Source organism: Chelmon rostratus, chromosome 24, assembly GCF_017976325.1.
Source record: "Chelmon rostratus isolate fCheRos1 chromosome 24, fCheRos1.pri, whole genome shotgun sequence".
Classification (NCBI taxonomy): domain Eukaryota; kingdom Metazoa; phylum Chordata; class Actinopteri; order Chaetodontiformes; family Chaetodontidae; genus Chelmon; species Chelmon rostratus.
Genome location: NC_055681.1, coordinates 12,396,496 through 12,515,661, shown reverse-complemented (window position 1 = coordinate 12,515,661; position 119,166 = coordinate 12,396,496). Strand labels below are relative to the sequence as shown.

General features: G+C 43.2%; 6 protein-coding genes across 9 annotated transcripts; 3 read left to right on the top strand and 3 right to left on the bottom strand.

Annotated features, from left to right (window-relative positions):
• The first annotated feature begins 1,224 nt into the window (after positions 1-1,224).
• Positions 1,225-47,421, top strand: nbeal1 (neurobeachin-like 1). Of its 3 annotated transcripts, none has more exons than XM_041965913.1 (54): positions 1,225-1,258; positions 1,784-2,160; positions 11,389-11,480; positions 13,264-13,425; positions 13,622-13,703; positions 14,032-14,159; positions 14,499-14,581; positions 15,850-15,935; positions 16,943-17,303; positions 17,493-17,599; positions 19,553-19,639; positions 22,238-22,321; positions 22,892-22,990; positions 23,102-23,673; positions 23,759-23,891; positions 24,118-24,237; positions 24,594-24,903; positions 25,038-25,123; positions 25,433-25,522; positions 25,625-25,802; positions 25,916-26,049; positions 27,399-27,558; positions 27,869-27,971; positions 28,061-28,220; positions 29,113-29,271; positions 29,589-29,748; positions 30,305-30,393; positions 30,936-31,541; positions 32,812-32,987; positions 33,103-33,391; positions 33,515-33,823; positions 33,931-34,080; positions 34,218-34,375; positions 34,657-34,781; positions 35,988-36,114; positions 36,208-36,356; positions 36,454-36,587; positions 36,755-36,856; positions 37,156-37,251; positions 37,332-37,456; positions 37,585-37,725; positions 37,888-38,018; positions 38,426-38,535; positions 38,907-39,024; positions 39,309-39,406; positions 39,508-39,624; positions 39,780-39,869; positions 40,024-40,133; positions 40,261-40,433; positions 40,776-40,870; positions 42,242-42,358; positions 42,899-43,060; positions 43,174-43,322; positions 43,431-44,632. In XM_041965913.1, exons 2-54 carry the CDS (start codon positions 2,110-2,112, stop codon positions 43,726-43,728), a joined length of 8,331 nt encoding a protein of 2,776 aa, XP_041821847.1. In that variant the 5' UTR covers positions 1,225-1,258; positions 1,784-2,109; the 3' UTR covers positions 43,729-44,632. The 3 variants fall into 3 exon arrangements, with proteins under 3 accessions (XP_041821847.1, XP_041821848.1, XP_041821849.1); XM_041965914.1 differs by lacking the exon at positions 1,225-1,258 and adding an exon at positions 44,672-47,421 and having other exon boundaries at positions 1,530-2,160; positions 43,431-43,566; XM_041965915.1 differs by lacking the exons at positions 1,225-1,258; positions 19,553-19,639 and adding an exon at positions 44,672-47,421 and having other exon boundaries at positions 1,530-2,160; positions 43,431-43,566.
• Positions 47,422-53,205: 5,784 nt separating this feature from the next.
• Positions 53,206-58,657, top strand: LOC121627375 (adrenodoxin-like). The gene is made up of 4 exons (XM_041966253.1): positions 53,206-53,712; positions 56,519-56,643; positions 57,000-57,129; positions 57,717-58,657. The coding sequence occupies exons 1-4, from the start codon at positions 53,579-53,581 to the stop codon at positions 57,823-57,825; spliced, it is 498 nt and encodes a 165-aa protein (XP_041822187.1). The 5' UTR covers positions 53,206-53,578; the 3' UTR covers positions 57,826-58,657.
• Positions 58,658-58,838: 181 nt separating this feature from the next.
• On the bottom strand, positions 58,839-77,326 carry LOC121627340 (rho GTPase-activating protein 20-like). The gene is made up of 16 exons (XM_041966196.1): positions 77,009-77,326; positions 72,289-72,374; positions 69,799-69,972; positions 69,491-69,640; positions 69,303-69,344; positions 69,124-69,208; positions 68,943-69,020; positions 68,313-68,379; positions 67,840-68,019; positions 67,585-67,754; positions 67,115-67,279; positions 66,509-66,621; positions 66,195-66,387; positions 65,359-65,473; positions 63,994-64,931; positions 58,839-61,209 (listed from the first exon to the last, which is right to left on the bottom strand). The coding sequence occupies exons 1-16, from the start codon at positions 77,078-77,080 to the stop codon at positions 60,412-60,414; spliced, it is 3,426 nt and encodes a 1,141-aa protein (XP_041822130.1). The 5' UTR covers positions 77,081-77,326; the 3' UTR covers positions 58,839-60,411.
• A 7,932-nt stretch (positions 77,327-85,258) lies between these two features.
• Positions 85,259-96,934, bottom strand: pspc1 (paraspeckle component 1). Its single transcript, XM_041966231.1, has 10 exons — positions 96,475-96,934; positions 95,820-95,969; positions 95,570-95,721; positions 94,647-94,742; positions 94,327-94,523; positions 93,922-94,006; positions 93,581-93,686; positions 89,974-90,031; positions 86,609-86,745; positions 85,259-86,112 (listed from the first exon to the last, which is right to left on the bottom strand). The coding sequence occupies exons 1-10, from the start codon at positions 96,853-96,855 to the stop codon at positions 85,870-85,872; spliced, it is 1,605 nt and encodes a 534-aa protein (XP_041822165.1). The 5' UTR covers positions 96,856-96,934; the 3' UTR covers positions 85,259-85,869.
• A 7,377-nt stretch (positions 96,935-104,311) lies between these two features.
• On the top strand, positions 104,312-106,822 carry lypd6 (LY6/PLAUR domain containing 6). Its single transcript, XM_041966438.1, has 4 exons — positions 104,312-104,432; positions 106,172-106,270; positions 106,449-106,579; positions 106,655-106,822. Exons 1-4 carry the CDS (start codon positions 104,312-104,314, stop codon positions 106,820-106,822), a joined length of 519 nt encoding a protein of 172 aa, XP_041822372.1.
• A 1,432-nt stretch (positions 106,823-108,254) lies between these two features.
• Positions 108,255-111,943, bottom strand: mmadhca (metabolism of cobalamin associated Da). 2 transcript variants are annotated; one of them, XM_041966275.1, is made up of 8 exons: positions 111,899-111,943; positions 111,392-111,437; positions 110,886-111,027; positions 110,404-110,621; positions 109,789-109,894; positions 109,564-109,658; positions 109,385-109,471; positions 108,255-109,132 (listed from the first exon to the last, which is right to left on the bottom strand). In XM_041966275.1, exons 2-8 carry the CDS (start codon positions 111,401-111,403, stop codon positions 108,914-108,916), a joined length of 879 nt encoding a protein of 292 aa, XP_041822209.1. In that variant the 5' UTR covers positions 111,404-111,437; positions 111,899-111,943; the 3' UTR covers positions 108,255-108,913. The 2 variants fall into 2 exon arrangements, with proteins under 2 accessions (XP_041822209.1, XP_041822208.1); XM_041966274.1 differs by having other exon boundaries at positions 108,257-109,132; positions 109,564-109,682.
• Between the last annotated feature and the right edge of the window lie 7,223 nt (positions 111,944-119,166).

Sequence of the window (119,166 nt, the reverse complement as noted above, 5' to 3'; positions counted from 1 at the left end):
AACTGACCAAATGCCCGATCTAAACTGTCATCACTTTGTGTCTTGTGTCTCTTGTGACACGTGTGTGTGTTTGTGGGTGCACCTTCAGCATGTGCATGTTTGTGTGATTAAACTGTGCAGAAACAGTGATGGTTATTTTACGCCATCTAGTGGTTGATTAGATTTACTGCAGACCCCCTTTACCTTCAACTTGACGAATACTCCAGAGAAAGTCCTTTGACTCTGTTCTACCTCTGATAATAAATGATAACAAGAGTTTTAATATTTCGCCACTTTTATTGAGTTATCGTCATCTCGCTTAATAAGCATTTATGATGCAGCATACATTCTTTTATATGCATGAAAATGCATTACACTTTACTTACCACCAACAATGAAACATTATGAAGTGTGCGTTACTATAAATGCACCAGTATATACTTAACGTTACTTAACACGCTGCAAAAATTATCTGCCAACAGAACACTTGAATTTTCACTTATCAAGAACACAATTAACTAAAAGCGATTCGTTTAAAATACTGCAGCAATTGTAGCATTATAAATCCGTGCATGTTAATATGACTTTCTTTTTCCAACTCTCGTGATGAATAGCAGTTCTCTACTGCTCCACTAGGTGGCAATACAACATCAAAACAAACCGATGGAGCATCGTAACCCAGCCCAGCCCTTAGCAACCACATAGCTCCACATCGACAACGTAAAATGATTCGACTGTCGCAAAAAGAGACCGGTCGTTTTGATAAATACTAGAAGAAGCTTATTCTGTGATTTGTTTTTTTCTCATAAAATATATAATATAAATAAAATATAAAATTATAAAGGAAACACATATATTGTGTTAAAACTGCAATTCAAGACTAAATATCTTCACTTGGTCGGTGGTAGTGAATTGTGGATCCGGTTTGCCTACGAAATTAAAGGTACTTCTATTGCGCATACCCCATATAGAATACGGCTCATGAAATACAACTGGTTCAATATTTCACGTAAGTATTGGAATCTAAGTTTGTTTTTTTAGAAAAATGAAACTACCTACTTTGAAACAGAGAAAGAAAACGTTCAAATTTCTGTCATGGATATATATCTATGCAGTCGTTATGTTTTCAGGGTGGACGCTCTTATTTTGAAATAAATCCATCTGCTCTTTGACCGGAAGTTGCTGTTGTTTGCACGCGCCGTGTAATTGCCGGCAACTTGACAAATTTACAACAACTCTGGAGACGGCGTCAGTGACAGTTGGTCTTTTCCTCACACAGGTGAGTGGTCGTCAATTTGTCGACGGTTTTATTATATTTTATCAGCTATTCATTTGCTACTTTTTTGTTTTGTATGAGGCTTCTGTAGGCGGGCGGGCACGGGAGGACGAGGCGTTTCTATCACATGAGGAGGAGGAGGAGAAAGGGAGGCTAAAAAATAGAAATGGGCTTTTTTGACAGCTAGCTTTAAGCTAGCTTCGTCAGGTACGATCGACTGATACGCTAACGTCTGCCGAGTACAACCGAAGAGACGTTACGAAGCTGTCGCTGGACGAGCGCGAGCTTTTGTCGCTTATTAGTGGAGCACACGAGAGAAACGGACATTATTAATGGTGTGTGCTCCTCCGTGTAGTTCAGCCAGCATCGCCTCAGTCTGTCTGCGCTGTAGAGCCAGCAGGGCAGCTCAAAGTGCACACAGGGAGAAGCGCTAGTGGAGGTATTTTTGTTGCCGCTAGCAGCTTCGCCATTTGTTTGACAAAAACATCCGCCTCCGTGCTATGTAATTGTCTGTGCTGTCATTGATAGCGCTGCTGGGAAGACCCTCTGGTTCTCCGAGAAGACCCGAAGGAGTGGAGGCACAGGCCCGGCTGCACCGAGACCTTTGTGGGACCACACAGCTCTCCTCCGCCATGGAATAATCTTCGGAAAGTTTCCGCCACAACAACGAGCGCCACCGTCCATTTCTGCATCTTCGAAGGAGCACCTCTGCACCTTGCCAGGGTTGGGACAGTCGCGATGTTGAGCTTTGAAGGGCAGCGGCAGAGGTTTGGCTCATGACTGAAAAACCATGAGGCAGCCAGGGAAGTGACCTCGCTGGACGCTACAGCCTGAGGGTGCCCCTCACTGGCACCATGGCATCCAAGGAGAGACTCTACGAGGTCTGGATGCTCTACTGCACGAAGGTGAGGACATGTGTTCGTGTGCACACACACACTCCCTCTGCCAGAGAAATGTCGTAAGGTGAGGTAATGGACAGTGTGATGACATTTCCTCCCTGCTGAAGAGGGTATTGTTTCATGGCATTTGGAAGTGTCACTGCTTGTTTTTCAAACAGACTGAGCATGAGTGCAGTGGCAGACTGTGGTTACTTGGAGGTCAAATCTGTATGGGGTTTCAAAGCTTGTGCGGACAGACATTTTTATACCAAAGTCTGATTGCCATTGCCGGCAATGTGGATCATCTTTTTGTACCACACACTGATCGTCTAAGGATGCAAAACCTCTGAAACAGCACATAAAACATTCAATGTAGACTTATGAAATTGGTTGCATATCCTGAAGGGTTTATAGTTGAGGGACACGTGAATGAATAATTAATCCACTGAAAATCAATTTAACTTAATATCAGTTTCTCTGTACCTGTGGTCAGGGAGGAACCTCCATCACATTGGTGCTGAATAAATAATATCTGATATTTATAAGAAAAAAGTAGGTCTATACCATCCCTACCATCCCCATTAAGTCTAAATATACACCCAACAACAACATGTATGTAACACTAGTAGGGATGCTATGTGGTGATGTGAGGCTGTAAAATCAGTTTCTGGTCGGACGGTTTCATAATGTGGTGTGCACTGCTGCGGTGAACAGTGCGGTGCATGCAGAATGCTGCTTTGTTTTTACCCAAGAGATGAATGGATGACACTTGAGTAAAGACAGCACCCCTTGAGTCAGTCGATGGCTAGACTTAATTCACTTGCTGATAAAGCATGTGCACGCCCTGGCGTCCAATCAAAACGGCCTGCCTGAGCTGCTCCTCACGTGAGCGTGGCTGCAGTCGCACACTTGCTTCCTATAGTAATCCCTCACATCCGCGCGCACACACACACACACACACACTATGAGGTATTTACCACATGAAAGCAAGGCTGTTTTGTGCAAGTTTAGGACATGACATCGAATAATCCCCAGCCTGAGAAGTATGGAAGCTTGAACGCTGACACAAATGCAACATCTAATGCCAGTGGTGTGGGTGTTTGGGGTTTATTACAGAGGTATTCAGACACACTGCTTCCCACACACACTGTCACAGTCACTTGTGAAAATGCCAGCAATTGCTGCAAGCATACACATTGCATTTGTTCTAGCTGGAGTGTGTATTTGCATTGACTAAGCATTACAGAGGGGGGTCATTTCATTTCACCCTGGCTATGAGCCAGGGTCCGCTGGGCCAATATTTCTCCCTGCGTGAGGCAAAAGAGACGCTGAGAGAGAAGCATTTAAATATATAGGTGTGTAGGGGCCTGTCTCTCAGCCCCGAGCAGCAGAAATGCCAGGTATGGCCGGCGGGGTGTCTCTGCACTATATGTGTGCTTGTGTGTGACGGTTGCTGGGATGTGTTGGCTGCAAGGAGAACCTGCAGTCATGTGGCCAAAATCAGATGAGGAATGTTGGTGTCCCACCGAAGGGTTAATTGTTTCACAACCATTCTTGGTCCTTACCTCCCCTTCCCAGCCTCTCCTTGTCTCAACCCAGCAAAACTTTCTTATCTTACTGTGCATCTGCAGTCCAAATAGTGCCACAGTATTGCCACTTTGAAGGCCTTTTACGCACAAAAAAAGAACAGAGTACAGGCAGTAGCAATATAAACTAGGTTATATACAGTAATTCATTACTTACGAGGCTTTTGTTTTATTGTTGTGCTCATCATTGCTCCTGCATGCCATCTGTGTGTTTAATGATTGACTACACAGTGGCGACATCACAGTCTTTAGTGTCAGAGGTTAACACTTGCACTGCTCTCTGAGGAGGAGTCGGTTAGATGTGTATTGTTGACAGCACAAGCTAGTACAATACAAGCAGCCAATGGTCACATTCGGAGAACCGGCTCAACCTGCTCTGTCAGCTGGACATCAGCTGTCTCCTTGTCTCTGTATGTCATTATTGTTCACCTGATTGTCGGGCCGTCCCCCATGCTGAAAGGGGAGGGAGTGAGGTGTGTATTTAGACAGATGCTTCAAATTAATGTCTTAGAATTTTGACATGTGACATTGTAATAATAGTTTCAGCCTACATTTCAAGCCAGCAATAGCAGCTGTTCACATATTGATGATGAGGTCACAAATTGTTGGGTGAGGCAGCTGTGGCATCACAGTGAGTGATGAGGAGTGTCTTGAAGATGATGTGTTGATGGGGACTGGTGCTGCGCTGGGATTGTATGGGAGGTAACACTCAGTGATATTCAGTTTGAGTTTTCAGTGCAACGTTGGGGACTATTTTCAGCTGCAGATTAATCCACATTTAGTGTTTTAGTAGTTGCTCATTGATGTGTTTTTAATAGTTTTAGATAACAGTGAAGCCCTATGGCACAGGGGAGATCAGACTTTAAATACTTGTTAGTACCATGCACACAAATCGGCATGTGACCAAACGAAATGCACTGTTTCACTGTTTGAATAAAAATTACCTAAGGCAGGCTCAGAGGCGTCACGAAAGGCATGATCCGTGATCTAAACGTAAACCGACTGGTAGCCCCACATCCACCTGCAAAATAATCAAATACTGAAAGGTCCACTGACTAGCTTTTTGAGCTTTCAAATGCATGTTCGTGATCCAGACTAACTTATTGTTTTCTGAGGCTAATAAATATTTGTTTACGCTTTAACTTTTGTGAATACAGCTGTAATTTCATTTTATATTTTCATTATTTCCATCACAGTAAATGCTTACTTTTTACCTATACTGTATGACAAAGCCTTGTGAATGTACATTTATATGGTCAAGAAGCTGCTGAGTGTGCATTTAAAGATAGACACAGTGTACTGTTGCACCATCATAATTTGACTGGTACTGCAGATGCATATTTATGATATACGTATGTTTGCATATGTCACCAAATTTTTAGAATAAGTTATTTAAAATATGTTAGTCTCTCCTTTAAAAATGGTGAGATCATCCCACTCAGAAACTCTGGAGGGTCCATCAGGTTTCTGCGCATAGTAGGGTTTATAAATAGCAGAAGCGAGGATTATTTTTATTATACAGTACATGATATTGACAATTGTAATAACACCAGCAGTTGTAGAGGTTGACTCCAGCTCGCTTGTAGTTGTAGAGGTCCGAGAGGTCACAGAGACACTGAGACTGTTACGTAACCTGGGATCCTCTTAGCTGCCTGTCATTGGTTCGTGCCACAGTGTTGTCTCTAAGCACATGGAGCCGCTGGTTGCCGCTGGTATACAGTACTAACAACACAACACAACACAGCATTGCAGTGGCTCTCCTCTTTCCCCAGTATATTATCCAGAAGGACTTGTCAGAGAAAGTGGAGGGTTTAGCAGGCTTCTGAATAATGCCAGTTACTCTCTTAAAGCCTTTGTCTGCTGCAGAAAAGCCCTTTTAATTCCCAACCACAGGGAACATGCCTCAACAGCCAGGGGCATCATTTCACCCTCCAGTGGCTTTAGGGCCAAGTTGGGTATCTTAATTCTAGAGCAGAAATCCTCACTCCCTTTTAATTGTCCACAAACCAGGGATTTCTGGTTTAAGTTCACAGGACCATCATCCTGTCTCATGTCACTCCACCCTACCTACCGTGCCTGGTGACACACTTTTTGACTGGATATGACAGACGCCAGTCATTTGCATAAACCCCTGCACTTATGGGAGTCAGGATATAGTAAGAAGATTTTGGACAGAGAGGTGAAAACAAAGTAGGGGGACAGAAAGAAATGAGGAGGGAAATAAAACCCAACAGTTGAGCTGGAGACGATGGAGGAGGAGAAAGTGCCGCGGTTTCACATATTTGCTCAAGTAGATTACTCAGGTCTTTTTCCGGCTTTGCTGCTTGTTTGCTTGTTACACTCTAATCTCTGTTGTGACACACACACACACACACACACACACACACACACACACACACACACACACACACACATGCATACACTATGCCACACACAGTCAGACAAGCTCACGCACTCAGGCTTTGGTTTATGTGCCGGTATGCAAAGTTTGTTCCCTCAGGCTAGCTGTCTTTCTCACTGCAGCTTATTTCATTCTGTGTTCCCCTCTTGCTTCTCATTTTTCCCGTGTGCTATGAATATCTCTGGAATAACACTGATGTCAGTCACTGACATGGCTCATGTGGTTTTAACCCCTCCCACCAACGTCTTTAAATACACCCCTGGCAGTGACGTCATGTCAGAGTCGCCACCGACTGATAGGTAGTGATGCTGGGCTGTGATGGCGCAGAAACAGAATGGCCACAGCCGTCTTTTTAAACCTACGGGGAGGAGACCTTTAAACGTTGTGGTTTCACTGACTCCATGCCACTTCCACCGAACCAGGTCACCCACCCAAACTAAGCAAGCAGCCACCCGACTGGCCTGCTGACCACGCCTGTCTGGAGGGGCAGAGCGCCTGCTGAGCTGCAGAGCATGTAGCTGTACTACATAACAGCATAGAGCAACTGATAATAGATCAATCAAGTTATCTAATTCTTTTTTTTATATCAGTGTCCTTTTAAACTAGTTGAAAATGCCGTCACAGCTGTTGCTCTTGAATTGCCACAGAAAAAAATAACATATTTAGCCTTAGGGTTTTTATATTATGTCTGTGATGATTTTTTTATTAGAGGATTAATTCTTGTGTTTAAAACTTGGTTGACCTCAGTATTATGTGGTTTGTGAAGCAGTTGACTTTCTGTAGTTTGCATTGTTTTTATTGGTGGCTAATTTGACATTTAGCTGTTTAGCTCACCAAAATGCTTTGCGTGTACCCTTGAGGTCTAACAAACATGTTGAGTGCATTTCTGTCCTCATAAAAGCTTTTTTTAGATTTCTTCTTCATTGCCTTTGTTGGTGCATACCCCAGTGGGTACCTACTTGTAAAGATATTGCTCCATAGCACTACTCATGGTCAAAAAAATTAACAGGTAATTAATAGTACCAAAATAAACTAGATTTTGACACCTGTGTACCACGTTTGCCATGAAACAAGTAAAAGTCAAGCCACATCCTGGAGCCAGATGACAGGAAATAAACCAGAATCAATTCTGATAAACCGTTAATCGTTGTCATCATTGTTTCCAAACAATGTGTTGCAAAACACCCGAACATTTTCTGCTTTCTAGCTTCTCAAATGTGAGATTTCATGAATTTTTTCTTCCTTATTTACAGTATGACAGTAAATTAAATATCTATTGTTTTGGGATATTGATTGAATAGAATAAGCTATTGAAATAAAATGAAAATAATTTGTTAGGTGCAGTGTTTTCCAACTGCAAATATAAAAGCTTGGGTTAAATCACTCATTAATTAACTTGTGATTTTGGCCAAATGATGTATAACAATAACAATTTGTTTAAATTCATTCCTTCAAATTGTTAACATGCAACATGTAGCAGTTGCATGTGTTAAATGGTTGTATCACATTTTCCACCTATTTAAGGAGGCATCCAGTGCTGGAAACATGTTATTAGTTGAAAGGATATCATATCACATAGCTGAGCCTGATCTGCTACTCCACATCAACACATATCATGTTTTTCAGAGCATGGCGTCTCTCATATCAAAATGAACCAAGGCTGTCAATTGACCCAGGCATCAATCCTTAATCAGTTCTTTCACTTTGGACACTCCCACCTTTCAAGTCCCTCTGTGGGTCAATGCACGTCTCAATTTCGAGAATGAAGCGCATTGATCTGTGTTGCAGGTGACCTTGTTAGCTTTACAGAGGTCAGCTTCAACAGATCATTGAATATGATGTAGTAGCTTGGCAAAGGGCCTAATAAGATGATGGTTTTACAAAGGAGAGACATGTGATCCTCTCACAGTAATTGTTTTTACACACATCGGGTCCCAAGATGGTTGTTAGAGTTGGGACAAGGCGACTGTTGTTGAGTTAGGAGTCCTACTTGTACATCTATATCATTATGTGTGTGCCAGGCCGGTGATGAAGGCACAGGATAAACAGAGCCATGTAGAGCAGGGTGTGTCCCTGCCTGCCACAGTCCGAACCCTCAATGGGCATCTGTGCTCCCAAGCTGCTGCCTAAAAGAGGACATTCTTTCAGATGCACACACATACACAAACACGCAGTCATTCAGTCACTGCCACTAACAAGCTCAGTCACTGGAGAGTGACTTCTACTTTTCTGGCAGTAAAATGCACATCCACGTGAAGACAATCGTATTTTTCTCAGTGTAGTTAGTAAGTCATGCAGCTAAAGTAACAGGGAACGGCACAGGCGACATGCCATGTTCTCCCAACAGAACATATTATCCACACGTGGCTGTTGCTGACTTCATACATCTCTCTCCCTCTTTTCCTCTCTCTCTCTCCCTGTCACACACACACACACAGCAGCCAACGTTGCAGGATTGTTCTGATGACTTCATAGGGATTGCAGAGAGCTGGCTTCCTGCTTCGTTCTGGCTGATTCCCACTCTGACACGCAGACAGAAGCAGTCAGCCTCTCAGCCCCTCTCCCACTCTTTAGCCAGATGGCACTGCTATCCTGAGAAAACCCCATTTTTTTCCAGTTGTGTTTTTTTCTTCAGTTTCAAGATCTAATCTGCAAATTCTTCCACATTAGAATAATACCTTATTAGGAAGTTGTGTAAATTGGTGTGTGAATTGCCTGTGGCCTCCTGTTTTCATGCATTTCATCTGTCAGTCTTTCTGAAATGGCATCATTGGGATATTTACAGGTGTATACAGTTTGTAGTGTCCAGGTGGGCGTAGCTTCATAGCTGATACTGATTTTTAGTAATCAAGGAGACCATTTTTGATAATCATTCCACCTCTATTGAGGATACATTTTCTGTATCAAAGTAGACTGCTGTTTAAGATCAATGACAAATGTAGGACACACACCTGAACAGCTGTGACAGAGGACGAGGAGAGGGAGGAGAGTTGCATGATGTTTCTTCAGAATGCACAAAGTCCTTCGAGGCTTGAATGGAAAATACCGTGTTTTTGTGTTAGCCAGGCGAGCGGTATGGTTCTAGGGATTGTAGTGTCAGTTGATGTATCTCATGCTGGCCTGCCATAGTGAATGGATTGCTATGACATTTACTACAGGTCAGGCACTCATGTTCCCCAGAGAATAAATACTAATGGTTTTAACACACCACTGACTTTCCATCGAGCTCCATAAACAGGTGAAAGTTTCCAGTTATCCAGCACTTAATTTCATGACAGGATACCTCTAAAATATCATCAAAAGGAATGGCCTCAAGACCTGAGCTGGTCTAACCTTTCTACCAAATGCACAATATACTGTGTTATTGTAATCTGGCCTCTCTTACCTCTTCAGCCCTCCTTGACCTAGATTGCTCGCTCACTGTCCAGATGGCCCAAAATCTCTTATGACAGGGTCTGCTGGGGGTCTTGAACAAGTGATTACTCCTGTATGATGAATTAATGATGCTTTCTGTATCGCCTCATCCATGTCTCCTGCACCCTGCGTGTTTGTCATTTAGAGCTGAAATGATTTGTAGTTATTAGTTGACAACTGTTTTGATATTACGTTAATCGTTTTAGCCTTTTTACAAGCAGAAAAGCCAAATATTTACTTTCCGCGTTTCTGAAATGTGAAGATTTGCTGCTCAGTTTGTTTTATATTATTCTTACTGTTGCTGAATATTCTTGGGTCAAAAGTGGTAATTTGAATAAGTCAGTTTCAGCTCTTGGACATTATGATAAGTATCTTTCGCTAATTTCTGACATTGTCTTTAGTTGCAGCCCTGCTGTGTTGTATGCTGTAGCAGTTCCACCTCTGCTGCAAATGTAATTTCTATTGCCGTCAATTATGATCGGCATTAGGGGGAATAGGTAATAACATTATAGTATGAGTTGCTTTCAGCTGTTCATTCTCTGTGTCCCCAGGTCATATCCATCAGCAGTGATGGTTTGAGTTGATAAATGAAGATTGATAATGATGTGATGATAATCATTGCCCAAATTCAGTTTGTAGATAAAAATAAAATGTGCAACATAATTGAATGACAAACAACAACCTCAAGTCCATTTGTATTGAAAACCAAGTGAAAGCTTCCTTCAGAAGCTTCTTGCATTTCCTCTTTCTATTCCTGCTGGCAAAACATTGCCTTCTTCACCTCAATAAAGGTGTATTTACTGGCAAGCTCCTGTCAAGTGTTAAGTGTAGATATGATTCATATCTGTGGTTATTGCCAGTTCTTGCAATAATGAGGGTAATAAAAACTCACACTAATCAACACCACTTGTATTTTTTATTTGGATATATAAAAGCGAATGCTCCCAGTAATAATAAGTAACAGGTAATGAGTATTATGAGACTTTTTTCAGTCAAACATGGTCCCAGCTCTTGCTGTCTAAGCAGTTTTGCTGTGTGGTCCCCTGTGTTTGGTGTTCGGTGTTTGTTCCTGTGGGCTGTGGGGATTTTAGGCCAAACCAAGCCAGCCTTCCTCTGCGGCCGATGTTGCCATCCCATCCTTCTCTCGGCATTGTTCCAGGAATTTAGGAAATGTCGATCAGCCGGCTGTTAGAAACTCCCCCTCAGAATGCAGCCGGGCCTGTTTTCTTTGCCGACAGGTGCATGATTTAGCGTCCCCACCCTAAAAGATAAGATACTCACACGCACCACCTGAGACATTGCTGCCTTCACGTATTTCACATGCTTTGGTAGCAGCTTCATAAACCACTATAACCCATGTTTTATACTATGCACGGTATACACTGCATGTTGTCTCTTCTTTTTAATTTTGCTTCACACAATCAGAATTGTTTTTAAAAGGGATTTTGCTACTGTCAGACAGAAAGTAAACATGTCTGATTTAATTATTTTTTTTAAAGTGTAAGTAAATTAAGCAAGTCCGCAAGGAATTGAAAACATTTGAAAGGGTGTGTCTGTTTTTCGTTTCCATTGTCATGATCATGAGAAGAGAAGACAAAAAAGTTTGCCTCCTATTGTTGTCTGGCTATAGAAGTCACCGACTTACACACACACACACACACACACACACACACACACACACACACACACACACAGTGCATTTATATAAATTGCAGAAAAGGCCTGTCAGCTGCCAGCAATATATGTATTTTGACCATGACAGCTTTTGTCCGCCAAGGCCACTAGCTACGTTCTCCTCTTTCTTTCCACCTTCATTCACCTCCCTTCTTGTTTCTCCGTCTTTTCATTTCTCAGAGGGATCCAGACTACTTGAAGTTATGGCTGGAGATTTTCATCAGCTCCTACGAGCGATGCCTGGACGTGGACTTCGAAAAGCCACCTTCAAGGTAATTTTTGGCAAACGCCGAACATAATCACTTAAAGTCCAGTTTCGATTGTGACATATTTATACATTTATGCAGTATTAGTAAAAAGCTATCAGGGGTTATGATAAATACTCACTGCCTGGGGCTTACTGGCAAAATAAAAAACTGAGAAAGAAGTGGTAGATGCATACCCTACAACAGTGGTTCCAGTGCTTTATTGTCTTGACATATTCTACGGGTTTATCACATCACCACAAGAACTTCACCTGCCATGTCAAATATTTTCTTATTAATGGTTAACTTGGATGTTGGTTAACACCATTAACTATTTAAAACTGGATATTGTGACAGTACTTTTCTCACTACACTTAAAATGTCAGTGTGTCAGTTGTTTTGGACTGCATTTGTATTACCACTCCGTTTCAGCCATTTATCCATTACTTCTTGCTAACTGTTTCAACTGTTTTCTATTGCATTCAGTTTTCATTTTGAACCATTTATCCATTACTTTTAGCTAGATACTTACATTTCTCTGCTTGCTTTGAAACTGGTTTTCATGCACACTGAATAACAACACGTGATGTTGTGTTACAGTGCGTTGGTTTGAAATGACATTTTTGTTTTGTAGTTAAGCAATTACAGAAGTACCCCATGGGATTCAAGTACCCCTGGTTGGTAAACACTGCCCTACACCACCCCTGGGTGACATCTTATTTCTGCTATTTAGTCCTGCACAATTACACCGACCTCCCTATTACATTTAGAAATACACCAATGCAGTTTTCTGCATTAGCTCATCATGAGTGAGATCAGAACTATCTCTTCTTGTGTGCGTCATCCCCAGCGTGACAACATACTGTGCCGCTTTCCACGACACGACCCAAAATAGCACGGCCACACTAGATGCTTTTGTGCAGAGCGGTCACATTTTGTTGCAGGTGATGCTCTGATCGGGGCTGACATGTGAACATATGATGCAGGTAAATGTGAGAGGCCCTCAGTGCTTGAACACACACCTAAAAGCCAGTACTTATGAGCATGCAGAAATAGGTGAAGTTTGTTGATACGTTGGCGATGCTGCTGGTTGTGATCACGTGAACATCATCATCAACATAAAGCCCCAGGAAGTCAGACACTTTTTAAAATGGAGGGAGGACCATGTGTAAGGTCATAGCTGGGCGGAGGAGTATGGGTGGTTAAATTATTAATTAATTTAAATCTTTTGAGCTTAATCTCATCACTCTCTGCCATTTTCTTTTTCTCCTCTTCTCTTGATTCATTTCGTCCCATTTTCTCTTGCTTTTTCTTGGACTCCTTCCTTCATCTTCTTCCCTTAGCTGTCCCCTTGCCTTTTGTCTGCCTTCTCTTCATTTCTTCCCTTCCCCTGCAGCTGCCACATCCACATCTGTCCTGCTTTCCCAGCAACATTTATTGCATTGGTTTTGCTCCCTCTCTCTCTTTCTCTCTCTCTCTGTCTCACTCACTCTCTCACTCCCTCTCTCTCTCTCTCTCTCTCTCTCTCTCTCTCTCTCTCTCTCTCTCTCTCTCTCATTGGCAGTACAGCACACATTTTGTTTTTCCGAGGAATTAATGCCTGAATGCATCAGGCATGTGTGTATGATTTAGTGAATGCAGAACAGGGTCCTTGAAGTTGCCCTTGTGTATACTCCGGTGACACCTCCATGTTAAACCTCCATGATAAAAGGCCACATTTGAAGTGTCTATCTGCACTTATCAGTTTGCCATTAACCCCCTAATTCTGGTGTATAAGCAACTTTCTCTCATTCCCTCTGCCTCATTCCAGGCCAGAGGAAGTCCCCCCAGTGTTGACGCTCCTCCCAGACAACATCCTGCAGGTTTTGCGCCACCAGCTGCTGCAGTGCGTCCAGAAAGCCTCTGACGGCCTGGAGCCTGAGCAGCAAAACCTGGCTCTGCTGCTGCTCAAGTTCCTTATCATCATCTGCAGGTCTGCACAGTAAACATACACAAATAGCATAGCTAAAGATTGTGAGCTATGAATCCGTCATTTGTCACAGATTGTGCTGTGTAGTAACATAGTCGCACACGCAGCATGCTTTTTGGACATTTCGAGAATAGCTCCAAAGCAAGTAATTGATGAGCTAATGAATGACTCTCTCTCTCTCTCTCTCTGTGTCTGAAAGGAACCTGTCCAACGTGGAGGAGATTGGCACTTGCTCTTACATCAATCACATCATCACCATGACAACACTCTATATTCAGCAGGTCTGACACCTCCCTTTGTCTTGGCTCTGATCTTTCTGTTCGTCTCTTCGCTGCAAAACATGGTCACCGATAAACTGGATCAGCAAAAAGGCACAAGATCTCCATTGTAGTCATTAAATAGTCGTCGAATGCTTTACTCGTTTTGGAGGAACATGAACGAGGAAGTGACACCTGTGTCGTTCTGCTATTTGGCAACAGAAAAAGCAATCTGTTCAGCCACATTGAAGTTGAAATGTTAATCACCTGATCATACATTGAATAGTCGACTTAGACACATAGTAGCAGGTGTAAAGTGGGACTGTGTGTGTTTGTGTGTGTGGTGTTACAGCTGAAGAGCAAGACCAAAGAGAAGGAGATGGCAGACCAGAGCCAGGCGGAGGAGTTTGTCCGTCACGCGCTGGCTTTCTGCGAGAGCCTCTATGACCCGTACCGCAACTGGAGGCATCGAACCTGCGGGTAACAACATCCAGCTGCTGTGTTGGTGTTGCTTCAACATTAACGCTCCATCAGCAACTGAACATACAGTTTTCACTGAAGCATTCATGTTAGCAGGCAAGGCGTTTTTATAATAGAGACGGCGTATCGAACACCTATTTCTAAACTAGATGTAAGAAAAACCGCCAAGCTGAAGGAGTAAACATTAAGGAGTTTAACTGTCCTGACCTTTAACTAGTGTTGGTTTAAGCTGTCAAATTGGACAAATGTGCTAGCAAGACTACAAAATAGTGAACAGTATGAAGCACCGCAGGTCTTTGTTGTGTCTTACCTAAACTGTATGTTTTTTTTTATTCCCAGGGAGCAGCTGGGTACAGCAGAGAGGAGCAGACAGAAGTACAAGGCAGCTCCGCTCACTGTCGAGTTTGTTCCTTTCTTTTACCGTAAGTTTTTCAGTCTACTTCTTAGTCCCGCTGTCTTTCCTTGTGCGGCACAGTATAAAAATCTTAAAACTACTGTATTGTAAATAGTTAGATTGAGGCATAAACCTCTGCTATACATGCTACTTTCAGTTAATCTGACCCTAAAAACAGGCACCTCAACTGTCAACACTGTGTGGGTTGTGTGTAACTTATTTGCACACACTTGTGCATGTAGCAGCATTACAGTGCTTCCTGTGTATGGCCCATACTTTGCATCTCCCGCTTCAGTGGCCGCTGTGGGTGTGGATGAGACAGCGATCTTCTGCATCATAAAAAAAACGGCTTGTGATCACAGAACATTATGCGCTACTCTTTTCCTCTACGATCTTTTTTTCAAAGAGCTCCCATGCCGTCACTCTCTCTCTCTCCCGCTGCCTCCTCTTCTTTCCTCTCTGGGTCCAGATGAATCCACTCTTTGTGCCTGTATTCTGCTTGCCAGGCGCTGAGATGAGCCGATAGTGAATGGTGTCTGTCAAGCCACTTAAGCCTCGCTGGCGGCCATTTTGAACAAATACTCCCTTCTGTCCCGTGTCTTGTCTGTGGCTGTTGTGGTTTGGCACCAAAGCTAACACCCAAGGCCCAACCTGACAGACTGTGTGTGTGTGTATGCGCGTGCATGTCTTCATGCTGGCTTGTGTTGTGTACAAAGAGACGTTTGTGGGAAAACTGTAGGCAGACTTTTGATAAAGACAAAAGTTCAGTTCTTTTTTCCATATATTTAGCTCAATTTGATAATATTGTCATCACCATGATCCAATGATCCAGTCATAGTACAATGTAATTCAGTTGTAGCATGAATTGGATGAAGGAAACAGACTTCACGGAGCCAAGATTTCACACTTCTCCCCAGCCGGACATGTTGACAGATGAGTTAATGGATGACTGGGACCACCATGACCCAAAGGTTACTGACAGGGCTGCCACATGCCTATGTCTTATCTGGTTTGCAGATCTCATATAGCTTTCTTGTGTGAGTGTGTGTCTACTTAAAAGAAGAGTCTAAAAAGATAAAAGTGTGTACCTGTGTGCATTCATCAGTGTTTTGTTTATAGATAAAAATACAGGAACCTAGAACAGTTTGCTGTGAGCTATAGTTTTGATACGTGGTTGCATTGTATTTGCATAGCACACATCATGTCTGCTGATCAAACTAATGGACTGTGTGTGCGCTCGTGTGTGTGCCTGTGTGTGCGTCAATGTGTGTTCGTGGGTGTGTGCCCTTGTTCCAGAGTGTTTCCAGGAGAGCGAGCACCTGAAGGAGAGTCTGAAATGCTGCCTGCTGCATCTGTTTGGAGCCATAGTCGCTGGTGATCAGGTAAGCATCTGGATGGCCATGGAGGTGTTCGGAGATTGTTTCAAGATGGCAGCGCATTCATTCATTCTGATGAAAACTGCTCAACCAGGCGTCCACTTTCTTGGGCCATAAGACGTGGATATATGAACTTTTGTGGTCGCTTTTTACAGCTGTTTTGTGTGGTGGAATGTTTGCCTATGTCTGCTCATGTAGTCTTTATTTGTTTGCACAATTAAAACATCATGGTAGAAGACATGCAGCAATAGAGCATCAGTGGATGTGTGCATGTGAATGTCTGTCAAACGATTAGTCGACGAATCGTTTCAGCTCACTTATACAGAATCTATTTCTAATAGCAATTAAAGGAATAGTTCAACATTTTAGCCAATATGCTTTCACCACACCACTCTCATATCAATGTGTCTGGTGGGGTCACAATGACTTCCTGGAGTCTTCTTGTCACTCTGAGCTTGTGAAGACGCCATGAAGTTACTGGGCTGAATTGGCAAGAAGTAGTTCCAGCATTTCCCATAAAACCTCACCTTTTCATTTTTACGTGACTGTTTGTGCACTGTGAGGGACTGAGCGAGCCAGCACGAGGAGTCACAGATGGATTTTGAGGGTTAAGAAGGTTTTGTCTACCCAAAAATGAAGGAAACAGTCTTAGACTTTGACAACTCAACATAAACTGACCCAATACTGAACAAAAAGGGGAACATATATACTCAGGCCAAGACAACACTAAACCAAACTACAAATCAACCATAACAGTTGAAATATTTTAACAACTAACCAAAAGAAAAGTACAGAAAAGTAAATTAGTTTAAGGAAATATGCTAATGGCTCCAGCTTTGTACTAAACAAACAAACATGAGATGGTATCGATAGCCTATTTCCCAAAAGTTTGAACTCTTCCTAATGGCAGAATTCCCTTCAGTTTTGTCCTCCGTATCTTCACTAGCCCTTGTACCTCTCTCTCTAACCTCACTTTGTTTGTTTCCCTCTCTTCATCCGTCCCTCTCCGGCAGAGGAACGCTCTGCTTGCTATCTCTCCAGCCACCATGGAGGTGTTGATGCGGGTGTTGGCCGATTGCTCCATGGGTAGCTGCTCTTCAGACGAGGGCGAGGACTGGGACAGCGAGGCCCCCGACCGTAAGGCGCTGCTGACTCTGGGCTGCCTACGAGAGGTGGTGCAGCGCCTCCTGGCCTCGAGCTCTGACCAGCGGCAAGTGGAGATCGCCTCTGTGCTGGAAAACTACTTCAAGCTGCTCAACTCGGACCCTGCGGCTGTCGTCGCCGCCCGACAGCAGCAGCAAGCCAAGGGCCGAGTGCCTACACTGGGCCGGCACTGGGAGAGCCGATTTGTGGCGCTGCAAGTGCACATGCTAGGTAGGCTGTTCATTAGCAATAAGGGACACAAACAATCCTTTTGTGACATTAAATATGCTATTTTCAGCTGTTCTGTTTTGTTAATATAACTTATTCCACCTTCTTTTATGTCTGTCTTTGCTTTTCTCTTTCTCTTCTCTCTACCTGTGTCTCTCTCTCCCTCTATACCTTTGTCTGCCTGTCTCTCAGACACTATCAGGGACATGTTCCTGTGTTCAGACAGGCCAGTTCTACAAGCCATCTTCCTCAATAGTAACTGTTTCGAGCATCTGACACGGCTGCTGCAGAACAGCAAGGTAACAGTACAGGTCATTCCATATCCTGAAGACACAGATTTTGAGTGGCTGGTTCTGGTGTGTGATCATCCTGAGCTGTTTGTAGCTCAGAACTGGGTCGTCGAAGTTGAACATTCCTAACTTATTAGTTGCACTCGATCATATCTTGTATCTGACACTGCAAGATCCTAAGGCTGTTTGAAATTGTAATCTCATATTAGTATGACGTCCCCGAATATGCCATTTTTGCCCCACTGCTGTCTTTATTTATGGGAGGTTTAAGGACTCAGTGTAGTACAGCCTGCTGCTTGTTTGCTGTTGTCTATTAAGTAGAGAAGTAGTAATATTTTTGATGGAACACATCTTTTATAACAGGTTGTTTTATTTTAGATAAACTCTCCTGTTTTAGAAAAAGTACCTGGATACGTACTCGGCAATGTGTACTTAAAGTATCAAGAAAGAGGAAAGTACTCAATGTACAGAATAGCTCCTCTCATTGTGTTATATTATTACATATAACGTAATAAATACGTGATAAATAATATAACATTATTATGTTATTACAATTATTGCTGATGCGTGTAAGCAGCATTTTATTTTTGCTGATGGAGTGGAGCTAATTTTCACAACTTTATATCCTGTTGAGTACTTTAATCTTTAACATGCATCACATTGTTTTTGCTAATCATATGTTTTGTCTGTCAGGTCTGGCACTGCGAAGTAGTAGCCGTTAATACTTAAAATAATAAGTATAACATTTCCCTCTGAAATATAGTAGGGTAGAGATATAAAGAAGCTTTTAATGGGTATACTCAAGTAAATGACCAGTACCTCAAAATTATGCTTGAGTACAGTACTTTTCCATTAATATGTTTAGAATTTTGAGTTATTGTATCTCTGATAGAGTTTCTGTAGTTCTGGGGCTCTATTCATAAAGGATCTTGCCGTTATCAGTCGTCCTAAATGGCACTGAAGGTTTCTCTTCAGAGCTTTGCACAAAACTGCTCAGAGCCACTTTGGTCTCCTAAGATAAGATGAGGGTTGGGTTGATCATGTTGCTGTGGATGAATTCATGTTTTTTAATGAACTTGCTCAGTAAGTCTACAGTGATTGGTTGAGAAGTGACTGGTCTTTGTCAGCGAATTAGTATTTATTGATACACAGGAGCACGACAAACAAATTAAAGTAGAGAGAGAGAGATATACTGTAATAGGGTAGTTCTATATATAGCACCAATTGTATCTGGAAATCCAGAGATGGCCATGAAACCAGCTTTATTTAATTTAATTCTTGTTGATATACATATGAGACATCCTACAAACTGATTTTGTCCAGAATCACAGTAGTGGAGAGTTGTTCAAAGCATCATCTTCTGTGTTATTACATTGTTGGTGAGCTGATTGGATCTTTATTGACTCGCCACCATCAGAACAGGCTTTTAAAAGTTATTTATCGTTGCCTTAATCCTAAATATTGGCCCAATGAGGCTCTTTACCAGCAGCAGCTGAGGGAGGAGTAACTTCTCTCAGTTACAGAAGCTACTTTTAGAGCTAAAATGGTTTGTGAATTGCCAGAAACGTGTGTCCTAAAGTTTAGACTCCTTTATGTTTAAGAGTTTCTTCTCCTACTTTGGGTGTTTTGTGAATATGGCCCCAGGACTTAAACATGGAATTTGAATGCATTATTGTCCAGATCTGGTCTAGACTATGTAATGTTTGGTATTTCTTTCAGCGTGAGAAAGAGCATTTTGCCCACCTTGCATGTCTGCCTCCCACAGCAAGGCTGGATCACCAACACGCCTCCACTCAGTGACCCCTGCTGAGGGTCATGGCTTTTAACCTCTCACCCCCTCTCCTCCACTTACAACATCTTTCCTCCCGCTGCACCATCCCCTGACTCCCCCTTGTCTCCATTCTCTCTCTCTATCAACCTCCCCACATGCTATGTTGACATGTTGCCTGTTGTGTGTGTCAGCTGGTTAATGCTAGGTGCACGGCGGCAGACAAGGACCAGAAAGATATAACCAACAACAGGTTACTGACAGGAGAGAGGGACACTCAGGTACCGCCGAGAAAGCCCCCTCCTCAACTCACCCGACTCCATCCCCCCACCATCCACCTACCTGCCCTTTGCCCTCACCTGCTGCCAACTCCCACCACCTTCACCTTACCAAAGCCACTCCACAGCAAGACGTTTACGCTCCATTCTCCCAGATAATTAGTTGTAATTGGATCATGTCTTAACAGAAAACTCACTGAGTTGTTGGAGTGTCGGAGTGCTGGCAGGCAGCACACTATTAGTCATTATTTATTAAACAGATTTGTATATCATCATGTTCATGGTGGTTTAAGTTTTCACATCAATACTTGACTTCCTGTTGCACTTTTTATGATAGCCTGTTTTATTTGTGGTTTTGCAAAAATCATAGCAAGGCAGGCCCTGAGATCAGTTTAATTATTTTAAATGTGTCCAAGCTACTGTAGATGTTGTTGTCACCAAGGTGTTACTCTGTTGATTTGCTTCATAGAAGGTTTCACACCTGAATAGCAGGTATTTTTTAAGTGTTTTGACCTATTTCTCAAAGGAATAGTTAAACATTTTGGTAAATAGTTGAGTTGAATGAAAGCTACAGCCAGTTATCTTAACTCAACACAAAGACTGGAGACAGGAGGAAGCAGTAAGCCTGGCTCTGTCCAGCATTCATAAAAGCTGCCTGCCAGCATCATTTCTTGGCTGGGACTTCAAGAAGACACTGCGCCCAGCCAAGAAACAGTCCGGCATATAGCCTGTTGTAAAACGGCAACTTGTTGTTTTTGCACAGATTAAATGAACAAGATCTTCTTTTGAAGATCCAGGCTAGCTGCTTCCCCCCTGCTGCCAAGCTACTGGGCTGCTAGCTGTACCTTCCTATATGTCTGTTATATGGAATTGATCTTCTCATCTAGCTTTTGCCAGAAAGTGAATTTGCAGTTAGCCAAAATCTTTTCCGTTACCAATTATCAGAATTATCATGATGCTATAAACCCCACCTGCCCGGTGCTTTAAGCAGGTTATGCTGTAACAAGTCAGGTAGTGGCTAGTAACACATAATCAATCAAGCATAGGTTTGTCAAACATGTACCTGAATTTAGAAAAACAGAAAAAAGGTGGTCTTTACCACACATCAGTTTTATTAATTATTGCTCTCAGGTACTGCATGCTGTAACTTGCAGTACCTATCTGATTTTGGGGCCTGTCTTTTGAATGGTGTAGTGTCAACTATCAGTCAGAGCTCTCTCACTGAATCATCTCATGTGCACAGAAAGGTCACTTGCTCCCTGAAGGGCATACAGGCTTTCATTCTACTCTTTATACTTTTTCTACTCACAGAGCCGCCTTTATAAGGTATAACCCCTCCATTGATCTGGGTAATATGAATACAGGTGCTCAGACCTATGTGAAGAGACACACACACACCCACACACACCGGTGTGCCTTTGTTGTTGTGCAGCTGTAACCCGCTGCAGTGGCAGATGCTGGAGCCTGCTTGGCTGTTTTTTTCACATCAAGGTTTTGTTGCTTCCGAAGTCACCTGTAGAACTCCAGTTGAGTAGGTTGTTTATTTTTAGCAGCGGGATTTAGAAGTCATGCAGATGTAATTAAAAAGCAAAAACCAAAACTGAATTGACCCAAAGTGCTAAATGGCTTGCCTTGCTGTGGAGTGACTATTTTGCCTCTTTCATGTGTCGTTTCATTTACTTTATTACCATCGTCAGTTTCCTCACTCCTCCCGTCCCCTCCACATTGTCCTGGTTTTCCTGCGGTATATTATGGGTTTCACTGGAATGCTATCACATTGGCCTGGTGTGTGTTCTCACAGAGTTCAGTGGTCTGAGGTGATCTGGACTCAGTGACAATGATGAGTGTTTAACTTTCGCCACAGTCCCTCTCCAGCTGGTCCATGACTCTGTAGGATCAACCGGTCTACGGCTGCATGTTTACTCTAAAGGAATAACGGGTCAAAGACCTGGAAACATGTTGGACCTGAGCAGGACAGAGCTGGATGGAGATGTGTTTGCATTTATTTTTCATGGTTTGGCTTGTGTTTTATGGGTTGCATGCTTTCGTGAATGTGAGGAAAAAGAGTGAGATACTTCTTTGTGGCTGTCTGTGTGCGAAGGTGGGTGTTGTTGTTATTTTGTTTTTGTTTTTGTTTTTTGCCAAGCCCTTAGAGCTTCCTGCTCCAGTCAGATCATCGTGCTATTAACAGGATTGTTTTTTACCTGGAGCAGAAAGACATCTGCAGTACAAGCTTTGATGCCAGCCCCTACTGCAGTAACAAACAGGGTTCTAACCATCATTGATGATTTTACTCACATTTTTACAGACACACTAATTGAATCAAACTTGAAAGCATCTAGTTAAGTCTCCCTGTTATTCCTCCAAGTGTGATGCATGTTGTATTCAGTGCTTTAAATACGCTGATCATTATCACGTTAGCATTACAAACCTTATATATGGATGTGGCTTTAAATTGTATGCATGCTTGTCTCCTTATACAAGTGCTATAACATTCATTTGGAATAGGGGGAGATTTGCCTTGTCTCCAAATATCTGTTAGTACTTAGTCTGCAAGCTAATAGGGCAAGTGACAATTGACAAGTCTGATTTTTTTTTCAGGTGTTTCAAGGGCGGCTAGACTCCCTCGCTGTAGCAACCATCAAAGCCCTGACAACAGTGATGCACAAATCACCAGCTGCAAAGGTAACAAGAGCACAAACACATGGGTTTAGTTACATGCAATACCTACACTCCATCCATTGAAATAAAAAAGGTTGTCACAGTTCAGATTTGAATAAATCTGTTGCTAACCAAAATTGTGGCAGATGGTCATAAGTTCACTGAAAAAAGTGAACTACACACTCCAAGATACAAAATGTAGTTAAAAAGACAACTTTCCATCCAAGTCAGAACTTAGTCAGGTCAAAGTTAGTCAAAAAGTTAGAACTGAAGCCTCTGAGTTCCACAGGAAATGCATGTTAGAGAGATCATAGTGGAGCCACTCGAGAGCCAAACTGCTCATTCCAAAGCGATAATTGATTTGTTGAGGTAAGGAAAAAAACTGGTGCGAGAAGTTTACAAATGTAGCTTGAATCCCTCAATTAGATGAGAAACTCTGGAAAGGAAATTGATCATCTTCTCTTTACACAGTTGTCATTAAAGGCCCATTGAGTTGTGCATTGTATCCACTGTCCCTGCAGTATGTATGAATGGACTGTCTGCTCAGATGCCATGTATTTGTATTTAAATTTATTTTTCCTGCCACCCCTGCAGGAGGTGTTCAAGGAGAGGATTGGTTACAACCACCTGTATGAAGTGCTCACCTCACTTGGCCAGCCATCGCGGCACCTTCTCAAAGAGCTGATGAACATGGTGAGAGAAAGATTGTGTTTGTTGTTGTTCCTCTCATTTTGATATTCAACATCAGAGTGTATTCTGTGTCTTTATCTCTGTCTCTGTTTGTGTTTCTCCCTTCGTGTGTAGGCGGTGGAGGGTGAGCACACCTCAGTGGGGCTCCTGGGCATCAGTAACGTGGAGCCCTTGCTGCTGCTGGTCCAGTGGCTCCCAGAGCTGGACTCATCAGAGCAGCAGCTTTTTACGGCAGACTGGCTCCGCCGCCTCAGCTGCCTGAACCGCCAGACCCGCGCCACCTGCGTCAACGCTGCTATGGTCATGCGAGCGCTGGCCGCCCTTGAGCGCCACCAGCGGCTACACCGAGCTTGCGCTGAGAGCTTGTTGGGCCTTGTGGGCTCACTGGGTTCCCAGTCCTTGAGTGCCAGGGAACTCCTGGGACTCCTGCGCCTCCTCAGGCCTCCAGTGTCCACGCAAGCACATCCCTATGTAAGTCCTGCCCTGAGAGCCCTCCTGGCCATGGTCCGGAAGCAGGGCCTGGAAAGTGCCATGCAGTACTTTGACCTGTCACCCAGCATGGCCGGCATCGTAGTCCCAACGGTGCAGCGTTGGCCAGGATCTGCTTTCAGCTTTCTCGCCTGGTTGTCACTAGATCAAGACCAGCTTGGCCCACCCAGCAAGGACAAGAGGAAGCAGCTCTACAGGTGAGAGAAAAGAGATACAGATTGAAGATTGATCGCAGCAGAAAGTTCCCACGCTTGCTCAAAGTGTATCTTTTATTCCGCACAGCTTTTTTACCCCAGGAGGGACGGGGTTTGAGGCCTTCATCAGCTCAGCGGGTGTGCTGGTGGTGGCTGTATGCACCAAGAAGGAGTATGTCACAGTCATGCTGCCTGACTACTGCTTCTGTGACTCTCTCTGGGTGAGTCAAGCTTAGTGGCATCTGTTGTTGACCTTGAATTAACTGAAAGGGCAATGCCCACACAGCACAGTTAGACTGAAAATTTTGAATCTCCTAAAGTGATTACACTGATGATACCCTACATTTAGAAGATTAACACCTTTTAAGCAAGTGTCTTGTAGACTGATTAAAGAGAGCAACACTGAGGATTAAAAGTACTAAATTCTGTCTGGATTTCTGCTTACAGCACAGCATTGGTGTGGTGCATGTACCAGGAAAGAGGCCATTTGGACAGAGTCTTGTGTACATTTATGTGGACGGACAGCAGAAACTATCTGCCCCCCTCAAGTACCCCACCATGACAGAGGTGAGACCTGCACTCACTTGGTTAATAATGTAAATTCACCAACTTCTTGGCAACTCAGTCAACCAACTAGAGTATTTTCATTCAGCTTATCTGCTTTAGCAAGTGACAGCAAAATACATATATAAGATGTCCATTAAAACTGTATAGGAACTAACTGAAACATCTTTACTTCTACTTGTTTAGCAATAAAACACAAGTGCCTTTGCTTTAACACTCACTGTGCAACAGCTGTGAGCCTTCATCAGGCCTTGCAGTAAGAAGTTGTCATAAATCTGATTTTAATTATCAAGACCAACCCACGTATTTATCTGTTTTTGTTCACTCCCCTATCTTATTCTGTCGTCCTCCGCCCACAGCCATTCATCTCCTGCTGCATCGGCTCAGCCGGCCACCGGACCACCACTCCCCCGCCCTCCCAGATCCCAGACCCTCCCTTCTCCTCCATCACCACACCCACCACTCGCTCCTCGCTGGGCGGCATCCTGTCACCGCAGACCTGGGGTGGGCTGCTGGGGGGGAAGTCTGAGTCTGTGACTAAGCTCATCTCTGCAGGGACCCAGGACAGCGAGTGGGGAAGCCCTACCTCCTTGCAGGGTCAGCTTGGGAGCGTCATGGTCTTCCATGAACCCCTGCAGCCCAATCACATAAAAGTGATCTGTAGTGCTGGTAAGCAGATGGAGGCACTGTGAGAGGAGGAAGAAGAGGAGAGTACGGATCATTGTTCAAGTTAAAATAAGCTTAAGAATGTTTTTGCTCTCTTGTTTTCTATCCGGAAACTCTTCCGTCTGTCTTCTGTGCAGGTCCAAACTGCATCTCTCCATTCAAAGCCCAGGAATCAGAACTCGGCGACCTTTCAACCAAACTGCTGCTGTACTACTCACCCAAGGTGACTGAACCACTGTGGTTACAGTGATCCCTTCTTAAAGCTTTAAAACTGGCCACATACAGTGTGGAGTGCAGTGGATGTGATCCTCTGAGACGCATCAGTATATGTTAAGACAGTGATACAATTTTTTTATTTGTAGGAATGAGGAAATTTGCTTTGTGGAATGATCTCAAATGTAGTTACATTTCCGTTTCCTTTAATCAGTCGAAATGATTCTATCAAAATTAAATGGTGTTTTCACCACAGTCTTACTGTTTGTTGGAAAGAAATCTGCTAGCTATTAACGGAACATGGTCCTTTTGTCGACAGGCGTGTAGGAACCCCATCTGTCTCGATCTGTCCCCAAACATGCTGCATGGACGCCTGACTGGGAATAAAGTCGTCAACTGGGACATCAAGGTGGGAGGAACATCCAGCTCATGCTGTCGTGTGTTTTGTGCTCAGAGGAATGCTACATATGATTTGCAGGGATGTATATACATTTGAATATGTGTATGGCAGGATATGATCAATTGTGTGGGCGGCCTGCCAGTGCTCTTCCCTGTCCTGGAGCAGTTGGCCTTGGTGACCCCTGATCAGCAATCCAGTGATTTGGCAGCTGGGTCAGATTTCATCACCCCTGATGTGACCACGCCTGCCGATGGAGATTGGGTCATCCTCCCATCCAACAGGGCTTCAGGTCTGTTCTGCCACACCCACCAAGAATATATTTCTTCTCTCTTTACTCTCAATTTGAAACTGGGGCACACGTTGGAACAAATGTATTTCGATTTTGTTTTTGTTTTGTTCCAGAGGCACGCCTGGAGAAGAATCTTGTGGCCACCTTCCTGCTGGTGCTCAAGCATTTCCTACAGAGACACCCGATCAACCAGGAGAACCTGCTCCACTCACATGGTGTTGGTACACTGGGAGCCCTGTTACAGAAGGTCTCTGTTTAATCTTTATTGTACTATCTAAAAGGCACTGTGCACAGGGCGAGATTCTGGGTGCTGCTTTAATTCTCTGAAAGACATGCAGTTTATGTCTATGTCATTCAAACAAATCAAAAGATTTGTTCAAAAAACATAATGTAATTATAATATGATAGCATGATTATAGTCATTGCACTGTTGACATGTTATTACCATACTCCCATTACTTTCCTCTGTTAAAGTGTGTCAGAGGACATACAGTTTTGCTGTATAATAGTTGTTAGAAATTGTTGTTCTCGAGAGCAGCACCAGTTTGAAACAGAAATGACATTTTTGCAATTTATACTTGAGGACCACAAGAGACAGTTTACTGTTGAAACACAAACCCCATGCCCCTCTGCAATTTGTGACCTTATTACAATGCAAGTCACCTAATTATCAAGTGTCTCCTGACAATACTAAATCTGCATGAGTCACAGAAATTAATTTCAGCAAAGCTTTGACTTTTGACGGCGTATAAGGCTTCTTCCTCCTTCAGATGTGTGGTTGCCATCTTCCTGCAGTTATACAAAAAGAAGGCAAAACTGTGATCCAGAGGGAAAGCATGTACTGGTCATTTTCTACCAGTGGAGTGCGTTACACACGATGCGTTAATTACACAAGATCTCCTCATAAGCCCCTTTTGTTTTTCTCCATACTGGATTAGAATTAAGAATCTCTGCTGACTTTATTTTTGAAGCCTACAAAAGGCCACTTTAAGCTGCTATTCCATTGCTCATGCTGTATGAGACTCACATGTTGTGGGTTTATGAATGCTGCTGGACCCTCCCCAGTCTGTCTCTCTGTTTGTTCTGTCTGTGTTTGTCTTCTCCTTTGTGTCTCTGTGTGTCCCTTGATTGCTCATTCTTTTTTTCCTCAGCCCTGTTTCTTCTTATATCTTGTATCTGGTGCAAGTGCCTCAGTATTTATTTGTTTATCAGGGGCGGGGGGCGATAGAAATGCCTCTGAATCAGCATTTATATCTTGGGAAAATAAAAGCCTCTACAGAGACCCAGATGAAAGAAAATGTCTTTGATTATTCTAGCCAAAGTAACCACACCCTGTCGATGTAAAAGTCCAAATAAACCATTAATGCGTTTCCTCATTCCAACTTGTTCCTGATCTATTTTGTGAAGGCGAGTTATAGATGTCTGGCATTACATAACACTTGTTTACCAACAAGATTTATCATGGTTTATGGCACAATACTTGATACATACTCTACCCCTTTCTTTGTTTGATTATTTTGCATGTGTGTGTAGAAAATGCACCTATAACTGAACTAATAGTAGAGAAATACAATCTGTTGTTTTTGTATCGTTTAGCTGCCAGCAGGCCATGTGGACGTCAGCGTGCTGGTTGCTGTGCAGCTTCTGATAGAGCAGGTGACATATGAGAAGAACCAGGCTCTGCTGCAGCAGCTTCACACACATCTACTGTTCAACTTCAACATCTGGAACAAAGGAGACTTCCCTCTACGCATAGGTTAGATCTGTGTGTGTGTCTGTGTGTGTGTGTGTGTGTGTGAAAGAGAACCATAGTTTATACTGGATTTATGAGGTAATGGTAAAATAATGAAAATACAGTGTGAGTGACGTATTTAAGCTGTATTATTTTTTTTTTATTCTCCTTCACATTTCCACCACATTTGTATGTATCTAAGTCTATTTATACATTTTTATGGCGGTAGGATGGGATCCTGCTGCATTTTGTGTGTGACACATAGAAAGAGTGCGTGTCCCTAATTGAGATTGTTACCAGTTCTAATTGCGCTTGTTTGTTTTTTCCAATGCAGGTCATATCCAGTACATGTCCACCGTCATCAAAGATAACAGGAAGCAGTTCAGAAGAAAATATGGAGTTCAGTTCCTTTTGGACACCGTACGTCTTTATTACGGGTGAGATGCCATTTCCTGAAGCTCATACCCGTCTGATAGATTTAGTCTCTTTTTCCCAAAACATCTGTGTCACCTGCTCTGTACTTTAGGAAGAACAGTAATAAAGACAGCGAGCTGAGCGACGATGACATTCGTACCATCCGGGCATCTCTCTGCGGCCTCATCAAGTACTACATCAGCAAGGGCATGTCACAGGAGGAGATGCACAGCATTCTGGGATACGTCGCTGCCACTGGGGATGAGGACCAGGTGAGGGGGTTGGCTCTCCAGGTTTTTTAGTATAAAACGCATCACGGCAGCTGAAAGAAAATGACCTGAAAGCTGAAAATAAACCTAAAGGTAGAAACTTAAATATTTTTATCATATGCATTGGAATAGTACTAAGTCATCCTTTTTCTATGCTTGCTCATCCTGTTGTACTAAATCATTCAGTAGCCTAATAAGGACCAGAATGCTCTCTACTAATTATTATTAGTGTGTGCTTGCCAGATGACCCATATATTGTGAAACAGATTTATGCCAACCACTCCTGCCATTTTATTGTAAAATAAGATGGCCTTTCTCAGCAGGATTTTCTGTTTCCCTGTGAGACGTGCCGCAGTATTGCCTTTACTGGAAGCTCTCCCGCCTGGCAGCTGTTTTGCCACCCTCCCTCTTTGCATTATTTTTAAACATTTTCCCTCTCTGTAAGCAATATCCATCAGAGGCTGTTGGCTGAAACAAACCACTTAATTTCTTGAGTGTTTTCCTCTATGCTCGAACATCCACTCCATAAAGTTTGAACAGGACTCAAAAGCTGTCACCTATTTTGTGAAATCCATTTCCTCCTCTTGTCACATCTCCTCCTCACCGCTCACCCGTTTTTCATTTTGTCTGTCACTTTGCATATCCTCTTACGCTGCAGCACTACATGTGGAGTCTTGCATCACCCTATATGAACATATGGTCAATATAATCACATGATCCTTCTCTGCTGCTCAGCATCTGCCATCTCTCTGATACTATTCATTAAGCCATACTGAGTGTTCATATGTCACACTTAATGAATTATGTTAAAACTATGAAAAACTCACTTCAAATCTAAACATAGTCTTTAGGTTAACATGACAACTAAATGTAGTTGTGGTTGCGTGTGTTGCAGTTGTGTGGACTGCTGGAGTTGCTGCTCAGCCTTCTTCAGAGTAGTCCAGCCAGGGACCAGCTCTTTCTGCTCCTCTTTGAGCCCGGGGCGGCCGACTCCTGCTACGCTCTCCTGCTCAATAATAAACACTCAGATCGACTGCGAGAGCTTGTCTTCAAGGTTGGTTACAGCCAATAACACCTGGGACACACTGACTGACCAAATGCCTCTCTGTGCCACCGTCATTTCTAAGCCACAATGCTTAATACTTGGCATAATTTTATTGCTCATGAGTCCATCACTTAGATGAGTAAAATGTTGCAAATGGTCATGATTAGCTAAGGAATTCCTGGAATGTCATTGATGTTCTGGAGAAAAGGTCAGGGGTTTTCAAGTGCGGGAATTTAATTGCTCTCAGAGTACATTGGCATCATAACCAATAGCAAAAAAGTAATCAAAAGGGTTGCTATTTCTTTTCTCTCTTCACCTCTGCACAGTTGTTTGAGCGCATGTTGCGCTGTGACCGTGTCTATGAGAAGAATAAGCAGCGCTTGCGGCTGAGGGAAGCAGGCTACGCCGGCCTGTCACTGCTCTTCTCCGAACTTCACATCACTCCCACCCTGATTCGCTGTCTCCTCAACCAGGTCCTCCACACAGGTCTGCTTTTTTTCCATTCTTTTTTTTTTGTTTGTTTCTTCAATAATTAAAGTGTGTTTTACCCTGCTCAGTAGCTGCTGTCATTAAGTCGAATATCACTGGTCAGTCTGGCTATTTTTCACAGTTAGCTGTCCTGCTGCTATTAACTTAAATTGCATGTGTTCTGCATAGGTTGAAGCTTTTACTTAATTGGTCAGTGAATGAAGGTGCTTTGATTTTTTTTTAATGATTTCCCACCACTTCATTCTCTAATGGAGTCAATTTCATGATCCCTCACGGAGCTCATTACTTGTTTTTTTTAAGTAGAGAAGCAGTAATTTACTGTAAATGACAGGAGCAGTAATTCCTGTCATATACAGCACACATTACAACACACAAAAAACATCTCACCAAGACTTTGTACAGATAAATGGAGCTCAGGCTTTGTGTCGGAGACAGTGGATAGATTTGCTCCCCTATCTGTCAGACAATTGACAGACAAATTGCGTTAGCACATGGCAACATCATATACAGTTGCACAAATGTGAAATTGTACGTGTGTACCTAAAATCCACAGATCAAGTGGTGAACTACAAGGACCTGATGTCTCTGGTCCAACTCACCCACCGAGCCGGACCCAGCGTACGCCTAATCGTCTGCAAGAGGGTGAGGAGACTTCATTCAAATTCTTTATCTAAACATTGTGCCATGAGCATTTAGATTTAGTTTTCCAGACAACTGCAGGGCACAGTGAAGGAGTTGGTTGACATTCTGAGGAGTTAGAGGTGTGCAGCCTGCAGCTTGCTGTGAGCAGCAGTAGGGAATGTTGGATAAGCATTAGCAGCAACTTAATCCAGCTTTGATACAGCAGGGGATTCTCACTTTAAAGTGATTTGTTGTAATTGGCAGTTTTAATCAGTTTAATACCATTTAATAACAATTAAAACACTAATAATGCCATTTATGTGTGCATCAGTACTAACAGTACAGCATTTAAAGTTTGGAAGCTGTAATGATCAAAGTACATGACATAGAAAGCAACACAAAGCAGCAGTTAGAGGAAAAATCGTGAATTAATTTGTTCATCATTAGCAATTGAAGTTCATCTTTGAAGTTTTTCTTTTTCATCCTTTACTGTTTGGTGCAAAATGACTTAGTTTTCCTGCAGGTGTGATTAAAGTTTAATCTTTTTCCTCCTCTGTCACCAGGTGTACCAGCTGCTACAATCCCAACAGGATGCTGCCTTCCAGATCTCAAGGCAGCAGTGTTGGCAGGACACCCTAATGCGGCTGTACCTGCGTGGTGAAGGGTCCTTGCCTCTGCGGGGCACAGACACCGTCAGCACCTGCAGCCTGGACCTGAGCCGTACCAGTGGCAGTAGCACCAACCGCCTGGAGCTGCCGCTGGAGAGAAGGGCGAGGGCAGGCAGCACTAGCCGCCTGGACCGGCTGGAGGATGACCGGCTCAGCATAGGTGACACTCGCTCTGTGGACAGCCTGGAGAACGGTGACGTCATCTCGCTGCTGGACACGCCATCTTCCTCTGCCTCAGCCGAGCCGCAACTACACACCAAGCCCTGGGTGGTGGGAAAATCAGGGGGCTTGACGCTGGATCTGTCGCATCTGCAGGCCTACGAGGGCGTCGAGAGCGGCAGCCAAACGCCCGGCAGCATGCCCAGCACACCGTCGCCACTGGAGACCTCTAAGCCTTTCCCAGTGGGCTCCGGGGATCGAGATGCAACTTCCTCCCTGACTGAAGACAGCTTTCTCTTCAGTGACAACATCTCACTGGGGGAGTCCTTTAACAATGCTGAGGTGAGATGGTTGACTCTGTGATACTTTTCCTCTTGCTGAAATGTCTCAACATTACATTGTTTAAAGCCGTAGTTTATTAGAGGGAGTATTTTATGTTTTTGGAATTGTCATCAAGTCTGATGAAAAGACCAAAACCACCTACTAACTGTCCCAATACTTTCTCAACCACAAGCCCACTGGTTTCTGCTGAAGATGGAAAGCTTTTAAAAATGGGTCAAAAATATATAGTTTGCCTTGAAAAAAAGTCACTGTAGTTTTTAGCACAACATTGCTCAAACTTTGATAAGTAGTGCATTTGTTTGGGGCTATTTTCAGATGCACATTTGGTGCTTTAGTGAATATTTCTGGCGGCAGGACAGTATATGTGGCATTGACTGAAAATCAACTGCAATGCCCATGTTCATTGGAATGAAACCAGTCCTTTAAAAAGTGATTTATTCACCTTCCTCCTCATAAATTACCTGTTAAGAAACAGGATTTTATTTTGTGCATGAGAGATGGAACATTGGAGGTAATGCCCACATTTTTTTCTTTATTGGAATTAGAATTTCAAACGTGTTTTTTTTTATTGTCATCTATAATAAGCCTTAGAATAGTTTCTCGTAAAGCCCCTAGAATTGAGCAGGTGAGAAGAAACATTGCTAACTTTGTTTCAGTCCATATTCCATGGTTGTCCGTAATACTAATGAACAGTGAGAGCTTCCGACTCAGTGAGTGAAATGTCAGCGCCACCTCAGGGAGCCCAATGCCGACTTTCATCTAGTCGGCTTCTTCTGTTTGTCATTTCATTGAGTCACTGGCGGGCAGAGGTGGAAGAGGGACAACCTGTCTCCTCCCACTGCAGGAGGCTGTCAGTTCTAGAATTAAATGTGTCTTAAGTGTCAAGTACTAGTTGGGGAACGTGGTAAAGTGTTTGATCAGCCTGGCAGTCTAAATGTAGCCAGTTTAAATGTTGAATCATCTAAATTCAAGACAGAACAGGTTGAGGGGGTCTCATTATAATTATGTATATATATATATATATATTATGTTACTGACATTATATTTGTCATCTTCTTGTTAATGTATCTTTTTCTATACTGGTCCTGTTACCTATGGCTGTATTTAAACAACCAGAGGAGTAAATGAAATTTCATCTATTTGAATCTCTTTGAAGACAGCTGGGACCCTGCAAAGGATTCAGCGGTGTATAGATAATGGATGGATGGATGAATCTCTTTGAGTGATAACCCGTTTGTTTCTGTCTCTTTGGTGCTGCGTCGCCCCCTAGCGGGCGGAGGAGGAGCTGTGTAGCATGCTCCTGGAGATTGTCCTGTGCGTGATGTGGCGTGGCGTAGAGGGTTCAGATGATTCGGCGTGGCTGGAGCGTGGCCAGGTCTTCTCAGCTCTCACCAAGCTGGGAACTGCCAACGAGCTGCTGCTTTCTGTCGACCAAATCAAACTCAGGTCAGTCCTCCATTCGACTGCTGCTAGTAGTAGTCGTAGCAGGAGCTGAAAGCATGCTGAACGCTTCTAGAGGGCTCGCTAGCATTATCTAATGCTCTGTCTTTTCTCCTTTCAGTCTTATGGAACGTATGTTGGAGTGGGCGGTGAGTGACAACCGCGAGGCATCAGCTGCCACGTTGCCGCAGCACACGGAGAACGCAGTGCGATTGCTTCACATGGTACAAGACTTCCTGCAGGCCGAGGGCCTGGTCAATCCAGCTCTGTGGACGGAGAAGGTGCTGGAAGAGACCGTGACGCTGATGGACAGCCTCATGGTGTGGTACTCGGCCGGCACCCAATGGTTCCAGCTCTCCCAAGTTGGCCTGAGACTGCTGCTGGGCTTTATGGCTCAGGAGGACCCGGAAGTGAGCAATTTTTCCCATTGTCCACCATTTCTACCCTGTGCATTGTCTTCCATTGTAAGGTTTGTGGCTTTATGTAAAAGAAAACAAACCCATCCATGCACAATAATAAATTACCTCTGCCAGGTGTGTGCCATGGCCACCGCCAAGCTCAACGGCATTCTGCAGACCAAGGAGGTGTCCAGCCAGGACGAGGCCTGCTACCTGCTAGGTAAGGTGGAGGGCATCTTGCGGCGTTCCGTCCAGGAGCAAACAGAGGAGACGTACTCTTTCCTGGTCCCTCTGCTGCGAACACTGCTCTCCAAAGTCCACCGCCTCCTCTACATGGAGTTGCACCTTCCCCAGCTTCCCGACACTAATGGCAGCCCGTCCTTCTTTGAGGACTTCCAGCTGTACTGCAACTCACCTGAGTGGCGCGTCTACCTCGACAAATATGTATGAGATTGAAATTTACAGTCAGTTGTTGTTTTAGATTATATTTAATACACGTTTATTGGAGAATGTAATGCAATGTTCTCCCTTTTGTTCCCGTTTGTCTTCAGATTATCCCGTACATGAAGCAGTATGAAATTGAAACATTTAGCCAGGGCCATGAGACCATGGCTCTCTACTGGAAGGAGTGCTACGAGGCTTTCATGGTCAGCCTGCATAAGAGAGAGAGGGAGAGGGGTGAAAGCAAGATCCGCTTCCAGGTCAGTTGGATCAATAGTAAATGGATAATAATTGAAGCCTCTTTTCCTCTATTTCTGTCTCACTGTGGACCCTATCTAATGTTGCTTTAGTCCTAAGCTTATCTCCCATGAACTGCTCCTCTTCACTTTCCACTCAGGAGCAATTTGTGGAGCCCTTCTCACGGCGAGGCCGCCAGGAGAACCTCCGCTACAACAGCATGCTGAAGCAGCAGCACAGCCAGAACAGTGCCACCCTCAGGCAATGGAAGGCAGCACGCCGGGGTCTGGTTTGTGAGAGGGGGCCCTGGTCTGACAGGTACTGCCATTGACATCTCTCTGTCTCTGCATGTCTTGTCTTTTTCCACTGTATACCATCTGCTGTAGTAAGATGAATCAAACCTCATTATAGGCTTGGAACTTCATGTTGACCTCAGTTTATATTTATGAAAATAAGATACAAGAAACATTTGCAGGAGCAGTGGTAGGAAAAATACAAGAAGTCAAAGGGTGTAGATAAAATAAATACAATACATACAAATATAGATAATGGATGGCTTTGGGAGTATTATAAGTGTGTTTTGCAACTATTTCTAACAGGCAGCAGGATGAGATGCACTGGAGGGTGTCCAGTGCTGAGAATTTCTCCCGCATGAGGCTGAAGCTGGTCCGTAGTTACAACTTTGACCCACACCGAGAGGCGAGCGCTCTGAGAGACAACCTGGGTAAGACAGCATTTCCTCTCTGGGCTTTAAACTGGTGTTTTTCCTGTGAGATTTTGGTGTGAGTTCAGACTAACATTCTGGTACATGTCTCTTAAACATGCGCATAAATATTTGAGCTAAATTTAAACCTGCGATAGCCTTAAACCTGAACATCAGCGTCTGCCTTTGGCAGCAAAAAGTAGCTGCTCCAGTAGATGTATTCAGTGACTGGATGTGATGATGAGGGATAAGTGTGTGTACTGTATGTCATGAGCACACTCATCCAGCCTGTCCTTGATAAACAGATTAAAAAGGACTGACCTTGAAAAGCCTCTCTAAGCTGAACTTGTGTCCTACCCTTCCTCCGTCTCTATGAGGAGGATGATCCACTATATGCTTGGTATCTTTTCCTTATTAAGTCGTGTGTAAGGGTGTTACAGAGTCAGGACCAGACATTTATTTTTATTTAGAAAATAGAACTGTCCACAGTGACAGAATCTGAGACCTTGTGGCAAATATCGAGCATGTATGATGTGTGGGGAATCCCTCTAGAGGAGGTCCAGTTGTGCCAGGTGTGGTTTACTGATTTGAGATTTTATGCACTCTAGATTGATATCTGCACAATCGTGCCATAAATATGATTATTTTTAACTTCAAATGTTCCTTTTGACTGATACAGCTTGCTGCATACACAAATTCTGTCTACTTTGCACAAACTTTTCAGGATTCCTTCATGAAGCATTTCAATTTGGTCGAGATTCTGATCCGTTTTTATAGGTACCTTTAAAATAACATACTGACTTTGCTGCTGAGTCTTTCAGGCACAGATTGGATTGCTCATGCTCCCACAGGAGCTGTGTGTTCACCCATTAAATTTGATATGTTTAGATTTGGATTATTTAGAAATAACGCCAGCTGGAGTTTTGCAGGTGCTGATAAAACCACCCAGCATGTGTCAGATTAAAAAAGGCACAACAACAACACTACACTCTAAAGTCTTCTCCCCTGCCTTGTTGATTAAAAAGGGTAAAAGCCAGCATGTGTGAGCAAGTTAAAAACGGTAAATCTTCTGTTTATAGCATTATGTTTCTAGCAGGTATGTGTTTGTAGTTTGTCAGCCCTTGACAAGCGTGCTAAGAAGTTAATTTTCAGCAGTGCCATGTGATATAAACCACCGCATCATCTCTTGGTTTTTAAATCATCTCCCGTCTTCCTTGCTTTGCTCAGGTGTCCATCAGCAGCGTGTAAACCCAGAGTCTCTGCTGCTGGAGGCTGTGAAGCAGGTCAAAGTCAGCGACCTGGAAGACGACATCCTGGAGCTGCCGGAGGACGACCCTGCTGTTGCCAACAACCAGTCAGTCACCAAATACAACAACCCCAGAACAGCTGCGTTCAAGTCATAGGTGCTAGAAATTACAGCCTCCAATTCTTTGTCCATGTCCTGCAGAGTTGAAGCAGAAGAGGTAGGCCAGAAGGAGAAGCTGGTGCTGTGGGAGGACTGTGAGCTGGTGACGGTGGTGGATGTGGTGCCCGGGCGCCTCGAACTCACCACCCAACACATCTACTTCTACGACAGCAGCCAAGAGAAAGAGGAAGGTAAGGAGGCGTCGACAAAGGTGGATGAGAAAGCATGGGGGGGAAAAAAGCATCACTAAACTTTTCCTCACACTAACTGTCCACTTGTTTCTTGAAGGGGTGGGACACGACTTCAAATGGCCCCTGTCTCAGATCCGAGAGGTCCACCTACGACGTTATAACCTGCGTCGCTCAGCTCTGGAGATCTTCCTCATCGACCAGACCAATTACTTCCTTAACTTCAAGAAGGAGGTGATCAGTCACAAGTTTAACTTGTCCAAAAAAATCTGATTATATTAGTATTTGTGGAAAAATATGCAAACTCCTGTTGAAATAGGTGTGAATTTCTCTGATCAGAGAATAATTTTTGATCCCCTCTTTGAATAGCTTGTAAATAAACTTTGTTTTCTGATTAACAGGCGAGGAACAAAGTCTATAGCCGCATGTTGCTGCTGCGATCCCTCAGCCTTTATGGAACCCGCTCGCCGCAGGAGCTCCTTAAAGCCTCTGGACTCACACAGGTCAGGAAACAGTGATGCAGTGATCTCATTTGCAATTGCTGGATTTATAACAAATTTCTCAGGTTAAATGATGAACATCAGGACATAATTAAGGAATTTATTTCAGCACACTTAATATCAAATATCAGACCACATTGTGAGGTTGATTTTCATACCTGGTAAATTGTCTGGTGAGATGTTGAGGTTTTCCCAAAGGGAGGAAACTAATCAATCACAGTCTTTCAGTCCAAACAACATGCTGTACAAATGTCCATGTTGTCAATATGCCTTTTTTCTTTTTTTCTCCTGCTTTTGCACAGAAATGGGTCAACCGGGAGATCTCCAACTTTGACTACTTGATGCAACTGAACACGATTGCAGGCAGAACGTACAACAACCTGGCTCAATATCCAGTGGTATGTTTGTCCCTGAACGCATCACTGTACAACTGCAGTGTTGATATTTGTGCTAACTTGCTGTGTGTGTGTGTCACCAGTTTCCCTGGATTCTAGCTGACTACACTTCAGAGGAGCTGGACCTGTCTGATCCTCGAGTGTTCAGGGATCTGTCCAAACCAGTGGCAGTTCTTAATGAGCGCAACGCAAAGGCTGTCAGAGAGAAGTATGTTTCAGAAGTCCAAAATTTAGTTTTTCTTTAAATTGAATTATCATAATAAAGCAGATAGAGACGTTTTTTCTGCAGCTAGAGGAAGGCACTTCTCTGAAATGCAAAAATTTACTTACTTTCAGGTATGAAAGTTTTGAGGACCCGACCGGCACCATCGACAGGTTCCATTATGGTACCCACTACTCAAACGCTGCTGGAGTAATGCACTACCTGATCAGAGTGGAGCCCTTCACCTCCCTGCACATCCAGCTGCAGAGTGGACGGTAAGGAGGCCACTCAGCCACACACTCACCAATGAGCCTCCCTGCATTACAGCCCCTTAGACACACACGTCTATGCCATTTAGGCATGTGTGTGCCAGCACAGAGCTGCTGTCTCTGGTGTTTATTATCAAAGCTCATCTGTACCATCCTGCCTCGGCTCAGGTTTGACTGTGCCGACCGCCAGTTTCACTCCATCCCTGCGACATGGCAGACCCTCATGGACAACCCCAATGACGTCAAGGAGCTCATCCCTGAGTTCTTCTACTTCCCAGAATTCCTTGAGAACCAAAATGGTGAGGTTTGAGTGCTGCATATCATTTTCAACTGCTTTAAAATATTCTATACAACAATATCATCAAAACTATCATACCATCAAAGTGCATCTACTTGAGGATTAGTGTAGTTGTGATAAGCAGAAAAAATCGAAATATAATTGTTTGTATACATATTGTTGCAGAATGAAGCAACAGTACAATGCTGTAGTTTTCACTGTTTTTTAAAAACAGAAAATTGCAAAACATAATTCCTTATCGTTCGTCTTATTATTATTCTCTCGATTAAGCAGTTTTGCAGGAAGATAGTGTGTCTATGTGTCTAGTGTCTGTTTAAAGATGGTCATAAATATGTTTTGAATTCCCTCTTTTTTCTCTGTACCTTCTCTCTTCCTGTTTCCTTGTCCTTTGTTGTTGCTGTCACCCAGGCTTTGATTTGGGTCGCCTGCAGATCTCCAAGGAGAGGGTAAATGATGTTGTTCTGCCCAAATGGGCCAAGTCCCCTGAAGACTTCATTTATAAGCACCGCAAAGCCCTGGTGAGATGCACTTTTAGCTCTGCTGCTGTGTTATGACTTTGAAAAAAAAGTAGAACATTGAATTAACTGTAATGATTAAAACCTTAACATCAGTGCACAGTGTCCAGAAATTGATGCAGCATGTGGTCTGTCTACAAACTCCATTTCATATGATATTATAATGTCTACATTTTGTTCTTCACATAACCAAACATCATCTGAATAACCGTGTTGTGGGTGGAGGCTTCCTTTAGTGGAATATACACCACTTTGATGTAGTCTGTGTGCACATGCAGGTGTACTTTAGTGCTGCATGTCTATGGATTATTCACTACGTTTATGTGTATTGTTGTGATGGCTGCTTTATGACCGCGTATGTGTTTTTCTGACAGGAGTCAGAGTACGTATCAGCTCACCTTCATGAGTGGATCGATCTGATCTTTGGTTACAAGCAGAGGGGCCCTGCAGCGGTGGAGGCCCTCAACGTCTTCTACTACTGCACATATGAGGGTAAAGCATCTATAATATATTTCTCCTCTGCAGTACTGTGTGCATAAAGTGCTTTTGGCAACAGTTGGGTTACAAAAGGATGTAGTTATAGATTAAAAACAACAGTTACTTTGTTCCAATCATTGCATCTTCTAACTATTGCAAACAAAAAAAAGAAAATAATTGTGGATTTTATCATCAGATGTGTTGATGTAGTGGTATTTTTCCCAAACTGCGTGTACTTAGATGTTACAGTTAATTACTGAAGGGGAAAGTTGTCTGAGTGATTGGTTTTGATGTTGCAGGGGCGGTGGATCTGGATGCCATCACTGACGAAAAGGAGCGCAAGGCCCTGGAAGGCATGATTAGCAACTTTGGACAGACACCCTGCCAGTTACTCAAGGTGCAGACACAGATCAGACTTGATGTAGCTTGAAAAGAAATAAACTCTGTAACTGTGCTGGTGGCTCAGATTTAGACATCTGTGTGTATCTGACTGCACAGGAGCCCCATCCAGTGCGTCTGTCTCAGGAGGAAGTGGAGAAGAGGAAGGCTCAGCTCGACTCGTGTCCTCTCAACATGTTCGAACACCTCAGTGACCTCAAGTCCTTCTTTGTTGAGGTTTGATCTCTCCTCTGCTCATTGATGTTTTGTCTAACGTGTCACCAGCTCGCTAAGTAAAACACAACACCTCAGGAACTATTATGATGCATTGGTCATGAAAATCTCCGTCTCTAGCAACTTGGATTTAAATTCTCTCCCCCATCATGCTGCAGGGCATCAGTGACAATGTGCCGCTGGTTAAAGCCGTGGTGCCAAAGAATCAATCCCATTCGTTCATCACCCAGGGGAGCCCCGACACCATGGTGAGCCTTGGTGCTAATACTATTCATAAAAGAAATAAAAGAAGTTGTTTTGTATTTTCTGTACTCTTCTAAGTTGTAAACTAAAGGAATGATTGAATAGATGAAGGTCAGACGATAGACAGTGATGTCCTCATGGTGTTTGCACTCTCTCCAGGTGACTGTCAGTCAGAACTGCCTGGTTGGCACCCATGGGTGGCTGCCTTACAACAAGAACATCTCCAACTACTTCACATTCATTAAGGACCCCACAGTGTCAAACACCAAGTGAGAACACCCACAGCACATGTGCAAATGCAGCACATTACATTTTGTATCCTGAAAAGTGTTCCTAAACTCTCTAACCCTCCATCATCTCTGTATTCTCTTTCTTCCTCTCCACATCTTCACCTAGGACCCTACGTTTCCTGTCAGGGCCCTTTGCCCCCGGCGTAGAGGTAACAGCGGCGCTGTTTGTGGTCTCCCACGATGGCAAGTTGCTCTTCAGCGGTGGCCACTGGGACAACAGCCTCCGGGTCACCTCCCTGGTTAAGGGCAAGACTGTAGGACAGCACATCCGACACATGGGTAAACACACCCTCTGCATGCCTCAGTGAGGAAAAGTCTGCATTTTGACTTGTGTCATATCCAAAATGAGCAGGCTATGATCTGGGTCCCTGTTAAAAATAATTAGCGCTCCCTTGCCGCTGGTGTTGCCTGCAAGGTAAAGAAGCAGGCGCGTGACCACCTCATGGCTGCTAGATTCAATTTCTACATTGGAAATAAATGTAAGCACAAGGCTGACAGTACTGGGAAGCAACCTGCTGTGTGTATGTTCAAACGATTGATAAAAATGAAGCTTGAGTTAAGTTTATGATTCACATATGTATGTCCTTTAATAATCTGTGGTTTTGTTCCCCTCTCCTGCAGACATTGTGACCTGCTTGTCAACAGACCACTGCGGCATCCACCTGATCTCCGGCTCGAGAGACACAACCTGCATGGTGTGGCAGGTTCTGCAGCAGGTTAGGACAGCCATGACTCGCTTATAAACCATGACAGATATTGATCTGCAAATAAAGTAATAGATTTAGCTTCATAAAACATGCCGACACAAAAACAGAATTCCTGTGTGTTCGTTACTAAACTCTGGAGCCTTTTGTGTTGATGCCCTTAAAGTAAAGGGCCAGTATGCATTTCTGAGTTTACTTTCAGGTAGGTTTGGGCATTATGACGGTATATACTGTGTGATGGTAGAAAGAAATGTGTCCACCGGTAGGGTTTCCACTGTGGGAGCTATCCCTTAAGGTGTATTTACACACTGTCATTCACAGTGTATGCACTGCTGCCCTGCTACACAGCGAGCAAGTGGGCGTGTTGGTGACATTACATGGAGTGTAGCAGCTTCCTACTCTTTTCTGCTTGCCTGTATATCGCTTTACACTCTTTCATTGACATTGCGGATACATTCACCAACAGGTAGCATTAATATCAATGCAAAAGCTGTCATCATTACAGATGAGTCTTCCTCCTCCTGGACGCTCTACCCAGGCACCACCCCTTGCCTAAACCAAATAGAGTATTTCCTGTATCCCAGAACAAATGTGCTACATGTGTGGAAGGGCAACTCTGATATTTTCTGGGCAGGCAGCACAATGTAGGGATCCAGCTGCCTGACAAGCTCATGTGACTTGGGCAGCAGGACTGCTGACCATGTTCTCACGTTGCATGAGAGCAACAGTTAGTGGTGATAATGCACATCTGTTGCATCTCTGTTCTCATTTGGAATGTTAAAGCTTCCATTTACAAAGTTAGTTTCTTAATTGAATTTACATAATAATAACAATTCATACAAATGTTGCATCAGATTCACGTGCATTTCCAACCACCTGTTTTTATGCTAAATTTAAATTCACACTTAAAAAACCTGGAAACACGAGAAGTTAGAAAGAAAATTTGAATTGTGGTTTCAATAAATAAGTGTTTCCAGGTTGAAGGTGGAAAAGTTGGTGTATCGTTAAAAGCAAAATGTAAAGTGCGGTGGAAGCAGACTGTGAATAGGTCATGATGCACATTAAGTATTTGACTTATTTGTCACCCAAGTCATCACTGAGTAAACGAAAAGATCACATCTGTGTGGAACGATGAGGAGACTGTAACCTTCCTCCCATTAATACAAAAAACTAACAAATGCAATATTTACATCATGTTTTCCCTCGTTTGTGGTTTGGCTGGCACTCTTTTAATTCCATCATTTTATTGCGCCCTCTTCTTCTGCACTGGTTCAAAAGCACTCAACTTGAGAATTAGCGCCACCATCTTAATCCTGGATTTCCGCGGGACTTTCTTCAACCTGACAGATCCTCATCAGTGTGTTTGTTTGCTCTGTTGTGCAGGGTGGAGCTCCTGTGGGTCTCTGTCCCAAACCAGTTCAGGTGTTGTATGGACACACGGACGAGGTGGTCAGTGTCAGTATCAGCACAGAGCTGGACATGGCTGTGTCCGGATCACGGGTAAGAGCACACACCAGACTGTTCCTCCTGCTGTGTTTCATCTCATCCTGCAAATTCATGTTAATTAGTCCCTAAAACACTAGTTTTCACTCCTGGAATGAAAGAGCGATGGTGCCACTCCGGAGATCAAGTCATGTGTGTATTGAAAAACTTTTCAATCACATGCTGAGTTAATAAGCTGGAAAATGGGGTTTAGCCTGAAAGTCAGTGGCCTGGATATGTGAGAGATTAATAAGGTTTTAAAGATTGTTGTAATGTTTGGTGTTCAGTGGCTGTGGTTACTTTTAATTTGAAATGACAGTGATCTTGCCGTTGAAGCACTGCCAAACAGTTTATGTGATTTTGCTGAAAAACTGAAACATTCTTTTTATTAAAAGTATGCTTTACATTCAGGTTCGTTCACAAACCAGGAGGCTAAATCACTAAACTGGGAAAACAACTTATTTGATAATTAGTTATGGAATGGAAATTGAACATTGTTCAATCCACAGTATGTGTTTGTGTGTTATTTAATATGTGCTGTCGCTCTGTGTGCCCCAGGACGGGACAGTGATCATCCACACGGTGCGGCGGGGTCAGTACATGCGCTGCTTGCGGCCGCCGTGCGACAGCTCCCTGCCGCTCTCTATCCTCCACCTGGCCGTGTCCTGGGAGGGTCACCTGCTGGTCCACACCTGCCTCGAGGGCAAAGCAACACTCAAGGTGCAGGCACCGATTTTTCTTCCGCAGACACTGCATGAAAAGATGGGGATCTGGGAAAATGATTTAGATGTGTTGTCTGAATGTTATTGACAAGTGTTTTTTTCCCTTCCCAGGATAAATACGCTCTACATCTTTACTCTGTCAATGGGAAGCACCTCTGCAGTGAGCCTCTGAAGGAGCAGGTGACTGACATGTGTGTTTCAGGGGAGTATGTGGTCATCGGCAGCGAGCAGGGATATCTGTCCATCCGTGACCTTTACAGGTGAGCTCCCATATATCTTACAACTTCTTATTAAATGGGAAAAATGTCAGTTTTCTTAGTGTAAAATTCAGAACCTTCATAATAGATATGCTTGTTTTTACTGTGCAGTCTGTCTCTGTGCACGGAGTCCATGGCCATGCGGGTGCCGGTGCGCTGCGTCTCGGTCACCAAGGAGCAGAGCCACGTCCTGGTGGGCCTGGAGGACGGCAAGCTGATCATCGTGGGCGTGGGCAAGCCGGCGGAGGTAAAGAACTCGCTGAGGAACTACATCGCTCAGAGCCTGGAGGGATCGCCGCTCATGGCCTCCCCCCTGCTGGCCCCGCTTCGAGCTCGCTCGCCAACCCGCCTGCTGCACCAGCGCGACCAGCTGGTGTTCAGCCCCACCTCCAGCTCCCACAGACCCTAGCAGCTCATAGTCCCTTCCTCCCCTTCCATTGCTTTAGATCTGACACACACGTACTCACGCACACACACACACAAACACACACACAAAAACCTGTGTTGCGATGCTTGGCCTCAATGTCCCTTTTTAAAACACAGTCACCTCTCCTTCTCAGGGATGGTTGTCGCCCACGTTCACTCATTTGGCTTCAGTCCTTCTGAAGCGAACCACCCCACACCCACACCCACACACACAGACAGGCACACACTTATTTCTGAGCCACACAGATTTAACACATTCCTTCAGCACACAGCTGGGCAGACGCAGTGGCCGCTACAACTACAACTGTGACATGGAAACAACTTCTTGTGCTTACCTCATTCAGTTTTTTTTCCCCAGAACTATTTGGCATCTGTGCAATATTTGACTTGATTTGGCCATTGACCTGGGATAACCTCCATCCCCTGCTGTTTACCTGAAGTGTCATTATGTTACGTGTTTGAGTGTACTACAACTATAACAGATATGCTGTGAAACAAACTTAACACTAATTAACGCTTCTGCAAACTCAAGCCATAATAACAGTGTAGCTACGATCTAATAATGCAAACTAATAATCTAGCGCCAAGGTAGATGTAAATGTTTTGGTAATGTAGATAGTGTGGTAGCGTAGATGTCGGAGGTTGATACAGGCAGTCCCCCTCTGAATAGTTTGATCATCACACCTTTTTTAGTCATCTTTTCTGTTCACACTGACTCACCAAAGTGAATCAAGCTTTGATTTATTCTTTAATGCCTCACAAGCCTCACAGGTCAATCAAGCTCCAATGAACTAATCAATCACCCATGAATCACATCCCTCCTCCTTTTTCCCCCCCGTTTTCTTTGACTTCACTTTTCTTTCCCCACTCTCCCCCCGTCCCACTTCCTCCTCCTCCTCCTCTTCCTCTTCCTACACTCTTCTCAGATGCGTTCGGGCCAGATCACACGGAAGCTGTGGGGCTCCAGCAAGAGACTGACCCAGATCTCCTCGGGGGAGACGGTGTACAACACCTAGTGCGACCACAACTGACCCGCCCTGGCCCCCGAGCCCTGAACCCTCCCCCTCCACGCACATCCACATTCCTGTCACCCATATCACCTCCATACCCGTCAGTCACCAAATGTTCTTCAGTCCGTCTGAGGAACTCTCTCCAGCACCTTTCCACAGTTTAATGCGTGGTGGGCAGCTAAAAGCATCGAGCATCACAAAGTCTGCATGCTTAGGTTTTTGTTGTGTTTTTTTCTGTGTGTGTGTGTGTGTTCCTGCTTTTGGAGTGAACGTATGGCGCCGGCGCTGTGGTTCAAATCCAGAAGTAGCGGCCGCCTCAGCGCCACCACACCACTACCCACCACTCCCAAACACCACGGCGTCTCTCTGAATCTCAGCCAGTCATCATCGTTTTTACATGGTGCTTCACGGTTGTGCTAACGTTCACACAGGCACTGTGTATTCTCCAACCTGCTCAGCTTCAGTTCGACAGGATCGGCCAGCTAACTGCTCGCGTGTGTGCGTGCGTGCGTGCGTGTGTGTGTGTGCAGTGTGTTGCCATGCTATATCTCAAAGTATAGTTTCAAGTGGCCTTTTCGTCGCCTCTTCGTTTGCGTTGGATGCAGACAGGCGGGCCTGTGCTCTGTAGGCCGAGACGTTTCATGGTTGCCTCAAAGCTGCCACACAGCAGCCTTATGCAGTAAGACGGCTCCATCACTCACAAGACCAAACTCTCTGCCTTTCCGATGCGTTTTTTATACGTATATACGTGTGTGTGTGTGTTTTATTGTACGTTTGTTTGTTGTCTTTACTCTCTTTTGTTTGGTTTTTACTTGCAGATTTATGCATGTGCCCAGTAACTTGGCATCTGTTGGTACGCATGCTGTTTTTGGTCCGATTTGAGATTAGGCAGCAGACAAAGTGATGCAGAGGGGTTTTTATTAATGTTTTTTTTTTTTTTGGTTTTGTTTTTTTTGCTTGGATATAGCTGACGGCATCTGTAGCTACTGTCTTTAATGTTGGCGCGTCATTTAAGACCTAGTTTTGTTAAAACAAATTCTCACTACATACACTACACTCTGAAATGCAAGAGGCTTCCATGTAAAAGAGAAGAACGACTTTAAAGTCACACAACGCTCTCCGTGCTTCATCGAATGTTCTTAAGTTACTTGAATCCATGTTTATTTATAAGTAAAAGTAGCAGTTCCTTGAATCACACTTTGTCTCTTGAATACAGACACCAGTTTGGCATATTTGAAACTCTTCCGACTGTTCCGACACCTATAAAAGAAGGAGAAAGAAGAAATCCTCAAGGGCTTTATGTGATGTCAGTGTTAACAGCAATACAGCTCCTTCGTCGGGAGGCTGTCGATGCTTTCTTCCTGTTCTGTTCCATATCGGTTGCTCAGCCAGCCTCTATCTCTAGTCTTCCTCTAGCTTAACTGCGACGGTAAATTAACCCTAACACACCCTCCCCCCCAGCTGCCTTCAGCTCTCATCATTGCCTCAGCTATCATCCTTTGTCGTTTTACATCTCATTCTCCTTCCTGCTCATTGTGAAGCGACTGATTTCAGAGGAGTTTTCCTTTTACAGGGCATCGAGAAAGTTCGCATGCCTTGTTTAGGTCGCTCGGAAGACGTGTTGTTCGTGTGCGTGAATGAGATTTTCTGTAATACCGGAATCACAAAAAAGCCACAGTATGAAGCTCCTGTGGACGAGACTGTGTGATTTATATTTTTGCACCATACCTGTATGTGTCTGATTGAATGTGCGTGTGTGAGGACATGCATATGATGCATGTTTATTTTTTTATAGCCAAATTCTTGATTTCATCGTACATGTTGATGTGGTGTGTCTGATTCTGTGAACCGTGGCAGCCCTCAGTTGTTTTGGCTCAATCGCGGGTTCTGCATTGGACACAGGGTTGCTGTAGTGGTTCCTTTTTTTTTCTTGTTTAGTTTTTATTTAAATGTCACAGCAAGTTGGAGTGCAAAGACCAATCTGTGTCCTTCTTTACGAGATTTCTGTGAAAGGTGCATAAAATGTTTTTTGGTTTATCCACTTTTGTCATTCAGATGAAAGACCACTGTTTGAGTTGTTCCATGACTGCAACAAACGGAGTGCCTTTATCCCAGCGCGGTGTTTAACGTAGAGCTAGGTTTCTCTCATTACCGAAGATTATCGTCCCCGACCTTCCCATAAATCAAATGAAAGCAGCATTCCAGAAGTTAAACCTCCACAGGTTCAACGGGAACCAAGAACATACTGTAGGACTTCAAAGCAAAATCAAAAAGTACTATTTTGTGTCTTAGCAGCATTCTCTGTGACTGTCACCAAATGGATGTGTGTATATCTGTGATTATTTATGAATACAGTATATAATGTACAGCATGATTTTTATTTCAGCGTATTTGAAATGTACTTTTGCACTTTCCAGGTACTAAATTGTAACAAATTGTTTTAACTTGGCTCCCTAATCTGTACAAACTGCTTTGTATACACAAGTGGAAAATGATCATTAAAGTCTTGTCTAAATTTAAAGGGTTCACATGAATTGTAGTTTCAGTCTGAGGTCTCAACTGGAAACAACTTGAACATAGAACAGTTGCCATGACTGAGGTAAAAATGTTGTATTTTTTCTTCATGTTAGTTTTGTGCATAGATATTAAACAGACACACACACGCAGTATGTCAAGTTTTATTCAAGGAAACAGACAGATGCACATGACGGCAGCCCAAACTAATGGAAACAATGTTGTCTCTGAGAGAGCTTGTATAAGGATATAATCTAGTGGGCCACCTTCTTATGCTGTGTTTCTTTGTGGTCTTCATGCAGAGATCGGGTACGAGCAGATGGATGCTCTCTTCAGGTCATGATCGGTGGTCGTCCACCAGCTCGCATCTGCAAAATGAGGTCAGGTTAGGTTATCACTTGTACACCCTCAGGATATTTGGAAGATCATTTAGTAAAATTATGACGGAGTATTTCTGCTGCTTCAACCCTACAAAGATGTTGCATAATTGTGTAAAGGAGCAGAATTAAGAAGAAATGCAGATTTAACATGTTAAAACCACCCCGATCTTGTTTGTTTTCTTATGAAACACTATGAAACACTTTTTGTTGAGGCTGTTGAAGTGAGCATATGTACCTGTTGCTGAACAGGCACAAAGTCAGCAAACAATATCTGTTACACAGCAATATGTATGCTACATTTAGATTGAATTTGTTTTTAAAGAAAGATAGTTGCTATTTAATGGTCTGCCTGATGCTGAAGACTTCTGGGAAATGCCAACCTCAGACATAAATCAGCCATTAGTGTGTCCTCAGTGTGTGAGTGCAGTTCATACCTATTTTGAACATCTCTACACAGACAGGTTTATCAGTGTGAATGTTGTGGTGACCTGGCATCCAGTCACTGTAGCTCCACTCTGACCTGTCTACCCATGATGCAATATAAAATATATCAAAGATATGCACACATGTAAGCTTGATTAAACCATTCGTACCATGGTTTAAAAAAAATGCTTTTAAAAGTAGAAGTCCTGTCTTAAAAATATACCTCAATTAAAAAGTAGAGAGGAATGTACTTGTAAATGTAACACATGGAAAACCTTAAAATAGAAGTTCAGAGGTCAATGTTTTCCCAAGGTAAGACCAACACTATCTGTCCTGTTGATAACGTATCTGATGACAGTCTCCTTGGCCCCCATTCTGTGCCACAGCACAGGACCAGACTGCAGGTGTCACAGTCGCTTAGCACATGAATAAACCCAAAGCACAATTCTGATTCTTCTAATATTACTCCTTTCGAGAGTATCCCATAGACGAATTCGTAAAAACATTTTTTGGGAGCGAAGGTTTGGGTACTGGCAATGATGGGATGTTTCCCTACTGTTAGATTTCAACAGTAGTGTACATTTTTAGAAAAAAAAAACCTACTGTCTCCTTTAAAGGAATTGATTGTTGAGAAGAGGAGCTTACCTTAACCGTGCCTCCAAGCCAGGTCAACACAGGGTTGCTCTCACCACCCTTGGTCACCAGGGAGACCAGACAGGAATGCAGATCGCCACTGGTTACAGATGCAAGCTCAGCGTTTGGGGCACGAGTTCTGCATAAGGCCTGGAGACAGCGGACACAGAGAAGTGTGAGATTTAATTTGTAGAGCTGCAGCCTCAGACACTGGGAAACGAAAGAGAATTGGTGACATGAACTCACCACTGATGGTTTAACTTGGACGAATTACCCTACCTGTCTGTAATTGTGGTGTGAGATGTAATGGGTCTTACCTGTGCATTTTGGAAAGTCAGCAGCATGGAGTTGAACTCATAGCAGTTTCCACTGTTGACCTCCCCCCTTACATGCCACTGTCCGTGTTTGGAGCCCGGAGGTGGAGGGTTCAGTTCCCTGTTCAAAGCCCACTGGGATCAGTTCCCTGTCTGAAACTATCTGGTACAGGCATGTTGGGTTCAGTTCCCTGCCTAAAGCCCTCTGGCATGTGAAAAGATGGTTCTTCTGGGACCTTATGAACAGGTTCAGTTCCTTGTCTATAACCAACTGGGCTAGACATCACAGGTTCTGCTCCTAGCTGAAGACCATATGAGGTGGACATCATGGGTTCAGTTCCAGGCCTGAAATCATCTGGAATGGATGTCTTGGGTTCTGTTTCCTATCTAAAACCATCTGGGATTAACATCGTGGGTTCGTTGCCCTGACTGAAACCATCTGGAACGGATATCTCGGGTTTGGTTCCTTGTCTGAAACCATCTAAGCTCGACATCATGGGTTCGTTGCCCTGTCTAAAACCATCAGGAAGATGAGGAGCAGAGGGTTCCTCCACTCGCACCCAACCACCAGCATTCTTCTGAGCTGCAACATCAACATGGACTGTAAGACAGAAGGCCTTTAGAGGATCTATGTGAGGCTTATATAGTTCGGATAGATCTAGTAGATACTTTGGCACAGCAGTGCTTTGAGCAGCATGCTAGCATGCTATGACAGTGCTTGGATGTTGATGTTTAGGATGTTTAATGTTTACCATGTTCACCATCTTAGTTTTTTAAAATTAGCAAATTAGCGCTAAACACAAAGTGCAGCTGAGCTTGATTAGAATGTCATTAGTTTTGCAGGCATTTGGTCATAAACGTAGTAAGCATCATGTGACGATGTTGCTAGATGGGCCTTAAGGACCAAAGTTACGATTCATCCTCTTGGGAATATGAATGTCCAAACTTCTTGGAAATCCACCCAGTAGTTGTTGTGATATTATCCTCATCTGTCAGCCCGTGTCTTCTCTCCGTCTCGCCATTTCCCAGAGAAGGTTGGATGAAAGCTAGAAGAGGAAATGTACAAATTAAAAACAAGCAAGAACCCATTTTGCTTTGCACCCGCTATTTTTTCTTAGATTTTGCTAATGTACTCACTCAGAAAGTTTCAATTGGCAGAAAGGTTTGATTGTGTACTTCTTGTGTCCATCTCACTGATGTGTTCCTGCACCAGGCCAGTGTTGAGGTCAACAAGGAGTCTCCTGGAGGGCTCAGTGCCTTGCTGGAAGCCTTCGAGAACAGGCTCACAGATGTCAGAGAGTTCAGTGCCTTGTCGAAAGCCATCATGGAGCTGGTAGGTGGATGATTTCCTCTGCAAACTTCTCTGGACTGCTAGTGGCACAGCCTGGAGGCCTGTGAAGGGTGTTGTTTGTTTTACAGTTAGCTCTTCTTAACCCTCTCTGCGCAGGTTGGCAGCGTTTCTACAGCGGCAGTTACACAAAGTGTAACTGACAAAGTCTTTACGTTGTGGTTGCACATCCTGCTCATTCAGTGTCAGAGATGATCATATACAGGTAGAAAGGCCAGCATAACAGATACATACCTGTTTGGCCTTTTACATCAATTATTAACTACTGCGCCAAGATAATACGTAGGACACGGCTTTTATTTAACAGTGTCAAAAATCAATAACGGTCAAAGTCTAATTTCTGCACAGGTCAGTTGCTCTGATTACATCGTTTGCCACATTCAACCAGTTTGCTGCCAAGGCAACACAACCTCAATTAATCATGACGTGAAAATGATCAAACAATTAACCAGGATCATCAAAAGGAATAAATGTGCTCTCAAATTGTTTTGCAAGCTTTCGAAGGTGTTTCTCATGTCTCTCCCATTAAGCAGTGATGTGCATCTTCAGAATAACCAGTAGTCTGCCAGACGCCTCTGATTAGCTCTGGAAATGTTATATTTTACTGTTCAAACACATTTCTTGCATATTTAACTGTGAAAAAATTGATCATGAAAAGCAGTATTTTGTTATTTGATTTTCTCGTCATCACACGGACGGTATTTTCTTATTTTACTGAGATTGTGAGATGTCTTTGCCATCATGAGAAAAGCTGTTTTGCGTTTTCCATGACAAGCTGTTAGACCATTATTGTGTGATCTCAGAATCGAGATGTTTTGAAAAACAGGATCATGAGAGAACTTCCATGGCCCTCTGTAATTAAAGGATTATTATTTTATGTTAAAAGAATCTAGGTTTGCCAAGATCAGAAACACAGTGCGCTTATGAGAAAAATAAAGATTCACATTCACATGTGGCATATTTAAATGCTTGGATAAAAATTATTACTGCTTCACTTTAACATTAAAAGAACATAAAGGGATCTTACCAGGCAGCGTGAGGAACAGCAGCACTAACCTGAACATCCTGTAAAACAGGTGAACTTTACACAGATGTTTTTTTTTAACATTTAAGCAGCTGTATGTTTCACCTGTCCACACAGAGACTGTTGCAGTGTGGAGGCGGCGTGTCAGTCAGCGTATTGCTCACCTGAGACAGCAGCAATGAACGATTCAGAAACAGCAGGCGACCAATTACTGTTTCACTGCCTGGGCCATAAACTCGACTAATAACACTTTGAATGAGATTACAGAGTAGCTTGATCACTTATATTTGGTGCACTTTGCCCTCAGGTCTCGCCTGATAAAGGCTTGAACACAACACTGATGTCAGAGCAGCTTGTAAAATGCAGGCTGTCAACAGTTGGCCTCTGGTGTTAAGTGGTCAGTTTTCCCTGACCATATATACCTGATACTGTATATATCCTGTTTTCTTGTACATATGCTGTAGGTGAATGGCTTATGTGTAATGAAGGGTAGCTCCATATTTGTGAATGTGGCCAGAGAGTGGAGATTACAACGGATGTGAACAGATAGTAAACATGATTGTGGTGGTCACTTTTGATTGTGGTTGGTTTGGTGGGGGGTAGGAGTTTTTTATAGGACAGTTTGATAGTGGTGACATACACGTACACCTTGTTAGTGCTGTACACCTAAAGGCAGGGGTGTAAGCATGAATTCATCCCTTGATTCACATTTTTTAATAGAATCATACATTAATGAAGAGTAACATTTCCTGGATTACAGCTGCATTTCAGCAATTTTAAAGTAATTATAAGGTCATATGCAATCTTTATGAAACAGGTCGTTAATGGCTTCACCTGGTGCATGTGCATTAACATACACACTACAGGTGGATTAACCAACAAAAACACTGTAAACATTTTTTTTATGGAATAGTCCAGCGAAGTGTCGCTGGATTGGTTAGATAAATCATAAACTTTCAAAATCTGCCCAAATCTATTAAATAAAAGGCCAAATAGTGTCTATAATAAACAATACAGATGAATTCACAATAGCAACAGTATTGTGTGGGGAACCAACTCAAACCCTGTCCGCCGGCCCATGCCCATTTTACCCCGCACAACCGAAAACCGGCAACCGCGCGGAAAACCGCCAGATCTGGCAACACGAGTCAGACATGCATTGGCATGAACATTGTACGTAAGGTAATCAGACGGTTCCTAACATATCTAGGTGAAAGTGCTCCAACTGGGTGTATCCCATCTTTAAATATTGCGAAAGTTCAAGTCTGCATGTTGCATACGATTTGTTTTATGTTCAGTCTATTTGGAGGAGAGAGAAGGTTGTGGGGTCCAGGCTGTGAAGGGCTTTAACCTTTATTGAGCAACACTTTGGCGTTTGTCGGTTTTAATACTCATATGCATGGCGGGGTAACGGTGCTTAAGTGAACACGGCCATAAAATCTCTAACCCCGGTCCGCCGGCGGACGCGGTAGTTAAAAACGTAATTAAAGGAAATCGTCACTTTTCAAACTTACGCAAGCACGTGTGGAGGCACAAGATCACATCACAGCTAACAGCACGCAACAGGAACACGGGCAGTTTAGCTTTCAAAATAAAAGTAAAACGAAAGCACTTTTGATAATAAGAGCGTGTGTTGTCCGGATAACATTTTTGTTATCAATTATCTGTCTTATATAGACACTTAATTTGTGTGTCTGGACAGTATAATCCCCGAAACGTTTCAACACGTCGGTTGTCAAAGCTTTTATTTCTGAGGTCATAACAGGATGTTGTGTTATGACACCCACTCGATACTGTTTTCCGTTCCAGGAAATGCGTTGAGGATCTCTCACTCTTACTGATTGAGCACAAACCCGAGTCCTGTAATTACAGCTGACAACACCTGCTTGTTTTGTGTTCTGTTGCGATTATCGCGAGCCAATCAACTAAACGACCCTGGGTGTCTGTCGACGAGCAGTTGCCAAATGTTAGACGTTGCGCAATGAAAGTGACAGTGACAGAGTGACTTCTTGCAGATAAAACAAGCTATCTTAGCTCGCTAGCTAGCTCCGTGGGCAAAGTCAAACGTCTTTGGGTCTCTCTCCGTAGAGAAGAAAAGAGCTCGACCGAAGTGGGAGCTGTGTAGCTCAGCGTGTCCAGCAGCTACTTCCTCGGCTTTTCATCTTTTTGCCTACAGCGTTACTTGAAATGGCTTTGGTCACGGCGCTAAGAAGACTGGCTCACGTCAGGTTACGTGAATTTTCGTGGAGGACGGCGGCGGTGACTTCGGGTGCCTGTCTGACGGGTCAGAGGAGGTTTACCGCCGGCACACAGTCTCTGAGGTAGGTAACGTCGCACTGCTCCAGTACAGGGCAAAGTTTTAAACTCAACTGTCCATACCAGTGCCGCACGCCAAACTCCATTCAGAAAACTGACATTTTAACATGACTATCATCACACGCCTGTCAGAATGTCAGGTAGAACATGACAAGTGTGACATTTGTGAATGCAGTTTGGTGTGAAATGGTTTTCCAGGGTTATAACACTGAAACAACTTGATCAATTTGGATTTTAAAAAAAAAAGAATATCTGAAATTGTTTGAAAACTAGTGTGCATCTGCCACAAAATAGCAGCAGAGTGGCACTTCAGATGAAAATGTGAACTTGTTTGATATCAGTGTTTGCAAACTTGTGTGCATGTGCCACAAAATAGCAACAGAATGGCAGTTTGTAGGCTTATCAAAGGCTGATTGAGCTTGAATTAGGCTAAGACTTCACGTGTCCACAAGGCTGAAGTGCTCCATCTCTGCTCAGATACAAGGCTTTGATCAAGGCTGGACTTCCCAGGGCCAAACAGCTTGCTGAATTGCATAATGGTTGCTGACATGCAGCTCAGGTTGAAGGTTTGGTGTGTCGGGCTGGCCTTAAACCGGTGTGCTCACGCCAGGCTGGCATGGCTCTCACTGACCCTCCCATAACTCATTAAAAAAAAAAAAAAAAAAATCCGCTTTGGCGATCCAGGTTTTAATGCAATTATTTACAAGTGTTTTGTCTTAAAAGGTCACTCAGTGCAGGAGTGGCTATGGATTACTCAGGGGGCCCACTGGTCCAGAAAAGGCAGCCCTTGAAATTTGTTTTACATGGGAATGAAAGGACAGATCCCGATCAAAGACAAATCCCAAGCTCCTTACAGTCAGGCAGGAGGCCAACGCAATGCCATCTATTGCTACATCATTAGATTGTGAGTTTCAAAGGTATTTAGGCGCCCTCAGTTTTTGTCTGAATTTAGTCACAAAAAGTTGCACGTCATCTGGGTATTTATGTCCTTTAGACACACTTGGAGTTTAGTCAACTGATAGGTTAATTCTGGCTTCATTGATAAATATAGCTGGGAAGCGTTTCTTTTCCTGATAATGTTGCCTAAAGGAAGCATATGCACGGTGAATAGAATCGATCCAAGCACAGAGCCCACATTTAAGAAGCTGGAATCAGAGAACTGTGACTGAAACATTTCTCGAACTATGAGCATATAATGAAGCGAGAGACATGCGCAGACTTGGTCCAATAGTTTTTTCATGTCGGTGTCGGTGCTTTTTTGATTATTTAGTAACAGATTTGTTTCAGATTGATGTAAGATCCAGTGGGGGTGCAGTTAAGAATAACTGTAAAGTAGATGAATACGTGGTGGCCTCAGTTTTTCATTATAAAAATTCATCACTCATTGCATTGACGTGAAGCACTGGATAAAAATGTATTTTGCCATCTTTGTGAATGGCTGTAGCGGGAAATCAGGACTCACATTTCCTTCTTTTTGGCTCCGTACCATAATCGGTAGAAATAAGAGGCAGAACGTCATGTTTTTAGCGCCCAGCCCCACAGGAGTTACTTAAACGCACCTTCTCATGATAGTTGATGAGATCCTTGTTGGAAGCTAAACTTGTACAGCCTGTGTTTGTGCTATGATGCTGAAAAGGTTGCCGTCTTGAATTCATTCCCAACCGTCATTCACTGCTGTTAAATAGTGACTTGACGGGTGAGGCTAATCGGATGAAGAATTTTTATCCTCGACCTTTACCACGAACATTCATTTGCTGAATTCAGCCTGGAATGATCAAATCCTGCACTGACCAACGCACGTATCATTCAGTATGTTTAAGAAAAATATCTGCTGTCCTGTAGATCTTTTCTTTGTTTTGTGAACCATTGTACCATAAAGGAACTGAGAAGTGGCCCTCAGTGTGTCTGAGGTTTTCCAGATGTCCTCTGGGGCATCATTGATTTTTACTTGGTCACTGTCCTCTCATTTAGAAATTAGTTAGAAAAATGTGATGGTGTTTGTGCCCCACCGTGTTAGAAATGATCGTACTCAGCCTTTCTCTTATATATTACAGGGCTCGTTATCCGTTAATGAGATTTATTTGCTTGAAAAATGACCTACAACCCCATTTCCAAGTTGGGACACTGTGAAATGTCAATAGAAAGAGAATGTGCTGATTTGTCAAACATTGAAACCGAACATTTAATTGAAAATAGCACAAACATATTTAGAATAAGATTTACAAGTCATTTAGAATTTGATACCACTCTGTTGCATCATCTCTTCTCATTTCAGCTTCTGACATTTTACTGTGTCCCAGCTTTTTGGAAACAGGGTTGTACAGTGAACGATTAATTAATCATCAGAATGGTTGCAGATTAATTTTCTGTCTGTCTCTGGCGGTCTCCATGAATATTTTTAGTCTGAAGAGTTGAGCTCTTGCACTCCACTTTCAGCCAGCAGGAATGAACGTTAGTTGGTATATGCTGGAGATGTATGTAAGTTAAGCTTTGTTAGAGTTGAGCTGCAAACGGATGGTTTGAAACGGGCGTAAACTGTGTCTTTATATATAAACTGTGAAACTAAATAACTGAAGTTATTTCATTTGGTTTGCGCTGTTCTGAGTTTTCCTCCATGAGATTTTATATCTTTGGTCATTGAGCTGAGTGTAGTGATGAGCGCTCACCACCAGATGGCAGTGTGAGTCGGTTTTGTGCACCGCCTGGCAGGTAAAAATCGGTAATTTGAGGGTAAAAATGATCAGTTTGTGGGGAGTTATCCAACGTTTTATCATTGAGCCCTGGTTTGTTTTATGACTACTGTGTTTTCAGGTCAGACAATAAGGTGACGGTCCACTTCATCAACAGAGACGGGGAGAAGATCACAGTGAAGGGGTCACCTGGAGACTCGCTGCTAGATGTTGTCATAAACGAGGACCTCGACTTTGATGGTTTTGGTACATATGTGCACACACACACACACACACAAACACACACATAAGTTGGTGTGGGATGGACAGAGATTTAGAGGTTTGGGTTGGTGTTGCGTGCTGTGAATTGTCCGGACAATGACCTGCTCTATTCACATTCCACAGACAGGAGATGGCAGGGGTAAACATTTTGTCTCGCAGCTCTGCCGGGTAATGTCGAGATAAGTTCAGGGCAGCAGAGCATGCGTGACTGGGACCTGACGCTGCTGTCCTACAAGTAGACCTGCAGTCACGGTGCAATTGATGGCAGATAGCTGCCTCTATGCACTGAGCTGAACCTCATCCATCAGATAAAGGCAAAAACTGTCTGCGTGTGTCTTCAGGAGCGTGTGAGGGAACCCTGGCGTGCTCCACGTGCCATCTTATCTTTGACGAGGATGTCTACAAGAGCCTGGGGCGAGTCACAGACGAGGAGTTGGACATGCTCGACTTGGCCTATGGCTTGACCGACACGTAAGGAGAACACAGACACACACAAACACACACACATATGTGTATATATACAGTATATGCATTTGTTTATCCAATAGTGGGATTATAAGCAACTTTAATTGGATTTTTGTACAAATTATGAACATTTCTCAATTGCAGCTGGTTATAAAATAGTCACTCGGTTCCTTTTGAATGTGTTTTTTAGTGTTTTGACGAGAAAAGTCTGTATCTCAAGACAATATGAGGCTTTGATTACATCGACAGTCCCTGTTAATCACATTATTCATCGTCAAGTTTTTTTTCTGTGGAGCGTGCTGATTAAAAATGACGAGATGGACAACGTCAGCCTTGTTTGAGAAAGTGGTCTCACACACTGCGCGATGCTGATGAGGTAGTCCCGTTGAGGTAATGAGATTTGTCAGAGCTGATCAGTTAATCAGCGAGGGACAAAGGAGTAAACACACGACAGAGCCCCCGAGCTGTAAACACAACGTCGATTTATCATCACCTCAGACCAACAACTGATTAAATTACTATTTGTAATGTCCCTCTATTTCCATTAAGATGAAACAATATAAAGAATTAATACTCCTTTCGCCCCCCCACAGATCTCGTCTGGGTTGCCAGATCTGCCTGACGAAGTCTCTGGACGGCATGGTGGCCCGGGTTCCGGAGAGCGTAGCGGACATCCGACAGAGCAAAGACGGGTCGTCCTAACCGGGAGCCTGCGGACGCTGACAGTGTGGTTGCGCCCGGTCAGAACTGAGGGTATCACACGTGCGCACGGGGACGATGGCTGGTAGGTGTAGCGCTGTCAGCACTGCGGCATCTGCTCGGCCGCCATCGTACCGTCCCTTTTTAAAAGAGAGAAAGCAACAAAAAATCCCTCCAAGTCACAGACAAGAGCCAGCTCTCAAAAACCACGATGCAAGAATACAGGACTTTAATTCCAAACGAAGATAAACTAGTTTTTTATATAAACTTGGCAAAATTTTTAGAGTGAAACTAACTAACTCAGTGCACAGGAGCATCTTTGTTCTCTAATGGTTACAAAGTGTAATGATATAAACTCTTAGCTAAGACACTGTCAGAAACATGTGACTTTCGACATCAGCTTACAGCAAACAGCAGGATTCGTAGCTCTTCTCATGTGCTGCTCACCTCCAGTTCGTGGCTGTGCCTTCAGTTATCTCAAAAAGTATCTTTTGCGTTTCTCCTGCGAGCGAACGTACGCAGACGCTCGCATGTGTAAATCCAGTCACATCCACTGAACAAGGGGAAGGAAGAGACACACAGCTGATTCAAACCTGTGACTGAAACTGACCTGTTCATCAATGCAACTAACTGTTCTAACGCCTTCGAGATTGTGCTGATGCTGACACCCCCCTCCCCAACATTTTATTCTAAACGTATGTATACCCCTTCTGTTGTTGTTTTTGATCGAACCATGTAACCATATAATTTCAGGATGTGATTGTACATAGCTAGAACACACACACGTGTATCTGTGTTCAGAGTGAAAAGTAATGTAATAAAAAAGAAATCCCCTTTCTAACGGCGCGTTGAACTCTCATTTTTTACATGTTCTGTATTTTCTGTTTGAAGTCAGAATAATAGGGCACATGTTTCTGATAGTCCTTTAAAACCTCACTTTCCTCGACCAGTGACCACAAAGGTAAACCAATAATTACGTCACGTTAATCAGATTTTCACTCGTAGATCATTTTATTTGCAAATGCAGATATTATTATTTATTAACAAAGCGTATGAATACATATAGAAAGGAGGTATAGACAGTAGAAGACAGCGATAGTCTTGTGGCCTATTTAAACAGAGTTTTGAGCTGCATAAAATATAAAGCTTGATAAATACGAATGTACTCATTTTCCCCTGGAGGGATCATATTTACATAATAGAAATACTGGGAGAGGATGCAGGTGATTAACTGAAATCAATACAGGCTTGTGTGGAAACCACATCGTTGGCAACAAATAGAAAACGAGGAGCAGACTACAAACCTGGAGCGCATGTAATTTAAGTGCTACTGCTGAGAAGCATTGGAAATGTGCATAACATAAAGAAACTTGATTTTATAATGAGTGTTTAAAGACCTCAAACACAGCAGTTGGCAAAAAGCTGTACGAACATCAGTCGAGACAAAATAAAGCCCAGAGCTCGATAGTTTCCATTAAAATGCTAAATGATTATAAATCACATGACCTTAATCTACAAAACTCAACCTGGAACCTTTTTGTTTAAGATGCTAACATGAAGTGATGCTTCTGAATCTAAACTGTAATCATGACTGTGTGAGCATCTTTATAAGCTGTTCACTTTGTGTACCCAGGCTGCATAAAAGAAAACAACCACATTTCCTACTTACATCCCATAATGCCTCCTCTGAATCATGTTCAGATGCAAATATTGTGCTTTCATGTTTTAATGAAATACCAATTTTGCCCCTGCAGACGTAAGCAGCAGTGTTTCCTCTGCCTCGAGACGTGAGGATCTTGACGCAGCTCATTTTTTAAAACGCAGCTGTTTGCAGGATGCACAGCGACGCTGTAATGTGTGTTTTTGTGGCAATTTGTTTCACCGCCAACATATTACAGCACGCAAAACAATTGCATATGAACATGCACGTTGCAGGAGGCGTTGCTATATGTTGCCCACAATCTGTAGGTTGTCCATACAGAACCTTTACAGCACGTAGCATTAAACAGGCTTATGTGTCCAAACATAGCGCAGCTCTAAGTTACAGTTAGCTGTCGGCCAATAAAATTACGAGAGAGATTCAACTCATTCGTGACGAAAGAAGGCAACACCAGGTAGTTTTAATTGGCAGGTTTCAACTTTGGCCTGATATCGTTTGAAAGACAATCCATCTGCTGAGACTCTGATAAATGTATTAGTTCAATATAAATAAGGTTATAGAAGAGTAATATTCCTTCTGCACGTGTAAATCCAGCCTTCAGGACATTCAAGACAAATGTTTACATTCCCTTAATGGCAGTAAGCTCTAGGCAAAGTTTAAAATGTGCTTCTTTCCTTAATTTGTTTAAAAAATGTAGACGGTCTTGAGTGAAACTAGTTTTCTTAGTTTGTTCTACCACAGCAAACCAACTGAATGTCAAGTCCTGTTACAGACTGAGTGAGCTGAGTCGTCTAGTGAAACACTGAAAGCAGTCATTTTTAACTGTATGATAACTACTAGCTGTATTCGTTGGTTGAGAACAGCAGTGAAGTCGTGTGTTTCTGGCGTCTGCTGTGCTGAAGTGATTTGTGTTTTGCCTCCAGTCACAGTCAGACGTAGGACTCTTCAGCAAACAGGAGCTGGTCGAAGTCTGGCTCCGCCGCGGGATCGCTGCATCTCTTCAGCCATTCCCTGCGACTCTCCACCAGGGCGAGCGCCACCTGCTGGCTGCTCTGGGGGCTGCTGCACGGGTGAGAGGAGAAGTAGTCCCTCACCGCTTTGGTGGCGTAGGGGGAGAGGCAGAAACGGGCCTCTGCCGTCCCGCCCTGCGGATCCGCCTCGGTGGCCTTCAGTCCCGGGTCGCTGGGCAGCCTTGCCCGCGTGAGCGCGGAGGCTCGGTCCACGGCTTGCCGGCCGGGCTCCGACCCCCGGCGCTGGTACTGCCTGGGGTTGCACTGCTCTTCCACAGAGTGAGACTTGTTCTGCTTGAACAGGGACAGAGACGGCCCCCTCTGCTTGTAAAATAAAGACGGCGACTGCTGCTTCAGCTCATTCACTTGTTTGGCGGGGACACCCCCGCCGTCGGCACGGATGTCACTGAGCTGCCTGACAGATAGCGGGGAGTCTGAGGAATGAAACCAGGGGGATTTGGGAAATTGGAGACTCCCTGTAGAGCGGTGGTGTGAAGGGGGGCTGGATGAGTCCTGTTGAAGGTGTTTGGACTTGTGGGACTCCTGGCTCGGCCTTCCCTTTACGTGGCCCCCTCCTCCTGCGTCTTTTGGGGTTCTGGAGGATGATCTGGGCTTGGGTTGGCTGCTGGAGATCAGTTTTCCTCCTCCCCTTTCGCCTGCTCTTCCTTTCTCTGGGATGAGCTTCCCAAGCGTGAGCGGCTTATTGGTGGCCCCTCCCTGTAAATGAAAACATACAGTGAAGAGGTTTAGGGCATTCAATCGTTCGCAACTGGACCTCGTCAGTTTGTCTTAGAAGACGTTTCGCCTGTCATCCGAGCAGGCTTCATCAGTTCGTACACAACCAGACTAGATAGGACAGCTCTAGTCCAATGCAATGGTATTAGGTTCAAGTATTTATCCCCTGAGTAAGGCCAACCCCCAAAACCAAGAATGGTATCACTCTATTGTGAGGCAAACGATCCCCCCATTAAGGCGGGGTGGGGTGCAACCCTTGGATGTCAACGACAGTCGTTTGCCTCGTTAGTGTCCCATTGTTGTCATTGGGAGGCTCCTGGAGCCATGTGTGAATGGCTTTGTTGTTTATCCTCAGAGGCTAAATCTTTGAATCTTTTTGGGAGAGATGAAAGGACAGCATTGTATGTGGGAGATAGGTGGTGTCTCAGACCTCCCCCTCTGTTCAGAGATGGTTTTCCAACCTTGACATAGATGGCTTCTCGTACTCCTCTTTCAAACCATCTGTCTTCTCTGTCCAGAATATGCACATTTTAACTTCAAATTTTCTGGACAGAGAAGACAGATGGTTTCAAAGAGGAGTACGAGAAGCCATCTATGTCAAGGTTGAAAAACCATCTCTGATCTTTCTCTGGCTGACGGCTCTTGGTTGGTGACCTCGACCCTGTTTCAGTCACTGTCTTTGCCAGTTTTGGTATTTGTCATCTGCTTCCAGAGTTCCCCACTGCTGCAAATAATGCTATGTTTCTATTGTCCAGTTATTACTGGTTTGGGTTTTTTTCGATGTATTTAAGTCCATGTAGATGTGAAAAATATGAAATATTCCGGCTCTGTGCGCCATTTCCCCCGCTGTTTCTCTGATGTCTGCCCTCTCTCCCGATTCACTGAATTAAGCGTTTATTTTAACCAAACCAGAGTTAGTGATGATTGCTGGAACAGATGATGAACCAAGAAGGTTTTGGTGAGGTTTTTTTGTGTGTTTGTTTTTGTCATGTTTGAATGAAGTGTGTTTTACATGATAAAATAAGTGTTTTTGTGAATGGAGTCTGGGCCTGAGCCTGTTGGTAGAAAAAACAAACACTTTTAGTGGATTCACACTGACAATGTGCAAACACCCCATTAACAGGCTCAGATGTTATATTAACTGCCAAAAACAAAATGAAACTCAATAAAACCTTCTTGGTTCACCTTTTACTGTTCCAGCAATCATCAGTAACTCCTCAAGCAGGACTATTTCATACTTTTCACATCTACATACATAAATACATCGAAAAAAACCCCCAAAACCAGTAATAACTGTTCAATACAAACTGGTTTTGTGACTCCTGTCTGTCATGCAGCAGCTTCCCACTCTCAAATATTAATTTTCATAATCGAATGTATGGATTAATTTACAATTCTGATCTATATTTGAATGTGCGTTGACAGCCCTCATCTTAATGCAGAGCAGGATTTTAATCGTCCTCTCCTGCTGCACCTCCTCTTCCTCACAGGCAGGATATTCTGCTCTGTAGGAAGCTTCTCACTGCTGACCTCGTGCTGTAAGAGGCGGTCAGGTATTGACTGTAAGTGCGGCCTCAGTGGGGATGCTCGTGAACAGACCACTGACATCAAGCTGCTCTGTAAGGGGAGCACTTCCAACTCTGTCATTTTCTGGACATCATCACCACTGTTCTTAATATGTCTGTACAGGAGTACAGCTTTTTCCAGATGTCACAGGAGATTATTTCTTTCTCCTTCCACTCTTTTGGCATCATTGCAATCATTGGATTGCTGTATTGGATCCAATTTACAGAACAATGAGGATTTTGTCCAGAAGGCTTGCAGGTGCTCCCCTCATTTAGTTCATTGTTTACCAGCATCGCCACTGAGGAAACACTAAAGCCTGATGAGACCTCTGATCCAGTATTTATAGCATTTACCCACACATCAGCTTGACCAGTGAGCAGGAACAAGACAGTAAGCAGCTGTAAACCAAACTGTAAACCACCTCTTGCAGCAGGAGATGAGGACTTCCCACATAGAGCAGAATATCTAGTCAGTGAGGATGAGAAGAAACTGCAGCATGTCTGCCTGGAGTCAGCACTTCCCACAAACCACTCAACACTTAAACACCTGTGCTGGTACACCCTACGACAGCTGTGAAGCCTCAGGGTCAGAGGGCACCGACAGAACGATCAGGGAGGCCGTCTGACACCAAAGATCACTCTCAAACCGAAACAAGAGGTATGTTCTCCCCTATACATGACTCCTGAGCCGGCTCCACTCGCTAGAATGAAGAATCGTTAGCTAGTGAAGGTTTGGCTCACTGTAAAACCTCAAATAACACACACTTTTAAGTCCAGTAGAAAACACTGATGGGTGTGGAATTCCACATGGTAAAGCCAGCATGATTTCCACTGCTGCTTCTTAGTGTTCCTTTAACAGATATATTATTTAATAATTACCTCATTAATTCCTATTTGTTTTCTGAGTGCTTTTAAATGAATTGAAAAAGTCAAAACTTCCTGTAGATGTGTTGAATTAAAGGTTTTCCACAAATGGCAGGATATTATGCTGTTTGTTGTGCAGTGAGGAAATGTTTAATTGACAGCAGCTTAACAACATATGGAAGAAAAAAAGGTCTGGAATCAGCGATAATAAAAGGACATTTTTTTGGTTAATTGTTGTCAGAAAGTTGTTGTCAGAAACTCACGCGATAATTTCAGCACTGAGACGTCTGTATGATTTCCATAAATGCAAATAAGTGCATGTTTAACTTTGACTCACCGCAGTCTTGTCCTCGTCCTCCTTCTCCAAGTTGTCTGTTTGTGTTAGCGACAGCCTCCGCCCTTTCTTCAGCCAAGAGTTTGGGTGGAGGCCCCTGCAGCCTTTTAAGGTCCCCCAGTTGAGCGGTTCTTTTGGCGGGGAGCCTTTTGGACAAGTCCCCAGGTCTGGATGTCCTCCAGAGGTCAGAGCAGAGGTTGTGGTGAAGGGCGTAGATGGGATGGAGGAGGGAACAGATGAAGAGGAGGAGGGCAGGTGTGCCTTGTTTGGGTAAAGCCCCCGCCTGGTTGTGTGGTCGCTGCTGAGGGAGTCAGGAGAGTCCAGGGGGGAGCGGGTTGGTGCAGGGGAGGTGGGGGTGGAAGAGAGGCTGGAGGAGCTCGCCTCAAGAGCTGTTGACCTCACACCACGTAGGTTGAACGTGGACTCGGCTCCACCCCTCCCCGTCTCACCTCTGGAGCGTGCGTGAGCGAGCGTGCGGCTGCTAGGCTTCTCTTCGTCACCGTCTTCATCCTCACCAGTGAGACCCTCATTGCTCCCCGAAACGCACGGCCCGAACTTGGTCACGTACGCTATGGCCGGCTCTGAGCGCCGCCGCTGTCTGTGCCGACCATCCAGGGACAGTGAGTCCGGGGTGGGGGAGGTGTCCACAGTCGGTGCGTCCCGGCTGGGGCAGGAGAGGTCCTGCCTCGGGCCTCTGGTTCTGCTCAGAGGGCGCACCTTGAGGCCGTGCAGACTGTCGGGTTGGGTCTGGTGCGTGTCCGGGTCCGGGTCTGTGTCTTGGTCGTCGTCGCTGAATGTGAGGATGGAGTCCAGGCTGCCTTGTCGTGGTTTGGCTCGAAGGTGCCTTCTGCCGCAGAAGCCCGGCGAGCCTCCGCTGCTGTCGTCCAGCTCGTTCTCCAGACTGTCGTAAGACGAGTCCGTCAGAGGGTACAGCCAGGAGTCTGCCGGTCCAGGCGAGGATGAGGAGGACGACAGGAAGGAGACAGATGTGGGAAGACAGCGAAAAACAAACAGTTTGCAGAAACATTGCAAACAATTCATAGCTCAGGACTCGGGAAGCAAACACAATAAAGCCAATGTAGCCATTAAAAACTTTGTGGAGAGTTTCTAGTAATCTGTGGGGTTTTTAAGTGACATTTTTATCATAACCTTTGAAAGAACAATAAAATAAAATCACATCTTCCAACTTCTAATCCTGCGTCTTTGCAGTTATATCTTGTTTTATGCCAAACACAAACTTTTCCTGCAAAATGAGACAATATTTTTGCCCCATACGTCTAATTTGACCCTCCTGATCCAGACATCCAGGGAACAGGCCGATGACATCAGTGTTTAAACTCAGCTGTCCTACTTCAGCTGTTTCTCTACCTGACCCCATGTCGTCAGCGTTGAGTCTTTGTGGCGGCCCTCCGTACAGGGAGGACGGATCCTCTCCCAGAATCTGCCGACAGCGTTCGATCATGAACTTCACCAGCTCGCAAACCTGCAGCCAACAGGAGGACGAGAAAGACCGATCTTTAATCAAACTGCTCTAAAATTAGACATTTTACCCTTTTTTTCAAAGCCGATTTGAGACATTCCTATGAGAGAAGCTTGACGCGGTTTAGAGGTGTTACAATCAAGGTATTAACACAGGAATTAACAAAAGAACAACAATAACATTCAGTTGACAGTTTAGGCAGCTCAATATTTGTGTGAATGATATTTTTTCCTCAAATTTTTATTCCAAATCAGAGAGGCAGTCGTCCTGATCCCAGGCCAGCAGCAGTCAGAAGGTAAAGAAGGTGGACGTTTGGTTAGCTGTTAGCTGTAGTTTTCTGTTTTTTTTTTAAGGCCTGCAGACAAAATGAACAAGCTTCTCTTTGTTACTGAGCCGTGGCGTGGCTTAGACAGACCCATTGCATTGTGTTGCAGCAATCCTGAGTGACAAAGTCATTACGACAGAAAGTTACAGCAGCCGGCATGATTTAGGTCTGGGTCAAATTCCGCATTGAATTAGCTGTTAAACTGACATTCTGCCACAAAACTTCTGTTTTCAAGTGTCAAACAATGATCCCACTTAAGGCCTAAGTTAAGTCTCTTTGTTGGAGAAAGTTTTGTAACATCTCAAATCACTCCTGCGTTTGTTCTCCATATGCTGTAAACTCTCACCAGGCTACTTGCAGTGGAGCTGCACCGGGCACTACTTCCTCCCCCTCTCTCACCTTCTTCGTTCCTTCCCCCTCCACCTCAGGGCTAGAGGGCGCTCCAGGAGGCCAAAGCATGCTGGGAGCGATGCACACTGACAAGTTGAAGCTGGTCATCTGGTTCTCCTGGGCGTTGCCCTGGATGCCGTGCAGCATGGCCAGCAGGTAGCGCAGCAGCAGGGCGTTCTCTTTGGGCAGGCGGCAAATCATCCTGCAGAGAGGCACAACCAGAGAGAGGGGAAAACAATCATATTAAGTGTTCTGCTTTAGACCAAATCTCCACACGTAGACACTAGAAAATGTAGAGTAACAGTACTGTGTGTACATGCTACCTCTGTATGTCCTGCACTTGTTCCTCCTCCTCCTCTTCTTCCTCCAGCACGTCCATCCACTCTTCATACAGCTCACAACACAGCAAGCTGCCCGGGATGCTGCGCAGGAAGTCCTGAAAACGTGCACGGATCAGTGTTTCCTCTAAGATGACGTCTGTTTCAAAATGTATCACTCAGAATAAATAAACCAGTGTTTATGACTCGTCTTTGTCCCTGAAAACTCAGTCAGGGTTTGTGTATTTCCACAAACTGATCGAGTGAATTGGTGTTTTTACTGCTTAGTTGAAAGAAGAAAGTGGACTGGGACAACAATAATGAATGAAGTCTCCAGTGCTGCCGTGCAAAGACGTGACACAGTTTAAGCCCTCGTGCACAGAAGCTCCAGGTTATCCCTCCAGATAATAAGTGATGATAATCCAGATCACATTAGCAAGCCAGCCTGAACAGCTTGTCCTGCTAACGTAGCTGCAGAGTGTGTCACACAGAGGCTGAGTAGGATGGATGCAGATTAATTTTGTGCTTACAGATGTGGGTCCGTCAGGGAGCTAACAAAGTGTGTGCATGTGCACCACACACACACACACACACACACACACACACACATACCTTAAAGACTCCGGCAATGATGAAGATGTGGTCTCTCGTCAGAGGAAGTTGGAGCTCTCCGCTGTCCAGAGAGTCCCGCAGCTCCCGGACCGCCCGAGCCCCTGCCGGCCGACGGAAGATCCCCCGCGTCCATGAACCCTCGCTGTACAGAAACGCCAGCATGTCCTGGTGAGACAGGAAGTGGAAGTTCTGGCTAGTTGTTTTGGAATGTCAAAAATTAGGATTTTTTAAGCTTCTTGTTCATAACTTCTGAATATTAAAACAAAAAAGATGGGGAAGATGATTTTTGGGCCTCTGGAGGGGCGTGTGACCTTTCCTCCAGCGCCATGTTCACATTTGTGGTTTTGAGGGAAATGTCTCAGTGAGGATGAGATGAATCATCATGACATTCAGGAGACATCTGTCTCAGGCTGAACTGTAGCAGGTAGGAACATTTAGATGTGACGTCACGACTCGTCGCGTCCACTCACCATGACGGGCTTGGGCAGAGCGTCCTCCACGCAGACAGAGCTGAGCGGCTGGCCGAACAGGCAGCCGCGGGCCGTGCCGAGGGTCAGCTCGTTCAGGTGAGAGGAGGAGCCTCGCCAGAACGCCCAGGTGATGAGGGAACGCCTCCTTTTGAATGGCTTCTGAGGCAACTCTGAAAAGACAACGCAGTTTCCCAGAATGCATCAGCCCTGACGCCTCTGTTGATTATTGCAAAATGAATCCGCGTGTGATCTCACCTGCAGAAACGTGCAGCGTCTCAAGGGGTCGAGGCTTTAGGATGAACTGGCACTGCTTGCACACCTGCAGCTGCTCCACCTGCATGGCCCTCTGTCTGTCCGCAGGTGGTGCAGCGCCGCCGCCCTGAGACGTCGTGTGTCTCACATGACTCATCTGGATACTGAAGGGAAACTCGTGACCTGAGACGGAGGAGAAGCGGCAGCGTCACTCCCCAGAGGCGAGTTATGGTTGCTATAGCATCAGCGGTGCCATAACATCACATTTCTAGTCAGCACGCACTCCGTGACCCCTCCTCGCTCCTTCCCAGCAGGAGCAACATCCTGCAACACACACTCTTCTCTGAGGAATGAATGCTACCAGTGTGTCTAAAAAAACATCTCACCCCCCTGTCAAAGCTTTCTGTCATGTACCCCCTTCAGAAAAGAATCACGCCGCACAACAACAGGATGTTGTGTGGACCTCACTCACTGACCGATCAGAGGATAGGGGGCGTTGTCCCTCTTGGAGATGACCCACAGCTGGAAGTCTTTCACCTTTCCCTGAGCGAGACGGGGGCAAAGATGGTGAGAAAAACAACTGCACAGCCTCAGAGAACAGAATGCCTTAAAAACCACACCAGGCTGGTCCGGGGACAGCGGGGAGGAATACATTTTGGGAAGCCGAGACGTGACAAAGAGAAGTATTCTCTTGCACTTTCCACGTTTATATCACATGTAGCTCGCAGCTGCTCGGGCTACAGGGCCGAGCGAACATCCTTCGCTGGTGCTGCGTTCCATTCAGCTACACCCGCTTCCTCCCATCCCTGCTCCTCCACCCTCCCGGAAATGGACCAAGGTCCAAAGAGACGAGGAGCAAGGAGAGAGAAACCACAGGTGGTTCTCCGAATGGACGGCAGCCCGGCCTTCTGAGTGAATCTGCTTTGTGATTGGTCAGCTGATCTGACGGGACACCAAACAGGATGGCTGGCTGCTATGGAAACAGCATCACCATAATATGAATAAACAGACAACACAGGATTTGTGGAGCTGATGCTGATGTATGTGGGAGTCAACATGATCGACACATTGACGGTATTGCGTCATTCTGGACTTTTTCAACTCACTATGATGCTGAACTGCTGCAGGGCCAGTCGGACCACCTCGTTGGTTGAATCGGAGTTGCTGACAGGAAGCGTCTTGGTCTGATCAGGGAGAAGAGGCAGCAGTAACACAGAGGATCATCACACACTCCGTCCACACTGAGAGGAACTGATGAAGGCGGCTCGAGCAGTAGAGCGCACTTACAACGGCGAACGTATTGATTCCCTTCCCGTACACCCTCAGAGGAATGGTTTTAGGCTCCTCTCGCTCCTTCTCTTCTTTTATTCGGCTGGAGGGGAGTCAGAGAGGAAATGCGACGTGTCAGATTTCTCTCCACAGACACACACACACATGTGCGAACACACAGGAGGGCGGGAGGTTACCTTTTGAGGAGGGAGAGCCATTTCTCTTTCTGTTCCGCGGAGCTGAGGGGAACACAGAGAAGAACGTCACACATCATGGTGGAAATGAGAAACTGAGTTCTGCTGTCACTTGAGAGTCCTGTTAAAACATCCAGGTTAAGACCTCCTGAACATGTGTGTGTGTGTGTGTGTGTGTGTGTGTTTTTTACCTAAACATGGCCACGTAGTTGCACGTGGGCCAACCCATGACGAAGCTCCTCTCGGCGTTGGTGCTCCCCTCGCACACCTCGTCCATGCAGCCCGCCGTCCACATCTCACACACACGCACCTGGGCTTTCTGCTTGAAGTGGTTGGCCGATCTGGGAACGCAGGGAGAGACGGCGTGAGCGTGCCCGCACACACGCACTAATTTTAACCTCAGGGTATTAGCCTAAATCGCAGCTGAAGGACGCGGGGGGGGCAGCCAAAATGCTCCTGGACCGCTCCTAAAAATACAGCAGCAAACACCTGTGCTTACTTGGCTTTGGCAATCACCAGTGTGTCAGTGAACAGGAAGAGGTGTCTGTCCTGAGTCTGCATCCCGGTCTTGAGCTGAGCATGTCCGTGCAGGAGAAACGACCGATCGGGGCCGGTGAGGAAGGACTGGACCAGTGGGATGGTCTCTGGGCACACGGGAGCCACGAAGCTCTCTCTGGAAGACAAATTCACAGAGTCAGAAATTACTATAAAATAAAATATCCTGTTTCAGCGCAACAGCCACACCGATCTTTCCCCAAACACACATCCCAAAGTCCAGCTGATCAAAAATATTCATCAAATCCATTCAGGTTTGAGCTAAAGGCACGTGCTCATGATGGTTCAATTAGCTTTTGAGCTACTGGAGCTGCAATGATGATGCTTTTAAGACTTTTGAAGACCAGCAGACACCCAGATTGAACTTTTTTTGATTTTTATTCTTATTGTTGATGATTAAATCTGCAGTACTGCCAGGGTGCATGTGTCAGCCGATTAAAGGAGGGTATTTTTTTAATGTTGTGTGGGAGAACATAAAGAGCAGAGCACCATGAGACAACAACCATGTCCTTTCATGGCTCGTTTCTATTGTTTTGCTTTGTGTATTCTATTCATCTGTGTATTTGTTATACCTCAGATTGAATTAACTTCTCTCTTTAGATTATAAAGTTAAAGCAATAATAAAAGACTTTATTTAAAATCAAAACACTGATAGAAGCTGGGCCCCCACCTCGTACAGTTTGTAATACAGTAACCTGCTTATGAACCAGCGTGACCGTCTGGCAGTGCTGATTGGGTCAAACTTTTCTGTGTAAGGAGACGTTTTGAGGTTTACAGTGTTAGTTTGTCAGACGGCATGTTTGGTGGCGTAAACAGAAAGACTCGGACTCTTATGATGGGCAGCCAGTGCCTCTTTTATTAGATTATTCACTTCAGATCCCTCTGGTATCCTTCATCGCCGAGATTATCGTCCAGATACTGACTTATTGAGTTTGCATGATCCACATAAGAGATCAAAAGACTCCGGCACTCCTCATTATGTAGTTATCATTACGTTCATGATGTGAGGGAATCTCACAGCAGGACAGTACTCGCGTCCTTAAATCGATGCTTTTCCCAGGCAACATTTGAATAGGAATCTTTAAAGATTGTTCATAAATAGGATCTGAGTGAAAAAGTTGGTGTTACTGAATATTTATCAGTCCAAAATCAAACTGATTGCTTTATTGTTGGACTTTTTATTTTTGTTAACTAGTTTTGTTTACTTCACAACCAGGACAACATTTAAAGGAATAGTGACACATTTTTGGATGCATGTAATTTCTTTCTTATAAAGCACTGTGAGCTGCAATTCCTTTATGAAAGGTGCTATACAAATAAAATGTATTATAATTATTACTATTATTTTTTATTAAATATGGAGCTACAGCCAGTTAGCCAGGCTTAGTGTACCATCCATCCATCCATTATCTATACTGAAACCAAATCAAAGTCTAAAAAATGACAAAACTTCTGATTGAACGCATCAATGAGTCATCTGACAAAGAAAGAAGGCTGGAAACAAATCATTCACAGGTCAGGGCTCACTCGGAGTGAGAGTTATGTCACAGAGCAGGGACATACTGCACACACCGTCAGCCGTCCAGGTGGGTGGCGTTCAGCGAGGAGCCCCACCCTCAGCGGGAGCTTTTCAGTGAGGTTATTTCTTCTTCACTTTCCCAGTCCGTATGTCCAGAGCAGAGCTATTAATAGATGCCTGATCCTCTGATCGGTCCAATAACAGGAGGATTATCCATCCGAGTGTATTCAACACCTCACTCCGTGCCTGGGGCGCGCGTGTGTGTGTGTGTGTGAGAGTCGCAGTTTGCGTGTCACTTCAAGTGTTTGCGAGGTGAAACTGCTGACACTGTTACATTGACCCAGATTCATATGCACGAGTGCATGTATGTGCATATTAAGAATGGGCTGGGATAAAGGCAGGAGCATGAACATACTGTTTGTGTATATGTATGGTATATTGTGTATATCTGCATGTTTCTGCCTGGAGTGTGCACTGGCTGTGACGACACACACACACTGCCTCTGCAGAAGCATTTAAAGGAAGACTTAAATGAAAAAGAGAGGATGAAGATTTTATGCTGTGTTTAAAAAGAGGGTGTAAACACAGCACGGGGGGGGATTTACATCAGCCATGAAGACAGCTGAGGTCGGAAAAGAAACTTAAATTTTTCTTTATTCTGCAGAAATCCCTGTGACATCATATATAAAGAATTCACACAACAAAAATATCCAGAGAGATGCACGATGTCAGTTGGCTAGAAATGAATGCACCAATAAAAATATAGGCTTATAACCAAATCTGAGTCTTTAAAACACAGAGCAATAATTGTTAATGAACATGACAAGTCAGTTATTTTAAAAACTTGGTGAACTCACATATATGTGCTGCAACATTTACTCACTAAGTCTTGTCCTTACGTGTGCCTTACAGTACCTGGACAGAGTCTTGGACCTGGTGAGAGCCTTGGTGATGACCAGACACGGGGCGGACTGGCGCCGATAACTCTGAGACTTCATCCGCTGAGACAGACAGAGAGACGATCCAAATCAAATATAATGTAATCAAATTTCATCTGACGGCTGCATTATTAACACGTACATGTGACACAGTGACAGTGGCATGCAAAGGGTTTGGGTAAATTCTGTTACTGAGAAGAGATAAGTGAGTTAAAGATGACACTGGAATATTCTAAGTGAGATTGCTTTTTTATTTCTGTCTTTTGCAAAACAAAAACAGTTAAAGGGCCTGAAGCTAAAGTTTGGTCCATGCACCCTGCATGGTGAGCGCTTATGAACACCACCTTTGGCAAGTATCACAGCAAGTTCTTGTTTGGGGGATTTGCATCCATTCTTCCTCCAAAAGGCTTCTGGCTCTGTGAGATTCTTCCTGCTCTTTTGAGGTCTGTCCGCAGATCTTTGATGATGCTTCATCATCGTGAGTTCGTCCACTGTGGATTTTGAGGTGTGCTTAGGACCACTATCCTGTTGTGGAAGCCACCCTCTTTTTACCTTCCGCTATTTTTTACATTCTTCCCTACCAGTGAAATGTTCCCCATGCAGCACAGGCCAACGTTCCAGTTAACTGCCATTTCTTCATTACATTACAAACTGAGGAAACAGCGACCTGAAAACACTTCTCCTGGCATCAGTCGTTTTAATCTTCAGAGTGCAGGCAGCTGCTTGGAGGAGCCCATGGCCGCTGATTGTTGAACGAGGTCTGAGGAGTCCTATAATTTGCATCACCTGACCTTTCCATAACGACGGCTGTGAACAAGCCAGAGCACTAACAAGCTAATTTAGGTCTGAGACTTTGGGAAAAGTCATCTCAAACATTTGCATGGTGCCCCTGTTTTTCACTCTAAAACTGTACAAAACAAAAATGACGTACTGATCTTTCTCTCTCCACTCAAACGTCCAGTGAGACAAAGAAACAAACTAAAACAATCTGACCACACCGCCCTGCACACACAACTTACTCCCTGCTTATGTTATGTTTGCACTTCCCTCATTAGTTACACGGGCAAACGGCCAACGCATTCATCAGACCGGCGGCTGTGGCCTCCAAAGGGACAGAGCGGCAGGCTGAGGCAGGAGAGTTTAAACGCAGAGGAATGCTGAGCAGCCTCTATCTGTCTCTGCCGCAACACCGCTGACCTCGCTCACACTTCAACTACTCAGCAAAAGCCGGCCGGACGTTTTTCTTCATGGATTCCTCACTATATTTATTCATTAGGCCGTAATGTCTCTGTCAATTCAAAGCAAGATGAAATTAGACTAAAGCAAACTATGGCACTTCAATCCTGAATGAATCCACAGGTAGCAGCTGCTGCTTGCAGCCACACTGAGATCCTGTTTTTCCCTACTGGATCCTATTATCCTCGTTTCCCCATGAGGATCATTAAAGTTTCATTTAATCTAATTGTAGAAGGATTTGTAGAAGGAGTGTGAAGCACGCTGACAAACAGCCATTACATAACCACGGCTCTTTCATTGTACGTCAGATTAACGCTCCGCGGGACGGTCGGCTGACGGTTACTGTGTTTAACATGATTATTCTGGGCCACAAGGGTAGAGAGGTAATGTAGCTTCTACAGTGAAGAGCCGTGTGTGAATAAGCCTGAGAAAGGAACAATATCTGTCTGGCTGCGGCCTTCGACACTGACGCTCTGTAATTAATCGCAGTTTGCAAGTAACACTGTAACCACGGCGACACCAGGACCTGTTCAGTTCAGTCGCGATGGTTAAAAACAGAACCATCAATCAACTGAACAAACAAAAACATTCATTTTTCTTCGTGCATTTTAACATTTCATCTGGTTTTCTGCTTTAGTCTAGAGCCAGTGATTTACATAACTGTGTCACCGCCATGATCATGTGATGATTCAGGCAAATAACGCTCTTTCACATGTTTTATGGAGTATGAATATTTAATATGCTGCTGGGTTTTATCATTGCACACGTGCCTGACTGTTTCTGCTCTTTTTTGTGGTGATTAGTATGTTTCCAGTGTTCACCGTCTGAGTTAAGCGTATTAGCACGCTAACATTTGCTAATTATCAGTAAATACAAAAAGGGAGGCTCTTGACGAGCTGCCAAAACCTGCGAGACAAGGGTCACATGACCCACAGAGAAAAGCAAATGTGTCAGTAGACTAGTTTTTGGAAGGTTTGCCTGCTTCTCCGCTGTTACTGCAGGAGAAGGGAAACAGTGACGAAGCACAAAGCAAAATCCTTGAAAAATGAGTCAAACTTTCAGCAGCAAAGGTCAAAACACAGCAAAGCTGCTGCTATTATTCTCTCACTGCTATTTCATTTGGATCCAGTTTTTTACTTGTTCATTCGTCTTTTGCAGCATAATAATAAATTATATAACATAAAAAGAAAATTTAGAATGACTTATAGCAAGCTAAACTTCCTCCAAAATATGACATCATACTCATTATAAATGAAACTATAACCCTGTTCCGAGAGGCTGGGGCGCTGTATAAAACATAAATAAAACAGGATGTGATCATTTGCTGCGCTTTTCAACTCATACTCAATTGAAAACAGTACAAAGACAATACATTTAATGTTTCACCTCATCGACCTGATTTTGTAAAGATCTGCTTATTCTGAATTTAATGCAGCAACACGTTTCAAACTAGTCAGGACAGGAGCAACAACAGACTGGGAGAGGTGTGGAACGCTCCAAAAACACCTGTTTGGATCATTCCACAGGTAAACAGGTTGATTGGTAACAGGTGATAGTATCATGATTGGGTATGAAAGGAGCATCCTGGAAAGACGCAGTGGTTCACAAGCGAGGATGAAGCGAGGTTCAACACTTTGTGAACACATGACTGTATAAAGGAGGTTACTACATGGGCTCAGGGAGACTTTGTAAAACTGTTGTCAGTAAATACAGATCTCTTTTATTTTTGTTTTACACAGCATCTAAACTTTTTTGAAATCGGGGTTGCATAACTTCTGCTACATCAGACTTGAAAACCACACTGAAGGATCCCTTCTGTCATTTTCTCTGACTTACAGTAGTATTATCACAGTTTTCCTTACACTGTATGTCATAAAGGGAACGTGACGGTCCAATGAATGTACCTAATTTCATGGCAATTTATCCAATAGTTGCTGAGAGATTTCAGTCTGGACCAAAGAGGTGGACTGACTGACATCACTGTCACCAATCTGTCTGTAAGCCCCCCTCAAAAAAACACGGTCCATATCTGACGTTTAACATTCCACAATGTAATATGAATGATTTAGCAGGCTCACACACTGGTGAAACATTCTTTACACTCCAGCCACAACCCTACTTTTCACTCCCAAAAATAAACTTAACATAAGCTAACATGGAGGGGTCTTATGGTGGGAAACAAATCTACTGACCAGCAGCAGCCCAGCTCTCACAGGACTGACTGACATTTCAACACAAAGCAGCTTTAGAGCAAATTCATTCGCACAGAGTTTCCGGACGACCACACTGCCAGCAGGTGCTGCGGGTCTGAGAGGAGCCTCAAAGCAGGCAAACACAGGTCCATTACAGGTGGACCTGCACGTTCAGCGGCATCATCAGCAGATCAGGAGCTACATATTAAATTAGTTCACTATTTAAGTTGACAGCGGAGACTGGGTTTGTTCATTTGTACACGACTGCCATAAAATGTAATAATTAAACTGAGAATTAGGTTAATAAAACTTCTTCCTGAATGGTTCCAACACATTATAATGACATTAGTAAGCAGATAACATCCCTGATAACTGTGCACACAATTACTGAATGCTTGATAACACAGTGGAACATGGCTGATAAATATCGCTACACAAATCTGACAGCTTGTAATTAAGGATTTTATTAACTGTTGAATGAAGACAAATCATTATACACACGTACTGATGTTATATTATGTTGCCAAGCATTCACTATTTGCTCATATAAAACATTTAGAAACTCTCCACATGTGTCCTTCATTGCATTTTCAGCATTTATGAATCATGCAAATGATAAAAAGCTGTCAGGGAGGGGGTTTTAAATAAAATGTTACCACACTGGGAACAAAGACAGAAGCTACAAGCTCAGATTCTAAGATCAATAATTGAATTATTGACTATTAATCACCCATAATTGCCTTTTCTTCCGGTCAGCCGGCGCTTTCCTGGAGCTGGGAGCGTTTGTAGCCAATTAGTTTGGAGATACTTTACAGGAGCCTTAATTACCGCTGTTTTTAACCACTTGCTGTTTCCAAACGCGGGCTTCCAGCCAGTTCACGATAAATCACGGTCTCTTTCATCCCTGACTGCTGGAATACTTCGGCACACACCGGGCGCCTCCTCGGTTGTTTGACGGTCTTTATGGCGGCAGGGTGTCACTCGAGTAAAAGCCTTGAACTCTGAACTGACCTCTCACCCGACTGGACCGCGCTGACAACGCACTCATTCATGCATCAGAGGACAATAAGCTCCCTTTTTATTTCATGCAGTAAATAAGGTAATTAAGCGCATGGTCTGGAGACTTCCCCTTTTGCGCACAAACAGCCTGAAGTTACTTAAACCAGAAGAAATAAGCAAGTTTGCGCATCATCCTCTTTTCCACGACAGTTTAAAGCAATCTAACAACAATCTGTTATCAGTGCTGGAACATAGAGAGAAATGTCTCACCCGTCTGTTCTCTTGCTGCCCGCCGCCTCGACTGAGGCTCTCCTGTTGCTGCTGTGGAGACATGTCGTCCATCCAGCCTCCAGAGGCCCTACGGCTCACTGTCCGCCTGTCCTCAGGTGAAGCAGAGGAAAGAGAAATCCCATTAATGACCTCCGTGTCCGGAAGAATGAAACCATGTCAACACTTGTTGGAAGAAGTCACTGAAAAGTTTTGCGCGTAAATGGACAACGTGACCTGCGAGGAGGAAAAGTCGGTTAAGTTCAAAAGAAAAACGGAGAGAAGCTCATCTGATCTCTCTGCCTCGCTCCTCACCATGAATGAAAGGCTGTGCTGTAACCAAACGCACCTCCTGTCTGGATTACCAGCCGCTGTGCCACTTCTTATTGCGCCTTTACGCACAGGGCGGAGGCGGCGCCAACAGGCTGCAAAAAATAGGTTTACCTATTTATAACCATGCTTCATTCATCCAGCCGACAATCAGCTTTACCCTGAAGCAAACAATGAAAAGGTGAGATTATTAGGAAGAGAAGAGCTGAACAGAACTTGTTTGCTTTAGGGATCATCTTGTTTCACATAATTCTAGTTGAATAGCTGTCACCAAACCGCACTGGAAACATGCGCAGAAACAGACGCGTCTGCACCTGCTGTCCATTAGCAGAAACAGGATCATTCTGTTCGTAAATTACACTCATACAAACATTTCTCTGAAGCTTATTAATCCAAGTTACATCATTATTATTCCCTTATCTGATGTGCAGCTGAATAAAAGTGTAAATATTGATTTCAACTGGATCCTAGTGCGTCCTCCTCCCTCTGCTTCTTTTTGGTTTTGAAGCTGTTCCCTCAGTCTAAAACAAATACCAAACCATAATACTGCAAATCATCCATGTATTTTAGTGTTAAACCCACATGAACAAATAATCACAATCAGGACATTATTTAAGAACACATTCAGAAATTTTAAAGGAATCCAAAAATCCCACAAAACTTAAAACTGATCAAACATGAGAGGGTTCATTGTTACCTTTCCAACCTTAAACTGACATGTTTTATACAAATGCTTCAACCGAACGTTCTGTTTGGGGCAGTGGACGAATATAACAAAGTACATCTACTCAAGTACTGTATTTAAGTCCAAATAATTACAGGTACATGTACTTTGCTTGAGTCTTTTTTTAAACACTTCTACTCCATCAGACTTCAGAGGGAAATGTTGTAGTTTTTACTTCACTCGGTTCATAATTTTGAGGTATTTTTACTTGTAACAAAGCATTTTCACAGTGCGTAATAAGCACTTTTACTCATAATAATGGATCAGAATACCTTTTTCACCATGAATTTGGGCTCCCAGAGATCTAAATCACAAAAATAATAAAAATCTTAACATTGTTTTATCACCTTGATACTTCATGATGTTTCATCTGTGTCAAGGAAATGACAGTTTGCGGTCTTGCTGGATATTCATATGCTCTGTATATGACATTAGTGTTTTTATACAGGTCTAAACTTACCAAAAACCAAATAATTCTATGAGGACTTCTGTTATTTGAGTTTAGTTATTGGAGGTCTAACAGACAGGAAGGCCTCTCTGACCCCAACCACAATGTCACTCATTCCGATAACATATTGCACATTTTTTATCTGTGAGTGACTCTCATGAAACATGAAATATGTCCTTTTTGGCCTTTCAATCAAAGTGGATTTATAAGCCATCATTTCATTGGAAGCATTTTTAGAGAGGGAAGAGTTACAAGTAAAAAATGGTTGATTTAACAATAAGAGTAAGCCTGTGTTATCAGTGTAGATGGACTCTAAGGAATCCTGGGAACATTTTCTACTCTAAAACAACTTATTTGGATCCTGCAGACGAACTTTATCAGATTATGGTTGAACAGTATGAGTGTGATGCTCACTGCGAGTACAGTAGCTCCAGGCTCTCCGTCAGTCTGAAGCCACATTATTAGATTCCTGTGTCTCTGGGAAACCGGCATGAATAGTACTGACTGCAATCTAGGCCATAAGGTTGTAATGTAGGGCACATTCAAACCTTAAATGAAGCCATTTTGCTTCAAGCAACTCCACAACAAGGCATCGTGTTTGATTTGCAGAGCAGGTATTGATTTTCCAAAGATGTAAAAACAAAAAAACAAACACATTCAGTGAATAATGTACTTTAGCTCTATAGTACATAGTGGATACAAGTAACCACGTGGCTGTTTGAAGGGAAGGAGCTTGCAAATTTGGCACATTTTCAAAAAGGAAAAATGACAATTGCCCCGAAATCGATTATCCTTCTAGAAACAGAAGTGGGCCACAAACTGGGCTAAAGAAGAACCAGGCCAGCAAGTGAAGAACAGAGACACACATATTCATTCCCCAAATTGGCCACAATCAGCCCCAGTTAAAAGTGGATCACTTCAATGATTACCTTCCCTTGTGTTGATAATGAACAGCCTTGGGCATGGCAAAGAAAAGCAAGGCGCCCCTCCTCGCTGTCTCCTGCTACAAACACACTTGTTCACCCTGAAAACACCGGTTTGCTATTGCGTCGCAGAGGTCGTCCAAATATTCCAAGTTCACATCTTCACATCTCGGCTATTTGTCACTTATATTCCGTCATCACGCCAAGAGCACAGTGAGTCTGAGATGAAATACCTATTGATTAAACGACAAGAACATAAGATGGATGGTTAGTTATCAAAAGGGATCAATATCCTTCACTAACAATGGCTGTTGCCCCAGATGCTTTGTATTTTATACCTTGTTTACGAACAAATACACAACAATAAAAGTTGTTCCCTCTTGTTCTGTGTCACTAATGGACCAAAATAAATAAAAAGTTCCTGCCACATTACAACAATTATCTTCGTACAGCAATTACAGGCATGACCCAATTAACAAGTTCAGTGTTTGAGGTCTGACTTTAATTGACTGCAACGGCATCTGATCTCATTTACAGTTTCAGGTTTAATGAGACAGGAAAAGATGATTTAACAGAACGTACTGTTCCAACAATCTCATCTCACATTTACAGATTGCATCACGGTGAGATTTCTATTTGCAAAAGGTCAAAATCAGAGGCCCAAACACCACTGTGGTTAAAGAAATCAACTTTTTTTAATGTAGATACAGCTTAAAATTTAACAACCCACCCATCACACATTGGTCAAACTGAAAATAATTTATGTGGCTGAAGAACTACATTGTATAAATATCAATAATGTCCTACTTCGCAAGGATCACCTGAACGCAGCACGATCCTCATGGTCAAACTGGACAAAATCAGCAGTGAAGCTAAGCTAGCGGAGCCCAGCGGAGGTGGAGCAGGTGTCTGGGCAGCGACCAAGATGGCCAGTAATGTTAAGTTAGTAACTCAACATAGTTAATAGTCAGCTCACTAAGATTATTGCCAAACAAATTAAGTTTATAGGCGTGTGCACAAAATGTGTGTTTCTAGTTTTTCTAGTTGATCGCACACGTAGCCCAACACTTCGCAGATAGCTAAGCTAACGCTAACTCAATGCCAAATCCGTTTTGCTCATTAGCTACACCAACTACGATGGGGTGTGTAAATGAAGCTAGCTAGCCAGTTTCAGGTAAATAGATTGTCTTTATGTGATGCAGGGTCAGCTGAAGTTAATAGTTGTCTTTTAATGCTCTTTTTTCTTCTTTTTTTCCTGCTAAAAGCTAGTTTAAAGGAGCGAAGAGTGGCGGCGGGTCATTGGATTGGTTAGCTAATTAGCCGTGGTGCTTCGCAGCAGTTGACATAGTTTTGGTCCCTTTGCTCCCTTTTTGTCAGATTTTTTTTTCTTTTTAATTATTCTTAAAATTATTTTCTGTCTTTTTCCTCTGAGTTACAAACTAACTTTTTCTTGGCGAGATGGAGACATTTGATGAGACAACTGTCTCTCTTACAAGGTTAATATAAACATATCTAGAATGATGGGCATCTGAAATTGTTTGCGATTTTTCTCTAACAAATGTTCTGTGTTCTGCTCTATTTTTTCACTCAGATCGTGGATGAACTCGGCTGAATTTTAGAGGCAGACACCAGGTCAAAGCCAGATGGGAAAGCTTTTGCCAAAACCCTCTGTCGTTTGGAGTGGGGAACAAGTCACTGAAGCCACCAACGGGTCTTGATAAATGTAAACATACTACAGTGTAGGGTCATTCCACCCGCCTTACACCTTCAGAAGAACTTGGGTTTTTTTCTGTGTATATTTTCTGACTATCTTCTATCTTTTCTACATATCTTTTGCATATTCAGTGAAGCCATGCTAAACTACTGCTATAATTCATTCATACTATGGGTATTTTGTGAGTTACAGTTCCTCAAAGTGCATTCAGTTTGTTCACTTCATTATTTTCTAGCATTTTTGAGCCCTTGTAACATCATTCACAATAGAGATAGCCACATGAAATTTTCATGGCTGAAAAACAAGCATTGGTATCCTGGATGTGTGAGATGTTTTCTGATGTAATTCATCAGAGAAAACTTTCAGGGGTCATATCAGCATTTAGGATAGGTGGTTCTGGCAGATGAAAGCTCTCATTTTTAGCTACATTTTGAGACCAGCCTCATGTCATAGTCATGATGCCCCTTGTGTCAAAATTATTTTCTAAAATAGACATTTTGACTCTTGTCTTATAGGTTTTAGCTTAAGATTGTGACACCAAGGATGGATGTAAAATTGATTTGGTTGCAGTTTTCAACAGAGCTCAAGTGAAAATTTCATGTGGCTATCTACTAGGAATAAAGTTCTGAGGGCTCATTCATGCTAGAAAACGTGAATAAAAATGGAATAAAATGGATATTCAACAAGTGCCTCCCACCAGACTCCCTTAGAATCAGTTGTTTTTTTTTCATACAGTATCTTTGCATATTTAATAAAGCCATGCAGAATTTTACATTCATCCTATGAGTTACAGGTCCTCTAAGTACATAGGTCCAAATTTTGCTTATTTTTTATTCACGTCATTTACACACACGCACACAGATACACTCTTGTTCTCTGACAGCATAGTTTTTCCATGATTACATACTTTGGGCTCTGCATAAAAGCAATATTCTCACAATGTGCACATTTCTGCCACTTTGGGCTATGTGTGGCAAATTGTGACCACTCACTCACTATTGGATGACTTGTGAGGGAGGTTTAGTGGGATGCATGTGTAGCATCACCAAATGTGATTGCTGCTCAGTCCCTGAGAAATATGTTGATGACTGAAAGTCTATTGTTGTTTTAATATTTTTGCGAACCAGGTATTGAATGTGTGATGGCATGATGTCAGAGTAAACATTCTGAAAGGCTACATGTAATCACATCTTTTTTTAATCAGCGTGACAACAGTGTTTGGTTAATGTCTGCTTGACCAAAAGGTCACAGTGCACTTTGTTCATTTTGGTTGAAAGCTGTTTATACATTTGTAGTGATCTGCTCACACAGGATTTGTTTAAATTAAAAAGCTTGTTAATATTTGTAGCAGCAACAGACTCAGAGTTGCCTGGTATGTAAATCATTCTGACTGTATTTTTCCCTGGGTTCATGTTAATAAAACCATGTTTTTAAGCACTATCATGTTTAGTTATTATATTTTATAATTTGTTAGTAAAAAAGACCTAGTTGAGTGATAATAGGTTTATTTTGCATTAACTAGGCTTAAATAAATTGCTTGAAATTAGGCCATTTTTGCAGTGCAACCATTTCCTGCATGTGATGGATGTCATTAGATGACGTGAGTGTGTCAGTAGTCATGGAAACAGAGGGACTTTTAAGCAAGGTGAGGAGCAGCAGGCCTTCCTGCGGTGGAGCAGCTGCTGACCAGTCTTCAGGTGTTGGAGTTGGTGGGAAAAAGTAAGTACAAGCTGATATTTTAATAACTAATGATGTAATGACACAATCAGAAATGTGCTTTATTTTGTAAATATTGTCTTTCTTGCTAACAATTATTTATTACTCCATCTCCTCCACCACCTGAGTAACTCTACCACGTCAGTACCTCCACCACCTGAGTAACTCCTTCACTTGAGAAGAACCTCAGGTGTTGGAGCTGGCGCAAAAAAGTAGGTACAAGCTCATATTAAAACACTAATGCTTTGATGATAAAATTAGAAATTTTTTGTCAATATTCTAACCATTATTTATTGCTTCATCCCCTTCTCCTCCACCACCTGAGCAGTACATTAGGTGTTGGAGTTTATGGAAAAAGTATGTAAAAGCTCATATTTTAATAGCAAATATTATGACACTTTCCAAAATGTATGCTGTTTTATAAATATTGTCTTTCTTTCTCACCATTGTTTATTGCTCCATCTCCTCCACCACCTGAGTAACTCCATCACTTGAGCAGTACCTCAGGTGTTGGAACAGGTGCAACAAAGTAAGTACAAGCTCATATTAAAACAACTAATAATTTAATGACAAAATTAGAAATGTGTTCTTTTTTGTCAGTGTTCTAACCATTATTTATTGCTCCATCTCCTTCTTCTCCACCACCTGAGCAATACCTCAGGTGGTGGAGTTGATTGGAAAAAGTACGTACAGGCTCATATTTTAAAAGCAAATAATATAATGACACATTCTGAAATATATGCTGTTTTTGCTGTCGGAACTGTGACTTTCCTGCAGCTGCGGCGCCCCCTGCTGTCCTTCCCAACGAATGAACCATGTGGTCGATCTGGAGTGAGGCTTTCTACAACCCCCAGGGGCATCCAGCCCAAGAACAAACCAATGGGTAACAGCACAAGTGTGTGAGCGTGTGCTTGTAGAACAGTGACGAAAGCACGTTTGTTTGTCTTGAAATGTTTGTTGTACATACATAATGTTTCAGTCTACTCATATATCTTTTAAAAGATTGACATGTATACACATACAGTTTTTTAAGGTTTTTGTCAGTATTGAATGAGAGCTCTAGACTCCTTAGAGGGTTTAAACATGAACAAACCTGTGTGTGTTTGGATTTACCTATTCCTTCACTGGAGGCAGGGGATAAACAGCACCTATAAGAGATGAGAAAGAAGACGATTCAAATATGACATAAATATATATATATATATCAAAATCTTTTCATCTATGGAGCCGTCATTTTGTCAATAGGATAAAAGTATATCTTCAAATTATGAAATTAGAGCATTACTTAGTGCATGCCTGATGATGTGAAGCTGTTCTTCTTAACCTACAAAAGCAACCTGTATCTGATTCACGACACTGTTACAGCATTTGCCACATGCACATGATACACACAGAAAGGATTATATAGAAATTATACTTCAAGAGAAATATGTAGAAGTACTGCGAGTGTGTTTGTGTTTGAATGCAAAGATTCAAGAGAGGAGAGAATGAAATGTATTTACCTGTTATAAAACTATTCATTAGATTCTGTGATACCTGGCCAGGGTTGATCATTTCACAGCACAGAGAGCCAGGACCACAGCCTGTTTCTTAACTGATGCTAACATGCACAGATGTGTCCTCCGTCCAGGTTTTTTCTTTCTTAGCAAAAGGCAACCCTCACCAGAAAACATCTGTTTAGGTTTTGAGTTTTAAAAAGTGTATGGCGCGCACACATGTGGTTTTGCAGGAGGAGGTTAGGTTTAAAGGTCCAGTGTGCAGGATTCAGGGGCGTCTTGTGGTGCGGTTGCAGACTCACGCTCCCTCCTTCCAAGCTTATCGGACAACCTACGGTGGCCATGAACCTCGCAAAAAAAATGCACAAGGCAGCCTCTTAAGTGTTCGTCCACACACAACTGTTCATATTTTCAGGTGATTGAAAACATACAGTTTAGAGGAGATTGTTAATCCAGTAACTTTAGTTCCAGCTTCCAGATTTTGTTGAGTGGGGCCATAGATATATACAGCATGCTCTGATAGGTAAATTACAAATAAAAGTACAAAGTTTAAACTAACTACTCTGGAGAGTCCAACATTCAAAATTATCAACAAAATTAATTGGAATTTGTCTTAGTGGGCTAAGAACACTCAGAGCACAGAGGAGTTATGTACACTCAACAAACAATCTGAACACTGTTTCTGCTCCTGTTTTTCATGAGCTGAAACAAAAAACCAAGACTTTTTCTGTGCACACACGAGGCTAATACATATGTCTTTAAATCCGTGTTATTGAGCACTTCTCCTTTGCCAAAAAGGAACCTGTCACAATAAAAGACCACTCTACAATGTGCAGTGCCCAACAGAGCGGCACAGACTGCGGTAAAGGCAGGTATAAGACACACCCAACACAATCTTTCCAATCACAAAGAGACATAACTTCTGACTAATGTTTTATTTCTCTTATCTTCACAAATACAGGCTGCAATGAGGCTCCAGAAACATTCGCTCACTACATGACTGAACATCTAATCAGCTACAGTAACAGTATGTTTAAAGGGACATCTACAAACTAAGGCATGTTTGACTGAATGTAGATATTAATACGATTGTTTACTTCCAGGAAAATCTTTTTGTTTAGTGGGTGTTGTTTTTTGTGTCAGTTTGAGAGGTCAGCATTCTTATTGTGGCTCTAATGAAAAACCAAACTGAACCACTGCCCTCGAGCAGCTTCGTGAAGAGTGTCCAAGACCACAGCAGCCATGGCAACTGAAGCTGTAGAAGCACAAAGGCCAAACTTCAGCACACACAAAAAGCACAAACTATTTCATTCAGAAAACACAGAGAAACATATGCAGTGAAAAATATTAAGTATAAACATTGCAGAAACGTGTAGGTACAAAGCATTTTCCTGTAGTTTCATCAGTCACAAGATAAGTCCCCTCAGTGACGGCTTGCGTTGCAGGGAACAGAAATGATGCCATGGGGCAGTAACAAAAGTCAATGAAAAGTCTCCATGATCACAGAGAACAGTTAGTATCTGCGGCGCTTGTTATTTGGCCCATCAAACACTCCCCCTACTGGACTCCCCCTGCCAAATCCTGGGGCTGGTCCAACCTGAGGGCCCAATGGCTGCTGTGGCTGATGCTGCTGCTGCTGCTGCTGCTGCTGATGCTGCGGTTGCTGCTGCGTTTGCTGCTGCTGCTGCTGCTGCTTTGGGGACTCCGCTTCTGGTCGGCCCCCCATTGGTCCACCCTGTGGGTATCTATCGTTCCGCTGTGGTAGCATGGGGTCAGCGGTTGGGGAATGGAGTGAAATTGAAATAACAGTTGGCGAGGGATCATGTTCAGGGGAAAAGAAAAAGTGATGGAGTTTTCAAAAGTCCATCGGTCGGGTTTAGTTTGATCCAAGTGTTGCCATCCGAGAATACCAGGAAGAGGAGCGAGCCAAGCAGACAAAGAAAGACAGAGGAATAAGACTATTAGTAATGGAAATGGATTTTCAAACTAGACAAGTCCTTCAAAACTTGATTTTTAATTTTTTTGCCCCATTTAAAAACAGTTACTCAAGGTCTGCACATAAATTCCAGCACCATCTATTTTAATTAGGAATTCCTAAGAAGCAAAATGATTGACTTTTATTTTGTTTTTTTTTTTTAAACAGTCTGAGGCAAAGTACTGTTTTTAGGCAATGCTCTCGCAGTATATTCTCTTCCATGTCGAAGACGGACTACTTAAGAGATGAGCTGAATTTATTCTTCCTGATACATTACCATGGCTCCATTCTCTGACATCAGCGGTGTCCCCATATTTGTCGCTCCCTCTGGGCCAATGGCTGCTCCCCTTCCACTCATGCCCATCATTTGACCCTGGTTACCACTGGGCCCCGGAGAGGCCTGGTTATAGCCATCTACACACAAAGCAATGGAGCGCTGGTTTGTCATTTGGTGGGGGGGCGTAACGCTCCCAGCGCCCCGCAAGAACTGTAGCTGAACGCTGGAACTAACCTCAGTGACTTCAACGTCTAAGTTAACGTTGGCTTTTGGTCAACAGCTAATGTCCGATGGGGACGGACATTTATAATTGGTTTGCTTCTCATTTAAAAAGCATCTTAACAGTACACTTATCAGTTTGAAGTAAGACCTTTACAAAGCAATTATAAAGTCAAACAATGCCCTCTTCATTCATTGGATCAATATAATACCAACACAACCAAGAACCAACGTTAATTTGAAGAGGTCAGCAGGAGGTATATTATACATTTCACAGGTAGAGCAGACAGAGGCAGCAGCTTGTGTAATTAACAGAATGAGAGGTTCTCACTTTGACACCTAAACTTTGAGGCCAAGTGCCAACGTCCACATCTTTTGTGAACTAAACCTGAGATTGCACATCATCTTGAGAGCAGTCAGAGCTGTTAGAAAACAACCTTGGACCATTTCAAACAGCAGTCAGACCTGCACAGACATCCAAGATTCAATCCTGAACAAGCACAGACCCAGACAACACAATCCTCCACCATCACACAGGTCTACGCACCATAGATGTGGGTGTAGGACAATAAAACACTGCTACATGTACAAGTGGATGATTGACTTGCTTGATTGCAACAGCCTGTAACCTGAACGGACAATGGAGGCAGGAAATCGATACCAAAAGTCTCTGGATGGGGAACTCATGTTGCGTTTAAATCGCATCTATGAGCAGCGGAGCGGGGAAAAAAACATTCACGTCGGCCTCCAACAACTTCTGTATCTGGTATGACTATGATGATAACACTAGGAGCTTGGAATAATGCACGAACAGTCCCAAGTCAGAGTAAAGGGTGTTTCTCTTTTCTTCCTGCACTAGTTACTAAATTACGTGAATCTTGCATTTCTCACTTGCTTTAAAAGCTAAATGAGTTGGATTTGTCAGTTGCAGTTCGTAAACACAACATTCAAAGCTGGCCCCACCTCCCCAGCTTGGAGCTCTTGAACGAGGTGGCTGTGTTTTATGTAGTCCCACCCTCACACCCTGCATGCTGTTATTGGCAGGGGGCTGCACACCCACTGCCCAAAGGTTAGCTGACAGAAATGTGCCAAGCAAAGCACAATAAGAAAATACAAGCAGACAGCAGGGACTCTGCAGATGTTGTTTTTTAGGAATGTCCTACTCATTCTGCCTTTCAGTTTCTGATTTCTAGTGGGTGAACAAGAGCCCTTTAACTGCACAGAAAAAACAAACTGCAGTGTATTTATGTAAAACTGATTGACTGAATGATTTAGTCAGCCAGCAATGAAAACAGACTTAATAAATCATGAAGTAGAGGAAGCATGTGATTTAAACGTCCACGAACAAAAACACCTTGTGTGGAGTGATGAGGAGACTGTTACCTTCCTCACATTAACACACGGAACAAGCTGAAATGTCACATCTCCATATTTTCCACAAAGTTTTAGGTGGTATGAGATTCAACAGGTGCTCTATCGATTACGTCATCTCACTGCATCGTCTTCTTCTGCAAACGGCTCCTAATATTCACAAAACAGCAGCACAATCATTTGCATTTGTTTTTCTTATGATTTTTTGGGAAATTCTCCTAAAATTTGCAAAAGGGTGGAAATTTAACAAACTACTATTTTCCACATGAATATGTACATTTACATGTTGAGCAGACACAAACTAAACTAAAAACAACTGCAGACAGAACGGCCAAGGCGAAAGATATGAGAAAATCAACCACATTTGAAATATCACACTTAAAAACAAATACTGCCACTAGGCAAAATGATGCAAACCCTGGTCCTGAATAACTGGATTGTTACTGGAGTTCATGTGTTCAATAAATAAAAATGAAAATGACACATAGCAGCTTTGTTTGTAGAGATGATGTGCAATCCTAGGTTATAATCTTTGTATGAACCTCGAACAATCTGTCCCACATCGTATATTCAAACTCACCCCGTGTCTAGACCGCAGGCCTGTTCTTCACTCGCGCATCTCGAGTAACAGAAACGCTCATTTTAATCAGCTGTCTGCACCGGCTCCGCTCAGGCTCACGAGTGTGACCGTGACCTTAATGTTAATTTAAGCTTCAATCACATTTTTTCCATCAAAAAGTGCAGAAACTTGAGGTTAAAAAGGCACCAAATAAATATGTTTATCTACATTTTGCAACGCGGTTCCAGTTTATAATCCCACAGACTCGCCCTTTACTTTTGCCCAGCAGCAGAGAAGACGGGGAACTTGCAGTTTTCTATTCATTTGCAAGCTGTGAATTACACTGTAGATTTACTGCCACCAGACAACTTCACAGCTCACCACCACCTGTCGCTCAGCCTCACAGTTACTGAGCTGATTGATGGAAAAATAGATCAGGATTACTCCCACATAGCAAAAGAAAACGGAGCAGAAGCTTTTGAGGCCAACACACTTCAACTGCGGTCTAGACATGCGGTCGGTCCCCGGCCCCTCATCCTCATCCAAAGTTCAATTTATGGAGTGCACATTTTCACTCCTGATCGAAGTCCACGGATGTTCGTTTTTACTTCTCGTCTTTAATTATTTCCTGCATTGATTCACTTAAAAATAATAAATACTGCTAAATAAGTGCAACGGCCCTCAGGGTGACATTTAGGGTCTGAAAATGTTCTATAAATATAAACTGAGAGGCCATGACAGCAAAGAAAGAGCATGTCTAAATTATGGATAGCGTTCCAACACATTTGGTTTCTGATCAGAAACACACACCATATTATTTAACTTTTATTTTTGTTTTTTGGGATCTGCAGAAAAGTGAGGATGAGAGCTCAGGGACCAAATATTTCTGAAACCATGAAACCCCCCCTCAGAACAACCCCGTTCAGTACAATGCATACTCTGTTAGCATAAACATTATGTTGTCATGTAGTGTATTATAGTGTTTTCACCTTTGCATTGCGTCCCAAATGAGTCAATTTTACACCCAAAAAGGTGCCAAAATATACTGAAGAATTATTTAATGCAATCTAAAAAAATGTGATTACATTGAAAAGGAGCCACTTGGGATGCAAGACAAATAATGGTGTCAGAGGACACTGAGGCAGTCATAATTCACGTACACTCGTCACTTTCTCTGGTTTTGTGTCAACCAGTCTTTGCACAATCATGCCCGTACCTCCCATATTAATGGCTCCACGAGGGCCCAGCTCACCCACTCTCATTTCCTGTTCTCTCTGAAAGAAGTGAAGAAGAGCCTTCAGATCAAAACTCAGCTAAAGTACAAATCTTTAGCAGATAGTAAAAAAGTACTGACTTTCAACAATAAACTGGTGACAGCTGCATAACCTGCCCATAGCTCTGCAGGAATGTAGCTATTTTTCTTTATTAATGATGGAGGAGGTTAAATTGAGCTTTAGCTTCAATGCTTCCTCACCTCTATTCTAACTCTGGAAAGATAGGAAGTTTTCTTTCCATCCTCCCGCTTGTCTGTAGATTTATTGGTCACAGACGAGCTTATTGTAATCACAGGGCAAATCTCATTTGCACAGTACGCCTACATTAAGTTAAATTGGTTGCAACTGGGCATATCTGAGTTCAAAGCATTTATTTTGTCAGCTTACTACGTTATCACATTCGCACAGGGCACTGACACACCAAGCCAACCTAGGAATTTGCAATAATAAAGTTAAACACTATCTCTCACAATAAGACAATTCAGTACACATTTCACGCACACACACAATCTTGCAAACACACAACGTGAATGAAATTCAACAGTGATGGATTAAAGCAACAAAAATGTGTTAATTCATCGTATCACAAATGTAGACATTTTCACCATTTTATCACAAATAACAGTGGAGAAATGCAGCTGTATGTAAATGTATTTATGCTCCGCTACAGCAACAGACAGAATTTGTCCCACAAACACAGTGAACTTCTGGAAAATTGTATGGGAAAATATGTTAAATTACTGTAAATACTGTGATACTCAACCTTTGTTTTCTTGTGTACTTACCTGAAAAATGGTCAATGTGTTGCATTTATAATACAATAAGTAGCAAAGTGAATGAAACCATATCATTGCTGCACGAATATCAGCGGATGGCAGCTTCAGATCTGTGTATAATCCGATTGAAACGCGGTGCCTGAGCTGCAGTTACTTGAAGCACAAGATGGCAGCAGATACCAGCAGATACCTCCCAGCAAACAAAAGCACAAACTAGAAATGCACCAGTAGGAAAGCAAATCATAAGTTGAGAAGTTACGAGTTTAATATTACACCACACAGAGTTTATTATGTGGATAAATATGCTTTCTTGTTATGATACTGAAGCAGGTGAATAGAAGCCAATGTGGAGTTCAGACTAATACTATTAAGGAGGAGTATTACTTGTACTCATTAGTATGGTAGTATCAGTCCACACCAACTATATGACACAACACACATGCCCCCCCCCCTGCACCAAGTTTAAAATAAACACAACACAAATTAAACTTCTCACACATCCTCCTGAAAACTACATGTGTGCATTGCTAAGACTAACTGTTGGTGTTATTTGACATTAGTCGTAATGAACTGGACAGTTCTGAGAGTGTGTGTAAAGATGCAGCCTCCAACTGGATCTCTAAACAGAGCAAAGGATCTGAAGAGAAAAGTTAAAACACAGAAAAGAACAACATATCATACCAACAGATGCCGACAGTTAAGACCCTAGAATCCACTCAGATTTTGTTTATGATCAAACTAAACCCCTTAAACTGTGCAGATTACATAATGGCTCTTGTTGGCGTTGTTTGTCATCACTGTAAATCCACCTGCATGAATTAGCACTTGAAAACACATCCTTTTTTCTTTTTTCTGCAAACCTGCTAATTGCTACTGACGCACTGACTTTAAACGTTGCAATCAGGTGTGTTTGTGTTCAGACTGAAAAGATTTATTTGGGCAGCCAATCCAAACACACTCATGAAGACCATGTGTTCCCTAAGATGACCCTCACTGTCATTCTCCCACGTGCATGCGAAACCTACATTTGAAAAATTCTCAACCTGTTGGGAAACACTAGTGTTAGATTGTTTATATTTTTAACGCGACAGCAAAACTACACACTCTCCTCCATATATGTTACCTCCATCAATTCTATGTCTATTCTATGAATATCTGTTGGACTGTTTCTATTCATATATATTGAACCATGTTCCTGTCTTTTACATCATGTTTATTTCTCATCAAAATGAACAGATAAAAGGTGGTAATCCACACCGTCTGTACAACCTACTCTGTCTGACTTTTGAGTTTTCAGTTCGCCACATAGCATGGTATTAAAAATAAAATGCAAAAATAATAAAATGTAGGCTAATTCAAAATGTTTCATTCATTTTAACATAATGCTTGAATTGTTTGGATGCTTACTATAGAAAAATGTACTTGCAACCAGCAATAAGTGGTTTGCTATAGGCTAATCTTTATTCTTTGTATTTTCACACAGTGTGCTTCACTTTTACAGCAGAGAAGGATTTGAGCATCTGAGGTGCAAGCCCTGAGTTTGGCAAATGAAATGGTGTGTAATGCACATTAGGCTGGAGTTGCTGGAGTGTGAAAATCCCCAGAACAAACAAAGAGCGGGGCAGAGCTGCTGTCATTACTCTAAATTCTAATATAGATATCTTGGCTCACAGATGCAGATGAGGCAGTAACGCTTGGTTTCTCCTGTGGGTAGTAAGCCATTAGCCAGACATGTCGACTTTGGAGCAAATAAAGACAAAGATTCATCCATTCTGCACACATCTGTTCTTGTGTTTTAGGTTTTAGAAAGACTACCACAAAAGATGCCACTATCCAAACTAGAGCCTCATGCACACCAATTTAACATGTAAAGAGTTTCAAAGCTTTACAGGCCTGATGGTGCCTAGTTACAGTTACGAAGCTGTGATTGGACAGTTGCTGTTCGGGGGAGGGGTTTAGCGAAGGGTCAATTACTACCACTGTTTTCAAGTTTTTAAGTCATCGGCTAAATCCAACAGCATAAGCCTCAAAGAGGCAGTAGTGCTGAGTTTTACTACATTGTGTCAAACGGTCTGAAACAATTCTCAAGCTCATTGAGACGGATAAACATGACGTTTTAAAAGATGTTGAAAGACAAGGATCATGGAAGGAAGAGACAGTGGAGAAACAAAAAGTTAAGCACTGTTCTTATGACTAATTTCTTATTTAACTCACAGATAATAGTAATAGCATATTGAGCAAAAATGACATAACTGAAACAACTGTATAACTGTAGTTAGTGTGGGTGTTTGTCCTCTCATGTCTAGTTTGACACAGTGAACCACAGTATTACAGTGATGTGTTACCATGGCAGCCTAACTCTTACTATTAAAATAAAGGAAAGTCTTTACAAACAAACAGATGGAAAATATTGTCTCTATCGACATGACTGAAAGCTGCTAAAAAAAACTATGAGAAAACAACAAATCCCTGCATAGCAACACAATTCAGTTGATGTGCTGCTCAAATGCAAAAGAGTGAAACTGCCACTGTAGAAGTGTACAACAGTGATGCTCAAAGTAGAGAGAAAGGCTGGATATGTATTTGGAGAATAACAAATTAACCAAACAAATTCTGGGGATTCTTTGATGGGTATAATTCTTGATTGAAGGTGTGTGTATGAAAATATAAGATATACCAAAAGTGCCAATGTAACTGGACAAGTTTTAGTGTATTTGTGAGTGTGTTTGACTGTGTATGTATTTGTGTATGTATGTATTCCAGCTGTACTCACATTGTCCAGGTAGTTCGGTTTGAAGCCATCTGGGTGGCGTCTCAGGTCCTCCTGTTCTCTGTGTCTCATCATCTCCTCCTCTCTCCTCCTCCTCTCTTCTTCATGCCTACAGCCAGAGACAGTACAGAGAGAAATTATTCACTATTAAATGAATAATGGCAAAATCAATGATGTAACAGAAACAACTATATGAAAATGACTAAACTATTTGACAAAATGAGCTTAAAATGGACTGATCTGCATCTGAATTAAACTGAAACAGAATAATTAGCATTAGTGAATATATGTAATTTGTTCTCTCGCACTCCTTGCTGTTGATTTGCACGAGAGAGGAAACACACCTCATCTCAATCTGCTTTCGTCGCTGCAGCTCCTGGTTGCGGAGCTCCTCCAGTCTCCTCAGCTCCTCCTGACGTCTCATCAGATCTGGAAGAATTGGGGGGGACACAACATTTATTTGCCTTAACAAAAGTGTGAAACAGGCCTTTTACTTTAGACAAGCTAATATTGAGTGGCAGGTTTTATCCACATGAATAGTAGGTAGATTTAGGAGGGCTGTACCAAACAGTTCAAAGCTTCATTCATTCACTGACATTCAAATTTATAGTGTGAGTATTTTGCAGAGTGTTGTGTGGGGAGTGACAGACACAGGCAGACAGCCTCTGAGAGCTGGGGAGCTCTGCACACATAGAGGCTGGTATTAAAACAGCAGCCTAAAGGAGGACACTTGAAGCTACAGGCCCTACCTTGTCTCATTAACATGAGCTGATGTTCGTGTTTCGCTGACTCCAGCTCAGCCTCCAGTTTCTCTTTGGCCTCTCTAATGTTCTTGTCCACCTGCTCTCTTTGCTGTTTCTCCATCTCATGAAGAGCTTTCCAGCGAGAAGAGTATTCAAACTCGAATGTCCCGGGCTGAGCAAAATGTGGCAGCTGCTCTCGCTCCCTGAAGGGGGGAATAAATAAAACAATAAGTTACAACTTTAGTTGTTTATTGACACTGAACAATACACCATACGATACACCAACAAAAAAGACTCAGACTGAGCACGCTCTTAAAACAACTTACTTATGGTACTTTGGAATCTTCTGCAGCAATTTTTCAGGCAGTCCATCCTCATCATCAAAGTGGTCCGAAGGCTCCACAATGGCTGGACAAGGTGTGCTGAGGGAAGATTCGATAAATTAAAACCGCGTGTGATATTACAAGAAAGCAACGGTCACTGGTGCATTAGAAATAGACTTATTGATGAAAGACAAATGGGACTGACATATCAGAGAGATCTGTGAATCTGGTAGCCTCCCTTTGGAAACCTGAAGCTGGCTAGCAGTAGTAGTTGTCTTATGTTTCTCACTGTCTAATCCATATTCCTTGTGGAAAGCTCTGTGTATATGGTGCAATAGAAACCATAAAAGGAGAAGTGAGTTTAGTGAAACAGGCAAATTGTGCCAGATTTATTCAATATACCTCACCATCATCACATGGTCAACTTTTAATGTTATTATTGACATGTATGTGTGTTTCTTAGCTGAAATATTCCCCTATTTTATAAAAGGAACTGACAACATTACACAATGTTAGTCATGACTGTACAACGTGTTGGCAAGACATAAATGATAAATCGCGATAGCATCACAACCACGCAAGATCCAGTCAGGAATGCTATAATGACTGCTGAGTACTCATGGATTGGACGTGGTCTTTAGTTTAATGCAGCATTTTGTCTGAATGCCTGGTAATTAGTTTTTTCAGCTGGTGCATGATGAGTAGATCAAGACTGAAACTTCATTTTGAGGAAAAACTCTCTTAATATCAGTTTAGAGTACAAAGATGGGACGGCTTCAATAATCTGACAGGCAAGCAGATTTTTGCTGCAGCTTTAAAGGAAATCACTACTTCACAATGTCTAACATTATGCAACAAACACACAACCTTCACCAACTCTTTCTCTGTGTTCACCCCTCCAAACCACTTCATCCCACACTCCTTACGTGGTCAGCAGCAGCGCTCCCTCCGTGCAGCGCTCCAGGGCTTTACGTGCAGCTGCTTTGTTTGCAAACTCCACAACTCCTCTCCCAGTGGGACGACCGCGGTCATCTGTCACGACAATAGCCCGTTCCACCGGCCCAAACTGAGAAAAGGCCTGATGGTGGAAGGCGGTTTTCAGGTTAGATATCACTGCATAGAGACAAGCAGGTCAGCAGAGCATGTCTGAGACTTTACAGCTCTTGTCCAGTTTACCTGTTCCAGCAGCTCATTTGTAACCACAGGCAACAGGTTGCGCACTGTGAGCGCAGCACCATGTGTGGCAAAGCGAATCCTCATCGGTCTGTTATTCAAAATAGTCCCATCCAGCTCAGCTTTAGCAATCTCTGCTAACGTCCGAGTTTCCTAAAAGACAAGGGGTGATGAGGAAAAGCATGATGAGAGCCAGGCATTATCTTCACTTAGAGCTAATTGGCAGTCCACGACTTGCACCTGTGTATACAACCTTGCACCACTGTCTCCATGGTGACTGATGAAAGAGTGTCACATATGCTCCAACCAAACATTTCTGTATTATTTGCTATATAACGTGTAGAAGCAACTACACTGCAATGTAGTAATAATACATATAAACATATAAATCTGCATAACATGGCTTTGGCCCAATTAACCAACTCTATACGTACGTACATGAAATAATATGTAACTATTAAATGTAAGAAACTGTAAGATATAAATGGGGTGTCAAGGCAACCTGCACCTTGTGCTAATGCTAACCCAGGAGTTAGCTCCTCTTAGCAACGACATTTCGGTTAACACACAACAGATATAATGAAGTTTAACACGTTGAAAACACACTCACAGCAGCACAGTTACCAACCAATACGCAGAAGTTTGTAACGTTACATACCAAGCGAATGAAGCCGAAGCCCCGCTCTCTGTTGATGAAGACCTCGTTAACGTTCCCATATTTAGCAAACATGTTCTTGAACTCCTCTTCGGGGATATCCAACGGGAGGTTCCCGACAAACAGCCGTGAGCGTTGGGTGAACGTCTTCTCTCCGGGCTTCCGAAAACTCGTGATATCCAGAGTCATTTCTGCCGGCCCTTCGTCGATTCCTTCCCCGACTCCTTCCGCCTGTTCGGCCGCGGGGGACTCCTGTGGCTGCGGCGCTGGGCTGTCTTTGTTCGCCGGTGACTGCTCCGGGGCCGGGGAGTCGGTCCCGTGTTTCGCCGGCTGAGAAGAATTGCTGTTCGGCACGCTCGCTTGTTGCATATTTCGGTTGGCCATGCCCGGACAAACTAATTAATGTAACGTTATCTAAATTAAACTAACTTTGCGGAAAAGCGCTGTGATCCTGTGTTGACAGCACACACCTCCTGATTTCAAAGATGGCGACAGTTGCGCGCGCAGCCTTCCATCCGGATTGAGGCAGGGGCGGAAAAAAATCTGGACACCAGCTGGGGTCTCTGCGACCCCCCTCCAGCTGCTAGATAAATCAGCATCAACGTCCACCCCTCCACACATTCAATCAAATCATGGCTCCAAATTATTTTAATGAGCAATCTTTTTTTCGTTAGATTAATCACTTTTGTCAATAAAATGTCAGAAAATAGAAAAATCACAACACAAGCACAAAGAACTTCTATTTACAGTTATATAAAACCGACGAAAGGCAGCAGATCCGCACGTTCGAGAGGCTTGAAACTGAAAAAAATCAATCAAAATAAAGCGCTTCAGAGAAGTCTTTCAGCTAGGTAGCTGCTTGGTTCATGGACTCATTGATTAATCGGCTAATCATTTCATTAGTAAATCCACCTATTTTACTACTAGTTATAACAGTAACAGTTTTTATTCATAAAGCCCAAAATCACAGATTTGGCTCAAAGGACATTACAATCTGTCAAAGTTATGCCATCCTCTATCCTTAGATCCTTGGTTCAAGCTTAGGAAAACCTCTCCAAATAGCAGAGTGGGGTATTCTCCTCCAGAGTGGACAGACCAGGCAATAGACATTGTATGAACAAGTAACATGTCTGGAGACAAATAGCAAAATAAGATAAATCAGTTGCAAACTGGGATCCGAGAACATGTCAAGCAACCTCCAGGTGCCGCAGTGAGGCAAACCGCAGTGCACTGCATCTCACACATGTCTTTTGTGGCCAGATTTTGTCATTCGATCAGAGTGCTGGTTTGTAAGGTGCTGCTGAAGGCCTTTTCCATGACGGACCGGCCATCTGTCTAGATATAATGGCACATCTGTGTGCATATGCTACTCAAATTCCTCTGTTTGACAAGGGTCTGAAGGGTTGCTGTCTTCCTCCTCGCTATCCTGTCAGGGATCCCATATCCAGACGGGTCAGAGGGCTGCTGCCTGTCACTGATGAGTCTAAGTATGTGTCTGCTCACATAGGCGGCATACCATACCATGTTGTGTTTCATGCAAGGAATGTGAAAAAGCGAGCCGTTTGTAGGGCATGCATAGTTTTGGAGGGACTTGTTGTAATTTGCCTGCAGCAATAATGAACGCTCATTATAGTGCAGAGAAGGTTTACTGTTTGATCTCTTTTGATCCGGAGCCCTTAAGCATTCATTTTACATATGGTGCACTGATCTTGGTCTTAATGAAATTTATGTTGGGTAAACATGCATTGGTTGCACATGGCCTTGATGTTGTGTGTTGTGGAAGCAAATTGCGAGCTCCTGATGGCTGCAATGTGAAGCAGCACATTATCCTACAGGTCAGGGACACTTTGCACTTTTCACTGTTTTTATTTGATCTTTAATCAATTGAACATGTTGAATGTATGTACACACACTCAAGTCAGTCATTCCAAAGTTAGACAGGCAGTCACTTCCTTCATCCACATCTTTATAAATTACTTTTAATGTTTTTGTCCGTCAGTGTGGAGTAAGTGCACTGCATCAAATCACAGAAACATATCTCCTGTCATGCAAAATAAAGCCCCCTGTGAGTGTTATATTATTATGTATCATGTTCATGAATGTGTAAGAAGCACTTTCATGTTATAGCTCATAGAGGTGGAGCTAATTTTAAGAACTTCATATATGTGATTTGTTCTTTCTTGGGGGGGTCATAACCTTAACCCCTAACCCTGTAGTAAAAAATATATGTGTGGTCATCTCTCCCCTAAAATACCTTGTTATACATTTAAATATACAATGCAATGGTAGTAAAATGGTACTTAGTTACATTCCAGTATTGCATTGGGATGATAAGCAACTTCCTGATGCGATTCACAAACTTAGCAGAAATTGAAACCATCTCTCATTACTGGTGTGACGTAGCAGTGACGGTGCAGCACCACCCTCCTCCTCCCTCAGTTTGCGCGAGCGGCACGGTGCTGTCAGATGCTCCTCTGCGGACAGTCCGGCTGCAAGTCGACGGAATACAGCCGGTAAGTCGCATCATAAAGTAACCTGGACTACAAGTTAAAGTTTTAATGCGCCTGTAAATCTCACGCATTAGTGTAATTAAGCCGCAGCAGCGCTTGTTATAACACTGATTATATATATATGCATCAAATGAGAGCAGATCAATGCTGTAACACTTCTTTAATTGTTCATCCTTGCAGCAGAGCAGAGCAGGTGTTTAAAGTGCTCCGTTAGTTATAAATACGCGTTTTAATCATCAAGGCTGTTTTAATGAATGTGAAGGGGCTGAGATTGGAAGCGCGGCTTCTGAATGAAGCTCAGCTGTAGCTACACATCTGTGTGTGTGTGTGTGTGTGTGTGTGCAGTCGTTCTGATCATACTGTACATGAAGAGTGTGTGTGACAGGCTGTTCATGATGGAATGTAACTTAGTACAGTTACTTTGAAAAAGCTTGTACTCCATTTACTCTACTTTATAAATACTGTAGAAGTATAGTGTACTTGTGTGTGTACAGTATATAAGCAGCTACCAGTGTACAGTTTCACCTCCAACAGCTACAACATCTAAATATTGTTTCCATCAGTGATGGAAATCCAATAATATGCAGTAGTACATAATTTCTGATGATTTAATGAGGACATTCTGCTGCATAATTACCACTTTTGAAGCTCTAATGACAATTTGATGCATACTTTTACTTTAGGATCTGAGTATGATGCTTTAGAAGCTGAAAATATAGTGAAAAACGTGTAGCTACTTCATTAGATGCGTAGTTTTTTGCAAAAACCACCAAATGATGGCTGTCGGACTGGTAAGTTGTCAAAATGATGTCAGCTGATATACAAAATTAGAGTTTGGTTGCATGTTACCAAAACAAATTATTGACCTTTAGGCAGCAATTCTTTATTACTGTTGTGACCTTTTTAATCCGTATTAAACGAGGTGTCAGGCATTTTATGAGACTCCAGCTCAGCAAGGACCTCATGAAAATCTCACAGTCACGCCGTGACTCAGTCAACCCAGGTGGAAACGCTTGGGAAGCAGCGTGTGCATTTGTGTGAACAGTGGAAAGCTGAGCTTCAGCCGTACGTCTGATGGAATATTTAAGTTAGGATACGCTGTGCTTTGGAGTATCGGTCATCAGTGAAGTGTTAAACAGCTTAAGACACAAGAATTCAGCCAGAGTGTAATTTCTGTGGTGCAGTCATGTATCCCCCACCAAAAAACATTAGCAGTGGTACGACAGAAGTTAAGCCCCTGCCATATGTGTCTGGTCGATAGAACTGAGCTGCTGGATATCGGCTGAACTTCAAAGGCAACCCTGGTGGCCTAAATCTTAATCGAGTATTCTTTTGACACGCATGACCAACATGGAGCAATTATCCTTCATCCGAGGAACCAGATAGTTCAAATTTAGCATTTTGTTTACTATCTACGGCAGCCTGGATCAATTTATGATTATCGGGATTTTTCAACATTGGCTCTGTTAATAGGGTCTAACCATGCAAATTCTGTCCCTGTGTTGTTTAACCATGCAGTATGTGATGCATTCAAGTTTGAAAGAAGGGGTTTGAACACACACAGAGGCACAACATGTGTTTCGACACGTTTGAATGGTTTACCTCATAAATTATAAGCAAGTAGAGCTTTAACACAAAAGCTACAACTGAGTGCTGAATGAGTGAGACAAAATGCACACAAGGCATGCACCTCATTAATGTATGCCCCAAATATTCCTGTACTTGCCATATATCATACAGGGAGGAAAAATATATCAGTTACATTGTGGTTTTGAATAAAAATGACTTTCCCAGTACTATTTACAATGTTTTGGGTGTGTTTTAGTCATAAATCTATTATCTCTGACAGCGCTTGAAGGCAGCATAGCACTGCCTGCGGACAGAAGGTGAAAAGCAATCAGTTAACAGCTTGCCTGCATATTTTTTTCACCGTCTTCTCTTGGAAAAAACTTTTTTCATTGACTTGAGTCATGTTATGTCATTATCTTTTTTTAGAAGTAATATATGTGTAGAAAACACAGCCTAACCTCTGTTGACTGATTTATAGCACTGGACACGGCAGATAAACACAACTTATCTCTGGTATGAAGAGGTCACAAGCAGCATGAGTCAATTTTAAATGTATGTCTTGTTTTGTTTTGTTTTGTTTTTAACTCATTTTCTGGATAAAAGAGAACAAAATATGACACTTTTGTCCGGACGGCTGCATCACCACCACGCCTGAAATCACACCTGTAAAGAACACCTTGCAAAACTAATGTCTCCGAAACAAACGCTGCATGTGTCCAACAGTGTATTGCTAATAATATTGCTGAGAAGCTGCACAGTTCATCAACTTCTACACTCCCAATTTGCAAACTCGAGCCCCAGTTGTCAGGGGAGACAGAAAGATTTAAAACCTGCTCTCCTTCAGATTCTTTCAGCCCTGCGTGGCCTTTTAACTGGGACCTGAAGAAGCTGGCCGGTGCTGATTGAACCCTGAGTGATCCAGACCCACTCCATCCCTCTCCAGTTGTAACAGGGAGCCATTGTACCTAATCCCCGTGCCCCTGCCCCTTCGACTCAGACCAGATTTTACCTCCAGGCATCCATCAGACAGCTCAAAGTTGGAGAGCCAATCTCAAGTTTTCCTTTCAGCGTGCAGCATATCATTACGAGCTGTACTGTAGCACGAGTGCTCTCATGAATGCAAGCCCACACACTGAAAGACTTCTCTGAAGCGTTTCAAATAATACTCCATCGCGTAATTAGTCTGCGTTTCCACAACTCAACTTCTGTGGTGCAAGCTCGGTTTAAAAAATTCAAACTAGTGGATCTAATTGATTGAACATTCAGATGGACCTTCCACCAGCTTTCGATGAGAGAGTAGAGTATTTATACATTGTGCTTCAGGAGCTGAGCTGAGTGTGGTGCAATTAGGGCTGCAACTAATTAAGCAACTGATGTTTATTTTCTCAATAAATTGATTGTTTGGTGTATAAAATGTCAAAATGCTCAAATTTCCAAAGCTCAAGTTAAAATATTGAAACGTTTTGTTTTGTAGAAACAAGACAAGACCCAGAGATGAGTTTCCATTTCTATTTATTCTTATTTATTTTGAGTGGCAAGAACCAGCAAAAATTTGCTTGAAAAATTAAATAAGGGATTAGTTTTGCTCAATGTTTATTTGACCAATCATTCCAACTCTAAATTCAATTGTGTTGTCTTCCTGTAAATGTACAGTGTTTACTGTAGTCCAATACAATATTCACAGATCATTCAAAATGATTTTGCTGTTAAATATTGTGGAGTGTGTAAATGTCTTTGTAGTTCATTGCCTACATGTTCAGTTTGCTTTGATTTATTCTTTTTTTGCTTTAAACTGAATAATCAGAGCCTTTGATAGCAGGATTCAGAGAATGCTGTAAACAGTACAGCGCAGGATGGTTATTCTGTCTGCAGCAAAACACATAGGTCAGTTTTATTGGGGCATGCATAATGCAAAGAAAACAAGCATTTACAACCACACAGCCACCGCAGTGCCTGCAGGATAAAACGTAAAGTAGAGTCAGAGGCATCGGAACTCGTCGCTGATCTTACACAAATCTCAAATCTGGGGCAAAACCAGGTCATCTGGTGTGTAATTCATTGATTGACGTCTCGGTGAATCTAAGAGGAGCCTTTGCTAGAGAGCGTTCTGCCTAGACTGTAACTGAATACTTAACCGAGTACTATTAGATGTCCTCATGGAAAACAACTTCAATTTAAAAGGAAGTGTTGTCAGTGAAATGGCAAAAGTCCTGCAGATACCAACAGTTTGTTGTGAACAGTATAATATTATAACGTATACTTTGTATTTCAAATAGAGGACTGTAAATCATACTGAAAGAAAGTTGAAGCACATACCAAAGCCCATAGAAAAAATTGTTAATTTAATGGCACACTTCTGTTCTGTGAATTAAACTCACATAGTGACAACAGGAATGCCCCCTCTTAAAGTTTATTTGATCTGCCGGTGTCGGTATTTTCTGAACGGGGCTCAGACCTTTAGGCTGTGGACAGACGCTCATGTTGGAGGGTTATTCTCGACAGTGTGGGTTCATCACTGACTTGCCAGTTGTTCCTCTTGAGTCTGGAATGAAAACAAATTCTTTCCTGCTGCATAAAGATGGAAATATTTGAACCTGATTTGGAGATATTTCAAAGGATTATCACGGCGGCTTTGAGGATATTTCTTAGATTCAGTCTCATAATAAATAACATGCTTTCAAAAGGATTTCTCACTGTTAACTCTGGGGATGGCAGTGTTAGTATTCGGCCCAGACTGAAAACTGGAACATGGCTTGACATTTTGGTACAGACATTCATGTTCCTGTCGGGATAAATTGGAACAATTGCGACATTAGCAGTCAGTATAGCCTCACGTAGCCACTAGCACAACTGTAGACTCTTAGTTTGGTTATTAAGTCCTAGCAATGCAATAAAATGTAATAGAAATGCTGAATGATAAATAGTTAATAAAGGATTTTAAGTGTCAGACCTGCACAGACCTGCAAAAATGCCTCCACATCCGAGATCGCGAGCTTAAGCTCCTTCTCTGCAGGGCCGACACCGGGCGCTTTATTAATGGGGCAGTGAATCTATTTAGCCGAGGAACTGATTTGGAAGTAAAGAAGGTGGAGAGGGGGATGTTTCCTTCTTGAGCAGACCTGCTGTTGCAATCTCCAAGAGTCAGAGTAAAAGACAATACAAATGCTGACTTGGCTTTGCCAATGAATGACCCACTGGATGACAGAAAAAGAAAAAAAAACATTTGGCCGGCAACAATGAACGGCTAAATTCCCAGAGGGCAGAAGGGGCTCGTAGTTGAAACATAACTCATGTTTATGTCAAAAGTGATGGGGAAGGGGGTGGATGCTTGGAGCTGAAGCTCAGAGTGGGCCAGTAGGGATCCTTTTGACGTTTAAATAATGAAGCAAGCACACAGTGGGAGCAGCACACACAGCTGATCACTTTTATAGATGAATTCCCTCCATGATTCAACTTTTCTCCGCAGAGGACATTTATTTTCATGTTCTCCATTCACTGCAACTGAAATATCGACATACACGTCTTTTACATTTTATTTTAAGTTATTTATTTAATATTTATCAAGGTGTATAAAAAGTAGGCTATGAGAAACATCTAGATTAAGTGCACTGACCATATGTGGTGAAGCAATTTAACTGGCTCATTCAGTTTTAAGGTACCCTTCCTGCGGATGCATTTTAATCCGCCCCTGTGGCGCCCCCCCTCTCTCCCACAGTGTTCTCCGGCCCAAACAGACAAGTGCATGAAAGTACTTTGGCCCCATGATGGAGGCCTGGCCGACCCTGGCCTGGGTCCTGCTCGTGACCAACCTTGCTGATTGGCTGAAAACTGTCCAGTCACGGGACTTCACCATGATGGACATCATCCTGCTGCATCCCTCAAGTAGGAACATAACATCGCTGTTTGCTTCACGGGTGTTTTCAGTGTAAACAAACTGTTTCCAGAGGTGCTCGAGTGTTGGCAGCCATATGAGTGGAGTTTTTTAATGTCAAATCCATCCATCCATCCATTCATTCATTCATTCATGGCTACCATATCACCCTCTAGCAGGTGTTTGAAATATTACAGTATCTCAAAATCATACGACAAATGTCAGTGATATGCTAAAGAGTGCCTTTTTTTAAATTCCTGAAAACATTTGTTCAAATCTGCCTCCAGCGGCATCGTAAGACAAAAGATTTAGGGACCTTGAAAGTGATCGAGTGTGTGTGCGTGTATATGTGTGTGTGTTTGTGTCTGTCTGAGTAACAGGTTTTGTCCTGTGATTGAAAAGTGGCTGACCCATAGCCCATGGCGGAAAATGGGCTGATTCTCTGATTCTTGCCAAGGGGAAAGCCAAACAACTCGGTGTTTGATCACTGTGTCAGAGCTGTGTGGTGAGCAGATGATTGTTCAGAGACACTGTCTGGAAAACAGATCTTTTATGGAAGGACTTGACAGCATCGTTTCCACGGGTCATGAGAATGTAAACAGGGGACAGTCAACAGGCTACAGATTTGTTGCTTTTCTCGCTGAATCTGCAATCGCGTTAATAAAGAACAAAGAAAACAATAGTGCGGCAGAGCAGTCACACTGATGGAGCATGCCACAGTGTTGATGCACCACCTGCTCCACAGAAACCCTCATTTGCAGAGAACATATAGCAGCTACGCTTGGACCACACTCTGGACCCCGGGCCTTGACAGGCTTGAGCCTGGCGACGCGGAAGGTGAGGTGGGTCTACTCGGCGCGCTGCCGCTGGGTTGAACACTTAGGAGGTGGAAAAGAGTCCTACAAACTGAGGCACCAACTTGTGAGACTCCACCCTCAGAGGGTGATCGCAGATGGACAGCCAGACCTTCTGCCCTGGGTACTGGCATGGGGCTGGGGCATCGCAGCAGCCGGTGGTCCTCTGGTAGCAGATGGATGTACGGAGGGGGACAGAGTGGATTGGCGACAGAAAAATGGCCACAGAAATGGCGACAAGTGTGGTTAATCTGACTTACAAGTCAGCCTCCATGTTGACATGAAGTCAGCAGGATGAATCTGCGGATTTACTGGCATGCGCACACATTTCGGATGCGCGGTTTCTGGTGCGTTTATGTTTTGCAGCGCATGTCAACACATAAATAATTAATGGATCCTCATTACAGAAGTGCTCAAAGGTTCAAAGAAGATAAAATGAGATCATCTTTTATTCATACCCACAGCGGGGGAATTTGCAGTGTTACAGCTGGAAAGGTGATAGTGTAATAGAAAGAAGCATCAGCAAAAAAATGAAGAGATTATTGATAAGTAAACAATATTTTAAATAAAACAGACACAATATTGCACAGTGGAAATATTGATATTACGCAGTTTCATTGGACTGAGTGAATTTGCCAGTTCCAGCAGGTTGACTGGTTTGAGGGAAGGACCTGCAGTATCTCTCCTTCGCACACCGCGGGTGAAGCAGCCTGCAACTGAAGGAGCTGCCCAGTGTGACACGTCCTCCATCAGGAATGATATTTTAGCCCTCATCCTCCTTTCTCCCACCTATTCCACTGGGTCGTAGGGGCATCCCAGGACAGAGCTGGCCTTCTTCTGCCCCAGCATGCATCACTAGCGCAGAGTACTTAAGTATGTCTGTCTGTCCCCCGCAGCTACACCTCATCCCGGTGGCTTCAAGTGCTTCACGTGCCAAGACGCCTCCGACAACTACGAGTGTAATCGCTGGGCACCGGATGTTTACTGTCCAAAAGGTACATCAGCTTGTTTTCCATGTGTGCAGCTGGGCTGAGTATGTCTGTATATGAACACACTAGGTGCAGTCTCGTGAGATTATTGATTATCAGAAGGGAATTTTGGGGCGTCAGACTCTCTGATCTGGTGTGGAGGCAGTAAAATGATCCAGAAATGAAGGCGTGTCATGTCTTCCAGATGCCAGATACTGTTACACCCTCCACATGATGGATAACCATGGAGACAGTGTGTCTGTGACCAAGCGTTGTGTGACTCTGGAGGACTGCCTGTTTACTGGCTGCGCTCATGTCACTGATAATGGCTATCAGGTATGTGCAGCCCCTGGATTAACACTGCATCAGCGTCCGCCGCCTGACGCTCATTATTTAAATCTCATCCGTCAGGTGTGCTCGTCCTGCTGCGAGGGGAACATCTGCAACGTGTCGGTGCCCAGAAACGAGAGCAGCGCCGTCTTCTCCTCCACCTCTCCTCTCGTCAGCTCCAGCAAGGGGCTTCCTCCTGCGTCGCTGAGCTACGCCGTCCTCATCGTCTTCACAGCTGGACACGTTTGAGAGGGAAACTTGATGCTTAATGCATTTCCTAATGGTTAGGTTTCTCCTTCCTGTCAGACAATATTTACATTTTCTTGTAATTTATTTCTAAGTGTCAATATTAATGTGAGGCTGTTATTGTTTACTGTGTTTTTTTGGACGTTGCATGTGAAATCCATTGTCATCTTGTTCATTGGTTGTAATAAATACATGTACAAAATCACATTTTGTTTCACGGTGTGCTATCATGAGACTGATCACATGACATAACCACACTCAACTTTTTGAGGGGAGAGGTGGGGCCTAAGGGGGGGGGCACGCCCCACCACCAGTATCTGATTGGCCGGCCCTGGTAAAGAAGTGATTTACATCTGACCACAAAGTCTCCAAAACAACTAGTAGTAGTTGGTGGTTGAAGGTAAAGGGGGTCTGCAGTACATCCAATCAACCACTAGATGGCAAAAAATAACCATCACATACACAGGCTGAATTTACAGGCACGCGCACACACACACACACACACACAGGACATAATCCAGGTTTTCTTGTTGAGGATTAAATAAAATACTCAATGACACACATGTCTTACTGGATGTTTTGACAGAAGGGAACAGTGCACCCTATAGATGGAGCGGCTTTCACAAATCTCTCAATGCAGCGATTCAGCGTTTTTTTTCAAAGGTGAATATACTGTATATACAAGATGCAAAAGAAAATTGTCACATGAGGCAGTATGTCATGCAAAAATGAGCTTCCAAGCATTCGGTTCATCTCAGACCCGAAATCCAGACAAATCAAATGTTCCTTGCGGCGTCCAACAGTCAAATCCAATCAAACCAGTCAACCAGGGGACAATTCCCACCTGAAGAGAACATCGAGGGGTCTTTTTTTTTTGTCCGAATAACAACGGGTGAGAGTGTAACGATACACTGTTTTTCATTGCACACAATGAGACATCACTTTGATCGGGATGCATGTGTATGTGTGAATGTCTCGGGCATCCAGACTGACTTTTTTGCTCATTTTGAAAATGTATGGTAACAATTTGTCACACAGGTTGGTGTGTTTGAACTCCCTGCTGTGAAATAAGCAAGATGACCATATTCTATAAAATACACACAAAGGTAATGAATCCCTGTGTGTGTGTGTGTGTACCAGGACCCTGTTCTTCATATGTGGCTTCACTAATTCATGCTAACAAGCAGCTATCAGGTTGAAATAATCTTTTTCATTCTCATCCATCTCATTGGTTTCCTTGAATGCAGATTGATGTGACTGTTTAGTTCATCATGTGATTGCAGTCATGTGAGGTTGGTGTGATCCAATCATGCACTCCGGACATATTTTTGTGTGTGTTCCTACAGTATTTCTGATGTTAATTTGTTCCACATCACGCCTCGACAATGTTTCCACTTTCCTGGTTAGTACAATCGATGTTGTTGCACGATTGGTGAGCACAATTCAAAAAGGATGAGCACATGATCACAGTCTGTTTTATTTACATTTTACACAGAGTCCTGACGTTTTGGATTACTCCTCATCATGAAAATCAAACTGTCATCTCAGATTGTCAGTATGTTAATCTGGATAACTCAGCGTAGGAAGAACGAGGCCCTGGTGGTAACTTTGTTCAGTAGTTCTGTCACAACTGTAGCACTTAAACTGATAATAGGATCCACGTTTCTTTCCGTCCTGTGCAACAGAAAAAAAAACACTGTAAATGTTTGTATCAAAAGTTATCTGACATCATTTAACCAGAATCTTCAGGTGTTGTTGGAATTGGGCTCTTTGACATGAGCTACTAGCAGCTGCCTGAGACCATTTGGAGGATTTCCAGTTCATATCCTTGCTTTTAATATCATAAAACACAGATGATGTCACCCTCTACTGAAAATATTACATGTGTAGTTCTTCCCACTGCACTCAACAGGTCTGCGCTAGAGTGTCTGTCGAGTCCTTGTTACAGTAAGACAAACTCTGCACAACCTTTGACCGATACAACCATGTACCAACACTACCATACATAAAGTTCCAAGCTTCTTCAGCCATAAATGGAGGCCTTGTGTTTGGATTTAGTTCAGTGGAATAAGAAAAAAAAAACAAAACAAAAAACTATTCCTCGTCGTCGACTACATTTGAAAGTCCTTGTAGTCTTGCGACAGCGGCGCTGTGAGCCGGTGCGTTAGTAAAAACAGTCCCCACGAACAACGGCGTTCCTCTCAGGATGTGGCGGATGACCGTGCAGGAGCCAGACGCTTCGATGTGGAAGCCCAAATGCCCCAGCTCCTCCTCTGTTCGCAGTGTGGTCTGACTCGACGGGGACGCAAAGAACTGTTGGGGAACATACGGTGATGGTGATGGTGCTGCATTGTATTCACAGGCGTTTCTATTATTCTATTTAAAAACATTCTGCTTTGGAAAACACATTGGAAAACACAGAGAAACAACAGGTTACAGGAGGCTCTACATTAATTTTCCTTCAGTGGAAATGAGCTATTGGTGTCCATAAAGTCACAAAGCTTAAAATTTCTTTGGTATTCACTGTTAATGCATTTCAATCGCTACGACACACAAAGAACTCACAGCTGCTCCTGTCATCGGGTCAATGAAGTCCGCCCAGTAGCCCGCAGTCCACAGAGAGAAGCACATTTCCTTCGCACCGCTCACAAACTGCAGTGAGGAGGAAACGCAGTCAGCGGCTGTCTCAACGCTACGTCACAGAACCAAACTTCTAATAATGGCGGTGAAGTGACAGCACTCACTCTGTGGAGCAGCTGGTCTCTGTCCTGCTCTGCCGCCTCCTCGCCCCGGCTGCTCCTCTGCGTGACCGTCACTACTGTGATGGACGTGGTGGGTGCTGAGGGGAACAACAGCTCAAGATCTGACACACACACGCACACACTTTAGTTACTGAAGACTACAAACAGATGACACAACTTTTTAAGCTGATTTTGCTTAAGTGAGTCAACACCAAAAACTGCACTTACCTTTCTTTAACAGCTCAGGGCAGGAATTTACGGAGCAGTCTGTGCCCGTCTGATTAAAGTACTGCTCAGCTTTGTGGACTCTGGTGGATATAGGACCCAGTTTTCCCTGATGAGCAAACGCACACAAACAAACACACACACAATCACACACACTTCAATCATTTAATTTGACTTACTTTGGAAATTATTCTAGAGGCAGAAATGTGGATATGTGCAGAGTACAAACTTGTGTTTCAGAATGTTTTTAATTGAAAGTTTAATGAACTCCTACTTAACACTAACAGGCTGTTCTGCCTACATACAAGGCTTGTTGGCAGGAATTTTCAAATACTGAGGTCAAGAGTCCCCTGAACGCAACCCTCACCACTCTAAGTACTTGGATTTTTTTTTTACACTTTACTTATCCAGGTAACTGTGCATTACAGTAGTCGAATTTCTGAAATTGCTGGAATCAGCTCATAAAACACCCACTATGTTTTCCAATTACAGGATGTTGAGCTCCCCTCAGGTAGCTAACACCCACAAATTGACTAAAACAATAACTCAATAAAAATAAATATACCCTGAGTATCTTGAATGGAACTACAGCCCTGCTGCAAATAATAGAAAACGTACCTGGAACTCATGAACAAACTGGGCTAGTATGAACTGCTGTCTCTCTGTGCTGCTTGGGGCTGTCAGTACATCCGGCACCGTCCTCTGGACTGGAGTCTTCTTTTGGTCCTCCATGCCCTCCAGGTGACAGTCAAACCCAACGTTGCCCGGCAACTGAAAGCGCTGGTCCTGAGGTCCGAATGGTCCCATGTTCTCATCAGGCCACACAGTCCTGGGGCCTTTAGGGGACGTGACAGAGATATTTGAGTGCCCCTTTGTGTTTTGTTTGCTTTCATCCTTCTTCTGTTTGCTGCTTAAAACTACATCCCCATCTGTTGCCATGCGCACCACACCATCCTGTCTCTACATGCTGTTTTCAGAAACTTAATGCAACAGACTGGAGCGAGCACAAAGAAACAACAAACTAAAACGTAACTCTAGACAGAACATCATGGTGACATTGAGCACAACCTGGTGACCGGTTCATTCGCTGCTTGACTCACCTGACTCTGTGGGAGATACAGCTATGTACGGCTCATCTGAGCTTGCAGCAGAGAAGGTTCTGCTTTTGCTGACACGGAGAGCAGCGAAAGCTTGATATCCTGCGGTCTGAGCGAGGATAAGCCTGCCTCGTCCACACAGCACCTACACAAGAACAAAGACATCTGTTAACAGCCAGCAAAATGTTTAAAACTACAAACTGGCCCATTATCTGCTGAACTAATCAATCTACCAGTGAAAAGCTATAAAGCACATAATGCTTGATGCACGGGACAAATACAAAGGTACGGATCACACATTGGGTTTAATATTAGTGACAAAAAACAAAACAAACAAGAAACTTTGAACATTTGTATGCGATTGAGACGATAAGCAGCATGCTGGGAAATTTGCTGATATTTAAATGAAGCTTGGCTGCCACTTCACTTCATGTAAGAAACAGGGGTGTAAGTAGCCGTAATGTGAGCTCACGTAACCACGCCAAAGTTGTTGTTGTTATGTCACTTACACTGCTGGACATTGTGCTTCGTCTCCGTCTTCTTTTAACTTTTCACCTGATGGATAAAAACAACAATTGGCGCAACAGTGAATGAACTGTGTTTCTAAATCGAAGCACATTTAAGCTAACTCGAAGAGTACTAGCCAGAGTTAGTTAGCATAGCTGACATGATGCAATGATGGCGTGTGCGGTTCACGGGGCAGCAAAACAGCAAGGTCAAGTCTTCAAACACTTGCTTCTAAAAATGACCTGACAATAGCAGTAAGCTTGTACCAAACATGTACCGTCACAAACCAGCTAACTATCTAGCCACTATCGTTAGCCCAGTCAGCTGATATCTTATTATTTTGACACTTTCCCTTTTTAGACAGCACTGTATAGCCCCCTAATTTGAGATCACCTCGCACAAAATACATGGCAAGGTGGGCCATGAACGTCTTAGTACTCTGTCTAAAAAATGAGAAAATATGAATCTGCTAATGGGATTACGTTAGAAATTGTACAAATTGTTCTTACCTGTAAAGTTGCACGTACACTGCAACGCTCTCGCAAAACAGGAAGTGACGTCGGCCAAACCAGTCATGCGCAGTTTGCATAACAGTTACGTCAACAGACATTTTCGTGTATGTATGATGTTAGTGATGAGGGGTTTTGAAAACAGCTTGCACACAAGATTCCTGGAGTTGTTTTATTCTCAGACAACATTGACTTTATGATAGAACAGACTTTGAGTCCTTTCAGCAAGTGCGGCACGTCAGATATTATAGACTGATTTTCCATGTCTCACCACGAGATGGCAGCAAACTAACACTTAATGGGACCAAGAATTTAACAGCACCACTGGTCCTTTCTGCCTTGCAATGAGGCCTTGAAGTCGCATGCTAGTCGGTATTCTGACTTCTACCTTAATATTTAAAGTTTTCATCTTGCTGAACTGTCACATTGCTACTTGTTCTCCAGCTTGCTTTGAAATGCAACACAGCACGCTGCTCAGACATAACAAGGAAGGAGACAATACATAAAATGAGTTCATCATGAACTTCTTGTAAAGCAACCTACTTTTATTGCTATGTATGGGTTCCAACACGATGACAATGGTGCCTTGTCTTAGCTTACACAGTAATTAGAACTTGCAAGTGCGGAGTTACTCCAAAAAAAAAACAAAACAAAAAAACGGCATATTAGTTTAAGAGGTAATTAATATCAGATATTCATTAGGTGAATGATGTCACAAGCCTGGACTGCGAGATAGATTTATACAGTATCAACACCCAGTGCTCTCAATGTCATGTAAACAGTCTCAGTGGACAGGTGAGTCCCTGTGTAAATTATTCAGGGCAGGGAAAGTGCATTAATAGCACTTTCACAAAAGTTCCCATAACTCCTTTACGTCTATTGAACTTTACCTTGGCTAACCTCTAAATAATGTCCAGAATCAAAGGCCGAATCTGTTTGTACTGGGCAGTTCCCAGGTGGGAGGCTGTGGAGAAATGGTACACATGCTCAGCAAAACCCCCTCTCTTGATCAATAAAGTTTAAAAACTAGAATAGAGGAATTGTCCTGGCAAGAGGAGCGTTGTTTGCTGTCAGAAGTCGGGAAGGACAAGGACAGCTCGTAAAGTACATTTTGCTAACGTAGACACATCTCTTTAGCTGACTTAGACAAGCTGATTGACACTTTCTCTGAGCTGACAGGATATGCAGTGGGAGTTTACCCTGGGACCAACATGCCTCAGTCACCGTGGGCAGCTGCAGCAATGTGATGTGTGTGCCTTTGTGTGTGTGTGTGCGTGTGCGTGTGGTGATGAGGCATGTGGAACTGCACAGGACTTGGCTGTCAGTGAGTCTCCCACAGGATCATTTGTAGCAGCAACACAGCATCCACCCTAGATGGAGCCCCCGTGGGCTGCACACACACACGCACACACACTGATATGCACCAGCATCTGAAAGCAGCTACCAAATGAATTCCTCACCCCAGGCTCTCTCCACAGTGTTGTTGTTTGGAGGTGAAGAGCACTGAGGAAAAGGCTGAATCAAGACAAATCGACACTGGTGGAAGTTCAGTGCCCTCTGTTTTGTAGTGAGACAACATGCAGAGCCACTGATATTAAAATTGCATCCCAATAATTATTTTAATGTCGCTTAAAACAAATGTGTTTATGTCAATAACATATCAGAAACCAACAGTACAGATTCAAAGCTATTTAATTCACAACAACATAAAACACAGAGAGGGAGGCAAATTATCACAATTGAAAAGCTGGAACCAACAAATGTTTGGCTTATTTGTATGATAAATGATTTAATTGATTAGCAAAATAGATTAATTTTCTGTCAGTCCACTGATCACCATAAAGTTGTTACAGGGCTTAGAGGCTACGAACCTGTCAATCACTATTATTTTGTGCTATTATTCATTATTTGACCATTTCTTTGAACAATCTTTAAACGGAGACGTAAAACTGCTGAAATACCTTCAGGACTTGCGTCTCTTTGAAGGAACAGCATGATCCTTTGAGAAAAACCCTGATTCACTTTGTTGCTGAGAGTTACATGAGAAGATTGATGCCACTTTGCATATCTATACTCCAAATGTGAAGCCAGAGGGCGATTAGCTTAGCTTAGCAGAAAGAACAGCAGCAGGGGGAAACAGCTAGCCTGCAGCACTTCTAAAGCTCCCTAATTAACACATTGTAGCATATTTATTTCATCTGTACAAAAAATGTGAAAACTTGTGGTCTTATGGGGAGTTACATGCTAATAGCCTACATGGCCTTATGTTTATTTACAATAAACTAAGCTAACGTGCTGCTGCTGTAGCTTCATATTTAGCATACGAACATAAGAATATATCAATCTTCTCAGCTAACTCTCAAGACAGTGAATAATTGGAATTAAAATGGGCAAATAGACACAACTTATTATGTATTTTTGTCTTTTTATCTGCAGCTTTAGTCAGAGATGAACCTCTACCACATTAGCATGGACTTAGCCATTAGCCAGTGTGAAATAATAGGCCAGGATCAGGCTCGACTTGTTTCGGAGACTTTTCCCTGGACGGCAGTAACTGGTTTTGCGAGTGGAATCCCTGAGTGCGGCGAAGCCTTGAGACCTCCAGACAAAGCCATGAGTCACTCGAGGTCTTTTTATTGCTGCGCTGTCAGGCCGCGCCGGATCTCGTCTGGAATCAGCACTTTTCTGCCGCGTTTCATCCGATGTCGAAAAACCACATTTCCATCTCACCCATTCTGAGCTACCTGCCTGTGTCAGCACACTATCAACTGCCCTCACTCCTTAGCTGATGATTTAGTGAGGCCCACTGGCCCATTTCCTCATCAATTGTGGACGACAAACCTATTAGGACTGCAGAGTTACAGGATTTTGTCATGTTTAGCAGCCGCCACCACCTCCACCTGACTCTTTATCCATGCTCGCTTGAACTGGATTTAAAACCCTGGCCCTCATGTGTTAGGCTTCAAATCCCCTATATCTCAAGTGCTGCAGTCCAGTCCTCCATGAAAGCCTTTGTTATGTTCCTCACCATGGCACTGACATTTCCATTCCTATGACTGGTTACTTACGAGTTTGCAGCTGTAAACCAGTACACCAATATCCATCCATTAGCACCTGTCACACGAGAAAGTGCTGTGCAACATTATAGAATTAATTTAAAAACTGGGATTTAAAATTAATGCAAAATAAGATCGCGAGTAAAACTCACTTGATAATAACAATTAAAACAAGATAAAGCTGCATAAAACCATGGAATAGAATGGCATCATTAACATAGAATAAGACGGAGAATGAAACCCACTGAATAATAATAATAAAATAGCTAATATGGTTGGTTTTATTTTCTATCTTTTTATCTTGTGTTGATTTTATTTTGTATCTTTTCTTATTGTCTTATTTGTTCTGCTTGTTCTGTTTTCTACCTGTCCTTTTTATTCTGCCGCTGTAAGTGAATTTCCCTGGTGTGGGATCAATAGAGTCTTATCTTATCTTATCTTGAAATCAAGTGAAATACAACAAGTCCAGAGGTGCAGAGTTTTAGGGGTTCCAGGCTTGTGTCAGAAAAGTCAGAGTTAGTTAAAGGCTAAAGTGGAGAGCTACTCCTGAATTTGACTTTAACAGTAAAACAAGCGTGTTTCTGGGGAATACAGCATTTTATTGCTGCTCTTTTTTTTCTTCATAGTATGCATGCTGTTTTACGATATATCAGGAAAACTGAGTGTACTGCTGAGTGTGTCAGTGTGTTTCTATTGACACAAAACTGCTTTGAGAGTGATTTTGGACAAGTTGGTCTCCCTCGACCTCTGGGAGCTGTCAGTGTTTCCCAGCAGCGCCTGCTTTTCACTGGGACTAACTAAAGAGTGGGACAAAGGAAATACCTCTAAAGTAATGTTACAAAAAGAAACATTTATGACATTTGAACAGTGAACCTTTAGTTGTATTAATGAGGATATCAGTCATGATCAAATGGATGGAAACGTCACAAAATAAAGAAGCTTTTAATGTAAATTCAGGAAGGGACACAATTACCATTTTCATTTTCTCATCTCTGGAGTTCTCCTGCTCTCAGTTATCATTCAGTGGGTTATGTTCTGTGGTTTGTCCGTCAAGGGCATTTAAACTACTGTTTTTAATACATCGCTGCTGTCATTGCCAGTCTGCCTCTGCAGCACAACCATCAATGTCAAGGCCTCATCTGCAGCTCTCCAGGGTGGGATCTTGGTTTTATTGATGGGGCTAATCACACATTTAACCCAATGCCCACTTTCTTACTTGTGGCATCTTCCCCGATCGACCTCACTTTGCGAATATAGTCACAGTGGGCACTGATGTAAAATGCATGAACAGCCCCTCCTGAAACATCCATATGAATACAGAATATCAGTTCATATGCACAGTGCCACCTCATTAGCGACTGTAAACCCCAGGCATGCACATGGGAAATAATTGAACAGTTCAGCGCTGCTGACAACGCTCAGAGCGTCCTGGAATCCATTTCAACAAACAAGCACCAAGTATGGAGGACTCTAGATTTTATGATAATATCTCAAGAAGTTGCACAGAGGCCCGAGCAAGTGCAATAAACCACTGCAGAGCTAATCTTTTGTATAATGTCCTTCTGAAGACAAATAAAATATGATGGCTGATTAATGCCGGTGCCATTGTGGCCAACAAGAAGTAAGAGTCTACAGGGATGCTAGAAGCTGGAGCATTGCTTAGCGCTATGGCAAGCATGCTAACATGCTACAATGACAATGCTAGCATGCAGGTTTAGCAGGTGTAATGCTGCCCGCTGCCTTAGTTTGTTGCACCGGTGCAACTTGATGTAAGAGAGCGCAGCCAGACATTGGTTGTTTAGCATAGTGGCCTGCTAGCTTGTCTGCTGTGCACTCGCTTTCACTTTATAGGCCCAAATTAAGCACAGGACTAGCATTTTTAGCCATGCTAGCTGCAAAAATGCAAACCATACATGAACGTGCAGCCCAACACACTAACAGGTTATAGTCATAGTTATGAACGGCCCGTTTAAAGAACATTTAAAACTCTCACTGACACCTAATCAGTCCAACTCAGGTGAGCTGACATCTCGTCCCTCGGTGCCGGAGGAAATTTCAGTGGCTTGCGATGAGCTTAACCTGGCAGTCACCGTTGTGACAGGGAGGGTCAGACATAACAGAATATTACTGTAGGTTCCTGCACCTGATGCTCATTTGTCTAAGTCTGTTCCAAAACCGCTCTGAGCGATGTCAGTCCTGCTGAACTGTGCAATTAGGCCTTCTCCCAGTTGCAAGCCTGGGGGCTGCAGTGCACTAATGAGGTAGCAGAGGTCTGTGTGTGTCTGCTGTTGCACTGTGCGCACAAAATTATGTATATGCATAGAGGGCCCCGAGGTGCAGCTGCACCACCAACACCAGTCAACGAGTGACCGGTGGTAGTTAAAGGCAGATTCTGATATGCTGGTAAATTTCCTGCATCCCTGAGATCCCTGATTCTCCGTTTTACTTTGTTCTGTGACGCCGACGTCATACCTGAAAACAGCTCCGGTACGCAGCAAAGGGTTCATTAAAATTCAGGCAAGTAGCAATTATGAGGAAGATAATTACTACACAGTTTGCATATGCGACCACTCAAGCATGTGGCACCCTGTTCATTTATGCCATTTTACATATCTTTACATATCATGAATGCACGCCTGCAGAGCAATGGTTCACAAAGTGCTCTCCTAACATTCTGATTCGCATGATGTTCCCAACACCGTTCCTCCTCCCATCAGCCCGAGAAGATGGAAGTAGAAATATGATTGCACGTGTGTTTCTGACGATCCTGGCTTGGAGATTAAAAATACTCAGAAATGCAGCGTGATTTCATTCTGAAGCAATGCCTCTGCTCCCTCAATTGGTTTTCCACCAGGTTTCCTCTGAAAAGTCTCTAAAACCTCAGGATGAATCATGATGTAACTAAAATCTGATGTGTGTGTGTGTGTGTGTGTGTGTGTGTGTGTGTGTGCTAACCTCAAGCAGAACCAATACCTGCAATATGTGCCTGCTATCTGGAATGTCTACACTTGACAGACGATGCATTTGATTGTCATTTGGTGTGTAAGGATTTTTACGTGTTGCACCACAGCTCAGACCAGAGTGTGCTAAAGCCATACAGCTGGCAGCACTGGGGAGACTTGGAGCAGTACATGGCCACATGAAAACAGACAAAAAGTGCACAGCAGGAGAGCAATCCTCTGGTCCAGTGGAAAGTGCATCTGCCTCCAGATGGAGGAAAGTTGGCTTTTAGGTGATATAAGATTTCGAGGCTACAGACAACCGACCTTTCGCTAAACACAACGCTTAACAATTTACAATGATAATGATGGCACAGTTACCACTCAAGGAATTTTGCACAGCAATTAAAAAAAAGGCTAATAATAACAGTTAATATTATTAATGATAAGGTTGGCACTATGAGTTGGTTGAAAACTGTCTCCATCTGACACATTTTAAAATTAGAACCATGTAAAATGATCTTGAATAGAGGTTTGATGTCTAAATACATCCAGTCATGCTAAGACTCTGTGCTTCATTCAAAGCTTCATTTTCTAGGCAAAAAATGTTGTACATGATCAATAAAGCCTCTGATTTATCCATTAAACCCACACTTCAGTTTTAAAGACAGACTCTGGACCCCGTATGCATGCAGAAAGTCAAGTGGCAAACATGAATGGTGCAGAGCAAACTTTCAGCAAAACAGGAATCTAATGACATAATTACTCATTCAGTCATTAGCATAGCATCCATGGTCTTGGAAGGTCAGCAGGAGCCTTTGGTCACGGAAGCTACGACAGCAAGATGAAACTGTGAAGGTCAGCCAAGCGAAGCAGCGGGGTCGTTTATTACAGACTGTATCTTTGCGGTATGAAGCAGCAGCGCTGGGATTCAGATTTCCTCCTCTCTTATCTCTTGCCTTTTAACCAGGCCTCAATCTAACTTTTTTTTTTTCATTCGGAAAAGCTGTGGTTCAGTCCTGCCCACTGACATTTAACTCAGCCAATGAGGTCACTTTTGCCTCTGGACCGGCTAAGCCTGCGAGAAACGTTTGTACTGTACGAGTGAAACTTTGATTCTCGTGTACGTCCGCGTGGCATCCGGGCGAGCGCAGCGTGTGAGTGTGTGTCGCCGCCCGTCATCTTTCGGGGACCGGAGGTAGGGTGACATTTCTGAAGGCACGTAAAACCTTGCCACTGTCTCACAGCACTGTCTGTTTGGATTACGGTGGCG

Bases quoted from the DNA above. Each gene is read 5' to 3' on its own strand.
- nbeal1 (XM_041965913.1), top strand. From the start codon at position 2,110: ATGGCATCCAAGGAGAGACTCTACGAGGTCTGGATGCTCTACTGCACG. The intron at 17,304-17,492 runs GTAGGCTGTTCA...CCTGTCTCTCAG, and splicing joins GCTGCAAGTGCACATGCTAG to ACACTATCAGGGACATGTTC. The intron at 32,988-33,102 runs GTCAGTCCTCCA...TTCTCCTTTCAG, and splicing joins GTCGACCAAATCAAACTCAG to TCTTATGGAACGTATGTTGG.
- LOC121627375 (XM_041966253.1), top strand. From the start codon at position 53,579: ATGGCTTTGGTCACGGCGCTAAGAAGACTGGCTCACGTCAGGTTACGT. The intron at 53,713-56,518 runs GTAGGTAACGTC...CTGTGTTTTCAG, and splicing joins GCCGGCACACAGTCTCTGAG to GTCAGACAATAAGGTGACGG. The intron at 56,644-56,999 runs GTACATATGTGC...GTGTGTCTTCAG, and splicing joins CCTCGACTTTGATGGTTTTG to GAGCGTGTGAGGGAACCCTG.
- LOC121627340 (XM_041966196.1), bottom strand. From the start codon at position 77,080: ATGGACGACATGTCTCCACAGCAGCAACAGGAGAGCCTCAGTCGAGGC. The intron at 69,641-69,798 runs GTAAGCACAGGT...CTGCGTTCCCAG, and splicing joins CTGGTGATTGCCAAAGCCAA to ATCGGCCAACCACTTCAAGC. The intron at 69,209-69,302 runs GTAACCTCCCGC...ACTCCCCTCCAG, and splicing joins TGGCTCTCCCTCCTCAAAAG to CCGAATAAAAGAAGAGAAGG.
- pspc1 (XM_041966231.1), bottom strand. From the start codon at position 96,855: ATGGCCAACCGAAATATGCAACAAGCGAGCGTGCCGAACAGCAATTCT. The intron at 90,032-93,580 runs GTGAGTACAGCT...CACTTCTTTCAG, and splicing joins AACCGAACTACCTGGACAAT to AGAGAACAGGAAATGAGAGT. The intron at 86,113-86,608 runs GTAATGTATCAG...ATGCTACCACAG, and splicing joins TGTCAGAGAATGGAGCCATG to CGGAACGATAGATACCCACA.
- lypd6 (XM_041966438.1), top strand. From the start codon at position 104,312: ATGATGGAGGCCTGGCCGACCCTGGCCTGGGTCCTGCTCGTGACCAAC. The intron at 104,433-106,171 runs GTAGGAACATAA...TGTCCCCCGCAG, and splicing joins CATCCTGCTGCATCCCTCAA to CTACACCTCATCCCGGTGGC. The intron at 106,580-106,654 runs GTATGTGCAGCC...CTCATCCGTCAG, and splicing joins TCACTGATAATGGCTATCAG to GTGTGCTCGTCCTGCTGCGA.
- mmadhca (XM_041966274.1), bottom strand. The intron at 110,622-110,885 runs GTGAGTCAAGCA...CGTCCCCTAAAG, and splicing joins TGTATCTCCCACAGAGTCAG to GCCCCAGGACTGTGTGGCCT. The intron at 109,895-110,403 runs GTACGTTTTCTA...TTTGCTCATCAG, and splicing joins AGTTTGTTCATGAGTTCCAG to GGAAAACTGGGTCCTATATC.